This window comes from Chelonia mydas, chromosome 3 (genome assembly GCF_015237465.2).
Source record: "Chelonia mydas isolate rCheMyd1 chromosome 3, rCheMyd1.pri.v2, whole genome shotgun sequence".
NCBI lineage: Eukaryota > Metazoa > Chordata > Testudines > Cheloniidae > Chelonia > Chelonia mydas.
The window spans coordinates 43,922,959-44,043,129 of NC_057851.1; the positions used below are offsets into that span (position 1 = coordinate 43,922,959).

Sequence of the window (120,171 nt, forward strand, 5' to 3'; positions counted from 1 at the left end):
GTATTGCAGTGCCTAACTTTTAGGCACATAGAAAAATCACAGGAATGCCACTGAAATCCTTAAAACCTGAATTAGGTATGTAGTTCCTAATTCAGGTTTTGTGGATTTCAGTGGCATTCCTGTGATTTCCTTATACAATGAAGGGGGAGAGAGGCACCTAAGAATACAGGCCATAACAGCTAGCAGAGCAGGACAGAGGTTCTCGACCTTTTTCTTTCTGAGCCCCCCACCATGCTATAAAAGCCAACCTGTGCCACACTAACTGGTTTTCTGCATATAAAAGCCAGGGCGGGCATTAGGGGGTAGTAAGCAGGGCAATTGCCCAGGCCCCCATGCTTCAGGGGCTCCCATTAAGCTACATTGCTCAGGCTTTGGCTTCAGCCCCATGTGGCAGGGCTCAGAGTCCTGGTTTTCAGACCCTTGTGGTGGGGCTTGGGCTTTGGCTTTCTACCCTGCTTGGTACCCCCTGAAATCTGCTCATGGCCCCACAGGGGCCCTAGATGCCTGGTTAAGAACCCCTGGGCTAGGAGCTGTATAAATTGGCCAGTGAAGATGCTGAGGAGGGTATGTGCTAAGCCCTACCCCTCTCACAGAGATGCTCAAAGATGGGCTGCACGCAGGCACCTGTAATTGCTTGTGATCCACAACTGGGAACTCCTCGCCTGGAGTCAGGTAGTTTAGGCACCTAAGTCCTTTCTTGTAAGAATGAATTAGGCATCTGCCTCTCTCCACACCAAACAGCTGGAGGAGTAGGTGGTGCTTGCCTCCCTCCACACAAAATGGCCACCAGAGAAGATGGTGCCCACCTTAATCTTTCAGGCCAATGGTTCAAGCATTCACCTGGGATGTGAGGAACAGCTTCAACAGGAAAGACTGAGGAAGTTCTACACCAGACTATCCCATAGTTCCGTAGTTAGAGCCTGCTTCTTAGAGGTGAGGGGGCACCCTGTTCAAATCCTTTCTCCCCTGCTGCCTGAGGTGAGCGGAATTGACGCTTGGGTTTCTCACATCCCAGGTTATTGTGCTAACTACGGGACTAAAATGTATAAAGGAGACCCTACTGTGACATTATTGCCGTGAACTGTGACCGTATAGATCATTGTTGCAACCAAGGTCCTATAGTTGCATCAAATCTTGTAAAAAGGAGATCAAGTAAGGTGCCTATAGAAAGCATAATCATAACCAGCAAATTACAACCTGTTGAAGTGAGCTGTAGCTCACGAAAGCTCATGCTCAAATAAATTGGTTAGTCTCTAAGGTGCCACAAGTACTCCTTTTCTTTTTGCGAATACAGACTAACACAGCTGTTACTCTGAAACCTGTCTGTATGTGTGTATAGTTTTTGTATTTGAAGTTATGAATATTGGCTACGTACTTGTATCTCAATGTGTTTGATTCTAAGCAGCCTCAATGAAGCATTTGATCAGCTTCTTCAGAAAGGACTGTTTTCAGTCAAGAAACGCTTAACTGACAGTGGACTTTGGGAGACGCCAATCCACATCTGAGCTTTCCTGGGAACGTTCAAACTAACATGTAAACAATGGTGTCAGCCTGCAAAAAAGCTGAACCATTCATGGACATGTGACTAGCCCAGGTGGCTACAAACTCCATCTTGTTGTTGTGACTTTGCACAGAAGAACAAAGGGGTTTCCGCCCACAAGAGAGAATATAAAAGGCCCTGGAAGCCCCTCCATTTTGTCTTCAGCTGCCTTAAGAGATGGCCTGTCCACCCCAAAGAGATGCCTGAAAGAAACTGGAACAAAGGACAGTAACTACGGGAATGTGAGTGATTGCTGGACCCAGACTAGGAAGGAGTCCAGTCTGTAAAAGAAGCTTAGTGGAACATCTCTGGGGTTGAGATGTCATCTGTAATCAGTTTCTTAATGTATTAGGCTTAGACTTGTGTGTTTTGTTTTATTTTGCTTGGTAACTTACTTTGTTCTTTCTGTTATTACTTGGAACCACTTACATCCTACTTTTTATACTTAATAAAATCACTTTTTGCTTCTTAATTAACTTAGAGTAAGTAAGTAATACTTGGGGGAGCAAACAGAGAGATATGCATAGCTATCAGTGTTATAGAGAGCAGACAATTTATGAGTGTACCCTGTATAAGCTTTATACAGAGTAAAACAGGTTTATTTGGGGTTTGGATCCCATTGGGAGCTGGGTATTTGGGTGCTAGAGACAGGAGCACTTTCTAAGCCGTTTTCAGTTAAGTCTGCAGTTTTGGGGGCACGGGCCAGACCCTGGGTCTATGTTGCAGCAGATTAGCATATCTGGCTCAACAAGACTGGGTTCTGGAGGCCCAAATTGGCAGAGAAAACGGGCTCAGAGGTCGTTTCAGCACATCAGGTGACAGTCCCAAGGGGGTCTCTGACCGAACCCATCACACCTACCCCAACCAGATTTTGAATGGAATACAGACTAGTAGGTGGTCTCTGAGCACATAAGTTAGGTAGATGAACTACTATCTTCTTGCAGTTCATAGATCACCAGGGGGCTTAGGCATGAGGTACGTGTCCCTTGATTGGGGCAGCAGTGCTCATGTTCAGAGGCAGAAACTTAGGTGCCTAGGGAACTCTTGCTGAAAAATTTAGGCACTAAGTGAGTTTAGGTGTCTACATGGTTAGGTGGCAGATAAGCAGGAGTTTTGTGGATCACAGTGGAGCCTAAAACTTGGGGCTAGGCACTTGAATACCTTACTGTGGTGTTTAGATGTTGCTTGTAATTATTAGAATTGGGATCACTGGCTGTTGGGAGTCTGAAAGGAGGAGTTGAGAGGCTGGAAGAAAGCTACAGAGGGTGCAGCAGCCGCTTGGTAAAGAGGTTTCCACTTTGAAAATAAAGTCCTGTTGAAGCTTGTTAGTACCTTGCCTGGTTGATACAGCACTTACTGGATCTGAGCTCCTGTGCCTTGACTCCACTACAATTTTACAGTGAGACAGCTAACTACCTCACGATAAAAACACACACTTTTTACCAGTGAAGATATAGCCTCTGTAATCCACACTTCCCTCTTTTCCTCTGATGCTGCTCATTTTAGGACAAAGTAGAGAGCAAGCGCATGAATAGTTAATATTTTAAAACTCAGATATTTTCCTGAATAGTTGTGAAACCAAACAACTACCAATGTGTGCTACTACATGAGACAGCAAATAAAACAGATATCTACTTATTTTATCAGGGTTTCAGAGCAACACCCATCCTCGTAGTACCTCAGTGCAGTTTTGCCAGCTCACAATTTCTCATGATATTTGGTGTTTTTCTTAATGCTCCAAATCCTGGGAACATGTGAATATATCACAATCTGTTTTTTTTTTTAAAGTTTCTAGTTCTTATCATTGCAGAGTAAAATTTGAAAAAGTGCCCATAGTGTACCTGAAAGGCTCAGAAAGCACAAGGCAAATACCCACCAAACACCATAGGGGATTTTACTGTGTATCGGAGACTTTTCCTTTTATTTTAGATTAAATGTGCTGGAAATAAAGGAAATTATTTAAGGTAAAATATGCTTGTGTTTTAAAATAATATACAATTTCTATCTGATGCACAATTTAACTCTTCTGCATGGAATGGTGTTAGACGTGGGATGGCTTATTTACTTCAATGCCCACAGTTCCCTAGACGGAAGAGGCAACCCAAATACTGTCAAAACACTTCCATTTGTAGCCCACAGACACCCGACCAAAAACGGTTGCTTTTAACTACTATTATGCTAAGCATAAAGGTATTTTATGTCTCTATCACTTTTGCCAGTTATGAGGGGAAACTTCTTGGTTTTCCATTATAAATAATGTACCAGTTCTCAAGTTGACCTACTACCAGTAGTGTAAAGCATACATACTATACGTGCGGATGAGTGGTAAATGTATTCAGACACTACAAAGATGACTATGGTATAAAAGCTGAGAGAGACAGATTTTGAAAATGAAATCTTGAATCCCAGGAGAAAAAATAACATTAATGATCAGTTATTAATAGCACTTTGCATTTAAAAAAAAATCTTGTATGCTCAGGAACGCTGTTCTTAGTGATGTGTGTATGGTGGAAATACATATGTGCTTATAATCAATCAAACATAGCAACACAGTAAAAGGAGCAGAGATCATATAAAATATGCCACATTTCAGTTTTCTTCTGACTGTAAGAGTGTGCAAAATAAGGTCACTGGACTTTTTTTCTAAACTAAAGAAAAAGGTGGGTTTTTTCCTCCACTCTCATACTCAGAACTAACTGAACTGTTTTTCTTCAGACTTCCAATAAGAACAACAAAGAAATCACCTTCAGGTAGAGATCAAGCAGGGAAAATTTAAGCCTAAATGATAATTTTTTGAGAAAGTTATGAGCAACTGAAAATAGAGCATGATAACAGAAACCATTACATAACTTTAATTATAGTGATTACTGCTGGTTTTGCTATAATGTGTTTTATCTTGACAGTGTTCTTTTATCTGACAACTTAATTCACATCAGTAAAAAAATAAAAATTATAAACTTGTGCCAAACAGGCTGTTAAATAGCATGTTTAAATGTATTATTTAATTTGGATTATCTAGAGTCTATTCAAGGCTCTAGGTACCTCAGATCATGTGTAACCCTTCTGCCAGGTGGTGCCAACAGCAACCAGGGCCTGGTTCAATATCTAGGGGTTCCTTTCCATCAATACAACACAGAACCGACTCGAGCCCCCACCTAGTAACTTGGGAGAATTACACACTATCTCTGGGCACCTCTGAGAGTCAATACTTTCCCACTTGCAAACACAGAGTCTGAGTGTAGAAAAGAAACTTTTAATAAAAGGAGGGAAGTAACTTGGAGTTAATTTGGGAAAACACCGCAAACAGAGGTTATAAACATAAACCATGACTAAAAGACCCACTCCCAAGTAGATACGGCAACGCCCTTTCCCCCTCAGATTCTTAAGTCCAGCAATCCAAAAGTCCCTTTCACATGCCCAACCTTTCTCTGCACCCCACTCACAGTTGCTGTCCTTGGTCAGTGCAGACCCAGAGTTCAGAGGTGTATCTGCAGAGTTCACCTCCCACTCTGGGTGGAGGTTAAAGAGGTATCCTACTTGCTCCTCTGGCCGTTCACTGCGCCCCTCCACTAGCTGGCCTGATGGCTGCTCATCACGCCTCTCTGCCACTACCCTGCTGGCCACTCATCCTCTCTGCCACTATCCTGCTGGCCACTCATCGTGCCTCTTCAGTGCCACCCTGCTGGTGACTCATTCACCAGCTGACTGTCAGTCACCTTCTGCCTCTCTGCTGTGACCTCTGCACATCAGTCTCTCAATGATTTTCAGTTCTTTTGCAGGCTGGGCAGAAACACTGCCCCATCTCAAGTAATTTCAGTTCTCAGTGATTTTTAGCTCTTAGGCAGGGTAGAAACACAGTACTACCACAACTTATTTCAGCTCTGATAGAGCAATTAAAATAACAAAAGAGGCTCATAATAAAACTTATTTAGCACTATTTTTTGAACAGTGGGGAAGAATAGGTTAAGCCAATCTAGAGAGGACCCTTGCAGGGAGGGTTATGCAGCTTCCTAAGCAAGACTCCTATTTCTCCCCTGTTCTTATTTTCATAAGGCTCTGACATTTGAGCCCTTGCTTAGCGAAGTTCTTTCAGCTGAGGGTGCACCTCCTCATTTGGAACAGGTTAAGCACAGTCCCGCTTTCCTGTATTCCTACAATAATTACAACATTGGTAACCATATTTCACTACCCCTGCATTCAGTACAAAGGCCATTTGTACCCTACACCAGCCAAAAGTTGATCCTTTGACATAGCTGTAAATGATGACTATGTAAACAGAGCAGGAGCAAACTATTTACATAAACACACCCATAGTCTCTTCCCCTCCCAGCTAGCTGTCATTCAGACCCTGCTTACATATGTAAGAAACACTATTATACAATTTTGTCAGTATAGTTCAGTTAATCAAGTATCCAGCAGCACAATTTATCCAATAATAAGCTGCACCACAATTAAAATACTCTACTAAGCCCAACGACTCCAGCAATACTGTCCTAATGCACATAAGCCCTTTTCTTATAAACTCCCACTTTTCCTAAAGGTCTATGAAAAAATAGCAGGGTAAATACTGTGTAATCTTGTAAACAAGAAAATTTCCTTAGGAATGAGGCATAAAGTACTTTGCTTTACTCATTTTTTGTCATCTGCTTTGTAAACCTGTTCATATCTCTTCACTTTCTCCAGTAATGTCTCTACAGGATAGCCTTATTAGAAGAAAGAAATGTTTTTTCCACAAAGTTCAGCTCCCTGTTTCTGCTCTTTCACTTAGCAAAGATTTTTAATAGGGCTGTCAATTAATTGCATTTAACTCACGTGATTAACTCAAAAAATTAATCATGATTTAAAAAATTAATTGCAGTTTTAATCGCATTGTTAAACAATAGAATACTAATTGAAATGTATTAAATATTTTTGGATGTTTTTCTACATTTTCAAATATATTGATTTCAATTACAATACAGAATACAAAGCGTAAACTGCTCACTTTATACTATTTTTATTACAAATATTTGCACTGGAAAAATGATAAACAAAAGAAACAGTATTTTTCAATTCACCTTGTACAAGTACTGTAGCGGAATCTCTTTATCGTGAAAGTGCAACTTACAAATGTAGATTTTTTTTTGTTACATAACAAAACAAAACAATGCAAAACTTTAGAGCCTACAAGTCCACTCAGTGCTACTTCTCGTTCAGCCAATCACAAAGACAAACAAGTTTGTTTACATTTATGGGAGATAGTACTGCCCACTTCTTATTTACAATGTCACCTGAAAGTGAGAACAGGAGTTTGCATGGGACTTTTGTAGCCGGCATTGCAAGGTATTTACGTGTCAGATATGCTAAACATTTGTATGTCCTTTCATGCTTTGACCACCATTCTAGGGACCAAGCTTCCATGCTGATGACGCTTGTTTAAAAAAAATACGTTAATTAAATTTGTGACAGAACACCGTGGGGGAGAATTTTATATGTCTGGCTCTATTTTACCCCCATTCTGCCATATATTTCATTTTATAGTAGTCTCGAATGATGACTCAGCACATGTTCATTTTAAGAACACTTTCACTGCAGATTTGACAAAACGCAAAGAAGGCACCAATGTGAGATTTCTAAAGGTAGCTACAGCACTCAACCCAAGGTTTAAGAATCTGAAGTGTCTTCCAAAATCTGAGAGGATGAGGTGTGGAGCATGCTTTCAGAAGTATTAAAAGAGCAACACTTCAATGCAGAAACTATAGAACCAGAACCACCAAAAAAGAAAATCAACTTTCTGCTGGTGGCATCTGACTCAGATGTATTAGGTGAATTGAAAAATACTATTTCTTTTGTTTTCTACAGTGCAAATATTTGTAATAAAAATAAATATAAAGTGAGCACTGTACACTTTGTATTCTGTGTTATAATTGAAATCAATATATTTGAAAATGTAGAAAACATCCAAACATATTTAAATAAATGGTATTGTTTAACAGTGCAATTAATCACAATTAACTTTTTTAATTCCTTGACAGCCCTAATGTGTTTTATTCCAGTTTCTTAACTTCCTTGCTATTGGTTTGGTGTAGCTTTCAAAGGTGCATGCCAGGTTCTCAAGTACTTTCAACTTAGCTGAGTTCCTCTACACTTTTTCTCCAGTGAGATCAAATAGTTTTCAGCAGATCTGTCTTTCTGTTATTTATTTCAAATATTTCCTGTACAGATGCACTATCTACTGAGGAAGATGGTAGTGCTGTTGAGATGCCTCGAAAAAGTTAGTGTAACAGCACAAAGGCTCTTGATGCGACCAAGAATAAGGCTGAAAGAAATCTTTTATCTTTATTCCCCCCTCTTGTTATTGTAACATATTTTTCAAGCAGGTTTAAGGATTATGGTGTATCAATAGATTTGCTACTCCTCTTGGTTCAGTGATCATTCTGGTAAACTGGGACTTCCATTTTCCTCGTCAACTCTGCAGAAGTTTAAAGCCAGACAGAGAAGTACTAAGTGGCACCTGGAGCTCATTAAACTAAAGAGTGTCCATGTAAATTATAAAAAGCAGAAGAAGAAGGTGTCTTGAACGTATGAGGAGGGCTCTAACATGAGGTTTATTTATATCTCCTAAAGGGGAGGAGTTAGGACTTCTTTTTTTCAGTCTTGGGAGTGTGTGGTTCATGTACCTAGAACAGTGGTCACCAATATGTAGGTTGCCCCCCCCTTAAGAGGGCACAGAGGAATGTTTGGGGTGGGTGTGTAGAGGGGCCCAAGCCATCTCCCACTGGGGGCAGGGAGGGAGTGCCACCCAGCCCCGCTCTGCCCCCAGTCCAGCTCCGCCTCCAACCGCAGCTCCACTCCGCCCCCTGCTCTGCCTCCAGCCCAGCTCTGCTCCCAGCCACAGTTCCACTTTGCCCCCAACACAGCTCTGCCCTCATGCCCTCTCCACCCCCAGGCCAGCTCTGCCTCTAGCCCCAGCTCTTCTTCCATCCCCAGTTCAGCTCCCAGCTACACCTTCAGTCCAATCTCCTCTGCTGAGCCAACTGTGCAGTAATGGGAGGAGGCGGGGCATGGAGAGATTCCATTACTGGTAAGGGGGGAGGGGGAGGACAGGAAAAGTTTGGGCACCACTGCTCTAGAAACACTAAAAGTAATAGAAGAGAACCATGTAAACACAACACATACCTGAGGCTTCTGTCTAACCCAAAAATTACTTACATATCACTATCTTTATTTTTTCTGCTTCATACTAGAGAGCCAAGTAGTGTTATTAATCATGTATTGCATTTACTTGTTCCTATATTTGTTTAGACTTAGCTGTGATGGACATTGCAACCCCATGCAGTATCTTTGGGGACCATTATATTACATGGGGGAGGGTTACCACTGCTCCTACAGGCACTAAAAACCAGTAAAAAGAAATTAAGGTGCGTCCCTCAGCTTAAACAATTCCAGAGAAGTTCCAGCCCCTGGTTTGCACATATTGGTTCAGGCTGGATTTTCAGAGACTAGGGAACAAAGGAAAGGATTTTAGTGTAAAAAGTTGTGCTTGAACTGACTCATGACCTTCTTTCTGATCCAGCAAATGGACAGGACCTGTCCAAGGAGGTCTGCAGCCCCTGCAGAAGGGTTGAAAAGATTTGGCTCTATTAGGGTCCCATAAGACTGAGGGGTGACCTTTGGTAAGTGTTTAGCACATGTATAGGAAATTTTTTTCCTATATTTTGTCTGTAATTGTTTTACCTTATGAATAAATGTGCTTGCTTAAAAAGTGTGTGAAAACTTGTAACTGCTGGCAAGACACTGTTCTTAGCCCTTGGAGAGAAAACAGCACAGGCACTGGCCATTAGGCAAAACTGGCTGGCTTGCTGGGGATATCACTGTGTAAGATAGGGCCTGTTCAGCCTTAAAAAAACACAGTCAGAAGGGAGTGGTGCAAGGCATTCTTGTCCAGCGACAGGTGATATCTGTAGACCTGAGACCTGACTGGTCACTGATGGAGTGAACAATGGAGGCGGGGATACAGGTGCAGTTACCCTGAATTTACTTATTCTTCTATTGTTTAGACTTCGCTACAACATGTTCTTTGTTATGTAAAAGAAAAACTAATTTTGGTACTCCAAATGGGTTACTTAGGTAATTTTTAATACTAAATACAAGGATTAATTCAGATCTCTGGGAAACACATCCCACTCCTTAGCTAAATTTATGTTGCTAAATTGTGCCCACTTTGTCTATACTTAGAGTTTCTTCATGAGTGACCAATTTTAACACAGTATTAAATAGTTCTACAAAACGTTTTAAAATATAGCATAGCATAAAATAGTCAATTTTTAAAATGAAATCAAATTAAAGGCCTAATAGTCTGATACTTAAAAAGGAATTATTTATTGAAAAGTTGAGCAAATTAAAAGCTGAAACTTTCCAAAGAGAATGATGTTGATTCTAATGAAGAAGCATCACTTTTGAATGAAAAGGAACAAGGTCTGTTTTCATAAAGTTTTAATTTTCCCATTGCAGGCAAAACCCTTTTTCTAGTGCGATACAATTGTTTGTACAGAGTGAAAACAGAGCAAAACACACAGCAGAGTCTATTCCGGGATTAAAAATATTTTAGGAAACTTATAACCGAAGACAGTTACACGATCATAAGAGATTTCAGCCGAGCCTTGCCTTAAAAGCTATTAGAGAATTCAGAGAGAACAACCTGCTTTGATCTTTGTGTATGTACAAATCAATTAAAAGTCAGTATTTGGCATGCATATTACTTCTAAATTAAATTACTGTACATTTGCGGAATATGCACAACTTTCAAGATGAAAGGTTTGTGTTCCTGTTAGAATTCTGGGTGAGACTACTTAAAGATGTTTTCTTTTAGGAAGTACCATGCCTCTATACAGAACAGACCCACAATATTGATGCAAAAATAATATATAACTCTTTTTTTGTTAAACTTGCCCGTGCCTTTACTGAAGCTTAGGATATTTTCATCATTACTTTCATAATATGGTGCTTGGAGAAGAGTACATCATATGCATACATTTTTGTTTATTTAATTGTATGAAATGTCCAATCTTAGGAAACTTCTGAAAGTGCTGTGGTCTGCTAATGTGACACCATGTTTTGACCCTTGGAATGCAGCTTTGAAATTCTGCAGTGTGGGTTCCTCCTGTTCCACAATTTGAATGTATTAATGATGCTCATTCCTTGTTTTGGACGAGTCTTTGGATATAGATTGCAATTGTTACAACTTGGTCAAAAAGACAATCGTCATGTTTTAGAGGTAAACAAGAAAACAAACTTTGTAAAGAACAGGTTTTACAAAGGACCCGGTCATATAAAAGGCTGTTAGGATGTTCCTTATTCAGGATATTCCAAAGAGTATGGTGCATACTTAGCAATAAGGTGAACCCTCCCTCTCCTTGCAGAGAAAAACCTCTAGGAAAAAACATGGGTACTTGGAAATGTTTTAAACCTTTTGTTTATTCCTTAAATGTTGAAATTTAATGGGGTCTAATTGGATTTAAGATTCTCAGCATTCATTAATTGGCCTGTTTTAATTAACTCCATATTGGCTTCTTCTAGGCAACTAATTTTAATATTTGATTTGATTTCATAGGTTTAGTAAGATTACTTTCTTTGCCCATCTATAAATAGGGCAGGGGGTTATTAATAATAACTAGACAGGTTTTACCTGTCCTTAAACAAATTGTTTTGCTCATACTGAAACAGTTTAAGGCTCTAATAAGATATTCAAACTAGATTCACAATAATTTGAGGAAACAATATACTTTTCCCCACTTCCACAATTTCAGAATATATGAAGGGGACAAATTTGTCAAATCTTCTGCTTGAATTTGTCTGTCATCTGTCTACAACTCAACACAACCTGTGTCCAACATAGCTGATTATGGCCAGTGATGAAGACTGTTGATGCCTCCCCTTGAGAGGCATCCGTAAGGAGGCACCGCTGAGGTCTGTACTGAAAATACCACTTCTTGATGTTGAAAATCTTGCAAATTATTGACCTGTACCAAATCTTCTAGTTTGGAAGAAGGAAAATGAGAAGGTTGTGGTGAAGAACTTTATTTTTAAATTAGCAGGGACAATTTTTATCCTTGTATCTTAAGAATTCAGCTGACCTTAAAAAGGAACAGAAGGGATGACCTGGAATCACCTTTTCTGGTCACAGTTATTGCAACTGTGAATCATCACACCCTCGTGCGTAAGTTCTTCAGTCAGTACAAGCACTATTACATTCTGTCAATGGTCAGATGTGTGCGAGTCTCACTGAAATTCATAGGAGTTGCATGTGCTTATCAGAGAGCAGGATTTGTCCTTTAGTCTCTTAGGGCCTGAACTGAAGCCGTTGACTTCAGAAGTTTTTCGGAATAGGTCCTTGGAGAGAAGGTCTGGTTCTGATCTCATGCCAGTTCTATCCTGCTGTAACTCTAATAAATTCAGTAAAGTTATTTCTGATTCTCACCAGTGCAAGATCAGCATCTGGCTCAGTTTTTTTCAAAGGGTATGAAGAATTAGAAGAAAATACTGTCCATTTTTTTTGTTACTATTGTTGATTTGTGGTGGTTTTTTTGTTTGTTTTTTATTCTAGGTACAAATAAAAGTTGAGTCAGGCATTTCAGTTTATAAAATTCACATACATGTATGGGCAAGATGAGTGGTAAGAAGATTTTTTGATATAATTGTCTCAAAGTAACATGTCCATTCAGCAAAGAACTTGTATTTCTAGTTTCTTATGGGACCCACCTATTGCCTTGTAACTGAGTACAATACAGAATTTCATGAATACCTTGCAAGATCTGGTGTGCACAGACATGTCATCAGGCCCACTCAGTGTGGACAGCAGATACACTGGTCTGCGCCTGCTCTTTTTTAAACACAGCAGCCACTAATGCCACTAACCAGCTTACTTTATGTTTTTTACAGTATAATCTTCATTGGCATTTCCTACAAGAAGGGATTGGATTTAATTTGCTAAACTCTTACATCTCAGAATTTTTCTGTTGCTCTGCACTGTCAATAATGCCCATCTCAGTGCCCTATTCATCTCTTCCTATTTCTATCTGTGGCTTTTTACATGTCCCCATCTATGCATGGAATGCTCTTCCCATCCCAGTTTGCCAGATTCATTCTGGTCTCTCCTGAATATTCTCCTCTTCTGTGATAAAATGTGAACCACTAATAAAATAAACAAATGAATCCTCCAGGTTATTTCCTCTGAGAGTTTCCCAGTTTATCTTGTCTTCTCTGTGTCTGTCTTTTATACTGAAAACTCTTGGGGTAGGGACTATCTTAATGTTTTCTTATACAGGGCCAATGTGATCCTTGGTATATCAACAGGGGAATAAGAGAGTAGGATGACTAGGGAGGTGATTTTACTTCTGTATGCGATATTGGTGAGACTGATACTAGAATAATACAGTTTTGGTATAAACATTTTAAAAAACGTGTTGAAAATTTGGACAGGGTGCATAAAAGAGCTACAAAAATTATATGAAAGCTGGAGAAAATGCCTTACATTGTGCTCGTAAAGTGTCTCAATCTATTTAGCTTATCAAAAAGAAAACTGAAAGGTGATTTGAATACAATGTATAAGTACCTTCAAGGGAAGGTACCAAAGGGCTTTTTAGTGGAGAAAAGCATAATGAGAACCAATGGCTGGAAGCCAAAGTCAGGGAAATTCAAATTAGAGAAGACTTTTAACAGTGAGGATGATGAACCCATGGAACAAACTACCCAGGGAAGTGGTAAATCCTCTATTTCTTCATATTAAGATTGCATGCTTTTCTGGAAGATATGCTTTAGTCAAACAAGTTTTTTTGCTCAATGCACTGGGTTAACTGGGTCAAATTTAATGACCTGTAGTATATAGGAAGTCAGACTAGATGATCTAATGGTCCCTTCTGGCTATAAACTCTATGAATCTAAGAACAAAATATGTAAGCCACACTTCCCAGATGAGGAACTCTATCCTAGGAAGCACTGATTTTGAAAAAGACTTGGGTGGGCGTGGGAGAGTCATTGTGAATAATCAGCTGATCGTGACCTCTCAGTGTAATTCTGTGGCCAAAAGAGTTAATGCAATTGTTGGATATATAAGGAAGGGAATATAGAGTGGGGAAGAGAGGTTATATTACTGCTGTATTTGTCACTGATGCGGCTGCCCCGGAATACTGTGTGCAGTTCTGATGTTCGCACTTCAAGAAGCCTGTTGGAAAAACTCCAGAGAAGTTCAGAGAAGAGCTATCAGAAAGATTAAAGAATTGGAAAGTGGAAGATTCAAAGAGCTCAGTCTACTTAGCTTGTAACGAGGATGTAAGGGGTGAATTGAACACAGTCTATAAGTACCTATGTTGGAACAGAAATTTGATAACAGAAGGCTCTTCAAGCTAGCAGACAAAAGTACATGATGATCCACTGGCTGGAAGCTGAAGGTAGTCATATTCCGACTAGAAATAGGGCGCACATTTTTAACAACTGAGGGTAATTTTCCATTGGAATACTTTACCAAGGTTTATGGTGGATTTTCCATCACTGGAAATTTTTAAATCAAGATTGGATGTTTTTCCTAAAATATAGTTGTAGTTCATGCACACCTATTGGACTTGAAGCACGAATTAATTCAGGAAATTTCTGTGACCTGGGTTATGCAGATGGTCAGACTAAATTATCACAATTGTGCCTTCTGTCCTTAAAATCTATCAAACACCTTGTTACATAAGAATTGCCAGACAGGGTCAGAATAATAGTCCATCTAGTCCAGTGTACTTTCTTATACTGGCCAGTGCCAAATGTTTGAGAGGGAATAAACTGAAGAGGGCAATTTCACATGATCCATCTCCTGTCGTCCAATCCCAGATTCTGGCGATTGGAGGTTTAGGGATACATGGAGCATGGGGCTGCATCTCTGACCATCTGGGCTAATAGCCATTGATGGACCTGTGATGGGTTCCCCCTCAGGTGCCACCTGGAAGTGGGGTACCACTGAGCCCCCTGACCCACCAGCCAGGGCTCCTTCTCACACTGTACTGCTGTGACAAGCTACAGAGCCCTCCCGCATGCACTTTCACCAGCATACATACAGGTAGGGACACACCCAGCTGCAGTTTCAAGAAGGCTCTCTGACCAGTCCCTGCATGGGAAAGCTACTCCCAGCTCCACAGGCACGCACCCCCTCTGGAGTATAAACCTAAAATTATACCATCTTGCGCTGCACAGGCAACTGTACAGCATAAGCTCATAAAATTCTCCCCCTCCTCAATATGGAGAGGAATATGCAACAGCCTTTTGCCCCTGACTTATGATTCCCACACACTGTGAATTTAGTGAAAAGTTTGGTAAAGATGATTTGGTAAAGATAGTTTAGTTAGATAAAGCAAAAACAAGTTTATTAACTACAAAAGATAAATTTTAAGTGATTATAAGTGAAAGGAGGGGGGAGGGATAGCTCAGTGGTTTGAGCATTGGCCTGCCAAACCCAGGGTTGTGAGTTCAATCCTTGAGGGGACCATTTAGGGGTCTGGGGCAAAAATTGGGGATTGGTCCTGCTTTGAGCAGGGGGTTGGACTAGATGACCTCCTGAGGTCCCTTCCAACCCTAACCTTCTATGATTCTATGAAAGCAAACAGATCACACAGCTTACCTAGCAAATAAACAAAAATGCAAACTAAACTTAATATACTCAATAGATTAGATATGAATAGCAGATTCTCATCTTAAGAGATGATACAAGCAGGCTGCAGATTCTTAAGGGGCAAGCTGCACTTGCTTTACAGCTTGGAATCCCCAGGTGTTTCATTCAGAGACTAAAAATCCCTTTAGCCTGAGTCCAGCACTTCTCCCAGTTCAGTCTTTGTTCCTCAGGTATTTCCAAGAGTATTCTTGGGTGAGGAATGAAGAAAACCAGATGATGTCACACCCTGCCTTATATAGCTTTTGCATATGGCGGGAACCCTTTGTTCCACAGCTTGGTTCCCAGACCGGTCTGTGGAAAAACATTGACATCCCAGGATGGAGTGCAGTACCAGGTGACCTGGTCACATGTCCCTGTAGTGTCACAACAGCCATTACTGGGAGGCTGTCTGTAGCATTCTCAGGAAGGCTCCCCAGTTGGGAGATAAGCTTCTCCTAAGGCCTATTGTTTTTTCCTAATGGCTCATTGCCCTGAATAGGTCCTTCCCCATCCAGCTATCTAAACTGAAAGCATCTTATCTAGTGGGCGTTACCCAGGTGTAACTACATTTGAAATACAGATACATAGTCAATATTCATAACTTCAGATACAAAAACGATACGTGCATACAAATAGGATAATTATATTCAGCAAATCATAACCTTTCCAATGACATCTCACATGACTTATCTTGCATATGTCATAATCATATCATAATAATATCACTGTGAAGAATATGGGGTGCAGTGTCACAGGACCTATCCTCCATGAACTTATCTAATTCCTTTTTGAACCCAGTTAGACTTTTGGCCTTAACAATATCCCCTGGTAATGAATTCCCAGGATTGACAATGAGTTGTGAGGAAAAAGTACTTCCTTTTGGTTTTTTTAAACCTGTTGCCATTAATTTCATCAGATGATCCCTAGTTCTTGTGTTATGTGAGGGGGTAAGTAACACTTTACTATTCACTTTCTCTATACCATTCATGAATTTATAGACCTGTTTTATATCCCCACTTAGTTGTCTCTTTTCTAAATTGAACAGTCTCAGTCTTTTAAATCTCTTCTTGTATGGAAGCTGTTCCAAACCCTTAATCATTTTTGTTACCTTTCTCTGCACCTTTCCCCATTCAAATATATCTTTTTTGAGATGGGGCAACCAGAACTGCACTGGTACTCAAAGAGTGGAAGTACCATGGATTTATATAGTGGTATTATATTATTTTCTATTTTATTATCTATTCTTTTCCTAATGGTTCCTAACATTCTGTTAGCTTTTTTGACTGCTGATGCACATTAAGCAGATGTTTTCAGAGAACTATCCACAACGACTCCAAGATCTCTTTCTTGAATGGTAACAACTAATTCAGACCCAATCATTTTGTACCTATAGTTGGCATTACTTTTTCTTATGTGCATTACTTTGCACTTATTAACATTGAATTTCATCTGCCATTTTGTTGCCTGGTCACCCAAGTTTAGTGAGATCCCTTTGTAACTCTTTGCAGTTAGCTTGGAACTTAACTATCTTGAGTAAGTTTGTATTGTCTGCAAATTTTGCCACCTCACTGTTCACCCCCTTTTACAGATCATTTATGAATATGTTGAAAAGCAGAGGTGCCAGTACAGATCCTTGCGGGACCTTTCTTACCTTTCTCCATTGTGAAAACTGACCATTTATTTCTACTCTTTGTTTCCTATCTTTTAAGCAGTTACTAATCTGTGAGAGGACCTTCCCTCTTATTCTGTGACTGCTTAATTTGCCTAAGAGCCTTTGTTGAGGGAGCTAGTCAAAAGCTTTCTGAAGTCCAAGTAGTTTATATTGACTGGATCACCCTTGACCAGAAGCTTAACACCTTCAGAGAATCCTAATAGATTGGCAAGACATGATTTTCCTTTATAAAAGCCATGTTTGACTGTTCCCCAATACACCGTGTTTAGCTATGTGTCAGGTAATTCTGTTCTTTACTATAGTTTCAATTTGCCAATTTTCCTGGTGCTAAAGTTAGGTTTTCTGGTCTCTGATTGCCAGGATTACCTCTAAAGCCTTTTTTAAAAAAAATAGGCATTATATTAGCAACCCTCCAGTCATCTGGTACAGAGGCTGATTTAAGTGATAGGTTATATACCACAGTTAGTAGTTCTGCAATTTCACATTTGAATTCCTTCAGAACTCTTTGGTGAATACCATCTGGTTCTGGTGACTTATTACTGTTTAATTTATCAACTTGTTCCAAAACCTCCTCTACTGACACCTCAGTCTGGGACAGTTCCTGAGATTTATCACCTAAAACAGATGGCTCGAGTGTGTAGATCTCCCCCATATCCTCTGCAGTGAAGACGGATGCAAAGAATTCATTTAGCTTCTCCACAATGGACTTGTATTTCTTGACTGCTCCTTTAGCACCTCGATCATTCTGTGTCCCCACTGACTGTTTGGCAGGCTTCCTGCTTCTGATGCACTTAAAAAAAATTGCAGTTAGTTTTTGTGTCTTTTGCTAGTTGCTCTTCAAAGTCTTTTTTGGCCTGTCTAATTATACTTTTACAATTGACTTGCCAAAGCTTATGCCCCTTTCTATCTTACTCCTAGGATTTGATTTCAAATATTTCAAGGATGCCTTTTTGCCTCTAACCACCCTTCTGTTGTTGTGGTGGTATTTTTGGAACTCTATGTCGGGGGAGGGGGCAATAGATTTAGTTTGAGCCTCTATTATTGTTTTTAAATAGTTTTCATGCAGTTTGCAGGCATTTCAACATTGCAATTGTTCCTTTTTATTTCCATTTTATTTCCATTTAACTAGCTTCCTCATTTTTGTGTAGTTCCCATTCTTAAAATTAAAGCTACTGTGAGGGGTTTCTTTGGAATTTTTGTCCCTACAAGAATGTTAAATTTAATTACAATGTGATCACTATTTCTGAGCAGTTGTTATTTTCATCTCTTGGATCAGATCCTGTACTCCACGTAGGACTAAATCCAGAATTGCCTCTCCTCTTGTGGGTTCCAGGACTAGCTGCTCCAAAAAGCAGTAATTTATGGTGTCTAGAAATTTTACCTCTGCATCCCTTCCTGAGGCAACATATACCCAGTCAATTTGAGGACAGTTGAAATCACCCATTGTTATTGTGGTTTCTGCCTTTGTGGCCTCACTGCGTCCCTAGGCCTAGCCCTTTATTTTGCTGGCATTGTAACAAGATGACAGTGGTGGGGCATCAAGGCAATCTAGATGCAATGACTTAGGATGTAAATGTCATCTTTGGATTCAACACTGTAAGCCTTTTAGAGTAGCAGCCGTGTTAGTCTGCATCCGCAAAAAGAAAAGGAGTACTTGTGGCACCTTAAAGACTAACAAATTTATTCGAGCATAAGCTTTTGTGAGCTACAGCTCACTTCATCGGATGCATGCAGTGGAAAATACAGGAGGGAGATTTTATATACACAGAGAACATGAAACAATGGGTGTTACCATACACACTGTAACGCGAGTGATCAGGTAAGGTGAGCTATTACCAGCAGGAGAGAAAAACAAAACAAAACAACCTTTTGTAGTGATAATCAAGGTGGGCCATTTCCAGCAGTTGACAAGAACGTCTGAGGAACCCAACTCAGAATTCTGTCCTCTTCTGGTTTTTCTGCCTTAGATTTGTGCTTTTACTACTTGTTTCATAAGGTAATGAACACAGGAGTCATTGGTGTCAATGCCATGTGAAAAGAGTAGAATCAAACATGATTCATAATGAGGGTACATTGGTGAGAAATAAATGTTTATGACCAATCCTCATGCTCCTCTCTGATCCTGGGAGCAGGAGGGGTTACAGGCTGGGAGTGCTGAGGTGACATAATCTCCCCCGGGCCATCCCACAGAAAGTATTTTGCAGGGATGCTGTGCAGTTCCAGTTCTGCAAGTTGAGAGGGGCAGGTAGTCTGGCAGATTCTCTTCTCCAGGCCAATGGGGTAAGCCATCCCAAGTTAGAGTTAGAGTTGGCAGTAATCCCCATCAAGGGGGGTGTCTGTAGTCAGGGAAAGCCCTGGAAGTGTGGCTTCTGCAGGAACTGTGCTTTCCAGGATGCTGAGTGGCAGGGCAGAAGCCCCTTGACTCTGATAGATCCCTGAAGTCCATGCACACTCCGAATCCTCAGTGGAAGAACTACAAGGAAACTATTAAACTGGCTTAGTTTTGGCTGTATTGTTCTATCATTCATTTTAGTTATTTCAATATCTGGTGTCAGTAAATATTTTATTTTAGGTTTGATTTTTTTTATTTGAGCTGAGTTTGGGATAAATGTGTTAACTTTCAAAAGAGTCCCTATAACATGCAAAGGGAGGGGTTTGAGTATGACAGGAATTAAATTAAACTCTAACAGAAATTGGATTGTTATGCTGACATTTTGCTTCACACTTGTAAAGTTTCTGGTGCTCTGTTATAGAGAGAATTCATATTGGCACAAGGTTCACAACTTTTCAGGGATACTAAGAAGCAGCCCCACGGAAATATCGTGGGGTTTTGGCTTTATTGACTTGTGGCATGATTCTGCCATCCCTATTCATGCAAAACTCCAATTAATGTCAATGGGCCCTTTGTTTACTGGACTCTTCAGGCCCAATCATGCATGGATTCACCCACCTCTTTCAATGGAATGCATGCATTCAGCTGGCATCAACTTCATGATCTGGCCCTTTGTTTGTCCTTATTTGTGTGTTAATAAAAACTTGTAGTGAAGAAAATTCCTGCATGAGATGGCTTCTTTAGAATCTCAGACAGGACTCTTGAAAACCATCTAGGTGCTTCGTGACAATACTACTGCATCCTTGTACAGAATGCATATCTTTCTGTGTAGTAAATGTTACATATGTTCTATCATACACACACATAGACAGGTTAGTTGTATTGTGACATATATTGCACATTTATTTTGTGCAAGATTGCAGAAAGGAGTTTAAACAAAACAGAATGAAAAGAGTGCTGATGTTAAATGCAGAAGAAAGGGGCATAACTAATTGTGATAGATTTCCTGTGCTAATTAGTACTCTTGCTCTCAACACCAACTCTCAGTCTCAGTTTAGTAATTTTCCAGACTAGGAGAGAACACATGAGTCTTGGATATTGCACTGAAGAAACTGTATTTCTTTTCTCCTAATCTCCATTGCTACTAGGATGAGAAATACAGGGTGTGCTATCAAATTCCGGGTGCCTGGTTTAGGGGATTAATTGATCATTTAGCAATTGGGGCAACTACTAATTTCCCTGCCTTTGAGAATAATATCAGAAAGCGACAGCATGAGATAAGAAGAGGGATCAAGTTTTTTATAGTTTGGTGGTTGTTAGAGAGGTCTAATTTGGAACTCAGTTTTGAACCTCTCCTTGCCCCCAAAGTTCTGATGTGTTTGGATATGGGTCAGCTCCAAAGCGAGATGCTGTTGTAACTAAAATGGTAGGGAATTTCCTGTGCAGTCTGAAATAGAGATTTCCTGAGAGCTGGGATTTGTTCTGTTGTTTTCCTTTGTGTGTTTGTTTAATTTATTATGTAACAGCCTTTTGTGTTTTGCAGTTCTGCCTCCTTTAGCCATTTTACAGTCTTACTGTGGTTTAGATTTTAAAATAGTTTGCAGTGGGGACTGTTAATGCTTATAAGCTCCCTTGTGTTTAGACTGTCAATTGCATAACAACCAACCAAAGAAGAAAAAGGCTGAAATGACAGTGTGTATATGCTGGGAACACCCAGAGCTGTGAGCCACTGTGTTACCCCTCTGCCTCAGCAAGAGTGAGCTTTGCTGAAGATTAGACTGCCAGCAACTCCCTGCCTCGTAGGGTTGCCAACCCCCCAAGATTGTCCTGGAGCCTCCAGGAATTAAAGAGTAATCTTTAATTATTGATTGTCATGTGTTGAAATCTCCAGGAATATGGAGAACCAAAACTGGCAACCCTATGCCACACCAGTCTGTTTTCCTTACCAGAAAACTCCTAAAGCCTCTCCCAGCTCAAACCTTGCCTAGCAGGTAACAGTCAGTGAACTCCAGCTCCCAAGCTCCACAGAGTTGTGTCTCTGCAGTGCACAGCCCCCATCATGGTACGTTTACAGAATGTATTAAGTTTGCTGCTCTTTTAAAGAATCACTACATTACAGCTAATGAACTTAACTGGGGTAAGCACACCTCTTCCTTCAAACATGGCACTGCTGTGTTTATTAACAGCTGTTTATTAACAAAAGGACATAGGTTAAGTGATACCAAGCAGAAGGAAAAAAGGTAAAAATGGTTACAAAAAGAGATAGAGATATGCTTTCTAATGGCTAAGACCTACCTTAACAAGATACTGCCTTTGTTCAAGGTATTTTCCTCGCCTTTCCCAGCAACAGCTGGCTAATTGTTAGCCAGGATTCCCATACAGTCCAAAGCAGTGGTTTTCCTTGCCTCTGCAGGTAAAGGTCTTTGAGTGTGTCCTTATATCTCAAAAGTCTGCCTTTGATCCCATGGGGTTCAGCATCTTGTTTTCCAGCGGGTCGACTCCACCTTGATTAGATGTCTCCTGGTGGGTTCCAGTGTGATGCTTCCTACTGCAGTTTTACTATGTAAATGTTCTCTTCCTGTGGCCTCCGCTGGAAGTGAATAGCCCACTGAATCTGGCCACATCTGGTTTGAGGAGTTGGTGGAGAAAAACTGTATATCAACTGCCTGGAAACACCTTTTGCTCACAGACTTTAAAGTATAATATCAGTGAGTATCCATAATTCCACACATAGCCTTGTCATGTACATTTCACCATGTAATTATTGACCAGCGTGTTATTGGTTTTCAAATGATACCTCACAAGGCATATTTTGTACAAATATTGCAGCAGTGTGTAGGGTATGAATGTAGGGGTGGCTATGGTCACATTACAGATGCCACCACCTTTGGTTCCACAGTAAGCTAGCTCTCCTCAAGAAGAAATCAAGGACAGCAGGAGAAGACTTTAAAACATTCTCAGAAATTACAGCAATGAGCACCCAAGAAATGCCTGTAAGTAAATGCACATACACAAAAAGAAGCCTGCTTAGGGACAAAATGTTTCTGCTAAATATAGTGCTGTGACCGCTGTTTACTGAAAACAAATTAATTAATTAATACTAATAATAATAATGTCAGTATGACAAACAAACTACAAATTGTCTGTGCAGCAACAGATGCTGCAACAGCAGCTTGTCTATCAAGTGGTAGACCTCTTGAGACCTCCCACAACAACTAGGTCTTCTTTGTGGGTCCCCTAAATACAGCTTCAGCTGGACTGATCTTACTCACAAAGATGGGGTTCAAAGATGACTCAGAAGCCTTTCTTGAGATATTTGAATGGGGGTGGCAGTGCAGTGGCCACCAGAACAATGGGCAGTCCTGCTATCCCCATTTTTGATAAGGGTGGCCCTATTGTAGTCTGGATCCTGTTGCAGGAAGGGATTACTCACAAAGCAAGGCTGCCATTTTGTACCATTTGGAGACCCCCACCCCCACCCCAAAGAAACCTTCCCTCAACACTTCTGGGAATGGAAGAATTCCCTGGGAGCCCACCCCTAGACTATGGCACAGAAACGGCAGGACCCTGGCTGACAGTGGCTCAAACCAGAAGCCAAAATAGTAGTGTAAGTTGCCCAAAAGGGTCCCAGAATGGAGAGTGCCCAAGAGTCCCCAAGCAACCCCGAGGTCTTCAAGTGGCAACCTTTCAAGACAGTCACACAGTTATCCCAAGTGGAAAGATCAGCCCAAGGGTTAGGAACAGGTCTCAGGTCTCAAGGGGCAATACCTTTGCTTTTTGTGCAGGCACCCAGGGCATGGGTATAGGGATTGTCACCTCATGGACTGCACTTATCCTCAGGTGTGGACTGCAGAAGACAGGGCATGCTGACCAGGACCAGCCAAGTTGACTGTCCCTGTTAGGGTAAATGAAACCAAGGTGGTGAGGCTATAGACTCAGGATGTGGACAAACCCTGGTGAGGGACTATTTGTTAACATCCCCAGGGCCTCTTAGGAAAATCATTTATTTGCAGTGTGTGCATGGGAATGTGAAGCTGTACCCCAACACACAGATACAGCTCACCATAGGAGAACACACCCAGTCTCTAGTGGTTGACCTGGCCACATCACTTGCCTACCCAGGCATGGTGGGCCAAGACTGGGAACATTTTGGGGACTTCCTGAAGAGAGTTTTGAGACCCCAGATGATGCTGGGGACTTGACCTCTGTTTCCCCAACACTAGGGGATCATGGCCCAATAGGCCTTGTCAGGATAGGAGAGACAGACAGGCCAAGTGAAGGGACTTCCAGCCAACCAGACCCTTTCCTATACCCCTTCCCCTACCCAGAGCCAGTGGTTGACCTAATATCAGAAACTAGTGTCCTTACAAGGTTCTCCAACTTCACAGAGGAGCAACCGATGGATGAAACACAGGCACCAATCATGACTGGGGAGGTAGTAGACCCCCAGAAAGCCAAGGCCTTTCCACAGTTTAAAATCCAGGATGAACGATTGTGTCATCTGGAGCAGAGGTCGGCAACCTTTCAGAAGTGGTGTGCCGGGTCTTCATTTACTCACTCTAATTTAAGGTTTCACGTGCCAGTAATACATTTTAACGTTTTTAGAAGGTCTCTATAAGTCTATAATATATAACTAATTGTTGTATGTAAAGTAAATAAGGTTTTTAAAATGTTTAAAAAGCTTCACTTAAAATTAAATTAAAATGCAGAGCCCCCCGGACCAGTGGCCAGGACCCGGGCAGTGTGAGTGCCACTGAAAATCAGCCCGCGTGCCGCCTTTGGCACACATGCCATAGGTTGCCTACCACTGGTCTGGAGAGAGACCATCTTACAGAGGAAGTGTGGTCGCAGCTCCTGCTGTCCCAGCCATACTGCTAGGAAATCATGCCCTTGGCCTGTGCCATGTCCTTTGCCAGATATCTGGGCAAAGAATAACCCTTGGCTCAAACCATGGCTTGTTTTGTGTTGGTCTAACATAGGTAAGACTTCTGAGCCTCTTGCTCAGAATGTCAGCTGGTTGCACGCGGGGGAGTGCTAAAGTCCTCATTTGTTTCTCCCCTCATAGTCAGCATCCTGTTTGATAGAGTCAGAATGGACATAGACCACTTGAAGAGAGTACAGCTGGCTACCTGACCATTCTAGTAATCGTGGCTTCTGCCACACAAAATACCCCAAGGTAGTGGCTTTGCATTCTATGAATGCTAAAACCATTGCATCTGAACCAATGAAAGTCTTTGCCAGGTTAGGACTGCCCCAGGAGATTTTGACCAACCAAGGAACCAGCTTTATGTCTCAGATTATGAGAGAATTATGTAAACTGCTAAAAATTAAGAGTCTCAGAATATTTGTCTACCATCCCTAGCCAGATGAGTTAGTGGAATGTTTTAATCAGATATTGAAGAACATGCTAAAGAAATTTGTCACCACAGTGTTCACCACTGGGACCAGTTGCTTTTCACCTTTGCTGTTTGCACTACAAGAGATGCCCTAGTCATCTATGAGCTTCTCCCTTTTTGAATTCTTATATGGGAGGCAACCTTGGGGTGATATTGAACTCAGGGAGGGAGATATGGGAGAAACAGGGTCCTTGAACTGAAAGTGTTGTCCAGTATGTGCTTAACCTTTGCAAGAAGACATAGGTACCTCTACAAGGGAGAACTTTTTGGAATGTCCAGCACACCCAAGAGAGTACGCACAAAAAAAGAGCCTGGAAGGCGCTAGAGGAATTGTCCATAGCCCCTTATCTACCAGAGCTGGAATTGAGTCCACAGATACCCAACACTTTGACCACTGGGATAGTATGTCTTGGGGAGAATCATATGCCAGATAAGAAATCCAAGTGCAACAATTGGTAGCTACATTCTCCAGTCTTTTCAGCCCTGCCAGGCTTGGCTTCCCATCCCGCCATGTACAGATGGGACAATGGATCAGAGGAACATTTTGATCTCTTTCAAGGAAGATAAGGGAGATTGTAAAGCAAGAGCTCCATACTATGCTAGAGCTTAGAGTAACTGAAGAGTCACATAAAGTCACTGGAAAAGCTTAATTGTTTTAGTGTCCAAACAGGATGACACACCCCTGGTTCTGTATAGACTTCAGGAAAATCAACACTATCTCAAAATATCCTGAGACCCTGAGCAGACCAATTACTGTATTGGTAGGAGGGGCAGTATATTACTACCTTTGACCTTACAAAGGGATAATGGCAAATCCCTCTCACTCCAGAATCTCAGGGGAATAATAGCCTTTGCATCCCCTCATGGGCTACATCAGTTCCATTTGGCCTTCATAGGGCCCTGGCAACTTTTCAACAGCTGATGGACAGGGTTCTTCAATCCCAAGGTGGTTATGCTTCAGCCTACCTTGATGATGTCATTATATTTATATTGGGAGGACCACCTAAAGCAAGTAGTGGCTGTCCTCCAGTCCCTAGAGAAGGCTGGATTAATGGCAAATCTTGCACAATGCCACATAGGCAAGGATGAAACAACATGTTTGGAGTATATGTTAGTGAAGGGCCCATTGCAACCACCTGAGGCCTGTCTTACTCCATACTCAAGGAAACCAGTACAACAATTCCCGGGGCTGGCAGGAAATTACCATTGATTTGTACCTAAGTTCTCATTCATTGCAACCTCCTTCCAGATCTTCTTAAAGACAGCATCAATAGAAAGATCTGCTGGATGGAGTCCTGTGAAAAGACCTTCCAGACCCTTAAGGCTCACCTCTGTAGAGAACCTGTTTTATACAGTCCAGACTTTATCAAGGAGCTTCTCTATCAATAGACTTCTCTTAGAGGAGAGTCTATTGATAGAGATTCTCTAGGTTTTAGTCAGGAGGAGAGGATGGAAGAGGATAAAGTATGGGCCAGATCAGATGAGAAACATTCACATAAAGAATCTGACACATCAGAAAAAGGCACACAAATGAACAGTGACAAGTTTTTAAAGTGCTTGTACACAAATGCTAGAAGTCTAAATAATAACGTGGGTGAACTAGAGTGCCTCATGTTAAAGGAGGATATTGATATAATAAGCATCACAGAAACCTGGTGGAGTGAGGACAATCAATGGGACACAATCATTCTGGGGTACAAAATATATCGGAAGGACAGAACAGGTTGTGGGTGGGGGGGGGGAAGCGGCGGGAGTGCCACTATATGTGAAACAAAATGTTCCATAGAATCTCTATGGATAGTAATTCCATGCTTTAATAAGAATATAACAGTAAGGATCTATTATCAACCACAGTGATACTGACGATGAAATGCTAAGGGAGATTAGAGAGGCTATCAAAATAAAGAACTCAACAATAGTGGGGGATTTCAATTATCCCCATATTGACTGGGTACATGTCACCTCAGGACGGGATGCAGAGACAAAATTTCTCGATACTTTAAATGGCTGCTTCTTGGAGCAGCTGGTACAGGAACCCACAAGGGGAGGGGCAACTCTCGATCTAGTCCTGAGTGGAGCGCAGGATCTGGTCCAAGAGGTAACTATAACAGGACCGCTTGGAAATAGTGACCATAATATAATAACATTTAACATTCCTATGGTGGGAAGAACACCTCAACAGCCCAACACTGTGGCATTTAATTTCAGAAAGGGGAACTATGCAAAAATAAGGAGGTTAGTTAAACAGAAATTAAAAGGTACAGTGACTAGAGCGAAATCCCTGCAAGCTGCATGGACACTTTTCAAAGACACCATAATAGAGGCTCAACTTAAATGTATACCCCAAATTAAAAAACACAGTAAAAGAACTAAAAAAGAGCCACCGTGGCTTAACAACCATGTAAAAGAAGCAGTGAGAGATAAAAAGGCATCTTTTAAAAAGTGGAAGTCACATCCTGGTGAGGTAAATAGAAAGGAGCATAAACACTGCCAGATTAAATGTAAAAATGTAATAAGAAAAGCCAAAAAGGAATTTGAAGAACAGCTAGCCAAAAACTCAAACGGTAATAACAAAATGTTTTTTAAGTACATCAGAAGCAGGAAACCTGCTAAACAACCAGTGCAGCCCCTGGACGATCAAGATACAAAAGGAGCACTTAAGTCATTTCAGAGAAAATAAATGAATTCTTTGCTTCAGTTTTCACGGCTGAGGATCTTAGGGAGATTCCCAAACCTGAGCCGTCTTTTGTAGGTGACAAATCTGAGGAATTGCCACAGATTGAAGTGTCACTAGAGGAGGTTTTGGAATTGATTGAGAAACTTAACAGTAACAAGTCACTGGGACCAGATGGCATTTACCCAAGAGTTCTGAAAGAACTCAAATATGAAATTGCAGAACTATTAACTATGGTTTGTAACCTGTCATTTAAATTAGCTATTGTACCCAATGACTGGAAGATAGCTAATATAACGCCAATATTTAAGAAGAGCTCTAGAGGTGATCCTGGCAATTACAGACCTGTAAGTCTAACGTCAGTACCGGGCAAATTTGTTGAAACAATAGTAAAGAATAAAATTGTCAGACACATCGAAGAACATAAATTGTTGGGCAAAAGTCAACATCGTTTCTGTAAAGGGAGATCATGTCTTACTAATCTGTAAGCAGTGTCAGGATGAGGTCCACCTTGACATCTGGTGGTGAGGTGTGGCAAGTTGTGGAAAAGAACTTCAGGGGCCGATCTCATTTGCATAGGCACACCCACCCCGCCTAGAATGAGGCCATAGCTGCCCAAATGGTCACTTTGGCTGCTGTGGGATTCCCAGTGTCTCTGTTATTGGGGCAGGAAGAATAAATTGTTATTATCCTGATTATGGGAACTGTGCTTGGAACTGTACTTGGCCTTTTGTTATGATGGAGGGACTCACCATCAACTAAGTAGCACTCGCTAGGCAAGGGTCATGGGTTCCAAAACTCTGTGAATGGAGAGAGGCTGGGGACAAATATTAATACTTGGTGGCATGGGCCCCTTGGTGAGGGTCTTATATGCTAATTGCACTTCCTCCTCTCTCCATTGTGGAATATCAGAGCTAATTTTGATTCTATTAGGAGTCTGGTTACAGGCTGCTGAGCTCACTTTGGGCTAACGGTGCACCAGCACTGAGGCTCCCCTACTACAAGCTGAATTCACCAAAGAGCTGAACTGTCTAAGAGCTGAAATCACTGAGCATTGTGTTAAGTAGTGGGGGAGCCTGAAGATATATTGTGGAGCAGTTTGCGGGACGGCTGGAGTGCCTTGTGGACAGGCTGGTGGAGCAGTTCGTAGGACGGCGGGAGCTGCTTGTGGGACATGGAGCGGAGCCGAGCAAAGCAGTTTGTGGGGCGGCTGGTGGAGCGGAGCAAAGGCCTATGGAGCTGTGGGGCGGTCAGCTTCAGATCATGTAAGGTGCCCCTTACCTCTCTCTCTCCCCCCCTCCCCATCTCCACCCAGGTTGGGAGGTAAAGCTCTGCAGATAAACTTTCGAACTCTGGGGCTGCCCTGACCAGGGACAGAGACTTTTGGGTCATTGGACTTTTGGGACTTTGGGTGATTTGGGGTTGCTGGACTCAAGAACCCAAGGGAATGGGCATGCCCCAATTTGCTTGGGGTGGGTTTTTGCTCATGGGTTGTGTTATGAATCCTGTTGGTGGTGTTTCCCCAACATAATGCCACATTGTTTCTCTCTGTTATTAAAAGGCTTTTTGCTACACTCAGACTATGTGCTCGCGAGAGGGGAAGTATTGCCTCTTGGAGGTGCCCAGCGGGGGTGGTATATATTTGTCCCAGGTCACTGGGTGGGGGCTTGAGCCGGTTTGCATTGTGTTATTGGAACGGATCCCCTAGATATTGAACCCGGCCCTTGTTGCTGCCAACTCTGACGGGCAGAAGGGTTACAAATCTATTAGAGTTCTTTGAGGGGATCAACAAACGTGGACAAAGGGGATCCAGTGAACATAGTATATTTAGATTTGCAGAAAGTCTTTGACAAGGTCCCTCACCAAAGGCTTTTATGTAAATTAAGTTGTCATGGGATAAGAGAGAAGATCCTTTCATGGATTGAGAACTGGTTAAAAGACAGGGAACAAAGGGTAGGAATAAACGGTAAATTTTCAGAATGGAGAGGGGTAACTAGTGGTGTTCCCTAAGGGTCAATCCTAGGACCAATCCTATTCAACTTATTCATACATGATCTGGAGAAAGGGGTAAACAGTGAGGTGGCAAAGTTTGCAGATGATACTAAACTGCTCGAGATAGTTAAGACCAAAGCAGACTGTGAAGAACTTCACAAAGATCTCACAAAACTAAGTGATTGGGCAACAAAATGGCAAATGAAATTTCATGTGGATAAATGTAAAGTAATACACATTGGAAAAAAATAACCCCAACTATAAAAACAATATGATGGGGGCGAATTTAGCTACAACTAATCAGGAGAAAGATCTTGAAGTCATCGTTGATAGTTCTCTGAAGACGTTCACGCAGTGTGCAGCGGCAGTCAAAAAAGCAAACGGGATGTTAGGAATCATTAAAAAAGGGATAGAGAATAAGATGGAGAATATCTTATTGCCCTTATATAAATCCATGGTACACCCACATCTTGAATACTGCGTACAAACATGGTCCCCTCATCTCAAATAAGATATACTGGCATTGGAAAAGGTTCAGAAAAGGGCAACTAAAATGATTAGGGGTTTGGAACTGGTTCCATATGAGGAGAGATTAAAGAGGCTAGGTCTTTTCAGCTTGGAAAAGAGGAGACTAAGGGGGGATATGATAGAGGTATAGAAAATCATGAGTGGTGTGGAGAAAGTGAATAAGGAAAAGTTATTTACTTGTTCCCATAATATAAGAACTAGGGGCCACCAAATGAAATTAATGGGTAGCAGGTTTAAAACAAATAAAAGGAAGTTCTTCTTCACTCAGCGCACAGTCAACCTGTGGAACTCCTTGCCTGAAGAGGTTGTGAAGGCTAGGACTATAACAGGGTTTAAAAGAGAACTGGATAAATTCATGGAGGTTAAGTCCATTAATGGCTATTAGCCAGGATGGGTAAGGAATGGTATCCCTAGCCTCTGTTTGTCAGAGGGTGGAGATGGATGGCAGGAGAGAGATCACTAGATCATTACCTGTTAGGTTCACTCCCTCTGGGGCACCTGGCATTGGCCACTGTCGGTAGATAGGATACTGGGCTGGATGGACCTTTGATCTGACCGAGTATGGCTGTTCTTATGTTCTTAGCTATCCTCCAAATGGATGCCTTGGAAGTTGGGTTGTGGGCAGTTTTGACCCAGGAGGCTGATGGGACTGAGCAGGAAACTTCCCTGAGAGGGGGCTTACTTGGTTCCTGAGAAGGAACATTTGGCAGTAAAATGAACTATGGAGACATTCTGGTACTATCATCTTGGGACAGCATTTACTCTGGTTACTGACCATGACCCTCCAGGGTGGCTTAATGCCATGAAGGGCACCAACCACTGACTCATGCAAAGGAACCTGCAACCCCTCTCATTCCAAGTTCAGCATAGGGCAAGGACTGCTCATCACAACAGCAATTCCCCCAACTATAAGATGGAGGGGAGCTGGTGGGTAGGCCAGTGCCCCAAGCCTGGTCCTGAGCAGGAGAGTGTGTGATAGGGCATATAGGCCATTAATATAGGACATTAATACCCCAGAAGGGGGGATCAAAATTGTGACTGGGCCAGAGGGCAGAGTCACAGGAAGAGGTGGACCACAGAAGGATGAGATGAGCGAGATGCGGGGAGAGCTGCTACAGCACGCCCAGCCATGAGGAGACACTCCGGGGCGAGTCCACTTTTTCACAGTTAGCTTCAGGGTAATGTGCTTATTGTGCATGTTACAAGGGTTCACATTCACTAGTTAAGCTCTGACTCTCATAAATTTTAAATATGCCCTTCAAGTAGAAGCCATGGCGAACGAATGCTTTTTTTCCCTTCAGTGTAATGAAACAGGCTTAGTTTAGCATGTCGGGTAAAGGTTTGAAACCAAACCCTGCACTGCATTACTAAATCCCTAATGGCGTAATTGTTCTAGTGTTTAGGGTTTTAAAAAAAAGTCTCGTTTCTCCTCATTGCCGCCAAATGACGATACGCTTCAGCGTCTAACTCCTACTAATACTTCTGTTTTGCCCTGAGAATAACAATGTTCAATCCACATGGTCATCGCACTTATTCACATTTGCATCCCATTTAATCTTTGTCCAAATTCCCACTATTGCCGGTGTATTCCCACTGTATGCCAGGCATGAAGATAAGATCAAAGGAAATCTAACCCTGGCCCCTAACAACCTGTTATGAACTGCCAGCAGCTTCTGTCACATTGAACTGTACTTTGCACTGTTGTGTAAAAGAGAAACAACTTCCCCTGCCAAATCCCACTGCTTTCATGTGTAGAGGTCCTGACACTAGTGTTTACTGGCTTGGCAGTTATTAACTAGCTGTGCCATCACCTTAAAAAACCTGGTTCAGTGCAGATTTTCATAGAATCGTAAGGTCTAATTGTGCCCTTGCTCCAGTGGGGGCACGTGGGGAGGTGCAAAGCTGCAGGGTTGCCCTGAGGCATTCTTTATGCCTCACAGGGGAAGGGCAAGGACAGGGAAGGAGATGAATGGAGCATACAGAGCAGGAGCTGTTACACAGTTACTGAGAGGTGTAGCTTAATATAACATGCTCCCCACTGTGTCTGCCTCTGCAATATCCTTTTTATGGAGGGGTCACCTGTACTCTAGCGTAGGCCACCCCATTGATTGATATAATGACATTATAATATTCACCATCCCATTCTTTATTCATCCTAGCATCTTGCTAGCCTTTTTATTAGTCAGAGCAGCATACTGAGCAGACGTCTTCACTGAGCTGTCCACAGTGATTCACAGGACCCTTTTCTCAGTTGATTTAGAACCCTGTAAGGTGTATTAAGTAATTACATTTTTCCCTCCCGTGAGCATTACTTGTGCATTTGTCAACAGTGAACATTTGCCATCACGTTCCCATTTACCTAGCTATGTTCGGTACCTCTGAAGTTCCTCACAGCACTCTCTGGCAACCAGAACAGAGGCCATTTTATTGGGACCCTCATTGAGGGGAGTGCCTCTGCCATTTGTAACAAAGGCTGGATGTGTATTTTACGCTGGATGATTATGAAGCAGCCATGGCTATGGCTATTGTTGCTGTTATCCATACCTTTGCCGCTTGATTAGTGTACTGTGCACTACATGGGGTTAATTCTTCTTGAGCTCATTTTAAAACTGAAGCTAGTGCAAAATGCAGCTATCTATTTAGCAAGCAGTGCCATATGCAGAGAGCATATTACACTGATGCTCTACAGTTTGCACTAGCAACCAACAAGTTATCAGGTGTTCGTTTTAACAAATAAAGACCTAAATGCTTTGGTTTCCTTAGTGACAACCTCGCTCACTTGCAGTTGCAATCGGTGGAGGCACTCAAGCTATCATGGCCCTGATCTAAAAGGGAAGATGTTGCCAGCACAATGTCTTTTGTGAGAAATCCTTGGCTTTAGTCTTAGTCATCCTGAGTTTTCTTCTTTCTCCTCCTCATGTGGCTCAGGCATTCTGCAGGTGTGGAGGGAGAGGCCCTGAAGGCCACATTGGCAGTAGCTGAAGATAAAACACACAGAAGTACCATTATCAGGTATTCACTGCAGAAAGTGAGACTTAAGATACTGAACTCACTCCCCTTGCTTCCCAAAAGTTTTAAGCACTAAATTCTCACTTCTGCTTAGGATTGCTTGTGCACGGCACCAGTCATGGTGAATATCACCTGCAGGGGGTTGGGGAAATGAGGCAGGAATGGCACTGAATACTACACCGTTTTCCACAGGCAGTGGTGATTTTAGCTGCTATCTCACTCCTGAGGGTAACAAAGGCAGAGAAAGCACAGCCACTGCTGGCATCCTGAAGCTGCCTGGGCCCATACGCGGCTAGCCTGCGCGCTGCAATGGTGCCTGCTGAAGTTATTGCTGAGTGGCGTGGGAAACTGTCCTACCGCGGAGGAAGAAATAAGGCAGCCCTCTCTAAAAACCTTCAGCAGAGGAGTAGTTCCATGAAAGTTTCATCGTCGTCACTAAGGAGGATTCAAGGGATTTCCCCTGTGTACATAAACAAACTGCTCCTCATGCGCCCCTGCCCCCACCCCAGCACTGCCTAACTCTAGAGGGGATTGAAAACAGGTAGCAACTCTACCTCTCGTGGTTGTATCACTCTCTAGTAGCGTGAGTAAATGAATGAAGAGTCAAAAGATGTGTCCTGATATTTTGGGGGTGCCATCCCTGAAACTGAACATTTATCTGCACACTTACCCGAGGTTCCTTCTCCTGGACTGGACTCACTCGGGCTCGACTGGAGGGACTGGGTGGACTGCAGTGGAGTCAAAAACAGGTCCTGGCTCACTGTGCAGCTGGATTCCCCCATCACCTGTCTCCCCTACTCCCCCTCCTCCTCCTCCAGTACCTCCTCATTCTTACTGTTCATGGCAGGTGCCTGTGACTTTGCCTCCTTGTAGGTATCCCTGGTTCTGTGGGGAGGGGAGAGGGCCAGGCAGGAATATCTCCACAGCACACGGCATGCAATTCTTTGTAAAAGCAGCAGGTCTGCAGCTCTCCACTGGGTTTATTGTTGGCCTTCCTGGCCTTCTGTAGCTCCTCGACTTTCATGCAGCATGCTGCTTGTCGCTGTCATACGCCTTATCCTGCATCCCTTGAGCAATTTGCTCAGAGATGGTGACATTTCTATGGGAGTTTTGGAGTTGTGCCTGCACAACCTCTTCTCCCCACAGGCCCAAGAGATCCAATACCTCCTGTCTACTCCAGGCAGGAGAATGTCTGGAGCATGTAGTTGGCCTGGTCAGCTGGCCAGTTGCACTCAACAATGATTATGTGATGCATGGCTAGAAAGGTTTAAACATCCTGCAAAATAAATAACCCACAGAAGACATGTGGGGAGACAGTGTTTGTGTTTTTGTGTATTTACATATGTATGAGTAGGGTGGACAATGTAATCAACAGTCCCTGTCTATGCTGTATTCTGATAATTCAGAGGTCAAAAGAACAACCTACCATGTAAATGAATTGTAAACACGGGATATCTCAGTATTCATCTCTCTTTGAAATGTACTGTGAATGATGGAGGAACAAGCAAATGGCCTCATGTTAATTTGTATAGCTAAGTACAGGTGATGGACCTCCTTCAAAGTCATCCTAATTACCTTTTGTTCTCTGAGGAATTCCAGTTTGTCAAAAGACATGAAACTGTATAAAGGATCCTTGGGTCCTGATTCTGTATTCTCAGGTCTGATTAGACGTCATCAGGGGAAGTTTGAGTTGCAAGACTGAGGTCCCAGTTATGCTGGTATGCCCTGAATATGAGATTTGGACATTGGACTATGAACTGAATTCTAAAGGAACTCTTTGCAACTCCAAAGCTCACCATCTGTACTGTGAAACCAAACCTCAATGAATTGAATTCATGTTTGTATGTATATTGATCTTTTAACCATACTCTCTCTCTCTTTTGTTTTTTAATAAATTTTAGTTTAGTTAATAAGAATTGGCTATAACGTGTACTTGGGTTAGATCTGGAATATTCAATAACCTGGGAGGTAATATGTCCGATCCTTTGAGATTGGTAGAACCTTTTCTTTATTATAATGAAATAAGATTTTCAGAAATTTCCATAATATTTGATGTGGGTACCTGGATGGAGGCCTGAGACTGGATCACTTTAAGCGAACTGTGTTGTTTGGACTTCTGAGTGACTAGTAAGGTAATAAAGAAGCTGTTTTATGTTGATTTGGTGAATCTAAGTATTGGAATATCCACCAGCTTTATGGGGATTGTCTGCCCCATTCTTCACAGTTCACCCTAATTGAGTGACCACAACTGGCTCCCCACTAGGACCCCGGTCACAGAAGAGCTGCTAGGTATACTACCAAACTGGGCAATAAGGAAAAGTAATTTCAAAAATTCACAGGACTTTAAGGGGGAGGCTTCCAGTCTCCGGGATCCCTGGGCAGGGGAATTCACAATGGTGACTGGAGCGGTCAGTGTCGAGCATTGTGAGACAGCTACTGGAGGACAGTTAGGGTCAACATAAGTAATGCAGAATCTACATACGCACTGCATCAACCTAAGTCTGACTGTGGTTCTACACTGCTCAGGGAGGTAGTGTTACTGTGTTGGCATAATGGTGCAGTACAGCCGTGGGAGACCAGTTTAAGTGTTTAAGTCACATGCACAACTAACTCAAGGTAAACTGCCTTGCATTGACCTAACTTTGTAGTGTGGACCAGGCCTTTAGGAGTAGGCTGCAGCATTCTACTCTACCTTCAGCTTCTGCGTGGGTGTAGTTCCATGTACAGTATGTTACAGATGTCTACGGTCAAGCTGCCAAAGGCAGAGATAATTATAGCAAGGTCCACATTTTTAAAAAGTGCACACTCTCTTCCCACTACATGCAGATAGAAGAACACAAGTGGCCACAGCTGTTACTTTAGCATCCAGGTGCAGCCAAGGCTCCAATAAGACCCCCGATTATGGAAAATGTGAGTAGCATGAATGTTTCTCACAGCAAGAGAGGCTCTACTCTCTAACTGAGTGCAGACAGCTTGGATTAACCAGCACATACACCACCAGGAGACTTCACACAAGCTATGAAGGAGGAATAGGAACCTGCTTTGACTCCTGCACAGCCATGGCATAAGACCAAAAATTTGTTGTCAGAATCAATCTAACTCCATCTTACCTTCCTCCCACTGAGGCCAGCGTAGAATTCTTTTAAATCCAAAACCTTTGTGCCATAGTTTCTTAAGAAAAAAGTTTCTTTTTTCTCCTCTCTTACAGCCTCAAAAGCTTTGGAGAAGCTATCCTAATAATTTCTGGGATAATGGCCCCATTAAACAGCAAATAAACATATGGTGCTGCAGTCTTCTTTCTCTGAAAGAAGCAAGCCAAAATCATGCCTCAGCATGAGAAAGATAAGAAGCTGAAGGTTATCAGCAGATAGTAAATCACTCCTTTGTTTAAAGAAAAGGAGTACTTGTGGCACCTTAGAGACTAACCAATTTATTTGAGCATAAGCTTTCATGAGCTACAGCTCACTTCATCGGATGCATACTGTGGAAAATACAGAAGATGTTTTTATACACACAAACCATGAAAAAATGGGTGTTTATCACTACAAAGGATTTTCTCTCCCTCCACCCCACTCTCCTGCTGGTAATAGCTTATCTAAAGTGATCACTCTCCTTACAATGTGTGTGATAATCAAGGTGGGCCATTTCCAGCACAAATCCAGGGTTTAACAAGAACGTCTGAGGAATAGCTCACAAAAGCTTATGCTCAAATAAACTGGCTAGTCTCTAAGGTGCCACAAGTACTCCTTTTCTTTTTGTGAATACAGACTAACACGGCTGTTACTCTGAAACCTGTCATTATGCAAGGCACTGCATTTAGCCATATGGAGTGGAAATCTATCAACTGCATGATATTTATTTATTCATTACTTATGATCTGGTAAGCTTTTTTGGAAAGCTAAACTTCCTTCTATTTAAAACAATGATAGAATAGCCTTTTAGTCAACACCTGTGTCTAACACAGCAATCTTATGGTAAACAACTCAATGACTCACTTCTGCCTTTATTATCAACCCTTTAGAATCCTGTCCTTAAAGTATCTCAATTACTTGGCCTAAGCTAACTTTAAAATAGATCATGTTGCTACCATCACGTTTGTTTCTGTGTAGGCCATTTTCCCTGGATGAATGAACAGAAAGACAAGTGCTCCAGCTGAGAAGGTGCTGTTGACGGGTATGTGGGAAGCCCCAGTTATGACCATGAATTTGCCAGATGCACCACAACATTCTCTTCTGCCGAGGGGAGGCTGGGCAAATGTGGGGGCAGAATTGATGGGGAGGTTGAAGGGCAGAATTAGTTGCTAGGCAGGGGGACAGGCAGATGTAGACATGAGAGCTCCTGTAGTGGGGGCCAAAATTACCTTAATTTGGGAACATTGGCAACACTAATTGTCACACACACCAACCAGGAGCAGTTTGCAAAAATCAAAACCGACAAAAAACATGATATAATCTCTCTCTAAAAACACTTATGATTTTTGGCTCTGTGATGGGATGTACCCCCCACTCAAGGCAGAGTAGTTTAAATCAGGTCATTTGACCTTATAGTCACTTAGAGGAGAGGCAGGGATCAATAAACCCTAATGGAAGATGAAGTTCAGCTGGGAAGGAGCAGATTGGGCCTGTATAAAGGGAGGAAGCTGAAACCAGAAGGGGGCTGAAGGGGAAATAGTCTACAGTTACTCATTGGGAGTTTAGGTAGTAAATCTACCATGGAAGGCCAGAAGACAGAGACAGAGTAAAAAGTCCAGGGAAATAGCAACTGGGTCTGGGAGCAAACAGACTGTAGTTGCTGGATATGGGGTCCCTGGGCTGGAACCCGGAGTAGTTGGCAGGCCTGGGTTCCCCTACCAGCTGTTAGCAAAGTGGCACAAGACCTGGTCTTGGACCAGAAGACTGTCTGGAATGTTGTGAGGACAGCTGATCCCAGAGGGCTTTGATACCCTGGAAGGTGAGGACTATACAGCAATTTGGCGGAAGGCTGAGTCACAGACAGGGAGCACCGTGAGTACTGGAAAGTGAGGGGATGTGTGGTGTGAGCAGTGAATGAAAGGAGCTAATCTCCAGATGTGGCCACAAGGAGGCAGCCCAATGGTGACTTTTGGGGTCCAACTCATGACTTTGGAACCTTTGCAGTTGGCAATATTGTAATTCAGGGATATCCTAAGGCCTGTGTTGTTCAGGAGGTCAGATTAGCTTGCCCCAATCGATTATCTCCATTCCCCAGGCTCAGCACAATATCCCTCTACATTTGAATTAGGCTACATCCTCCTTCATGTTACCTAAGCACCAGCAGCAGGAGCATTGAGAGACTAGAAGAAACAGTCTTTCTGCACTCAGTCCTGATGCTTGGCACCACAGCAGTTAGGAAAAACAATCCCAGGTAAAGCCCTGGCAGCCTGGGCTAAGGCACGCCCAGTCTCTCTGGGGATGGTGCATGCACAGTTGGGTCAGCACTAAGAGTTGTGAAGGGCTGGAGCATGCTCAGTAGAGATAGAATCTTGTAGAATGTAGGTACTAAACTCTAACAAGTTTCTACTGAGCATGTGTGAACTGAGATTTCTTTTCAAAGGTCTATAAATGGGTCAAACTTGTACAGCTTTTTATGGGCACAGCAAAAAGCATAGCCTGGACACAAAAGCCATCCCGTGCCAAACTTAAAACCTTGCTCCAAAGCATGGAGATGCTAGCATTTCTCAACAAACAGCCGTATGACTGTTTAGAACAGAGGTCAGCAACCTTTCAGAAGTGGTGTGCCGAGTCTTCGCTTATTCACTCTAATTTAAGGTTTCGCATGCCAGTAATACATTTTAATCTTTTTAGGTCTCTTTCTGTAAGTCTATAATATATAACTAAGATATTGTTGTATGTAAAGTAAATATTGTTTTTAAAATGTTTAAGAAGCTTCATTTAAAATTAAATTGCAGATCTTATCAGTTTAGTGTCATCTTTGCCCTTGCTTTTCCTTGCTGAGTTTTCCAATGTCTGGCACGTATTTGGATACTTTAAGCTGCGCACAGGCTTCTGAGTGATCAGTTGTTAACCGGCTCCGAGAGGGACAGAGGACAGATTTTATGTGTGAAAATACCTGAAATATGTGAATCCAAATGCTGGAAGCATTGCAAATGCAATTTTCTTCAAACAGTTAAATTTCACTGGCAGGGACGTCCAGCAGGTCAGAATAGGGACCCCATGATCTCTCTCGGTAGCTTCAAGTGCATTCCGCAGATCTCCAAACTTTGCCCGCAATTCTGAGCTTTTTAATTGAATGAGCTGCATTTTGAAATATTCAACACCCATCCACTGAAATACAGACAAATGCAAGTCACTTTTGTTGAACTTTTCAGGTTTAATTAGAAAAGAAAGCATTGGGCCAAATCGCTTGAAATCTGTCAGAAAATTCTGATTCCAGTTCTTGCATGTACATTCTAATCTCAACATCAACCGCAGTGCGCTGTTCCACGTGATGTGAAAGTGATGTAAGCAGCAAATCAGGACTTAAAAATATTGCAGTACAGTGGCGCTGAAACAATTTTTAAGGTGGGGGTGCTGAGCTGTGCCCCCTCTTAGCCCTGTCTGCACCCCTCACTGCTCCTGGCTGTGGGGGAGCTGGGTGAGAACTTTAGTTCAGCCTCCATAACCATTCAGAGCTTGGCACCACACCTGCAAACATCAACATGCAGGAGTTGTGGAAGTGTTCTATAGCAGTGCTGCTTCGTGTTAATGGATGAGCCCACTAACTCATTCCACAGCTATTAGAATAAAGACTCTTGGTCACTACCAGCTTGTAACAGATTAAAATTAATGGCGTGGCATAAAGTAAAAGGCTCTATCCATGGGTGGCCGGTGACCCTGCCGTTGCGGGAGGCGAGCCCAGAGCACCCTCAGTGCTGGGTGGCCAGGGGGCAAGGCCCCAGCCCTGGCGCTCTAGGCAGCGCTCCTGGCCTTGGCGGTCCAGATGGCGAGGCGGCGAGGCCCGCCCCGGTGAGCTGGGCAGCAGCACTCCCAGCCCCGGTGCTCTAGGCTGTGCAGTCAGCCCCGGTGCTCCAGGTGGCACGGCCAGCCCTGGTGCGGCAGTGGTCCTGGCCCCAGTACTCCAGGCAGTGCAGCCCCAGCACCAGCCGCCCTGACTGACTCCCTGCAGGAGGCAGGCCAGCCAGCTTGGGCCAGCCAAGGCAGAGTGTTGGGAACCGCAGGAGGCTGCGTGGCCTGGGAGCAAACTGTGGGCGGGCCCATGTTAGGCTGTTTGGGAGGGTACAGCCTACCCCCACCTATGATAACCACCACCCATGGCTCTAGCCCATTACCAATGTACAGGGCATGCAGCCACCATATTTTCCTTTCCTGACTCACTGTATTCTCTGTTTAACATTTAAATTCTATTTAGGTTCCTTGAAATCAGAAGTCGAACTTATTCTTCTGTGTCTTGTTATGACACAGCATTTGTTAAGAGAATCCTAGGACTAGCTGCAATATTCTTGTTTGACCACCCTGAGACCATGTACAAACAGGAATGTGAGAATTGTACAATACTTAATAGTGAAAACATGATTTTTATGCTGTGACACTGTGCCCCAAAGCAACACCCTGGCACCCCATATTCACCTTTGTCATATAGTTCTATGTTTTGTACAAAGTATGACTTTTGACAGATCATTCTAAAAGTCTTGATCTGCTAAATGTTAATATCTCATTGGATTATGTATGCTGTCATTGTATGCGAAATTTTGTGCTGTGTGTGTTGTTGGGGGTGTTTCCAACTTCACAACATATTTCAACTAGCCTTTCAGGTACAACAACGAAGAAGCTAGAAGGTGCTAATGGCCCATCAGTAAAGACAATAGAAAAGGTTTGCCTCACCCGGGAATGCTTCAGCCAGCCTATGAATGAAGGCTGGTATGACTCAGCAAGGCATGCAAGGGCATGTGCCAGACCACATGACACTGAATGCCATTTTGGTACTTGTATTTTTCCACAAACTGGGCTGGGAACTTGGCTTGGAACAATGGGTTCCTGCCATATGGAGAAACTATATAAGGTGGGCAGTGATATCATGATTTATCTTCACTCCCCCACAACTCAACACCTGAAAGAACCTCTGGAGGACAAAGGACTTGGAACTGGGGACGGGAACCTAGGCTGCACAGCAATTGCAGCTTATGCCTCAAGAATCTGCAAGCCTGCTTGTATCATCAGTCAGGGTGAGACAGAAAGAGAGGGTTTGTATTAGCCGTCTAGTATATTAGGCTTAGTTTGCATTTTTGTTTATTTGCTAGGTAATCTGCTTTGATCTGTTTGCTATCACTTAATCTATCTTTCTGTAGTGAATAAACTTGTTTTATCTTAACCAGTGTGTTCTTGAGTGAAGTGTTTTGGAAAATCTCAGCTCAGTTAACAAGGACTGGTGTGCATCGTCCTCTCCACATTGAGGGAGGGGCGGACTGGGTAATAAATTCACACTGGTCGGGGTTTTGACCAGGGTGGGACATTACAGCTCTGGGGCCCTAGGATGGGAAGCTGGGGGTATCTTGGCTGTAGCCTCTCTATTGTGGGTTCATGCAGTGACTGACCAGAGCCTGCATGTAACTGCAGCTGGGTGTGTCCCTGCCTGTGTGAATGCTGGTGGGAGTGTAGGACCAGGAGTGGTCTGCAGCTTGTAACAGCAGCACAGTGTGAGAGGGAGCCCAGACTGGTGGGTCAGAGGGCTCAGCAGTACTCCAGTTCCACGTGGCATCCTGGGGGTAAGTGGGGGGAGGAGGGAGGACTCATCACATATGCCCCTCCCAATTTCAGTCCTGGATTAAGGAGAGAAAAAAGGCTGGGCTCTATGTGAAGTGCTAGCAGCTGTTCCTTCATGCCATGTGTGCTTCTGTAATGTAGAAGGTCCTTGCAGTTTATGCTCAATCAAACTTGACTGGCCATGTCTCACGATAGCAAACTTGTTATACATACAATGATGGGTCTAAATTAGCAACGATGAGTCTAGTGCCACGTTAAAGTCTAATAGAAGGTGCCAATATATATTTATGCTTGTATCTGTAATTTTCACTCCGTGCATCTGAAGAAGTGGGTTTTTTACCCACAAAAGCTTATGCTCAAATAAGTGTTCAGTCTTTAAGTTGACACCAGACTCCTCCATTGTTTTTGTGGATACAGATTAACAGGGCTATCCCTTTGATACTTGGTCTAAATTAGCAGATACCACTGCGATGGTCCCTTCTGGTGTTAGTTGGACTGGTGATCTGCTAGGCCTCTTCAATCCTTGACTCTGGGAGCCAGCCTTCCCTTGCTCTGCTGTGAGAACCCTCCACTCCTGTGTTGTTCACACACAGCCTCGGCATGTAAGCTGCTCCCAGTTACCTGCAAGCAAATGACACTGGCCAATATCTCCGGTCCCAGACACAACCCTAGGAACTTCCATCTTGCATTGTTCAGTAATGCCCACTGGATGCTGCAAGCTTATATAAATTTGTCAATTTAACAAATAGATATGTACCAGGTTTGTTATCCCAAGGGGAGCCTCTGACCCACTTCAAACCAAATGCACTGCTTTAGGTAGAATAAACAAACAAAATCTAAGTGATTATAAATCAAAGCATAACAAGTCAGATTTGGTCAAATGAAATAAAAGAAAAACACGTTCTAAGATGCTCTTAACACTTTCAATGTCCTTAAAACCTAGATACTTCTCACCACAGGCTGGCTGGTTACTTTTCCATCAGGTTCTCCCCTTTGATCAGCGCTTCAGTAGGGTGGTGGTGGTGGTGTCTGTAGATGTAGGTGGAAGAGGGAGAGACACTTTGCCATGCTCTCTCTCTTTTATCATGTCCTTTTTTTCCTCTTGGCTTTGCGGCCCCCCCCCCCCCCACCTTTCAGAGTCAGGTGAACATTACCTCATCGCAGTCCCAAACTGCCCAAAGGAAGGGGGTGACTCCCTGGAGGGTCTAACAGATTCTTTTGTTGCTGCCTAAGCCAGTGTCCATTATTCCTGTGAGGCTGGGCTGGGTTTGTCCCCTCCATGCCCTGACAAGTTGTGAATTGCCTCTGTTCTTGGAGAGTTTTTACATAGGCTTGCTTTAAGCCGTGAGGATACATTTTCAGCCTCAAACTAATACATGAAATTTATAACCTTACTATAACATTACTGTAGCTAAGTGCATCATGAGCCTTCTGAAGACACCCAACATGACAAACTTTGCATTGGATACCACACATTCATTTTATAAAGATGAACATGGGGTGTAGGGTGTTCCCCGTGGTACAAAGCATCACAACCATTCATAAAGATCATGGATAGTTCTCTGAAAACATCTGTTCAATGTGCAGCCTCAGTCCAAAAAAAGCTAACAATATTAGAAGCCATTAGGAAAAGGATAGATAATCAGGCCGACAATATCATAATACCACTATATAAATCTATGGTACACTCACATCTTGAACACTGCATGCAGTTTTGGTTGTCCCATCTCAAAAAAGATATATTAGAATTGGAAAAAGTACAGAGAAGGGCAACAAAATTATTATGAATATAGAACAGCTTCCATAGGAGGAGAGCTTAAAAAGACCGGGATTGTTCATCTTAGAAAAGAGATGACCGAGGTCTATAAAATTGTGAATGTTGTGGAGAAAGTGAGTAAGGAAGTGTTATTTACCCCTTCATATAACACAAGAACCAGAGGTCACCCAAATAAATTAATAGGCAGCAGGTTTAAAGCAAACATAAAGAAGTACTTCACACAATGCACAGTCAACCTGTGGACTTTGCCAGGGGCTGTTGTGCAGGTCAGAAGTCTAACTGGTTGAAAAAAAAAAAGGGCCATCAATAGCTATTAACCAAGATGGTCAGGGACACAAACCCATGCTCTGGTGATGACCCAGCGTCTTCCCCACCCGCAGTAACCAGGCTTTGGGTGTCCAGTCCATAGATCTGACCAGACCTTTTCAGGTCCCCTTTTTGACCAGACTTTCTGGTCAAAAACTGGGCACCTGGCTACCCTCCCCAAGAGTGCTGGTGAGTAAACTTGCTGGTATGATTCACTACAGTCATGAATGAAAATCCTAACCCAGCAGGGACTGGAGCTAATCCAGGATGCTGCAGGAGCTGTTGCTGCCCCAGGAGGAAGAATCCGATTCTGAAGGCTGTTCCACTCCTGTGCCTCTGACTGGCCTGTAGAGAAGCTGCAAGGTGTACAAAAGGGGAAAACAGGACCAGAAAAGAAAGAGAGAGCCACTAGTCCCCCACTTGAACTGCAGGAAGCTCCCACTACTGCTGGGGAGCCAGGAAGGTGGCTGATGTCTCCTTGGAAGTTGCTTAACTGCCCAATTGACTTCCTGCTATCCTTCACCCCCAGCTCCTGTGACAGCCTCTGAAGCAGGAGCATCAAAGAAATTCAGCCTCAGGAAGAAAACCACTAACTCCCCAGGGGCGTAGTAGTTGGTGGTAGCATGTCTTTTGCCAACTACCTGCATACATGAGAAGAAACATCAGGGTGAAGGGGTGGGAAGGATGAAAAGAGGGGAGAGGCACCAGGAACTGGGGAAGTGAGGCGTGTAAAGAGAGGTTTAGAACAGGGGTGGCCAATCTGTGGCTCCAAGCCACATGCGGCTCTTCAGAAGTTAATATGCAGTTCCTTGTATAGGCCACCAACTCTGGGGCTGGAGCTACAGGTGCCAACTTTCCAGTGTGCCAGGGGGTGCTCACTGCTCAATCCCTGGCTCTGCCACAGGCCCTGACCCCACTCCACCCCTTCCAGCTCCCTCCTCTGAGCCTGCAGTGCCCTCGCTGCTCCCCCCTCCCTCCCAGAGCCTCCTGCATGCCACGAAACAGCTGATCAGGAAGTGCGGGGAGGGAGGGGGAGGTGCTGATCGGTGGGTGGGAGGCACTGGGAGCGGGGTGGGGGGAAGCTGATGTGGGGGGCTGCTGATGTATTACTGTGGCTCTTTGGCAATGTACATTGGTACATTCTGGCTCCTTCTGAGGCTCAGGTTGGCCACCCCTGTTTAAAACCTGCAGGGACTTGGGAGTAGTGTGAAGAGAGAGAGTAGTGTGAAGCTGTACTGCTCCTACAGGAGGTGAGGAAGGACATTTTGTTTTATGAAATACACAAATGTGGTGGCCAGTCTCTGAGTAATCTGATCATTGCTCTTCCCTGTGCTTTAGCTGTGGGGGAATCTGGAGTGCTCTGCAACTCCAGGGCCTCTAACAGACATTCAGTTAACAAAGTAATCATTGTTGTACTCAGATCACATGAGCGGATGAGCACTTGCAAGCCATATGGTTGCACAGGACACTCCTGGGAGCAATCAGGGGCCTTCCACCATCTTAGGACAAGAAGCAGGAGAGCACTCCTACGGGAAAATCTAGCCTACTAGTTTAGGGTAAGTGCCTAACTTGGCTCCCTCTCTGCATCTCCTTTCATTATCAATGAACTGTAAGGACATATAGGGTCATTACTAGTATCGCTGGCAGATGATACAAATATCATAGAATCATAGAATATCAGGGTTGGAAGGGACCTCAGGAGGTCATCTAGTCCAACCCCCTGCTCAAAGCAGGACCAATCCCCAATTTTTGCCCCAGATCCCTAAATGGCACCTTCAAGGATTGAACTCACAACCCTGGGTTTAGCAGGCCAATGCTCAAACCACTGAGCTATCCCTCCCCCCCAAATCAATGAATTGTTAAGTAGCGACGAGGACAGGTCACTTTCCAGAGTGATTTGGACCACTTGGTAAACTGGGTGCAACTAACCAACATCAAACAGCCAAATGTAAGGTCATACTTCTAGTAAGAAATACATGTCAGACTTGGGGACGGTATCCTGGAAAAGACCTTAGGGTCACAGTAGATAATCAACTGAACATGAGCTTTTTGTGTGGTGCTGTGTCTAAGAGGGCCAACGTGATCCTCCCACATGAGGAGTATTGAGTAAAGTAGGAAGGTGAGATCGCCTCTATGTAAGGTACTGGTGACGCTACTCCTGAAATGCGGTGTCCTGCTCTAGTGGCCACACATTTAAAAGGATGTGGAGACATTGGAGTGTTCAGAAAGAGCCACGACAATGATTTGATGTCTGGAAAACCTGCTCTAGTGAGAAACTTTAGTTCAAGCGATATACGGTAAAGATGGCCGAAGTCTTGACTTTTGATTATTTCACTGAAAATCATCACAAGAAGTCTTTTAAATCAAGATTTGACATCTCTCTAGTTCATCAATAAGTTATTGGATTTGATGCAGGAATTTCACCCAGTTCACCTGTGTCAAACAGGAGGTCAGACTAGACGATCACTGTGGTCCCTGATGGACTTGAAACAGACAAATCCATTGAACAGCGCAGATAGCAACTAGAGAAGTGAATTCACAACAAATAGGTTATGAAAAGAATTTAGCTTCTATGGAAATATCTGCAAGCACATTGTGATTTCCTTACTTTTTTTTTCAATGTATAATGCTTTTTTTAGTCTATTGTTTGATAGCTATTTGAAATTCAAGCTGTACTGTCATTGTTGAGACAAGAACCACAGTACTGGTTCTAGTCCCTTACTGAATGGGTGCACAAGTGCTACTGGTCTGACTCGTGTGGATTTAAAATGAGATGTCTGGGAATTTTTGTGCAAGTGACTTTGAAATGTGCTTTCCACCAAGCTTTGTCAGTAAAGCTCAGTCACTTGAATGTTTTGCAGAGAGAGAACATCAGGCATGTCTGAAAAAGGTGCAAAGACCCTTGAAGATTTTAGCACATCAGAGGATGGGGCCTGCAGAAATCAACCTTTGGAGCCTTAAACCCTGAACTCTCACTGACGCAGCAGATTCTTCATACCATAGGTCACCCAGCTTTTTGTGCTTTGTTACAATGACTAAGTATTTGATCAGGTGAGTCATGCAGCGTCTGTATTCATTAGCTTACTTAAAACACAACTGCTCCTACAAGTGTTAACATCTTAAGATTCCTCACTAATCAACTGGTTTTGTGATTTATTTTCTGAAGATAATTCCATTCAAACTCACCCTTTCATTCTCAGTAAAGTGTAACTTATTACCCAATTTCTAAAGTAGATTGTAGAAGGACAAAGGGATCAAATTACTTGCTCATGGCAGAAGAGGAAGTCAGTAACTCAGCAGAGATTAGAACTAGTAAAGAATGCACCAATTTGTTCAAATGTCTGCTTAAGTTTTGATTTCTTTACATAAAAGCCAAAAAACCCAAACAGTTCTTAGAGCGCCACACAGAATTTATTAGTAGGGCCAATGGACTTGAATCGTTACTCAAAGGTCATTGTTCAGAATCTGACCCAAAATCTTATGCTGAAAGACAGTAAGGCAGAGTGCAGCTTTATATGGGCAAAAGCATGATTCATATCCATTGTGCTGAAAAGTGAAGAGAAATGTCTAAATGCAGAAGTTGGGCAACAAGCCCTCTGGCATTTGAACTAGACAAAGAGTAAGTAATACAGGATAAGGAAGCGCAACTCCCACATAATAAGTCTTATATAATTTAGTGAATCGAAATGTAATCCAGTGGCACCTGAGCTGCTTTGTGCTGGTGTGTAATGCCCAGTGGCTGAGGTGAGCTAGGAGGTAGTCCAGAGCCGTAGTCAAGCGTGCACGGGTTGTTGGGTAGCTAAGAGGACAACTGGTATCAGAGGCAGTCCAGGGCAATGGTCCGAGTTCTCAAAGGGGTCAGTAGCTGGAAGATCCAATCCAAGGGGTAGGGTCAATGGGTTAGAGAAGCAAGGTTGGGCAGGTCTAGGGAGTAATCGGAGGGCAATGGTCTATTGCTCAGACAGTTTCCTCTTGCCATTGAGGTGTTTATATAGTCCAGGTACCCAATGAAAGTTGCTGGACAGACAGCAATCATAGAATCATAGAATATCAGGGTTGGAAGGGACCCCAGAAGGTCATCTAGTCCAACCCCCTGCTCGAAGCAGGACCAAGTCCCAGTTAAATCATCCCAGCCAGGGCTTTGTCAAGCCTGACCTTAAAAACCTCTAAGGAAGGAGATTCTACCACCTCCCTAGGTAACGCATTCCAGTGTTTCACCACCCTCTTAGTGAAAAAGTTTTTCCTAATATCCAATCTAAACCTCCCCCATTGCAACTTGAGACCATTACTCCTCGTTCTGTCATCTGCTACCATTGAGAACAGTCTAGAGCCATCCTCTTTGGAACCCCCTTTCAGGTAGTTGAAAGCAGCTATCAAATCCCCCCTCATTCTTCTCTTCTGCAGACTAAACAATCCCAGCTCCCTCAGCCTCTCCTCATAAGTCATGTGCTCTAGACCCCTAATCATTTTTGTTGCCCTTCGCTGGACTCTTTCCAATTTATCCATATCCTTCTTGTAGTGTGGGGCCCAAAACTGGACACAGTACTCCAGATGAGGCCTCACCAGTGTCGAATAGAGGGGAACGATCACGTCCCTCGATCTGCTCGCTATGCCCCTACTTATACATCCCAAAATGCCATTGGCCTTCTTGGCAACAAGGGCACACTGCTGACTCATATCCAGCTTCTCGTCCACTGTCACCCCTAGGTCCTTTTCCGCAGAACTGCTGCCTAGCCATTCGGTCCCTAGTCTGTAGCGGTGCATTGGATTCTTCCATCCTAAGTGCAGGACCCTGCACTTATCCTTATTGAACCTCATCAGATTTCTTTTGGCCCAATCCTCCAATTTGTCTAGGTCCTTCTGTATCCTATCCCTCCCCTCCAGCGTATCTACCACTCCTCCCAGTTTAGTATCATCCGCAAATTTGCTGAGAGTGCAATCCACACCATCCTCCAGATCATTTATGAAGATATTGAACAAAACGGGCCCCAGGACCGACCCCTGGGGCACTCCACTTGACACCGGCTGCCAACTAGACATGGAGCCATTGATCACTACCCGTTGAGCCCGACAATCTAGCCAGCTTTCTACCCACCTTATAGTGAATTCATCCAGCCCATACTTCCTTAACTTGCTGACAAGAATGCTGTGGGAGACCGTGTCAAAAGCTTTGCTAAAGTCAAGAAACAATACATCCACTGCTTTCCCTTCATCCACAGAATCAGTAATCTCATCATAAAAGGCAATTAGATTAGTCAGGCATGACCTTCCCTTGGTGAATCCATGCTGACTGTTCCTGATCCCTTTCCTCTCCTCTAAGTGCTTCAGGATTGATTCTTTGAGGACCTGCTCCATGATTTTTCCAGGGACTGAGGTGAGGCTGACTGGCCTGTAGTTCCCAGGATCCTCCTTCTTCCCTTTTTTAAAGATGGGCACTACATTAGCCTTTTTCCAGTCATCCGGGACTTCCCCCGTTCGCCACGAGTTTTCAAAGATAATGGCCAAGGGCTCTGCAATCACAGCCGCCAATTCCTTCAGCACTCTCGGATGCAATTCGTCCGGCCCCATGGACTTGTGCACGTCCAGCTTTTCTAAATAGTCCCTAACCACCTCTATCTCTACAGAGGGCTGGCCATCTCTTCCCCATTTTGTGATGCCCAGCACAGCAGTCTGGGAGCTGACCTTGTTAGTGAAAACAGAGGCAAAAAAAGCATTGAGTACATTAGCTTTTTCCACATCCTCTGTCACTAGGTTGCCTCCCTCATTCAGTAAGGGGCCCACACTTTCCTTGGCTTTCTTCTTGTTGCCAACATACCTGAAGAAACCCTTCTTGTTACTCTTGACATCTCTTGCTAGCTGCAGCTCCAGGTGCGATTTGGCCCTCCTGATATCTTTCCTACATGCCCGAGCAATATTTTTATACTCTTCCCTGGTCATATGTCCAACCTTCCACTCCTTGTAAGCTTCTTTTTTATGTTTAAGATCCGCTAGGATTTCACCATTAAGCCAAGCTGGTCGCCTGCCATATTTACTATTCTTTCGACTCATTGGGATGGTTTGTCCCTGTAACCTCAACAGGGATTCCTTGAAATACAGCCAGCTCTCCTGGACTCCCTTCCCCTTCATGTTAGTCCCCCAGGGGATCCTGGCCATCTGTTCCCTGAGGGAGTCAAAGTCTGCTTTCCTGAAGTCCAGGGTCCGTATCCTGCTGCTTACCTTTCTTCCCTGCGTCAGGATCCTGAACTCAACCAACTCATGGTCACTGCCTCCCAGATTCCCATCCACTTTTGCTTCCCCCACTAATTCTACCTGGTTTGTGAGCAGCAGGTCAAGAAAAGCGCCCCCCCTAGTTGGCTCCCCTAGCACTTGCACCAGGAAATTGTCCCCTACACTTTCCAAAAACTTCCTGGATTGTCTATGCACCGCTGTATTGCTCTCCCAGCAGATATCAGGAAAATTAAAGTCACCCATGAGAATCAGGGCATGCGATCTAGTAGCTTCCGTGAGTTGCCGGAAGAAAGCCTCATCCACCTCATCCCCCTGGTCCGGTGGTCTATAGCAGACTCCCACCACTACATCACTCTTGTTGCACACACTTCTAAACTTAATCCAGAGACACTCAGGTTTTTCCACAGTTTCGTACCGGAGCTCTGAGCAGTCATACTGCTCCCTTACATACAGTGCTACTCCCCAACCTTTTCTGCCCTGCCTGTCCTTCCTGAACAGTTTATAACCATCCATGACTGTACTCCAGTCATGTGAGTTATCCCACCAAGTCTCTGTTATTCCAATCACGTCATAGTTCCTTGACATCACCAGGACCTCCAGTTCTCCCTGCTTGTTTCCAAGGCTTTGTGCATTTGTATATAAGCACTTGAGATAACCTGTTGATCGCCCCTCATTCCCAGTATGAGGCAGGAGTCCTCCCCTCACAGACATTCCTGCCTGTGCTTCCTCCCGGTATCCCGCTTTCCCACTTACCTCAGGGCTTTGGTCTCCTTCCCCCGGTGAACCTAGTTTAAAGCCCTCCTTTATCAGGTAGGTAGCTGGGGTGGCTGCTGTGGCTGTGGAAGCCTTTAGCACTAAGGCTGTTGGTCAGGGACAATCGTTCATTGTGCCACCATGGCACAGAGGTTCAGGATTTCATCTCAGGGCCCAGGTTCAATAGCAGCTGCGCTTTGTTATGACAATCTGGTAACTGGGTGATATAGAAGGAATGGAATAATGGGGAGGTGAACAATACAATGAGAGAAGAGAAGGAAGAGAGTCAGAATTATAGTAATCCTTTTCTTCTTTTCTAGCACATGTAGAGACTTTGTCATTGTATTAGTTGGATAGTTCTGGCAGGGTTACCTTAACAGTGCAAACAATGTTTCCGTGTCTGATAAGAAAAACAAGAACAAGAGTTATAATAATTTTAGATCCTCAGTCCCACTTTGGCTGCTAATAGGGCCAGAGTGGCATAAAGGGCTTGTAACAGGGCTTGGCCTTGTCCAGGCACTTTCCTGTAGCTGACTGCAGCAAGACAGGCAAATCCTGCCTCAGTTTACAATACATTCCCCAGGACCAGCTGAGTTGCCCATCTCCTCCACCACAGGTCAGATATATGATCACTTCCCCTACCCCACCTGGGAAAGGAATGTTGTTCTTCTGGGGCCCAGTCAAGCCCTGCTTCCAGGCATAATTCATTAGTATAGGTGCAACCTTCATCAGATCTCTCAGAGTCAGAGCATTCTCAACCCCCGCAAAGTATGACCGGTTAAAATGCAGCAGTTCTTCATTCCCACTCCAGGGTCACCATCTCCAGGCCACTGACCGACACAGTCAACAATCCCTTCCAGGGCCCCATTCCCCAGGTGATCTACCTGAGAGTTAATGGTCCCTTTTCTTCAGTTCCTGGGTCCCTCTTATACAGCCTCCACACCTCTAGAGATTTCTCAATATTCCTTGCAGCTCGTCTCCCACAGCCCTCAACTCAGAGCTTCTGAGAGGACTCCCCACAGTGTTCCACTCCCAAAGTCCACTTCTCTTGAGAGTCCTGCTGATGATGATCTGCTTTTCCTCCTGTACCTAAGGCCCTGTGTATGAACCTCCTCCTTGGCAGGGTTCCCCGGATCTGGCCAATTCTCTCCAGGAGCTCTCATCAGTTCTCTCTGTGCCAGCTCTCTTCACCACCAGCTCTCGGGTGCTGATCTCTTGGGTCTCAGGTAACTCTGACCTGCTGCTCCCTCCTGCTCTCCTTCTCAAAGCTGCCTGGATCTTTATAGTTGCCAGGACCCTCTCTCAGGCCTGTTGGGAGGTAACTAGCCAATCACATATGAACAAGACGCGTTCCTTCTTAAAGGGACCAGTCAGCCTATGACAGGGCTGGAAACGCTTTGGATCTGTCCAGACGGGATTCCCCAGAGCAGACACAGGAGAAGGCAGCCATAAAGACTCCCTTGCAAGTCAGTGACAGGATGGCAGCATGTACCACTGCATCCCATAGGCAGCCAGGTAGAGGCTGCCGTAATGTACTGGTCCCAAAGGCTGTGTCAATGATGCCAGGAGTGCAGAACAGCCTGGGAAGGGATGGGGGTGGGAGTGGAAAGGTGGTCCTTTTGGAGACACAACAAAGACTCTCACCTAGACCTTTATTCTGTACTGGTCTTTCTAGGGTTAATGATTTAAACTAGTACTGAATACTGATATATATGTCAAGCTGCTTTACCATGGGAAAGAAACAAGACCAGTTGGATTTTACAGGCAAAAGGTGCTAGGTGGCATGAATGCCAGTGAACTTCCAACAAACACTGAGCACAGAGACAACTGTGTAACATGTAATGTTAAAAAAAAAAAAAAAAAAAGTGATGACAGCTGTAATCAAGGGAATTAGGTATTCCTGATCTTACCAAACAAGAGCTAATAGGTATAAAGGCATCCAGGCCCCCTGAAAAGGTAGCAGTTGTGATTACTCAAATTCAGTGTTCCAACTCGCATGAATAGTTTGGCCCTTTAAATTGTGTTGCCAAGACAAGATGATCAAATGTACTCTCTGGACAACCTTTTCTCCCATGAGAATCATATTATCCAACCTTGGGACATGCCACAAGAAGCTGGATAAATATCTTTCCGTCCTAATTTTGCTTTGTGAACTAATCTCCCCCTGTCCCCAGCACTGCCTTCTTTTCAGTACATGAGATATGCGAATCTTTTCTGCACTGGATAGTTTGATAAGGAACTGTACAAGGTGTAGCTAATGGCTAGAGGTGGTGTTATTTATTATTTACACAGTACCATGATAGTGCTCTACAATGGATATTACACATGGTTTATAATCTCCACCTTTATTTATTAGACATTTATTGAGATCCTTTGGGAGCCATTAGGCTTACCTACACATGAAAATTAATCTGGAATAAGGTAGGAATTTAAAAGTATGAACTATCTCTGATTAACGTCATGTGTGGATGCTATTATTCTAGAATAAGTGCATGCACACATGGAGTTAACCAGGAATATCTATTGTGGATTAACTCCTCTCATAGACACACCTTAAAGCGGTTGCTACCAATCTGGCTTTAAATGTCCTACTCCTTCAGTGATCTGTTAAGTTCAGACAACATGAGCAATGTCCTTTCGCTAGAACCTGCTTGACCCTAACGAAAAAGCAAAAGAGAGAAAACTGAAACGTCAGCTATTGCTGCATTGGCGGGTTCAGTGCATCAGCTCCTGTTATAGTAATACTGACCGAATGGAAAACTGAACATTCTTATTATAGCAAACTATAACTCGCTGACTGAACTCTCATATGCCCAGCATGCATGGACCAATGTAAATGCTTCAGGATAGCAGCTGGCCCAGATACTCTGTTAGCTGTGCCACCCTCAGCAACATGCTTCAGTACACGTCTTTAGCCTTTCATATCCAACACCGCATGGTTGTTTAGTGATTCTTGACACCATGTTAAAGAAAGATGGTGAATTCTAAAGCAACCTCTACATGAACAAAGTTTACTTTGTCCTGCCTTAGCGCAGGTGGCTGGACTTGATGACTTATCGAGCCCGACATTTCTATGATTCTCCCTTAAACTGGAAGACTACCTAGAGCTGTGTCGTGATAACAGTAAGAGATTTGCTGAATGGATATTATTGCTACATTCAAAAAGCTGTAACATTCTAAACATTCTTAGCCCAACGGATCTTTGGAAAAGCTGGACAGGTGTGGTTGAAGAGGCAGATTGATAAATTAATAATATGTTGTACTAGGTGCAAAGATACCATAGCATGATGATGGATGCATTGACAAAACCCACTTACTTGTTAACTGTAATTTTATTGGCTAGCACAGCCTCAGCCAGGCAGAATGCAGGTATGCTGTACGCTTACTGACATATGGCAGTTACATGATCTCCTGCATTCTGAGTTGTTCTGGGTGTCTGACTTACACGTGAAGAAAGAAAAATTCACTAAACTACTCAAAGGAAACCTAAATGACTGCAGAATGTTTTATCACATTGCTTTGGGGTATCCCTCTTCATTGTGCTGTCATCAAAGGTCTGTTGACTAGGGTGACCAGATGTCCCGATTTTATAGGGACAGTCCTGATATTTGGGGCTTTGTCTTATATAAGAGTCTATTACTCCCCACTCCCATACCAATTTTTCACACTTGCTGTCTGGTCATCCTAGTGGATACAAACCCAGTTCTTTCAATTCACCAGCCACACACTGCAATGTATGGGAACTTGTACTCTACTCTGTTTCAGCAGTACATGATCAAAAGATAGACTCTTGGTTCACATGCAGTATCATGAGACTTATTTCTTGACTCACATGTCCAATACAGTCAGATCACAGCTGCAATATGGCCCAAACCTGTCTTTGACACTGCCCTTTCCTTAGGGTACAGCTACACTGTGCCCGCAATCCCAAAAGTGTTTGTAACTTTATTTAGATAACATGAATGGGCTAACTTGGGATAAAATAGCAGTGAAGACACAGCAACTTGGCTTTTAATCAGGTTAGCAGTCAAATTTAAGCGTCTCGAGCAGCCCAGGGTTGAACTTGAGCTGCTAGCCCAAGTTAAAAGCTGAGTTGCCTTGTCTTCACTGATATTTTTTTAACCCATGTTAGCTAATCCAAGCTAGGAACACATCACGTTTTTTCCCCCCTCAGCAGATATGCCCTTGAGAGATCCTGCACCAAACTAGGCTATCAATTCCACTCTGCCCTCTCGTGTTTAATATTGGTAATGATTTAGTAGAATAAAGGGAAGAAAAGATCATATACACATAGCATAAGTAATATTCTACTGGAAATAATGAGGGTCAAACTCTGCACTACTACAAAACAAAAAGTATAATTTAACCACTGAACTGAGAACAATGCTAACATTAACATAAAACCACACTCGGACTGGGGGAAACATTGTTTTTACTAGAGAAAGCGGTGTATGCTCCCCTCAATAGCAGAGGATTTATGCTTCCAACTGCCATTAACCTAAACTGAGAAAAATCGGCTGTTCAATTCAGTATCAAGTTAATAAAAGCCGCATTCTGATTATAGCTGAGTAGAAGTACTATAGTTATGGCTCACAAGGTATTTTCATTATGTGCCCCTGTTCACAGGCATTTTGCTTCTTGAAAAAAGAATTTGTGACACTTTCATATGCAGCCAAAAGGTGGTAGCGGTTGGTTTGATTTTGATTTAGGAAGTTGGTAAAATTCTGTTATGTCATTTTTAAATTATCTGAGCATGAGTCTGTCCACTTTAAGAAAGATGCATTTTCTTGCCGTAGTTTTGACGTGATGAAATTTGGTTTAGAAATAACCAAGCTACAGGTATTTGAAATATGCCTCTTGCATATGGACAGTATGTGATTTTTATCCTAATTTGCTTAAGAAGGCCCACAGACCCATACAGCGGGAACGTCATGCCTCAGAAAGAGTGCTACCTCTCAGGATGATTTTGTTTGACATGTTCATCTGTTGCTTGCTGTCAACTTTCGCCACACACCAGCTAATCATCTTCCCATTTTAATCTGCTCTCCCCCCTCCCATGTATGTTTGAAGGTGTGATCACATTCAATTAAAATTTTGCATGCTCTATTGTGTAAGCTGAAGATTACACTGGATCTCTCAGCACATTTTAACACACAGATTTTTAGCATTCAATGTTTTATCCTGGTAACCGGAGGAATAATGTGGGGCCAAAATCTGGAGGTAAAAGCATGAGCTGTCCCAACATGCATTCATAGTTTCTCTCACTACTTTCCCCACAAGTCCTTTTGCCCTCCCCACAAAGAGCATCTCGACTTATTTGGAGTCTACATTTAGAACACAAGGAAAGAACGTGTGTCACATGCTGCAAAACTCACCTGTTTCCTCAGGCAGATATACCTGTAAGTGCCCGCACACAAGTTGTCATAAAAATGGAAACATTTACATTACTCTGATATGGCTATCATTGCAATACGGCAAACTTTCTCCCCATTTCTACCTTGTTATACTGCAATAGGCTTACCCCTATAAGAGGACTCATTTTTATGGTAACCACCCTTTACGAAAAATATGCAATCAAATCACTGGATATTTTATTTATCTAAAAATAGCAAAATATAAAATTAACTTGACCTCCTGTTTTTAATGTCTATTTTTTCTCTTTCTTCTCCCCACTCTTTCCTCCGTTATACTGTACTATTGTGCATATCTTCATTCATATTTTAAGCATCTTTTCTTTTTTTATGTCATTTTAAATACTTTGTGTCTATTTCTCCCTCTCCATTCAATTTCATCTCACCTTTTCTTTTCAAGGAATTTTCCTTTTTATAATCGGCTTCCCTTTCCCATCAAATCTACAAATTCTCTTTCACATTCCCCTCCTCATTTTCACGCGCCTCAATCTTCCGTTTCCCCCCCTCTACCCCTCCCCAAATGACAACTGCTATCAAATATGACAGCCATCCCACCTGAACTGGTGTAACACAGCCCTAAGGTGGACACAAGGGCAAACCTGACACCAGTTCAGAGAGTGGTATGGGAAAACTCAATTGGTGGTGGAACAATAAGTAAGCTAATCGGCATCATACCACTGACTGACAAGGTCTGGAAAATGGGTTGGGAGGGGACGTGATTGCTGTTCTTCACTCCTGAAAAGATCCCCTCAATGCTGACCCCATTCCGTCCTTTAAAGGTCAGTAACAGTGGAGCAAGTGCAGGAAATGCACTAAAACCTCACCCCTCCCTTGTGGGGAAGAGACAGAACAGAGACAGGAAGGCAAAATGGGGAGTAGAGCAATTAAAGATCAGCATTTTGTGGATGTGGGTGGAAACCTTGCAAAAAGTGAAATTATGCAGCTATTGGCACCAATATGATCACTTGTATTATATATGGATTTTCCTCAGTGATAGAGATAAGTAAATACTTCTTGTTTAATCTAAATACAATTCAATGCCAATTATGCAAAAAAATGAAAACCAATCTATTTTATGTAACTGTTTCAAATTATGTTGGGTGAAATTCAGACCCCTTTGTAGTCAATGGGAGTTTGATACTACCCAGTAGAAAATAAGTATACTGTATACAGTTAGGTTTCAGAGTAGCAGCCGTGTTAGTCTGTATTCGCAAAAAGAATGCATCCGATGAAGTGAGCTGTAGCTCACAAAAGCTTATGCTCAAATAAATTTGTTAGTCTCTAAGGTGCCACAAGTACGCCTGTTCTTTTGTATACAGTTAGATTCTATGTATTTAGTGAAAATGGATGGGACACTTTTGAAAGGCAGTACTATGTACACTATAATCCTTTTGTATTTACTTTTGCAGTCATAATCATGGTCAACCCTAAGAATGTAGTTTAGGGCAAACTTTATTTATGTATTTTGCATCACCACTCTCCCTGACTTTAGTAGGAATTCTGCCTCAGTAAAACCTCTGTTACTTTGAAAGAAAAGATTTTTATTTTATTTTTGCAGTTTTACTCTCCTTGCAGAAATATACAGATATCTATTTTCTGTGATCTGCCTGGCACACCACACACGTGTGTATTATTCAGTGTGTGCAGATGTGCATACATAATACACAAATATTCACTTGGTATATACACACCTATCACACATCTTAACAGGTTTTTAACTTTCCATCTAGTCATTTTTGTGTTTAAAGAAATCTAAAAATAGTTTTGGCCAGTGCATAGAGAAAAAGGATTGACTTTTTTTACATATCTTTCTAGGGAAACAGATAATTATTTATACTAATAATTACAAAAATACCTCTATTAAAAATATCACTAAACCTCAATTTTCCTCCTCTAACTCTTAAAGCCTCAGTTACAAATAAGCTCATAATATTCTCTTTCTCTTTTAATAAATTAGATTTAAATTAATTCCTAATATCAGTCCTGTTTTTATAGCATAAAAGATCCTCATCTATACCTTTTGTCAATTTTTGACAGTGAAAGATGGACCAGTTGCATCGCAGTCCAGTAGGTGGATGGTAACCTATCAATGATAGTATAGTAGAAATTACACTGACCAGACCAGACTAGAGTATGCAACAGTCAAATCATGAACCCAGTGATGGAAAAACTTCTGTTGACTTTCGTAGAAAAAGAATTTAGCCCTGGACCTGCATCCATTTAAAATTTTCATTTTAACAGTTTGACTTTCTTACAAATTGAGAATAAATAAGTTTGAACTTTATCACCCAGATCTCACAGACTAGTCTTTACAGCATAACATTTTACTCAGCCTTAAGGTTATGTACATGCTGAAGTACTTTGCTGAATTAGGGTCTCAATGCTTTTATCAACATTTGTCATTGCTTAAAAATCCAACTGTGATATCTCGATCCAGTAAGGAATAAATTTCCACTGGCAGTAAAATAGAAAATAGAAAACTTTGGTACACAGGCACCAAAGCCTCCAGAAGTATTTTAGTTGTAAAGCACTAAGCACACTTTTTTGACACTGTGCATAATAATAAATGGCAAAGTTTCCACTGACTCCAGGATTTGCCCTGCAGTTCTTCTGCAATTTAGATTTTTTATTTCTAATGCATTGCTAATATTTCTCATGTGAAATTTATAATCCAGATAGCTTTGCCATCCTCTGTCAGGCATGCTGGATATTATAAATCACTGAGTGCCATTTCCAAAACAAAACTGGCAAAAAATTCTGTTAGAAAAGAAATGAAAAAGGTAGGACATGATTGGCCCCTATTGTTTTACAATACAATTTAATCCAATGTTGAATTTACAGTTAAAATTGAATGAATGTTCCAATTATCTGGTATGAAATATAGAACTAACAAGGGGTTTAAAAAACAAAACCTTTGTATCATATCATAAATTAACCATATAGGAACATGTGAAGTCAGTTTCACATGAAACTCAAAATAAGAATAAATTATGTTTTCTCTGTGTTTTAGCTGTTTAATTTATAAGTAAACAATGAAAAAATTATTAATATGCTACTATAGACTTCCTACTAACATCCACCATGTTACACATTTCTATATTTTTAGTAATAAAATTATCACATTAAATTGTACAATCTTTTCCTACTGAAATGTGTTCCCTTGTAATTATCGCATTCCACCCTGAAAGTATTTGTATTTAATTATTGTATTTGTTTAAGAAGTAGGTATAACAATTATGAAATAGGCAACTGATAAGCACAAATAAGTAAAACTTCTTAAGTATTTACAACAATTAAATAGCCAAGGCAATGCATAGTTTAATTTGCATTATATTATGTATCCCCATTCTGATCAATTGAAAGATACTGCCATTTATTCCCCACAACTCAACATCTTTTGGTCACTGGTGAATGAATCACAGTTTTAATGTAACTCTAATTCTCAGTGACAATATCTTCATACTAGTCTTTTACATTGCAACCTTATCATATGAACTTGGATGAAAGCTTCAGATATCTGATACTGCATACATTTATTTTTATTCCCTTGAGATCTTCTGAAGACAGTACTGTGGACAATGCCACACTTTCAAGTGAGCACCACTGGTTTATCTACAGTCTTTTACCTTAATCCCTCTCCCAAAACTAATTTCAGAACTTGACAATGAATATGACAATTGGCCTCATCATGACAAGAATTAAAAGCAAAACTTACCTTTCTAACTTAGTTTTCCCACAGTACATTCTTCTGACACACAGACCCATAACACAGCCTCTCACCCACCCAAAGAGAAATAAGCAGGCAAACTATAAACCTATACAACTATTTCATTTACAGACTGTAGAAAAATTATTTCTATTTTTAAGTTCTTGGGAGGCACACAGATACTAGTCATGTGAACTCTTAAGTACATAGGCAGATAGAAGTTTCAAATTCATCTGGTTAGTTTAATTAACTTTTCTTTTTTTTTTTTACATCTATAGTATTAAAGCAAAGTCAAATTCTGATGTTGTGTTAATTTAACAATCTGTATTTTATTCAGATGGAAGATCGTTTGTATTCTTAATAATTTTATCCTATACTCCGTTTCCTAAACTACATTCTTTAAAGTCCCTTTTAGGAATATACAATGTTTCCAGTTTCAACCTAGCTGTTACTATTAAATATTTTGGGATCAAAAATACCATACAGGACAATGATAGAAAATTGTTCCACGTGTAATGTATAAACCATTTTTCACAGTTCTAATTAATATTATATAAAAAGTCACAATTTAAGCAATAATAGATACTTGGTGTAATCAAGATGAAATTAAGTTCAGCTTTACACTTTCACATGTTAAGAGTCAAATCCAGGTTCAGTGTGCTGTTGTAGCCTAAGCAGGTGTAGATATACACACTGCAAAAGCAGCAGTACGGTATACCCCGATGCTGGTAACAACTACCCCTGCACACTCACCCATGTACTGGTTATTCTGGCTGAAGCACATATAATTTGAGCAAATCTAAATGTAGGGACCATAGCTTGGTTGGCAACATGTGTAAAATGTCCTTTGCACCCACAACACTTCTTGTGGATTTGTGGGAGGCATGGGGATGGGGTAGAGGCAGACTAAGGACTGAGATAGTGTTCCATCTTCTGGGCATGGATTATTTTGTTAGGCGCCTACGTATGATATTCTGACAGAATTTGCCTCAGCTCGCCAAATCCTATTTACCTTATTCAAAATTGTGTGAGCAAGATGAACAGGATTTGGCCCCAAATGGTTAACCCTTCAAGTAGCATAAGAGTAGTTCCAGTATACTTAGCCCATAGTTCCTAAATAACTTCATTTGCAAAATGAAAGCAGATCAGTGTTTGTTTATAGGGGAGTATCTGCTCATGAGAGAGAACTCTGCAAAAACAGATTACATTTTATTGTACATCTAGTTTTGGAATTGATATTCCAAAAGGAAAAAAAGAGTGAAATTATGTTTTTCCATGGCACAATTTTCTCCCAAACACAATTTGACACCAAAATGATTATTTGTATTTTTAGTTATTTAGTACCTAGATACTACTACGATGGTGAGTTTTAGAAATAGCTAGCAGACCTCTAACATGAGTGCATAGATATCTATGTGTTATATGCATTGGCACGGATGCTGAACACCCACTTTTAACAAAAGGATAACTGTAGTCTTTACAGAGAATTATTGTAGCAGACAAAAAGATTTTACAAAGGGCCACTTAAATGGTTTCACATAAACTGTGTGTCCAGGATCTTATATGAGAAGAGCAAAATAATCAAATAATGTTACTGCTGATTGAAGGGGGCAAGAACATCATTGTTATATTAAAATGAAATTATACTCACTCAATTTTACATTGTTAGATTAAATCACTGTAGATCTGAGTTATTTATTTAAACTATACAATATAAAGTGTAAATGTAATTGTATTTAAATTAAATTAGCCAAACTAAATGATATACAATACTGACACAGTGATAACACTACTGTAATAAGACTTCTGACTGTAAGTCAGTACAATGCAGTATATCCTAATAATGCACAATACTCAAAAATAGAATGTGGAGATTAGGAATTACTTAAGATGTAGTCATGATCCTTAACTATATTACACCAAATGGAAAACCAGACTGTGCAAAACTCAGTTTAATCCCAGTTGACTGGGTGACTCACTTTTATGCAACTCAGATTTCTGACACAATATCATGTTAATTGCCAGTGCTTAATATATAACTGTACTTGCCAAAGAATGCTCAGGTTATGAGAGTGCTACAAATGTTTGACTGAAGAATGCCTGCATTTGCAGATAGTTTGAAAGGATTCCCTTTGTGACTGGGGTAAAGCACTTGCGTAACCAGTAAACATTGCTTTCTGCTTGACTTTGCCTTCTAATGGACACTGCCCCCTTGAGGTGTTCATTGTATTCAGAGAAAATTGTATGTGAAGGCTGTATGAATCTGTACAAGAGTGTGTTCTTCCTGTTTTGAGTGACTTCTTACCTAATCATTTTAGTTCATTTAATGGCTTAGTTCCACCCAGCTGAAGGGTGTATAAATCTTTATTAATAACAGGATCTTTAGATGTCAATTCTAGGCACATTGCAGAGGAAATTGGGTGTGCATGTCCCATTTTCAATGAAAATTAGCAGCAGTCGCATGCTTAATTGTCCATGCACAGTGCTGCAACGAAGGTAGCAATTCTTAGAGAGTAATTTGTAGAGAGTAAGGATGAAATCCAGGCCCCACTGAAGGCTATGGCAATACTTCCATTGACTTCCACAGGGCCAAGATTTCACCCTAAGTCTTTGGCAAAAATGCAATAAAAAGTCACATTATACAAAGAGCTGTGTTCAAGGCAGCACAAGGAGCTGTGTCAGGAATGATCTAGTTATTATTTAGTCCTGCCTTGAGTGCAGGGGACTGGACTAGATGACCTGTTGAGGTCCTTTCCAATCCTACACTTCTATGATATACAAAAGGTAAGGCCAGGAAAAGCTTAGTTTTGGGAATACTATGTTTGTGACTGGTAATGGAGGCATCAAAACATCCCATCATTAATAGTCTAGAAAACCTATTCCATTTAAGTCCAGAGTTTTACCTTACGACTGACTCTTCCCTACCCAGGTGGACCAAATTCTGCAGGCTTTACTCAGTTCTTATTCCTTAATCCAATGGGAATTTGTTGGACTGAACAGAAAAGATAATTTTTGTATCCACTCTGCTTTTGGCACCAGCAGTTCCGGCTAGCTCCAAGCAGGAGTTCTGCTTCCTGGGATTCTCAATATGGTGGTTGCCCCGGACACCTCTAGGGTGGGTTTCTTTTACAGCACAGAAGACTGTTTTGGGGTATATTAACTTGTAGTGTGTTCCTCTTCCTCTGCAGGTAGAAGCAAGACTATTGATGGGCCTGCCCCTTCCACCTCTGCTGACCTTGTACACTGCAAAGTCCCCATGGAGTGATTTCCAGTGAGTATGTAACAGAGATGAAATCTCCCCTTTGTGTGTGTGTGGAGGATGCCCTGAGCAAGGCCCTCAGGACTGGCCCATAATGGACAGATAAGCTTCTGTATTTGTGCAGTTTGGCTCTTGAAATCCCTGTCACAGATCTACCTATAAAAATTAAATGTCTACATCATAAATCATGGGAACCCCTTTTCTAATAGAGGGAGAGAATTTTGAGGACTTGTTTGTGGACATCACTACCCAGAGGGGAAAAATATATATTTCATACTTTATATGTGCAATAAATTGTCATTAAATATCTTTCACCATATATAAAATCTCTAAAGAGAACAAAACTGACCAACTTTATGATGCCATAGCATATTACTAATATGTGGAGATTTATTAATAATAATCCTTGGCTGTTCCCTAGTGCCTCTTATCCCAAAGTCTCAAAGCACTTTAAGAACATTAATTGATTATTATCCCCATTTTACAGATGAGGAAACTGAAGAGAGAAGTTAAGTGATTTGCCAAAAGTAACACAGCAAGTCAGTGGCAAAGTTAGGGATGGGACTGAGTCCCTGTTCTAACTGTGGCACAACATTATATCCCCACTAAGTAAACTCCCTGTATCTTAAAGATGTTGTTTGACACCATGTATTTTAAAGATCATGAAAATTGGCCAGTTCTGTAAAATTAAAATTTTTACAATGGCAATTTCCCGCCCCACATAAGCAGAGAAGGCTACTTAAAGGGTTAACTACACAGCTGTGTAAATAGAAGTTTTTTATTTATTCTTGCTGACACCTAATTATAATGTTTAAATACTAACTGGCACCGAAGATACTGAGCTAGCCCTGGATTCCCTTGTTTTGTTATTGGGCATGGCAATGGTACAACAAGATACTCCTACTGTGGCTTCAGGCAACTCGTCTTCCTCAGTCCATTCATTAAGATCTGGATTATAGCACTGAATGCACTTCTTATATTTCTTTTCTATTTCATTCCAGCCACCCACCAAGTAAATTTTCCCATTAAGAGTGGAAGCCCCTGCAGTGCTCACTCCAGTTGGCAGGGGAGCAGCATAGTTCCACTGGCCAGCATAAGGATTGTAGCACTCAACAGGGAGGACATCAATCCTTTCACCCCGACCTCCCAGTTGGGACCCACCCATGATATAGACCCTCTCCCCAAGGGAAACAGCACAGTGCCATCCTCTTGGAGTGCTAAGGGTGGACTTATCCTGCCAGCTATCATTGCTGGGGTCATACATGCACACAGAGCGGGAGTAAGCATTGTTTATGTAACCTCCTGTGACCAGGATTCTACCGTCTATGACTGCACTGGCATGGCAGCACCTTGCTACCTCCAGTGGAGCCTTCATTTGCCACTGGTTAACTGCAGGCACATAGCATTCAACTGAGGATAGACACCCTTCAGAGTTGCGACCACCCACTGCAAAAAGGAGGCCATTGAATACATTCAGGCTAAAATGGGTGCGCTTCTGATTCATGTTGGCCAGGTGAATCCATGTGTTGAAACGAGGATCATATCTGCAAGCATTAAGAAAAGAGAATAACTGATGCAATCAAAATACTCAAATATTTCTATGGGAAGGCCTACAACGTCACATCTGCCACTCTATAGTTAAAATTGTGGGGGCTTCTAAATCACTGTTTAATTTGTATTGTCTGGCTATTACAGTGGTTCTCAAACTTTTGTACTGGTGACCCCTTTCACATAGCAAGCCTCTGAGTGTGACCCCCACCTTATAAATTAAAAACAATTTTTTATATATTTAACACCATTATAAATGCTGGAAAAGCGGGGTTTGGGGTGGAGGCTGACAGCTCGTGACCCCCCATGTAATAACCTCATGACCCCATGAGGCCCCCAGTTTGAGAACCCCTGGACTATTACAATTCACTTGACCTGAAAGTTGGAGTTTTGCTAAATTTCAGTAAAAATAGGTTTCACTCTTTAACAGGTGAAAAATGTATCTTTGTAATTCAAAAATAGTTTTGTCAATTAAATCTGGCATGTATTTAGCATATAATTTGATCTAATTACCTTCAGTAATTTGATTTTTTTAAAAATTAACCTCCTAAGAACCTTGGAAAGTGACTACTGTGCCTGTAGAGTATTAAATTTCAAATACAATTTTCTATTTTTTATAATTTAACTTCAAATGTGTCTTGTAATATGCATCTCAAGATTTTACATGCCCAGTCTTTAAAAATGACATAGTGGCTCCTTTATAATAAATACAATGATGTATTTATTAAATTTGTTCTCATACAATCTGTACTGTAGCTGGTCATATGTTCTTTTAAAGCCACGTATTGCTGCCACTGAAGTTAATAGGAATCTTGCCAAACACTCCAATGTGTGACATATTGGGCCTTTAGGCAGTAATAATTGAGAATTTACATGGCACTTTGTAAGTATCTCTATCTTCAAAGCACTATACAAGCATTTTAAACTGTATATTTGTTGTGTCAGTAAAAAGATGCATTTTAAATATTTAGGGCCAACTTGGCAACTACTTACTAATGCAAAAAATCCTTAGAGAAAGTTTCATTAATTTCATTGGGACTGTTAGTATCAGTAAGAATTTGTAGGATCAGGTCATTATACAAAAGAGTTTTTACAGTGCATTATATCAAAGATGCAAACAAGTGTTTAAAAATGATCAAACATCTGATGAATACACTAAAACACACATAACACTGAAGGTCATAAACTACCTTTGATTTGTAATGCAAATCCTGTGGATATCAGTGGTCATGCCACACGCTCAGGCACAGAGAGATGAGGGGTACATATAACCCTAGGCTCATGATGCAGATGAGCCAAAGCAAGGTATTTCAAAGCTAAAGCTGATAATCTGTTTTATACTCATGATGTTGTACTTAATTTTCCAATACAGGAGAAAACAAGGAAGAGCTTCAGCTTCTGAGGGCTGCTTTCACATTATGAAAAAATCTCTGAATAACATTCCGTTTATTATTGATTCTGCATATTAATATCTATGATATTTTATGTATTTTCCTTTCATTGCTATTCGTTTTAAATAAGATATGCATGAAACTAGGATCTTTGTTTCTTAACACCTCAACTGGTTCCACAGGTCAGTTGCCTGCTGGAAGTGACATTCGCTGTTCAAAACATTAAGCATCTCCACAGCAATCAATTCTGACGTCACAAATAGAAGACTATGACTTCTTTGGAAGGATAAGAGGGGAAGCAGATAAACTGCTAGGCCCACATGTTCCTGTCTTCAGAGAGTACAGAGACCAGCAGATGGGTAGAGCTCACATAAAAAAGGAGCTGGGGACAACCTCTTGGAAGGGATATATAAAAAGAGTTAGCTCTTGTCTGACATTTTACATCCATATCTCTGAAAGCAATTATACAAATGCAGAGAAGTGAAGTGACTTGCTCAAGGTCAATGGCAGAGCTAGGAATAGAATTCATGCTGGGTCACACTGACTCCTGTGACTGTGGTATTATTCCAGCTCGCTGTTTAATTTCCACCATGCAGTCCATATAAAATAATCTGTGGGCTGAGTTCTGCAGCGTAAAGGTCAGGCAGGGCCTGAAATAAGCGTGTGGGGGGAGGTAGCTGGGGGACTATCTCCTCTATGCAATGTTTTTCTCTAGGAAATTGGCATAAATGACTAAACCGACCAACCAAACAACAGAGGAAGTTAGTGCTGCATTAGTTCTCCCTGTACGCTCTCTGACCACCCTTCTAGGAGGGGTTATTTGGGCATTCCTGCTGGGGGCTGTCCTCAACAGCAGCAGAGTAACAGCTGTGTGTGCTGGGAAGCTGCTCAAAGAGAGGCATACAATTTATGCTTATATATTATTATTATTAGATATATACTGAGATCCATGAGTTTTCCCACTTCTGGACCATTTCTGGGGCCATAATGTGCCATTAATTTTTAGGCAGAACACTTTTAAAAATCAGTAGAACGTTCCCCTTTAAAATAATTTGACCCGAGGCCTCTAGGTTGAGATCTCTTTGTGTTCTACATTACCGCCACTCATGTAGTTCTAGGGGGACAGTGCACTGGAACTGCAGTCTTTGGAAACTATGCAGCATTTTGTGTATTTGACCCAGATGGGAACAACATAGCATTTAAGAAACAAAGATATTGCTTCTAAACCTATGGCGTGAGAAATAAAGACCAAAATAAATGAAATATAGAAAAAATGTTGAAAATAAAAAAAGAATCACAATCATTTCTAAAAAATGTTCTTCAAAATTTTCCACAAGGCATCAACAGCTCTTGAACTTGAAGAATTCTTGCCTTGTTTGGTCTGTCACAACATTAATGCTACTTATAATTTTCCTGCGTTTTAATATTTAAATAGCCATTATTCATTTAATTTTGGCTTGAGGTAGATTTTCTGATTTGGAGGTGTTGTTCTTTATACATTTGTGATTATGGATGGATATTTTGCATGACTTTAGTCGTACATTTGTAATAGCTAAAATTTTAAATATCTAATGAGATTATTAGCAGGGAAGAAAAAAGATGTTATCTGGTTTTGCTAAGTTTTGCACTCAAACTTGGATTTGCTCCTGCACAATGTGGAATCTGCCTGTCCTTCCCTTATAAATAACAATTTACCTGCAGAAATTGCTGACAGCATGCTTGGCCTGGTTCCTGGCATCATTCTGGTCTTCACCACCAGCCACATAGAGAAATCCATCCATCACAGTCACACACTGATTAAAACTTTTAGCAGGCATTTCAGTTAGCTTCTTCCATCCATTATCAGGATCTCTGTATAAGATGTCTCTGCTAAGGGACTTTTCTGTTAATGCTGGGCGTCCCCCAACAGTAACTAGGACTCTGAAACCTCCACGAATCCTTGTTCTTCTAGACTGCAGTGTATTCTGATTATATGGAAGCAAGTGGTAGTTCATGGCATCCACTAGAAGTCGGTGGCAGTCTGTGTCTTGCATCATTCTTGGTACAGTTTGAACATAATTGACCAAGTCTTGAGCAGAGATGGTACCAAAACGAATGTTGCCCAAGAGATCTGCAGCATACTTTGCTCTTTTTTGGTCAAATTCCAGCCATTTTATTGCTATCTGGAATGCAGCAATTTCAGAAGGCAACTGCAAGTCGTCATCTGCAAGGAGTTCATTGATCTGATCAAAAGTAAGTTTTAAGAACTGATCTGTTTCTGAAAACTCAATGAAGTTGTCTCTAATAAATTTCTGGGCTGCTTCCTTGGTGTTTTTCAGTCCATATGTCTCTGCAATATTGGCAATATACATACAGTTCTCAACATTGATTTCTTGCATCAAAAAATCAGAGCACATCTTTACAAGGGTGTGAATCTGAAGATAGACTGCTGTGGAAATTATACTACCTATTGTGTAGAGTGAAAGAGTTAGCTTTCCATTGTAAGCATAGGTGATAACAGTGGCTAGGCCCAATGGGGATACGTCATTGAGATCTACTCTTTGAGTAGATGGATCTTTCTTTAAAATGTTATGAAAGTAGTCACTGCATGAAGCCATCACCACCTTGTGAACATTGAAGGATTTGGTTTTGGTACCAATAATCAAGTCACAAAGAAAATTTTCCTGCCTCATTCTGCTTAGCCCTTCCAAGAGATTTGGGCTATAAGAAGAATCAGAAACCTCAGCTGAGATGCAGCTGAAACCATTTCCTCCATCTAAGAACCCATTCAAACCATTTAGTTTACTTAGGGGGCCATCCTCCACAATTATAGTCATCTCATTGATATCGCCTTTGTTTTTTTTTACATTCTTCTTTTTAGGCGCCATGACTGCAATGGAATATCACAGCCAAGAGCTTGCTGAAAAATACAATGATAAAGTTTAGAGTTACATTTCAGTTATAAGTATTTAACATCTGACTGATGACCCAACAGAGTTTAAACTTTATCAATAAATGGAACCACTGAAAGAACAGAACACAAAGTAACATATCTTACTACTGCCTGAAGACTTAAAATTGTGTGTTTTATTGGCCTGCATTGGAGTGTGGTTGCTAATAATAAATACTGAATATGATTCTTCTGGAATTATAGTTATATAGAAAGAATGCATTTAAAATTAACTCTTGTTTGTAACAAGATCACAAAAATCAAGTTTTTCCAAGAATGAGTTTAGGATGCAAATTCAGTGGAATTGCAGGAGTTCCCTAAATCCAAATTTAGAATAGTTTCTATTTCTCAGAAGTAAAATGAGTTTGGCTAAGTATAAACTTTTAAAAATAGAATAATATTTTAAAGTCAGGACCCAGACCTATAATTTTTTTAGACAAAAAAAAAACAATAAAGGTATAGGATCTGATTCTGTTCTTGCTTTCAGAAGTGCTATTCCCAATTTACAGTGGTGTAAATGAGTTCAGAATCTGACACACGGAAATTAAAAATATGGAAAGTTTTCCACAAATAAAGAGTATGAAACATATTGGGGGAAAGTGTATTTTTGTCATGGTTTTCTGTATTTTTAGACTGAGGATCTGAGCCTGAGCGCTTTCAGGATTGCGACTTTAAATTTATTAGGCTTATGGAATACTATTTCCATGCCATTCACAAATGCCCTTCTACATATAATTTACTTCACAAGCTTTCCCATATTTATATCATACTGTCCATGAGTCGAAATTATGGTTTCGAAAGTTTCAGCATCAATTAATGAGGGTATTTCTAAAAAAAAAAGGCTAACTTTGTTTTGTAAAAAAATGTGTACAAATTGATACAGACTTAGCAACAGGTATTAGCTTTAAGAAGCCATTTCTGTGTGTGAAGAGAATCCTCACTTTTGTATAATAACGTTAGATTAATTGTTAAATTATGCATATAAACTATGGGCAAATTCTTGCTCCCACTGAAATCAGTGGCCAAACTTCTGTTGTATTCAGTGGGAAGGCCCTGTGTGTTCTTCAGAGGAGTTATTTCATTTACAAAATATAAGCAAATACACATTAAAGAAAGGTCCTGGTCTTGAATAATACATCAATGAAATGAGTCACTGATACTAATCAAATACAGCATTATACCTAAGATACACTATTTTCTTGCATTCTGACACAATTTCCTCATATTCTAATCCTAACCTCCTAGACAAGGATAGAACATGGAGGAATGCTATGTAACGATAAAATAAGCAGTGGCATCATTTACTAGATTTTTTTAATAATTAAGCCTCTCCAGCAATATTTCCTTGTAAAATCTCATCATATTCAACTTCCCCAAAGCATGCAGCTTATAATAAGTCAGCATTTTAATTATAGAAAGGAATGGTTAGTTCCGCTGTAAGAACCAGGCTTTTTTTTTTTTCCTGCTTGGTGATGATTATGTGCAGTGCGAGAGAGGCCCATGTGTGCCGAAAACGTCAGTGTCTCAGTGTCACTGCATGCCAGAATGAGCTGAGATTCCAAAATGTCTCCTTGCCAAAGAGGTGGGTCAGCTGCTCCCCTTCTCCCTGCCCACCCCGGCTGCATTCCAAGAGCTGCATCTGTTGAAACCTATCAGAGTCAGTTCTAGGAATAGTAACACTCACACAGCAGCTTGCCATTTTAAGACAGGTTCAATTTAAGGTGTATTTGCCACTTTGGACACACTTGATTGTTTCAAATGACAGTTTACAACCTATTTAAACAGAAAGTGCAGTGTATATTTCATTGTTACAGACTGAAAAAGAGACCAAACTTTGGATGTGTTTACATATTCTATTCACAAACTTTATTGATGGCTAGATAATATTACCTTGGCAAGCATAACTGTGGCTTTAAATATTTTCAGAGATACTTAAACTTTAAAAACTTTAACACATGCACCATTTGTTCATGAAAACAAGAATTATTTTTAGATCCAATAATTTTAAATGTTGTTTTCTATAAAAAATATTTCTCCAAAGTTTTCCTTACCATGTACTTTTCTATCAACAGAAATTTAATGATCTAGTTCATTTGATAAGCAGCCAATGAGTTAAATGCAAAAGCATTTGAAGGAAAAGCAAAAGGAAATGCAAAAGCAAAGAAACATATCAACCACCACACCACGAAAATATCCTAATTTTATTTTTAAGTTTTGCAAGCCTCGGGTGATTTGGTTTTCCACAGACTTTTTCCTTTCCATAGATAGAAGAGGCTATGTTGATTTCAGCTGAGGAATAATTCATGACAAAGGACATTCCAGGTCCAAAAATGTGCTAGATACAGGGGGGAAAAAAAACTATCCTGGAAACATGATGAATATGACCAACAACAGCAACAGCAGGAGCAACCTTACCTTCCTCAGCAATGCACTGTCTACAGCTGTCCAACTAGGTGTCAGTAGGAATGTCCGTTCCTAGGAAGAATGAGAAGAGAGAGAATGATAAAGAGAGAGAGAGAGATCAGAGGCCACCTGACAAGTCCCAGCAATTGCAGTTTCTAGCGTGACCCTTTGCTGTCACAGTGAATAAAAGAGGCTGGTGTCTGCGCTCTGGGGCCCTTTAAAGTGATCCCTCCTCCTCGTCTCTCTCTCTCTCTCTCTCTGCCACCCAGGGAGGTTAGGTTTCCGTTGCTTGCCTAACTTTTAAAAATGAAGGGAACAAACTTGTCTCTTAGATATAAACACAGATATGCAAGGGAAATATAGGGCAAGCTCCTGGAAAGGGCATTCTCCTCCCATCCAGCCTCATGCCAACCTCTCGGGGAGAAATTGTTTATGATAGCTGTATTATTTGTCCCAGATGGACAAAATACAACCTGATTCAGACCTCTTCTCTCCACCATCTACAGTGTAGGTTTCTTTCTGTCACTATGAGTTTAAGTAAATACAGGCCACATATCTTATTCAGATAGAGGATCATCATCACAATAGTGCTGTGGACTCCCACAATAACATAACTGCACTCCTGTTCCAAAGAAATGCAAATAACCTTCTCCCCACAAGACAAGGGGTACTGAGTGTCCCAGGGGGACTAGTAATGGGATACTGAACCCTTCATAGGTTAATGGTTCAAACACAGATCATGATTCTGCCACTGAGTTTTACTCAGAACAAGAGGATTTCTTTGCAAGCCTGATGGTGAAATATGTCCTTCAAGCCAGTAGTGACCAAGAACAATGACCATAAGTGACTTGTGTAAACTGAGTTCAGTTCCTACTGGACAGCTGTCCACATCTCAGAAACAAACAAATCTCCATCATGATTGGCACCAGCTGACATTTTTCAGATACTGAATGGACACAGAATCCTTTCACTTCTGCAAGAAGTATCTCCAGAGTAGGGTTGATACAGTTGACAAGGTAGCTTGCAATGCCTCTATTGGTCTTATTTCTATACTGTAGATAAAAAAGATAACTTCAGCCTCCTGAGGTCTATCAACTTTCATCAGCGATAGCCCTACTACAGTCACAACCCCTCCACAATGAGAGCCATCCAAGCAAAATACTAGTACATCAGGATGTGGTTTTGGCCATTCAGTACATGGTGCTCTTTCCCCTGAGTTCATACTGAACCAAATCCCCATCATAGTGCTAGGGTGTGCTGTGTTGCTAGAGCTGCCGTCTTTTGGATAAGATGTGCAGTATGCAAAACCAAGGCTCTGACAAGTCGTCATCAGAAAAATATTCCATGGTACATTTTCAAGAATAGGAGCATTAAGCTCAATAGGAAAGACAATTCAAATGTAATGGTAATTCCATTCTACCTACCTAAAAATCCCTTTGTTAAATAGAATTGATACATTAATTTTTAACCCCCTTATTAATATTTCTTTAAAACATGAAAGATGTTATATAAGTATAGCAATTTTCATTATAATTAAATTAACTTTTTAAAATCCACTGCATACAATGAACTCAAGCATTTTTTGCGAGTGAGTCATTCAGCTTCATAGATTTAGGGGAAAGCTTGGCCCCATTCAACTCAGAAGCAAAACTCCCATCAGGAGGAAAGCTGTCTAATGGTTAGGGTGCTAGCCTAGGACTCAGGAAGCCTGGGTTCAATTCATTGCTCTACCAAAGGCTTCCTATGTGACCATGGGCAAGTCATTGAATCTCTCTGTGCCTCAGTTCCCCATTTCCACCTCACAGGGGTGTTGTGAAGCTAAATACATTAAAGACTGGGAGATGTTCAGATACTACAGAGCTGGGGGGGATATAAGTACCACAGGCAGAATGGAGTCAGGATTTGACCTTCTGTCCTGTAGCTGTGTTATCAGGTAACAAAAATGCCAAACAACTTATAACAGCAGGTTGTTGTACCCTAGTATCAGTAAGTGCACTGGGCTTCCAACGCTAGCATTGGTTCCAGTCCATCATCTGTAGCACCTCTTATGAGAGAAACTCCTCATCTATTTATGTGACCTTGGCACTGATATATTGGTGGACTTCACGGTTTTACTCTTCCCACCCTAAGGACAGAGCCTTTCCAGGACATTTTGGCACAAGGTGCAGCTTTCCCCCTCCGACACAATTCAAAAGACAAACCCTAATTACATCTGCTTGTTAAACAATGCACTGCTTATTTAAGAAAAATAGGTAAAATAAAGTAAAGCATTTACTCTTCATCACACATAGATTCATATAGGGGCATGCGTTTCCACCAATATGTCAAGTCACTACTGTTTTCTGAAAATTCTCTTATTCCGTGATACCCACAATAAGTGAGTAAAATCTGTTGAGTGGACCAGATCCTCAGCTGTGGCTGAGTAGTACTTGAAGAAGTGGGATGGGTGGAAGGGTGCAAAGGTGCCTTTTGTGACCAACTGCTCCTTAATTGTCCATCCACCAGGCTGCAGCCTGGTAAACAGTGGCTGTGGCCTTCTGCAGATGGCGGGGGGGGGGGTCCTGTGATGGGTTGGACCCCCCCCATCCAGGGTGCCACCTGATGTGCTGGGGTCTCTCTGAGCCTGCCCTTTCCACTAGCCGGGGTTTCCTCACCCTATTCTTGCTGTGCTAGGCTCTCAAGCCTTCTCCAGCACACACAGGTAAGGCCATACCCAGATGCAGACACAGACTGGAATCAGCTCTGTGTGGGAGGACTTAGCTAGAAGAAGGACCAGCACTCATGTGCACGCACCCTTTGGGGTATAAACCAAAAAAAATATTGTCTTGCGCTGTATAGAAAGATCTGCACAGCGCAAGCTCATAAAAATTCACCCTCTCCCTCAATGTGGAGAGCTATGCACAGCTTTTTGCTCCCCGCAGATATGAATTGCAAAACCTGGGTTTTGAAATAAAGAAGAAATAAGTTTATTAACTACAAAAGGTAAATTTTAAGTGATTATAAGGGATAGCAAACAGAACAAAGCAGATTACTGAGAAAATAAAACAAAACACACAAACTAAGCTTAATACACTTAAGAAACAAGTTACAAAGTATAATTTCTCACCCTAAATGTTGTTTTAGGCAAGTTGCAGAGCTTCTGTAGCTTACAGTTCCAGTTATTTCTCTTTACAGACTGGACCCCATCTCACCCTGGACTCAGTCCTTGCCTTTCCCTTTCCCTTTAGGTGTTTTTAGCTATCTTCCTTCTTGGACTGGGAGGCAATGGAGAAGAGTCCTGATTGCCTTACTTCCCAGCCTTAAATAGAATTTACATTAAGTGGGAATCTTTTGTTTCCCAGTCTGACCCCTCACCCCCTCTTAACGGAAAAACACTGAAAGCCCCAGATGGGCGTCTAATACCAGGTGACCCGATCACCTGACCCTGTAGTGTCAAAGCAGAAAGTCAGTGAGCTTCTCAGGAAGGTGGGAGATTAGTATCTTCCAAGTCTTATTGTTTTTCCTAATGGCCCACTGAGGATGATTGCCTACTGTCTGGTGGGTGTTCCCCCAAATACACACACAGTTGTAATTGTTACATTGTCAATATTCCTAACCTCAGATACAGAAATGATATATACACACAAATTGGATAATCATATTCAGTAGATCATAACCTTTCCAATGATACCTCACATGATCCATCTTGCATAAAACATATCTTAGTTATGCCATATTCACATCATAACAATATTTCTATGAAGAATATGGGGTGCAGTGTCACAGGGGCATAAGGGACTTCCAGCCACATCGCTTCCTCGGGCCCCCATCATCCATGCCATGCCAGACAGTGGAACTCACTACAACAACTTTATGCCATGCCGCCTGAGGATTCTAATAGGCAGGGAGGATTCTCCAGTGGCCAGCTAAGCAATCTTAATGTTGGACTGGATCTGGCCCATTATATAAAAATTAAAAAAAGAAATAAGATAATAAAAAATGCTTAACAGAGCCACCAATAAGGACATATGCCTAAAATGAGTTGCTGTACTACTGTATTGCTGCAAGTCTCATCTTACTCCCCATCCCCTACCCTACTGTGTGTCACCTTCATTCTCCTTCACCTCTCATGTCATGTTTGAAGAGCGTAAGGTCTTCCAAGTAGGGATCATGCCCTTTCATATTATTTAGGAAGCACCTGTGTTTGCTACAGAATAATAATATTATTTTTGGACATATCTAGACTTGTCCTTTCTAGCACCCTCTACTGGAGGAGTTTTGCTGTTTAGTGAAAACCTGGAATGCTATCATAGGGAGACACGACAACAAACTTCATGATGATGAGAATATTATAAAAATAATTGACCACCAAATTCGCTCTCTCTAGGTACTTATATAGCCCTCATCACCATAGATCCTAATGGATTTTTGTCCTCACTACTCCTGTGAAGTAGGGAAACCTTATCTCCATTTCACTAAAGGGGAACTGATGTGCACGTTAAGCAAGGTCACACAGAAAGTATGTGGCTGAGTCCAAAACTGAACCCTGCTCTCTTGAGTCCAGTGCCCAATCCACTAGGTCACCCTTCCACCATGCTGAAGATGGTAGGACTACATAAATTAACTGCATCCAGAGCTTAATTTGTGCCAGGGCTTTCCAGGGCTGAGCCCTGTCACAGCAAGGTTTGGCAGTTCATAGCCCCAGCACCTCTGGGCTTGCTGCATCAGTGATGAACGTAAAAAAATTGTGTGAGCCCTAGCATTTAATTGCTTGAGCTCCAGCACCTCTTTCATTACAAATTAAGCACTGATGGCACCTACAAATCAATGTCTCTGAAATCATGGCATCTTCAAAGCTTCCTAGGGGTTTTAATGGCTGGTGGAAGAGGCAGGGTCTGCTTTGGTGGTGGTGGTAGCAAGAGCAGCCAGGGCATCCTCCACCACTGCCTGGGTATAAACCCTGCCAGGGAGAGGGGCCTGACGAGTGCTTAATTTTAATAAAAGGGGTGCTGGAGCTCAAGCAATTACATGATAGGGCTCAAGCAATTTTTTTACATTCTTAACTGATGCAGCAAGCTCAGAACTGAACTGCCAAGCAAGCCCAGAACTGAACTTGGCTATGAACTGCCAAGCCAAGCCTTGTGGTGCCAGGGTTCAGTTCTGGCACGCCCTCACACAAATTAAGCCCTGCCATAGTGACGATGGTGGTAGTGGTGGTGGATGAGAAGAAAAAGGCAAGCAAAGGCTTTGCCTTTTTCATGTCTGCTCCTCAAATAGAAACAGTACTAGAAGAACCCCTCATCCAGTCACTGGGGAGCATAAGAGAAGAGATGGGAGGAATATGGGCTGTTTAGAGAGTCGCAGACTTAACCCAGAGAGCGTAACGAGGGAGTCCAAAATTAACAAGGGGTCGGGGGTGTCCATGTGGGCTCTGCTCCTCCAAGCTGGAGAAAAGACAAACTGGAGCTGGGTGAAAATGTGAGGACAAAATAAAATCATCAACAACAGAGCCGAGTTTTCCTGAAAATGTTTCATTAGGTTGTGGGAGAGACATAGCTTTGATTGGCCCAAGTTGGGTGAGAGAGGCAGGCTGTGCAGCTGAGCTCTGTACAGGCTCCAAAGCTTTGCTCTCTCCAAAGGTGAAAGTAACTTAAAGGACTTACTGGCCCAGTGCAGGGCGACCAGGGTCCTGGGCAAGGTTGGAGGGGTGGCTCTGGGCCCCCTGAAGGGGCGGGGCCTTGGGTGAAAGGGGCGGAGCTGGGGCCAGAATTCCCCAGACAGCCCTTCAGCGCTGCCTGGCCTGTGCTGCCCAGGGCTCTGGCAGTGATTTCAAGGGCCTGGGGCTCTGGCCGCTGCTGGAGCCCCGGGCCCTTTTAAATCGCCTGGACCTGGGGCAGCTGCCCCCTTTGCCCCCGTGTCAGTGGCCCTGCTGGTGTGGCGCTTAAAGCGGTGCCGCGAGAGCGCTTTAACGTCGGCTGTGTGCCGGCCTGTACTGGCGGCCACTTTCTTACCGGTACCCCGGACTGGCCCACTTTCATCTCCGGCTTTCTCCTCCCACAGAAGTTGGTCCAATTGCAAAGCTATGCCCAGCCCTCCCCCACCTGCCCTTCTCTGATTCTGGGACCCACCGGGCTGCGACAGCACCGCCAACAACCAGAGGGGCTTGACAATACAGTTCATTGGGGCGCTGGGTGGAGGAAGCGGGTGGGGGAGAAGGGAGGAGAGGCGTGCCGAGAGAGGGGGACAGGCTGGACGGGGAGGAAGGGGCGCCCCCAGGGAGAGCGGGTGGAAAGCGGCGGCGCTGACGGGCGGGCTCAGCAAGCCGTGAGGGCCGGGGCCAGCAAGCGGGGCTCCGGGCGGCTCGGGCTGCCAGGGCTGAGCCCGGGGAGAGGCGCTGCTCAGAGCCCCGCCCCGCCAGCAGGCGCGGAGGGACAGGCCCGGCCGCTGCTATAAGAGGCGCCGCCGGGGGGCAGGTGCGGGCCGCCGAGAGCTGGGAGCTGCGCGGGCGCGGGGCTGCTGGGCGCGGCAGGGCTCTGCTATGGCAGAGGCTGCGAGCGTGGTGCCGAGGGTCTTGTATCTGAAAGAGCGGCTCGGCCAGACTCAGGATCCCCAAAAGGTACCGCCTCGCTCCCGCGCCCCGGGAAAGGAGGCTGGAGTCAGCGCCCTGCGGGGGGTGCTGGGCTGGGGGCTGTTTCTGGCTGACTGCACCCCCCCCCGTGACTCCCGCACACAAGCTGCGGGATCCCTCTGGCAGGTCCCCCTGCAAGGCGAGTTTGTGATTTCGCTGACTTCATTGCCTTCAGCTGATAACCCCTGGCTGCTTTTCACTTAAGCTTCTGCTTCATCCTGGGAGCACCTAGATGCATTTATCCCCCATGGCACTTGTTAGGCCTGAAACTTCCCCTGCTTTAGCGTTGCGCAGCCTAGTGCTGAATGGCCTGCGTGGTCCAAGCAGAGCTATTTTTTAAAGGTCCTGAACAAGAAATTAAAAAGCCATTTTGACAAAAAAAGGAGAGCCATCCTGCTGCAGTCCTGTGGCAATGAGTCGGGGTGGGCAAACTTTTTGGTCCGAGGGCCACATTAGGTTTGCAAAACTGTATGGAGGGCCGGGTAGGGAAGGCTGTGCCTCCCCAGACAGCCTGGCCCCTGCCCTGTATCTGCCTTCTCCTACTTCCTGCCCCCTGACTGCCCCCTCAGAATTCCTGGCCCACCCCTCCCTGGCTCCTTGTCCCCTGACTGCCCCCTCCTGGGACCCCCTGCCCCTAACTGCCCCCTGGAATCCCACCCCCATCCAACTTCCCCTCCCCCCTGCTCCCTGACCCCCTATCCACACCCCTGCCCCCTGACTGACAGGCCCCCCAAGACTCCATGCCTATCCAACCCCCCCTGCTCCCCCTCCACTGACTGCCCCCCCAGGACCTCCTCCAACTGCCCCTGACTGCCCCCCGGGACCTTGTGCCCCTTATCCAACCCCTCTGCCCCCTTACCATTGTGCTCAGAGCACTAGGAGCTCACAGCCCCACCACCCAGCCAGAGTCACCACACCGCCAGGCTGCCCAGAAGAAGCGGTGGACCACAGAGGTGAGGCAGGGGGGATAGCAGGGAGGGGCCGGGGACTAGCCTCCATGGCTGGGAGCTCAAGGGCCAGGCAGGATGGTCCCGTGGGCCAGATGTGGCCCACAGGCCGTGGTTTGCCCACCTCTGCAATGAGTGGATGCCTACTGGAGAGACTCCAATGTCTGTTTGTGCATAGCAAGTCTAATAGAAAGAAGCCTAGAGGGAGGTGCTACAAAAAAGCTTAAAAAGCAATAGGAATAAAATCTTAAGCATTTATTGTTTTATAATGTACTTTTGAAAGCAAAATATAAAGTCACTGTATATAGTGAAATTTACTTTTAACTGATTAAATTTATCTGATCTAACTTTTACCTTTCAGTTATGTATTAAAGCTCATGTTGATGCAAACTTCAGTGTTTATTCCCATGCCTCTTATATTTAATTTATGTGCTTAATATCTCTAAGGGAAGCCATGATGATGGTATAACAATGATATTGAAATGACTTTCCATCAGTGCTGCCTTACATGAGTAGCCCTGTTGAATTTAATGGGAGTACTCACATGTACAGTAGACCCTCAGAGTTACAAACACCTCTGGAACAGAGGTTGTTCATAACTCTGAAATGGTCATAAAACGTTATGGTTGTTCTTTCAAAAGTTTATAACTGAACACTGACTTCATACAACTTTGAAACTTTACTATGCAGGAGAAAAATGCTGCTTTTAACCATTTTAATTTAAATGAAACAAGCACAGAAACAGTTTCCTTACCTTGTCAAATACTTTTTAAAACTTTCCCTTTTATTTTTTTAGTGGCTTACATTTAACACAGTACTGTAGTGTATTTGTCTCCCCACCCCACCCCTGCTACTGCCTGATTGCATACTTCTGGTTTCAAATGAGGTGTGTAATTGATCAGTCAGTTCGTAACTCTGAGGTTCTATTGCATAATATTACTCTTGGTTAGAAGTATTTGAAGAATCATTTCTTTAGCTAAATCCTGTCTCATTTGTTTTGATATTCCAGTGGTGCTGAGTCTCATTAGCTTAAAAAACACTTTGTAGGAGCAAATTCTCTAACTTCAGAAATAAAAGGATTGACGTGTCAGTACAAGATACTTTCTGAAATTTGGGTGCCTTCTGATGACTGAGGGGGGGAGGTCTTCTGTAAGAACATATCTGTAATGAGTTACTTCATAAACTAATCATAGAATATCAGCGTTGGAAGGGACCTCAGGAGGTCATCTAGTCCAACCCCCTGCTCAAAGCAGGACCAATCCCCAATCAAATCATCCCAGCCAGGGCTTTGTCAAGCCTGACCTTAAAAACGTCCAAGGAAATTCCACCACCTCCCTAGGTAATGCATGCCAGTGCTTCACCACCCTCCTAGTGAAAGTTTTTCCTAATATCCTACCTAAACCTCCCCCGCTGCAACTTGAGACCATTACTCCTGTTCTGTCATCTGCTACCACTGAGAATAGTTTAGATCCATCCTCTTTGGAACCCGCTTTCAGGTAGTTGAAAGCAGCTATCAAATCCCCCCTCATTCTCTTCTGCAGACTAAACAATCCCAGTTCCCACAGCCCCTTCTCGTAAGTCATGTGTTCCAGTCCCCTAATCATTTTTGTTGCCCTCTGCTGGACACTTTCCCATTTTTCCACATCCTTCTTGTAGTGTGGGGCCCAAAACTGGACACAGTACTCCAGATGAGGCCTCACCAATGTCGAATAGAGGGGAACGATCACGTCCCTCGATCTGCTGGCAGTGCCCCTACTTATACAGCCCAAAATGTCATTGGCCTTTCTGGCAGCAAGGCACACTGACTCATATCTAGCTTCTCGTCCACTGTAACCCTTAGGTCCTTTTCTGCAGAACTGCTGCCTAGCCATTCAGTCCCTAGTCTGTAGCGGTTCACAGGATTCTTCCATCCTAAGTGCAGGACTGTGCACTTGTCCTTTTTGAACCTCATCAGATTTCTTTTGGCCCAGTCGTCCAATTTGTCTAGGTCCCTCTGTGTCCTGTTGCTACCCTCCAGCCAATCTACCACTCCTCCCAGTTTAGTGTCATCTGCAAACTTGCTGAGGGTGCAGTCCACACCATCCTCCAAATCATTAATGAATGAATTAACCTTGAAAAGCTGCCCAAGGTCAGTTGGCCTTTGTTGTAATTTCTCTTTGGTTATTTTGACCTGGAATGGGGCAAGTCATGGTAATTTTATCCAATTTATAGGGGGATGCTTTTTTTAGATCAGGAGACTCTAGAATAGCCGTGGTGGTTTATGATAATAAGGAACAGAAAGGTGAGAAGATCATTAAACTTGTGACCTCGATATAACCGAGCATCTAAAGCAAACTCATCGAAGGCCTGGTCTACACTGGGGGATGGGGAGCGGGGTCGATCTCCGTTACGCAACTTCAGCTACTTAGATCTACTACCGCGGTGTCTTTACTGCGATAAGTCGATGGCTGATGCTCCCCCATTGACTCCACCTGCGCCTCTCGCCTTGGTGGAGTACCGGAGTTGACGGGACAGTGATCGGCGGTAGATTTATTGTATCTAGATTAGATGTGATAAATCGATCGCTGCCCGTCAATCCAGCAAGTAATGTAGACAAGCCCAAGATAACAGACAGTGTTTATGTCAGAAGGCTTGTTGGCACTCAGACTAGAAAGCTAAAACACGTTGAGCTTCTGGGGTGCAAACTACTTTGTATTTGATAGTGGTTCTAAGTGTGACAGATGAGCCTTTATGACTTTGCTAATGCTATACAACAAAGAGGCTGGAACTGTCAGTATAAGAAAGTTATCACATATTCCAGTCATGCAGGAAGGACAAAGCTGCTCCTAAACTTAAAAAGGAATCCAGTAACCAATAGGATAGCAGGATTGCCCAGGAGTCATACGAAGTTAGAACTAGATGGGAAGTACCCAGAACCAAACCTCAAACGCAGATCTGTCTGAGATGAAGGATCAGCATTTGACCACTAAAGCAAACTAAGATGAAACCAGACCTGAGAGGGAAGATTAGCAGGATTCCACTGGCTGCTGTTTATCCCTTTACCAGTCACAATATCTTGACAACTAATCGGCATCCAATCTCATGTTTAAAGGAAACTGAGGGTATGTCTATGCTTAAAACGCTACAGCAGCAGAGCTTTGTGAAGACATTACCTACACCAACGGGAGAGGTTCTCCCATTGCTGAAGGTAATTCACCTCCCCAAGAGGCAGCAGATAGGTCAAGAATCAATAGAGGAATTTTCCTGTTCATCTAACACTGCCTATACCAAGGGTTAGGTCAGCCTACTTACCTGTCTCAGGGGCACTGTTGCCTCTAAGCTGTGTGCGTACACGCAGATCCTAAACTCGGTGCATATGGCGAAACACCACGCACACAAAAATTTGCACAGAAGAAATTTTTTGCAAACACAAACTCTCAAAAATTAGAGGGAACATTGCTCAGGGGTATGGATTTTGGATGCAAATTCCCAGTGTAGACCTGTCCGAAGTATAACATTTAATCGGGCACCATAGTTGAAAGTTACAAGCCTGGGCTGAATGTAGTAAGGGGTTAAAGTTCTCAATTTCTGTCATAGCTGTTGTATGCAGACAACAGCTATAATAATTTTTAAATAATAATCAGTCGTTACTGAACTTAAAAGTTGGAACTCATTTAGGGTTACATTTTTCTGTCTTCCCTCTCTCGTGTGTGTGATTTTTATATATAATATAAAAATTCATAATTTTATTTAGACACCTGTGTCTTAGCTTCACTTATATTTCAAGGCTATTTGCTATATGTGCTGGCTATGAGAGTCAAAGTAGCAGGTTGTTTTCCTGTGCTGAATGGTTTTTGTTTCTGCAGGCCATGTTCTCAGTGACACCTGTGCAACTGTTGCTTGCAAATTATGCTCCCACTTTCAGCTCTTCAAACTCACTAATCATTACTGGCATTACACAGGTGTGACTGCAAGCCTTAGTTGCCCTGTGGAATGTTTATTATTGGTGATGGAAGATCAGAAGGGGGATCATATTTGACTTTCAGAGCCCTGGCTGAGTTTGCATGGCTGGCAATTTTAAAACTTGTGTCTATATAACTGGGGGGAGAAGGGGGGAACTTCACAACTTTGGCCAGGATCCACAAAGGGACTTAAGTATTGCATCACTTAGCGTCACAAGGTCTAACTCTTGGGCATCTAGAAAAACATTGGAACAACAATGTGATCTGTAAAGCCCAGTTAAGCACCTGGGCCCCCATACAATACATGAGGAGAGACAGGTGCCTTAGAATGTGATCCACAAAAACCATCATGCTAGGCAGAGAGCTGCCTAAGCTAGTCCGTGGTGGGAGATGCTGACAAGAGGGGTGTTTCCTAAGCCCTGCCCCTCTCATGTAGTTAGACATCTAAATCCAGGCTGCCAAGTGGTGCCTGTCTGTTTGTAACCCACAACTGGGAAACCCCTCTCCTGAAAGATTGGCCATTATCTTTGAAAACTCGTGGCGAACGGGGGAAGTCCCAGATGACTGGAAAAAGGCTAATGTAGTGCCAATCTTTAAAAAAAGGGAAGAAGGAGGATCCTGGGAACTACAGGCCAGTCAGCCTCACCTCAGTCCCCGGAAAAATCATGGAGCAGGTCCTCAAGGAATCAATCCTGAAGCACTTACACGAGAGAAAAGTGATCAGGAACAGTCAGCATGGATTCACCAAGGGTAGGTCATGCCTGACTAATCTAATAGCCTTCTATGATGAGATTACTGATTCTGTGGATGAAGGGAAAGCAGTGGATGTATTGTTTCTTGACTTTAGCAAAGCTTTTGACACGGTCTCCCACAGTATTCTTGTCAGCAAGTTAAAGAAGTATGGGCTGGATGAATGCACTATAAGGTGGGTAGAAAGTTGGCTAGATTGTCGGGCTCAACGGGTAGTGATCAATGGCTCCATGTCTAGTTGGCAGCCGGTGTCAAGTGGAGTGCCCCAGGGGTCGGTCCTGGGGCCCGTTTTGTTCAATATCTTCATAAATGATCTGGAGGATGGTGTGGATTGCACTCTCAGCAAATTTGCGGATGATACTAAACTGGGAGGAGTGGTAGATACGCTGGAGGGCAGGGATAGGATACAGAGGGACCTAGACAAATTGGAGGATTGGGCCAAAAGAAACCTGATGAGGTTCAATAAGGATAAGTGCAGGGTCCTGCACTTAGGACGGAAGAACCCAATGCACAGCTACAGACTAGGGACCGAATGGCTAGGCAGCAGTTCTGCGGAAAAGGACCTAGGGGTTACAGTGGACGAGAAGCTGGATATGAGTCAGCAGTGTGCCCTTGTTGCCAAGAAGGCCAATGGCATTTTGGGATGTATAAGTAGGGGCATAGCGAGCAGATCGAGGGACGTGATCGTTCCCCTCTATTCGACATTGGTGAGGCCTCATCTGGAGTACTGTGTCCAGTTTTGGGCCCCACACTACAAGAAGGACGTGGATAAATTGGAGAGAGTCCAGCGAAGGGCAACAAAAATGATTAGGGGTCTGGAACACGTGACTTATGAGGAGAGGCTGAGGGAACTGGGATTGTTTAGTCTGCAGAAGAGAAGAATGAGGGGGATTTGATAGCTGCTTTCAACTACCTGAAAGGTGGTTCCAGAGAGGATGGTTCTAGACTATTCTCAGTGGTAGAAGAGGACAGGACAAGGAGTAATGGTCTCAAGTTGCAGTGGGGGAGGTTTAGGTTGGATATTAGGAAAAACTTTTTCACTAGGAGGGTGGTGAAACACTGGAATGCGTTACCTAGGGAGGTGGTAGAATCTCCTTCCTTGGAAGTTTTTAAGGTCAGGCTTGACAAAGCCCTGGCTGGGATGATTTGATTGGGGATTGGTCCTGCTTTGAGCAGGGGGTTGGACTAGATGACCTCCTGAGGTCCCTTCCAACCCTGATATTCTATGAAATCAGGCAGCTTAGGTGCCTAAGTAACTTCTTGTGAAAATGAGTAAGGCACCTGTCTCAAGGCACCCAAAATGGGGGTGGGGAGAGGAGGAAGTGCTGCCCACATTACAACTTTTAGCCCAGTGGCTAGAGCACTGCTCCTGGGATGTAGGAGACCACAGGTTCAATTCCCCCCTCAGCTTGAGCTGGAGGAAGAAGGTTTGAATGACAGTCTCCCTCACCTCTCAGGAGAGTGCTCAAACCCAGTGGTTTTCAAACTTTTTTCTGGAGACCCAGCTGAAGAAAATTGTTGATGTCCGTGACCCAATGGAGCTGGGGATGAGGGGTTTGGGGGGTGTGTGTGCGGGGGGGGGGTGCTCTGGGTTTGGGACAGAGGGTTGGGGTGTTGGAGGGGGTCAGAGCTCTGGGCTGGGGGTGGGGATGAGGGGTTTGGGGTGCCAAGGGGGCTATGGATTTGGGGGGGCTCTGGATTTGGGGAAGGGGGTTGGGGTGTGGGCTTACTTTGGGTGGCTCCTGGTCAGCAGCGCAGCGGGGGTGCTAAGGCAGGCTTCCTGCTTGTTCTGGCATGGTGGACGGCACTGTGCCCTGGAAGCAGCCAGCAGCAGGTCTGGCTCCTAGGCAGAAGCACACAAGCAGCTCTGTATGGCTTTTGCCTGCAGGCAGCACCCCCCGACCCCAGTTCCCATTGGCCAGGAACCAGCCAATGGGAGTGCGGAGCTAGTGCTCAGGGCGAGGGCTGTGAATGGAGCCCTGTGGCTCCCCCACCTAGGAGCTGGACCTGGTGCTGGCCGCTCCCAGGATGCAGCACGGTGTCAGAACAGGTAGGGTCTAGCCTGACTTAGCAAGGCAGCACCACTGACGGGACTTTTAATGGCCTGGTCGGCGCTGACTAGCGCCGCTGTGACCCAGTGCCTTACATTCCGTGACCCAGTACTGGGTCACGACCCGCAGTTTGAAAACCACTGGTCTAATCACGTGGTTAAAATTTATAAGGTGATTGTCTCCTCCCCCCCACCCCCCCCAGCTCATCCTCCTGTTCTGGACAGATTTTGAATGGGACCCAATCTGGTAGGGAGCTTCTAAGCACACCTACAGGATTGGGCCCTATGGGTGAGCTAGGAAGGCAAAGGCCCATCTTCTCCTAGTTCATAGATAGGCTTCCGGATGCTTAGAGTGAGGAATCAGTGTGCACATCCAGAGACGGAAACTAAAGCACCTAGAAAACTTCTACTGGAAAAACTTAAGCACCGAGTGAGTTTAGGCACCTACAGAATTAGGTGGCAACTGAACAAGGGTTTTGGGGATTGCAGTGGTGGCTGAAAACCAGACTTAGGTGTCTAATTCTAAGGGGTTAGTTGTCCAAGTACCTTTGTGGATCTGGGCCTTACTGTTTAAAGGATTTGCTGTCAAATTTAAAATTATTTTAAATTAGTAAATGTACAGTGTTCTGAGAGAGGTGTGTGCCTGCGCATGTGAGAGAGAGATAGTCCTGACCAGTAATCTTTACTTGGTGCTTTAAAAGGGCTAATTTCCTGATGTTGAAGTTGTTGTGTACATCTTTCCTCCCAATCAATGTGACTGATGTTTGGGAGTTTACTAATTGCCCCCAGAACAACAGTACAGCAATCACAACAGTCTTTGTTGGTTTTAAAAACAAACTTCCTGGTTAAGAAAGGAAAACAGCAATGCAAAATGAAAGTATATAACACATTGAAAAAGGGGAAGCTGACAGCAATGGCTATATGCTAGCGGTCATTAAATGCAGTCAGTTGCTGAGGGAAGCTAAAGATATCCATAAGAATATGGCCAGTAGGATTAAAGACAATAAGAAGGAATTTTTAAAATATGAGGCACAAGAAATTATCACAATGTTTTAGATCTCTTATTAGATAGGGATGGTAAAATTGTCAATGATGATGCAGAAGGAAAGCAGATGAGTTCAACAAATATTTCTATTCTGTATTTGGGAAGAAGCTGGAAGACTATCACAGCTCAAAGTGATAATTAAATGTTTTCTATTCTGACAGAAGTTGCTAAAAGTAAACACTTTCACATCTGCATAATATGCTTCCAGGAGTAATAAAAGAATTGGCCAAGGCGCTTTTAGCTATTGATTTAGCTGTTTAACCAGGCTTGGAGTATTGGGGAAGATCTCAGAGGATTGCAAAAAAAAGCTAATGTTGTGCCAGTTTTTAAAAAGGGTAAAATGATGATGACCCAAGAAAATATAGGCCAAACAGCTGGACACTTTTTCCTCATCAAAATAGTGGAATGGTTTATGTGGGATGTAATCAGTAAAGAATTAAAGGATGGAAGCATAATTTTAGCAATCAAAGTGTTTCTGTGGAAAATGGATCTTGTCAAACTCAATGTTTTTCATGAGGTTATAAATTTGGTGGCAAACACAACAGTGACATAGTATATTTAGACTTCTTTAAGGCATTTGACTTATTACCACACAGCACTCTGATAATTAAATTAGCACTGTACAAAATCAATGCAGCACATATTCAGTGGCTTAAAAACTGTCTGTTAAATCTTTAGAAGTAATTATAAATAGGGAATCCTCATTCAATGGGAGTGTTTTTACTGGGGGTGCCAAGGATCTGTTCTTGGCCTGATGCTATTCAGAATTTGTTGATCTGGAAGATAACATAAAAACATTGCTGGTAAAAATTGCAGATAATCCAATAATTGGAAGTGGTAAATGATGACAGGGCCTTTCTAGAGAGCGATCCATAACCCATGGTAAGCTGGGCTCACTTGAACACCACATGTTAATGCAGCTAAATGCAAGATTACATCTAGGAACCATGAGTGCAGGTCGCACTTAAAGAATGGGGTGGGGGGACTGTATTTTGGAAAGCAATTACTCAGAAAAAGACATAGGGCTTATGGTGCATAACCAGTTGATCGTGAGGTGAAAATACAATGTGGTGGTTTACAGAGCAAATGCTGTCCTTGGCTATGTAAGTAGTAGATATAGAGCTATGTTGTCACCACTGTATATGGCATTGGTGAGATAATTACTATAAAAGTGTCTAGTTCTGGGGGGGGGGGCTACAGTTACAAAATGATGCTCACAGATTGGAAAGGATTCACAAAAGAGCTGCAAGAATGATTTGAGGTCTGGAAACCTATTTTAATGTGAGACTAAAGAACCTCAAAGAAGATTAAGAGGTGACTTGATCAGTCTGGAGGTACCTACATGGGGAAAAGATTTCTGATAGTAGCGGTTCTTTGATCTTTTAGAAAATGGCCAGTGAAATCCAGTGGTTGAAAGCTGAAGCTAGACAAGTTCAAGCAAAAAGTGAGGCACAGTTATTTTTAGTAAATCACACAGTAAGGGACACTAAGCAGTTGGAGCAATTTACCTAGGAATGTGGTGGATTGTCCATCACCTGAAGTCTTTAAATCAATGTCTTTCCAAAAGCGATGCTCTAGTTCAGCCAGAAGTTATGGGCTTAATACAGGAATTCTAGGGCCTGTGTTATGCAGGAGATGAGATTAAATTATTATAATGGTCTCTTCTGTCTTTAAACTCTGTGGTAATTGTTGGTTAAAGTTAAACATAATGCAAGCAGACTTCTTGAAGGGAAGGGTATAATGGCTATAGCCTATAAAGACCCTAAAACACCTAGCGAAGAATCTTAAACTGCAGTTTTCAACTTCACCCTTACTGTAATGGCAACCAGCACCTTGTCCTTACAGAGCTGTTTTGTTAATATTTGGTGGTTGTCAGGTGTCTTAATCTGAGGTGCAGGACAATTGAAGTTAATCTCAAACCCAAATGAAGAATTAATGCTTAATGCACAACAGTCTGAGTTTATTTAAAAATTAGCATCATGTCCCTTCTGAAAAATCCTATAAACTATAAAGGATCCACCATTGCTCATACCACCCCCAGATCAGAGTGAGGCACAACCTATCCAGGGGTACCAGTCACCAAGGAGCTCCCTCCCCATGTGGGCTGAGGGAGGGTAAAATTAGTAGTTTCTGATGGTGGAGTCACCTCTAGGCACTAGAGACTTCTTTTCCTGTGCAGGGCCATGGGCACCATCAGCACTAGGGATAGATGAGAGGTAGAGTCAGGGCCTCCCTTGAACAGACAAGATTTGGGGGACCTTGAGGCACTAGTCCCCATCCAGCCTTACATGAGGGGAAACAGAAAAAGCACCACCAGCTGGGAAGTAGACCAGCCCAGAAGCTAGGCAGAATTCAGTAGCCATACTGTTCCAATAAGAGATGCCCACCTCACTCCTGGACCATTATAGCACTTTGGATGCTGGCGTTGTCATCACTGTGCCTTCAGTTTAGACTCTGAACATTATTTTCTATTTGCTGGCTGGCTGTTTGCTCCCACCTCTTCTTCCCTACTGCCTCTCTGCTGTCTTTGTCCTTCAAGCTCCTCACCAGCTTTTCTTGTCTCTCTTCTCTACGCATCCAATGTTCCTTTTCTCTTCCTTTCTTTTCCACTGTTGCTCTCGCTAACACCTCCTCCTCCCACTTTCCCCAGTTATTCTATCTCCGATTCAAAAATTCATTTAAAAAACATACCACAAAAGCCAGAAAGAAAATCATGGAACTAGCATGACTTTTGCCAACCGTCATTCTGGCCATATGTCTCAACCCTTTGTCTTTCCCTTTGTCTTCACTAGTTAAATTGTAAGATCTTAGTCCCTTCCCCTATCCCTTACTGTGTGATTGTTTTAGGCACTGTACAGTCATCTTGGTTTGGTGCCTCTTGTGCTGCCATAATACAGATAATTAGGAAATAACTTTATTTTTTTTATTGATCGGCTTTCTTTACCTTCTATAGGTTTGTTTTTTTTAAAAAAGAATTTCTGTAGATCGCTATCAAATTGTATGGGACTTTCCATAAGAATGTAGCTAATGTCACTTTGTAAAGATAAAACCTTTAAGCTATTTTATAACAAACAGTGGAGGGAATAACATTCTATAAAATAAAATATTTATGGGAAAAACTACATCAGTTTTTGAGTACAGTCCCATGAGTGAAGTATCGTTAGGCCATAATTTGCATTCTCATAGCTGTTAGAGCAAAGCAGAGAAACTAGGACCTTCAGATTTTATTTGAAGACCTGCTAATAACTCTGAGATATTGGGCAAATCACTTAATTTCTCTGCCTTAGTTTGCTTTACATAAAGAAATACCAAAGGAGTATTCTGGAACTAAATTCATGTTTGTGGAGAGCTCTGAGGCTGTCAAATGAAAAGTTTAAGTGTATTTTTATTATGCCTTGTTGTATGCTCTAATTTTGGCAAAGGCCATATGTTGATAGGCATTGAATCATGGTTACTTAAGTAAAAATCAGATTTTAAGAAAAAGCTGAAATAAAAGCTGTCTGGCAAACTAGATAGTTTCTGAGCAGTCATCTGAAGAAATTTGCTACAGGCTTGTTCAATAAGCTACATTTTCTTCTTCTTTGGTCATACCTGTATGAATGTTTGGCTCCTAAATGAGACAGGAACAGTTGCATCCGTGTGTGTTGCTGTCACTGTTCATGCTTCGCACTCTCCTGTATTGGATTGTGAGGTCAGCCATTTTTTTTATTGCTAGAGTCGCTGCTGGCATTTACGTTGCCCATTTATAGTACAAAGTAAATGGAGCTGTCTGTCCTCTGGTATTCCCATACATAGTGACTGATCTCACTGCAGACTCAGCCGTCCCATGCTTTCTAGCGAACAGGAGGTGCTTTCCATAAAAAGGATTGTCAGGGAATCTGATTTATTCTTTTAGTTTAGATTTTTCTAATGCAATTGGTTGGTTCTTGTGTTAACTTCCTAATTGTATCCTGTATTTCAAGGAAGCAAAATTGATATTGCAGCCCTGGTATAGTAACTCTACTGGGGATGAGAACTTTTAAATCTCCTATTAAAATATGTTGGTATGTTATCAGAATTGCTTGCCATCTACATGCACTTGTGGTACATTGGTCTGCTGATTTTGTAGTGGTGTGTCCAATAGATTTGATGTTGACGTTGCCGATAATACAATAAGTATTCCCTGAAATCTTACTGTAGATCCTTTGTGATAAGTTAATTCACAAAACCAAATTACTTTTCAGAAGTCTATAAAAAATTGAACTGTCTTTAAACTCTTCCTGTTCTGTTCTTAGTGATCAACACACTTAATTTTACCATGACTCTAGGTTTGACTCTGAAGACCTTTCCTTTACAAAGTTTGAGGAATAAGTTCTAGTTTGAGTGTCCAGTCATCTTATATGGCTAAATGTCTGAGCTATGTCCTTCTTTTGACTCTTAAAATAAATTTAAAAGAAATAGTGGTACTATGCAATTTACTTTTATATACTGATTAGAGAAACTATATATAATATATATATTTATATTTTTAAATATAGCTAACTTAATTTCTAATAATTTTGACTGAAGGCCTATGAACAAATGCCTTACTTTGTAACCACTGGTGCATCAGATTTTTCTGATGGGTTACTTAGGAAAGAGAACTAATCTAAGTTCAACTCTGTAACTGTTTGATCTACTAAGTGAATGGTAATCAGGCCAAGCACTGGGGATGGTGTATTGTAAGGAAAAATACTATTGTCACCTTTTGAGATGCAAACTACATACACACTTACAAAATTAGAGTCTTTTATATATGATGCTGCTTCTGTTGGCTCCTGGAAGCCCTATTGTTAATTATTTAATTAAAACTTCAGTTTGCTTTTGCAATTTTAGAATTACATACAGGAAATTTATAGTCCTTTAAAGGGACACTAATCTTGAAATCACTTTTTTTTTTAAATGTAAAGTAACAACTTCAGGTACTATGCCAGTCTGAGTCCCTCTACCAACTCATGTGGTTTTACAAGTGTACTTATTTTTCTTTTAAAATGTTTCCCCCTTTTTACTGTATAAAAGATCCATGCAGACAGGGAGACTGACAGTATACAGGAGACACAGTGAAATTGACTATGCACAAAGTAAAATCAAAGGAGGAAAAAACCAGACACAATATTTTTTTGCTAGTCTTTTGTGTATAGTAATTTTGCTGGTACAAGAGTAGCTAAAAAGCCCATAAAATGTGAGACAGGGTTTGAGTAGCCACATCTAATCTAAAACTATAAATGTCAGCTAATCTATAGTTCACATACAAGGGTCTGCTACTGCCAACAGGTTCTGAACCTTACCTCATGATCTATGCACCTGTGCATGTTCCTGGCAAAATCCTCTTGTAATCTGCTGCCTGTAGAGAGGGGCATGACTAAAAGGATAGCTCAAATACTCCCAAACTTTGGATGAGTTAAAAGCATAGATTTGAAGCTTGTGCTTGGAGTCCATCATTAATTCTTTCCTCACAGGTATAATATAGTACAAGAAAAAAGGCCTTTGGAAAGGGAAGGGCAGGGAGGTTGTTTTTTAAAGTGTTATGGCTAGCAAAGTGACTCTGAGAATGATACTTTTGTGAGTTGTATTATCAAATTGCTTAAAATAATAAATTTTTTGTTCTTTTTTTGCAAGTCTGAACAAAGTTTTGGGTTTTTTTTGGGCCAGAATTGACAAGAAGCTCAGTTTATTATCTGAAAATCAAGCTGTGAGGTTTTTTCTGCTTTGCTTGCCAAAGATGAAAAATATTTGGATTCAGAACAGGGTTGATATGTTATGTGCATGTGAAACAGAATAACAATGGCTCTCCCTCTTTCTAAAAAGAAACAATAACTTGGAATAAAAACTTGGAGCCTTATCCTACCTTTAACTCAGGCTGCATTTCCTTTGAATTAAAAGGGAGTTTTGTAATTTTGTGCCCCTGTCTGACTGAAGAAGGGTCAGTAATTTGCATATGGGGAGATCTAGTGGGAATTCTGGCATATGACACACTCTGTTATCAATGACTGGAGATCTCCAAGCCAAGTGTGGTGATGGAATATGCAAATAGTCTCTATTGTAGGATCTCGTTCGGCCTCATTTTTGCAGTGATGCCACTGATATTTACTGGACTTCTGTGTATACCTTCTAAATTGGAGGGTGCAGCTGAAATACTTCTATGGAGCTGTACAGCTAAACTTGCCAAACTTGTCCTTGGCTGGAAAGATTATTCAAGGGGCAACAGAATAGAGTTTGTAATCAATAGGCCAAAACTGCTAACTCTCAATCAAATAGAAGTTACTCAACCAAGATCAAATACACCAGTCGAAGAAGATTGGAATATCAGAAACACAAAATTAAGGAAGTAAGTGGAAGAGATATTTAATCTGAAATTCTCTTTCATGTTCTCATATATACTTGGGAGCACAGGGCTGCTTTTATTTTTTCTGAGTTAGTATGTGCACTTCTAACCTAATAAACACACTGGGATTGCCAAGTATCAATTTAGAGGTTAGGATAGGAATTCTTCAAGTGGCATCTCCGTTACAAGGAGAGGGTAAGAATAGTAGGGGAAAATTCATGAAGTGTTACTTGTAGACTGACATAATGTTTTCTTCCAGATTATAAAAGCACTTAAGGGACTTCAGGATTTGGATATTTCACTGGACATTCTAGTGGTAAGTGAAATATTGTGTGCTGAAAGCCTTCATCTATGAAGTTATCTGTGGCATATTCAGTGATTTGCAACCATAGAAGCCAGGAAAGTTACTGCACCTTGCAATCCTGAATCCTAATCCCAAATCATTTTTAATATAAAAAGTTATATGGGACCATGGAGTCTTTTCCCAAAAACCACCCAGAGGCACTTTGCCTCGTCTAGCAAATATGGCAGGATGGCATATAGTGACAATATTAGGCTCTTCTACTGAGTATCCAGAGAACAGAATCCTGGGCTGGTTGGATTTTCCTCCAAGTGCAATGGCCTCTGTGCCAATATGATGGAGTAGGTTTGTGTGCTCACACAATTATATTTTATATTTACATGTGCTGGTGCTTTGATTCTGTACCTAAGATGAAACAAACATGACCACTTCATATTTTAGATCCGTGATTATTCTTCCATTCCTCCAAGGAACACAAAATCCCTTTTTAATTGTGATTCTGCAGTTAGAACAAGCATCCTAGTAGTCGCAGGTTAATGATGCTCTTGGTTCTGCTAGTATTTTATTTTTCACACCATCTCACATCCTATCAGATTTTCTGTGATAAGGAGTGTCAGTACGTATATGGGAGACTTTCAAGGTATGCCTTTGCGTTATAGGGCATAGTTTAGGTATTTAGGTGGTGGCATTTTTCTTCCTTGCAGTCACTAGTAAACCAGTTCTCCATCTTGGTGTCGGAGTTCTGCATAGCAAGGTCCTAACCACCTGTGGACTGTGAAGATGCCCTGATATTTTTCACAAGAGGAAATGTATTCTCTTAGGTATCCTGTCCAATTTCCAAATCTCCTCATGGCATCTTGCATGCCTAAATTCAGTTCTATGTGGATATAGTATTCTTCACTTTGTGTCATACCTGTGTGCAGTGTTGCTGCACTTCAGTACTGGATAAAGTAATCCCCTTCACATAGTGATTAGATAATTTAAAATCAGAAAGCACTGTGGGATACTTATTTAACTGAAGTTCTCTGACATTGTTCATAATAATGTGACAGGCCATTTGGGATCCTTTAAGTGAAGTGGAAAAAGAGGGTGATAGTTACAATTAAGATTCTATGTAATTTTATTGTACTGTTATATCCTGAGATGTTTCAAACATTAATCCTAGGAAAAGCTAGAGCTTCTCTTGTATGAATTTCAAGCAAACTGGGAACTATCATACATGTAGGAAGCATTGCTGAAAAGTATTGGATGATGTCACTGAAGCCCCTTCTGTGTTGAGTGAAATAATTTTTTTGAACAGCCAAATAGACAGCTGGTTGTGCAGGAAAAGCACATATAACTCTTATTTGCAGATGTCACAGGAATATCTTGTCACTTAGCTGGAGAGAACTTTAAGAGGTAACTGTCCGCTTAGTGTAGGACTTACTATGGTTGCTGGAGGGGCCTCAGTGAGACTGATCAATCAGGGCAAACCCCAAAGAATGGGGCAGCCAATCCCCCAAATTGGTGATTTATTCTAATAATTAGATTCACCAAGCCAGCAACAAAACAGCTTCTGCAATACCTTATGGGTTACCCAGAAGCCAAAATACAGCTCCTCTAAAGCAATCCAGCCATGGGCTCCCACCCAGACAGCCAAGTTGAATATGGTAATTAGTTGCCTTGATGAGCATAAGGCAATTAATCATTCAAAGATCCACAGGTAGTTTACTACAAACTTCAGAGAAATAAAGATGATATTATTACACTACACATTTCATCTAATTGCTAATATTCCTTTTGGTCTCTGAATCAATAGAATATAGTAACATACAGGAATAGAAGTGTATCATCTACCAGCTAATGAAATCACATTGTGAAGCTTCTAACAGATATAGGTAAACACAGACAAATACAATAAGTAATTACTTCTAATTCTCTTACAAAAAAGACTTATGTTTCAAAGGATTTAGTCTACTTAATGGCTTTGATAACAATCTACAAGAAATGGCCCTGTTTGCCATGTCAGTACTTCCCTAATATGTGCATAAAGGTTGATCTTTAGGTCACTTAACCTGGTGGTTGTTTAACCCTTTCTGGCTCAGTGTCACAAGGACCATTTTAGCGTTTGTGTACATTTTAAAAAAGAGGGGGCTATGTAACCAAATATAAATAGATATGCTCTCATGATGAAAACTCACCTGCAATGTTGTGTGGCCACAACCACAGGCTCTTCAGGACAAGGACAGTTTGTGTGGTGCCTAACACAGTGGTGTCCTGATCTATGGCTGGGGCCCCAAAGCATGACTGCAATATGAATAATAATTGTACTGAGTCCCAGAAAATGAACCTGAACAGTCTAGTTTTCAAGGGCCAGTTTACCTGGGCAAAAAAGTGTAGGTTTTTTTCAATTGAAATAGTTCAAATAGTTTAATTCTAGTAAAACTTCACACATACCTTAATGCCTGTGTGGATAAAGTCTGGCTACAACACAACCAGTTCAAATGATCTTAAAGGTGTTAAATTCTGTCTACGTCAGTATTAATAGTGGGGTGTCAATCAAGGTAACCCAATCCTATTGAGAGAGATGCTTTTTGTGCCTGTGTAGACAGGGCTGAAAAAAATGTTCAAGCTGAGTGAACTGCTAGAATTAGACTGCTAAAGGATAAGAAGTAACTTAATTTCTCTGCTGAAGTTTCATAAAACTTAAATATAGAAAGATACATTACAAATACTCAGTATTTTGGGTTATAAACGTGTGGTTTTGCTTTGGCTCCCTTGGAATATTTGTTTCTGGTACAAAAATGATCTTTATGATCTGAGTGATCTGTCAACGGATTTTTCCAACTACCAACTTATTGTTGTGTGAATTTAATTAGTTAGTAGAAAAAGTACATTTGGGATGTTGGTCATGTGTTTGTCCTCCTTGCACTGTCTCCAATAGGAAACTGGAGTAGGAAAAACAGTTAACAGTTTTAGGAAACATGCCACTGCTGGAAATATAGCTAAATCTCTGGTAAACCACTGGAAAAAACTTATTCCACCAGAAAATGAAAGGTAGGTGTGAGTCTAATTTTAATTTTGAGATAAATTGTTGTCCAATGTAATATTTTTATCTGTTCAGACTGTTTTTTTATATAATGAAATTAGCATGATAAGATAAGACAGATAAGAGAAGTCCATATTTGGAAGTAGAGTAGATGGAATGGAAGATTATTTTATGAATGCTATTTGGTAAAATATTGCCAAAACTTTCAACAGTATTGTTTGCAAATAATTATTTGACCAACTGTAGACAAACAGCCAGTCCTCAGCCCGTCCTCAGCCCATGGATTTGATGAAGGCTGGACTAGTCCAGCAAATGGGTATCATTGTCTAATTCTTTAGGGAAGTGGCAAGTACAGATAAGGAAGGGAGCTAATGTGGTGGTACTTGGTTAAATGTTGTTCCTTCCTCATCACACCTCCAGTCATTTGATTTCCTTTCCCTGACCATGCTACTTCCAAGAGAGGAAGAGGAGGAACCTCACAACTTCAAGCTTATTAACGTACATGAAATATTCCTCAGGAAGAACAAAAAAGTGGAGCATGTGTGAAGCATCTCAAGTTAGCTCCAAGTTAATGTATTTGAGGGCCATTCCTGATACTTGCTGGTTCTGACTTCAGTGGCATTTACTATAAACTGTGTTCTGAGTACTGTGGCATTGTAATGGTACCATGGCTTAGTTATGAGGTTCCTATATAATTCTCCCTCTTTGTCTGACTTTTGATTCCCACTTGCATACAGAGCAAATGCATCAGAACAGCCATACTGGGTTAGACTAATGGTCCATCTCGCCCAGTATCCTGTCTTGCAACAATGGCCAGTGTCGATGATGCAAAGGAAATGAACAGAACAGGGCTATTATTGAGTGATCCATCCCCTGTGGTCCTGTCCCAGCATCTGGCAGGGACACCCAGTGTATGGGGTTGCATCCCTGACCATCTTGGCTAATAGACACTGATGGACCTATCCTCCTTGAACTTACCTAGTTCTTTGTTGTGAAGGCCAAAACTGGATTCAACATCTCCTGGCAACAAGTCCCACAAGTTGACTGTGTTGTGTTAATTAGTACTTTTTTTGTTTTAAACCTGCTGCCTATTAATTTCATTGGGTGCCCCCGGTTCTTGTGTTTACACCTTCACCTAACACTTCCTTTATTCACTTACTCCACACCAGTCATGATTTTATAGATCTCTATTTTATCCCCCCTTAGTGGTCTCTCAAGCTGAAAGTCTTTTTTTTTTAATTTCTCCTCATATGGAACAGCTTCCATAACTCCTTTTTCCAAAGGCTCCCCAGTTCCTAATAAACCCCAAACCCTGCTCTCTACACCACTGTCTCATTCACACATTGAGACCCTGTAGCTCTGATTGCACATGGAATTGGAAACATTTCAGAGAATGCTACTATGGAGGTCCTTGACTTTAATCTCTTACCTAGCAGCCTAAATTTGGCCTCCAGGACCTCTCCTACCTTTTCCTATGTCACTGTACCTACATGTACCACGACCACCGGCCACTCCCCAGCACTGCTCATATGTAGGGCCCTACCAAATTCACAGCCATGAAAAATATGTCAGACTGTGAAATCTGGTCTCCCTTGTGAAACCTGGCTATTGGGGGGAGGTCACAGTATTGCCCACATCACCCACCTGTAAGGCTGACCCTGCCCCTCCCTCAAAAAGTGACAAGTTCTGTCCCCATAGCACTCTCACTTCTGCGCTGCTGCTGCCTTCAGAGCTGGACAGCCAGAGAGTGGTGGCTGCTGGCCAGGCACCCAGCTCTGAAGGCAGCACCACTGCCAGTAGCAATGCAGAAGTGAGGGTGTCATGGTGTGGGAGGGTGGTCACTTTTTTGGGGGAAGGGAAGGGGCCAGCCTTACAGATGGGCTGCATGGGGTGCTGTGCCTCCCCCTTCCCCCCCCCCCCCCACAGCCAGTCCAAGGCCCCTTTAACTTCCAAGCACTCAGGAGGGGCAGGACTGAGGGTGCCCCAGGGCTGAGTCAGATCCACCTCTGGCGGTGGCGCAGAAGTAAGGGTGGCAATACCACACCATGCTACTCAGACATCTTGGGAGATCTGCAGCCTTTGCACCTGGCAGGCAGTTCACCATGTGCTTCTCCCAGTCATCACAAACACAGCTATCTGTATTCCTTACGCTCAAATCTCCCCATTACTATTCCCTGTCTCTTCCTAATATCTGGGATTCCCTCCTCTGGAGAAATAGCCTCAGTGAGAGGGGATGCCCTGACATCCAAGCATCCCAACTATGGGATCATTTCCCTCCATTCCAGTTTGATGTTTTCCTTTCCTGAGACTTTCATCTGCTTCAACAGCACAGAGGCTATCAGATTGGGAGTGGGACCACACTTTGTCCCCACTCTACAGTGTCGCCACAAGTCTCATCGATGTACTCTTGGTCTCCCTTAGCTCTTCCAGTTCAGCCACTCTGGTCTCAAGCCCTTACTCTCCAAAGAGCTTATGTCTCTCTGAGAGACACTGAATGCACACACGTGCTACCTGCTCATGCTGCGTTCAGTGCAATAAACTAGATAGCCCCCATTCTGCTGCTGAGTTTCTACCTGCACTCTTTTTACTCCTGCAGCTTTTTGGGGGGGTTGGGAGGAGGCTGGGTAGGATGTTGATTGGCCTAAATTTAGAGCAGTGGTCTCCAACCTTTTTACGTCCAAGATCACTTTTTTTTTTTAAATTTAAGGGCAACCAAGGATCTACCCTGCCCTTGCCTCTTCCCCAAAGCCCCACCGCCTCACTCCATTTCCCCTTCCTCTTTCTATCACTCACTCTCCTACACCCTCACTTTACCAGGCTGGGGCAGGGAGTTGGGGTTCAGGAGGAGGTGCAGGCTCTGGGCTGGAGCCGAGGGGTTTGCAGGGTGGGAGGGGGCTCTGGGCTGAGCCTGGGGCAGGGGGTTGGGGGGCAGGAGGAGGCACAGGGTGCTGGCTCTGGGAGGTGGGGTCAGGACTGGGGTTTGGGGTGCAGGAGGGGGTATGGGTGCTGGCTCTGGGAGGGGGCTCAGGGCTGGTTTGGGATGCAGGAGGGGGTTCAGGGTGTGGCCTCCAGCTGTAAGCACTTACCGCTGGCGGCTCCCAATTGGTGGTGCAGTGTGGCTGCTGCTGCTGAGGTAGGCTCCCTGCCTACCCCAGCTCCATGCTGCTCCCGGAAGGGGCCAACGTGCCCCTGCGGCTCCTGGGGGGTGGGAGCTCCATGTGCTGCCCCTCTCTGTAAGCACTGCCCCCACAGCTCCCATTGGACGCAGCTCCCCGTTCCCGGCCAATGGGAGCTGCGGGGTCGGTGCTTGCACACAGGAGCAGTGTGCTTCCAGGAGCAGCATGGGGCCAGCGCAGACAGTGAGCCTGTCTTAGCAGCAGCCCTGCTGTGCTAAGACAGATCACAATCGACTGGCAGATCCTCTAGGATCAACCAGTTGATCGCGATCGACTGGTTGGTGACCACTGATTTGGACAGTGTTTGGTGTATCTGGGTGTCACTCTCCCTCACAAAACTGTTTGCTGCTCTTGTTCACTAGCTCCTATGGTTTCTTAGGAGCTGCCTTTTTAAAGCCTTGTTTTCCCTGAGTAGCCCTGCCCCCTGGTTAATGGTTAGTGGAGCCTAAAGGGATAGGGGATCAAAGCCTCATTAAGAAGCTCTCAGCCTTTCCTAACAGGCCTCTAGGCTCAGCACATGGGCCTGCCCCCCTGTTCGCCCCCCCCCCCCCCCCAAACAACCATATATATATAAATACATGCTACAGTCAAGCCGCAAGCACACAACAGACAACTCACCCCAAGGGTCACGTCACTCCTCCTTCACCTGGAGAGCTCCCTTGCAAAATTCGCGTTTGCTGCTCCTGTTCACTAGCTCCACTGAATAGACATAGTCTCCGTCTCATTGATACAACCACTGCTGCCCTCATCAGGCCAAATGTGTTTTAGGCCCTTTACAGTTCCTTACCTGATATTTTTGGGACAGAGAAGCTGATAGCTTGAGAGCTGAAGGTCCCAGTGGATTTGGGGTTAGGTAGGTCAGGTAGGGTGGGAGAGGTATTCTGTAGTTTGTTGTTTGTGGTTTGTTTTTGCTGTGGAAAAATCCATGGTACATTATTAGTTGAACTGTAAGTTTTGCATCTTAAATTTCTATTGAATGTTTTTTTTTTAATATCACTAAACTGCCCAGAATCTGGGGTGAATTCAGTGTATATTGAAATAGGTAATAAATACTTGGCTGCTGTTCCTCTCTGGAAGGAAGCATGCTGGGGAAATGATTGTGTGGCTTGCTTATTCTCACTTTCTGGTGGCAGCAGTTGCTAGTTGGTTGGACCTATATTCTGCTTGACTGGGACCCTGTGTTAATGTGGAAGAGTTATAGCAGCACTAGGATTTCTGGTACGTTTAACAAAGCATGCTGTTAAGGGAGATCTGCTGCCGTGGGAACAAGCAGAGAAGTGCTGCATCTGGCCATCTGCTGATAGCTGCTGCTCCTGGCATGCCAATCTGTAGGGGCTGAGAGATTGTGAGGTGCTTTCAGATAGGATTTACTCTAGCTGCTGAAGTGGCAAATAAAAGGAAGAAAAGCCTGATGTATCAAAGGTACTTAATAGATTGAAGGAAATATTTCATATCAAACACCTGACCCTGTAGGCCCTGTCACTAAAATGTGTTTGTACTCCTTTTCCAACAACCATGCAGTTGCAAGCGCTAGTGTAGACACTGCTCAGACTGCTTTCATGCAGTCCTGTCTATATCGGTTGCCCCACTAATGGAAAACAGGTGTGCACAGTTTTCTAAAACTGCATTTACTAAACTCTAAAGACACACACACCATTTTTCACACTTGTATTTTCTCAAAGTTCCTTTTTTAGGAGCACTACCTGGATTTTGAAATTGAACTTGGCTGCTTTCAGTACTGGGACTAGTGTTTGCTTCAAGGGACGTCAAGCGTTTCAAGTCCAACACTTGGATTTGTGAAAATTTTACATGGTAGAAAACCAAGTTATTAATTCTGTTGCCCTTTTTTGACCGAGCGACTAGTTAAAATTTGGGGTCCTGGGGGATGTTCCTGCTAGAAGTAGAGATTGATGGAGTCTGGTATTTTCTTTGCAATCTTTTTTTATTTAAAAGGCACGTATGAAGTCCTGTGTCTCTGAATGCAGAAGGAACCAAAACAAAAAGAGCAGTTTCTTACTTTACAGCTCCCAAGTCTCTTTAGCCAACACCAGAGCCAAAAGTGCGCGTACTAGCCTTGTTCGGAGTTGTCAGTGTTTGCTTAAAGAAAAGGAGGACTTGTGGCACCTTAGAGACTAACACATTTATTTGAGCATAAGCTTTCGTGAGCTACAGCTCACTTCTTTGGATGCAGCTCACGAAAGCTTATGCTCAAATAAATGTTAGTCTCTAAGGTGCCACAAGTCCTCCTTTTCTTTTTGTGGATACAGACTAACATGGCTGCTACTCTGAAACCAGTGTTTGCTTAGAGGCTCCTGCTTGGCTTTCTTGGCTAACCTCTCTCTCCCCCTCCCTGACTGCCTCACTTGTCTTTTCTCCCTTTGTGTGATCTCCCATCTCACTCTCACACATACCCTACCCAAAACAATACTCAGCTGAAAGCTCTGGGCACGTTCACACCCCTTTTTGTTTTAGGTGGGGGGCTTATACTTACAGTTGACTTCACATCTGTCAATCTCAGCAGGAGGTTAACTCATAACAAAGTTTCATCCAGCTCATAACAATACAAATATCTTCATTACTTTTCTAGAAGACTTTTAAACAACTCAAACATTGAAGCATGTTGCATGTGACTTTAAAACTTTCCCTTTTACTAATAACATTGGTAAAAGGTCTGAAGGTCACCCTTGGTAACTGAGCATTAAATTGGAGTCTGTTTTGGTTCTGTCTTATATTTCAGTGACCACAAGGGGAAAAAACAGAACACCGACAAGAGGAACGAACAAGACAAGACAAAAACATCAATTTGTAAGGAGAATAAGCACTCTGGCAAGACAAAAACATCTGAACCAGCCTTAGAAGATTGTAAAAGATCTCCCACATCTGATAAATGGAAGAAGGAGTGTAGTTTTACAGAGAATAAGCAAAGAAATAAAGATACAGAGTCTTATAAAGGGCATGAAAGCAAAATACATAGCTCCAGTAGTTCTAAAAATACATCCCAAAGCATCAATCCTGAAAACACAAAAAGTGACTGCAAAGAAACAACCTCTGCTGCCAGCAAAAAACCTTCAGAAAAGCACCATTCTCCTAGAGCCAACAAAAAAGATCTATTTCCAACAAAAGGGTCTTGTAAGGATCTCTCCAAACAGAGAAACTCTGAGGACCCAGGAAAATTAAAACAAACACTTAGTGTGGAAAGCAAACCAAAGTTGCCCAGTGATGAGGACTTTGAGCCCCCTGTTATGTCTTTTGAATCCTATCTTAATTATGATCAATTTTCAAGTAAAAGAAAGAGGAAGACTTGCACTACAAATGAACAGTCAAAAAACGTCAAGGGCTGCGAACAGAAAAACTGCTCATTATCGCAGAAAAATTCCAAATCCCCTGTCATGAAAGAGAGAGAGGAAGAACCACCCAAATCAGAAGATGATCAGTCAGAAAGTCCCACTAAAAAGGTAAACTATTTAGTCAAGCTAACATAAAATAAAGTGCTAATTTAATAGTTAATATATTAACAGATTTATTTTGCAGTTTAATTCCATATGTTTTAACTCAAACCTTAGATTGCGTGGCTTTGACATATCAGCCACACACAGAAGTGGTTACTAATAATTGGGAATCATTTTTGACCCAGAGAAATAGGACTGTAGTTTGTTTCTTGGATCAAATAATGAGTAAAAGTTTAAATCTTTAAGACTGCAAAGTCAAGTGCCAAAAAAATAAAACTGCAGATTTGAGATTACCCTTGAAACCTTAATTGTGCCTCCTTGTGCATATGGATTATGATAGTCTTTAATGATGAGATTACACTGTTTTTCCACAGGACTCTGCCTTATTTAGGCCCTGACTCAGGAAAGTGTTCTTATTGATGAAATCCCTTAAACATGTGCTTAATTTTAAGAACATGAAGTCCCTTTGGATTCCATAGGATTGAAACACATGGTTGAAGTGCTTTTCTGAGTAGGGATGCGCTTAGTGTTTCCTTGAATCAGGGCCTTATGGACAGGATAGTTGGCTAAGTAATGAGGTAGCTGTCCAGTAATTTTTCCTCAATGTGTGGTAGCTCCATACCTTACTTAATGCACAACATCAAGAACCGACACCAAATAAGTGTACAATTCCTCATGGGCTTTCTTATGGCATTCATCCTAAATATCTGATTCTCATCATTAAAACAATTTATCTTCACAACACTTGAGTGGGAGTAGAAGACTTTTAGAGATGGGGGTATGAGTCTTAGGGAGACTAAGCCCAAAATTTGCAGAAAGTCTTGAGTGATAAGTTATATGCCCAATCACTGAAGATACCCAGGGCCTGACTTTTTTAAAAAGAGTATCACCATATAACATATGCAGCTCCCATTGTCTTCACGTGCAGTAGTATGTACTTGGCACTTTAGAAAACTCAGGAGCCTGGTGCCTCAAGTTGGGCAGGAACACACAATTAGTGGCCATCTGTGAAAACTTTTGACTAATTGTCTTGCCCAGTAAAATGCAGGAAGTCCATGATAGAGGCAGGTGTAAGGTCCCTTTCCCTGCCTCCCCAGGATAGTATTCAACTGTCATCTAACCATCTCTTCTTGCAGTCCCCTCATTCACTACCCACCTTGCAACTTCTCCAATGATTTGGACCAGCATCCTTTTGATGAAAGCCTCATTTACTACACCCTTGTGATTCATTTCTGAGCCCACCTTGTGCACAGATTGTAGCAAGGGACCTGTGACCTATTGGGTTTTTGTATATAATATAGTGTTGGTGATGAGTGAATGGATAAAGTGAAAAGTAATTCGTAGTTATGGTGAAGTAATGTTTAGTGTGAGAAAGCAACAAGTCCAGTTACCCTTTTGGTTTTGCTTTAATATTTGATGTATTTGAAGAATTCTTTATCTTCAGTAAGAATTAGGGATATTGTAACAGTGTTTCCTTGAATGCATGTAGACCAAGACAGCATCACTCCAAGATCTACTTAATACTCCACTGCCTAAATTTCTGCCAGAGATATCCTTATCTTCTCCCCCATATTCTACGGAGTTCAAAGGTAAGTAATATGCAAGACTGTTACAGATGAGACTAAAATGAGCTCAGTTAGCAAAGCAGTCCTGGTGAGTGTGGGCTGTATTGCACCCTCGCAAAGAACATGCCAGTGTTTTGTACTAGTGCAGTACTTCATCTTCTGCACTGGCTCCCACATAGGGATCCACTAGACTCTAAAGGGAGAATGTAGCATACAGGAGCCAATTCCCCAGTTCCACCCACTTCGACAAGGCCTTCAACGCTTGCGAAATCCAATACAGAGATGGGGGTGGGGGGGGGTGTCTTCCATGGGGTGGAAGAAGCTGTTGAGGGGAGGGAGCATGCCACATTGATCCAATGTACTGTCAGGCACACTGGCTTTTTTTCTCAATTTATTCGTTGTTCTCTTGTGCACCTCCTAGTAGGGGAGAATCTAGCACTCTGTATTATTAACCAGGCTTGTTTGGATAAAACAAATACTGAAACTTGCAGATGTGACAACCTTATAATAACTGACAGACATGCTACTCCTTGAATGTGGAGCATGACATGATCTGAGAACGTGCAGGTGGATGCTGTGTGGGCTTCCCTGCACAGTTCTACTGATAAACTGCATTCTGGCCTTGAAATATCTGTGCTGTTACAACTCTTGGCTTCTTTAGTTTAACTACTAATTTTACCAAACCCATCATACAATTGTTTGTAAATTAGACAAATGTTTACGAGAACTAAATCACCAGAGTGTTTTGACTTGTGGTATAAGTCAGCATTTGAACTCTGGCTTCTATGGGTAAAAGGCATTTAAATTCATTGCCTCAGCTGAAACTAAATTTACACTTTTGCTCCACATACAATGTCCATAAGTCCTGAATAGATGTAATAGAACTTTATATTGCAATAAAAATGAACTGCATGTTTTTTCTACCAGCCATGTTTCTCAATTAGTTAATTATATGCCTTTAGGAAACTAGGTTACTTTGAACATCCTTAAAGAACTGCAATATGAATCTGAGTATATAGGCAAAATGCTTTTTTGAGATTTGTTTTGTTTGTAATTTCTGTAGCACCAGTTGCAGAAGTACCTCAGCAAAGCAGTGATACAAATCAATTCACAGGACGGAGACTGAACTCTAAAATGCAGGTTTACTCTGGCTCTAAAACAGTCTATCTTTCAAAGATGCTAACCCTGTATGAACAGTGCATCCGCATACTTCAAAATAACATTGATTGTAAGTACTTTAATATGGGTTTCAGCAGGTTGAGTGGCATTATAGTGCTAGGCTTTCAATAGTGTAAGACCATATTTTTTGTGATTGAAGAATTAAGTTTCTTATGAAGTTCCAACTTTACATTATGATGTATGATGCCATGGCAATAGAAACCTCATGAAACAAAAGCCAAAAACGCCCTCTTGCTTTTTTCTGTCTAGATGCTATTAGTCTCATGTTTAATCTGAGGTAAACCTGTATTTGGTATAAATTGGGGATGAACTGTCAAGAAAATACTTGGTATGTACATTCACTCCTTGCATCTAACTGGCATGTGAGTATTCTGAGGTTTGGTGTGTGTCTGGGGGAGAAAATACATCCAGACGAGCAGGGGGTGAGAGAGAGAAAATGGGTAGAGATGGTGGAATGGTAGACAAGGATGCCTACTGTGTTTCCTCAGACTACCATTTTAATAGTCAGTACAGAACAGCTCATCTACGAGTTTAGGTTGTCCAGACTTCAGAACATATATTCTGCTGGTATATATTAAAATAATCCTTTATCTTTTGTTGGGTAAGTGGTGAATCTTATTGGGCACATATAGGTGGGATACTTAAAATATTGTTTTGCTTTGTAGCACTACATGAAGTAGGAGGAGTGCCCTTTGAAATTCTTGAGCCCGTGCTAACACGTTGTACACCAGAGCAGTTGTTTCGAATAGAGGAGTGCAATCCGGTAAAGTCTGTCTTGTTCAATGCCTTAACCTATTTCATGACTGCTTCTGCTCAAAATCGAAATAACTTTTAGTAAACCAAACTACAAAGTAGAAATTGTGAAGTATCACCCCCACCCCGCAACCCAGTGGCTAGTTCACAAACTGATCAGACCCTCTATATAGTAGGACTTTTTGTCTACAGTTGTTAGGAGTTAAACTCTGAAAAGAATATTTATTAGCATCTAGAAGTGTGGTACATGCTTTACATAACGTGTGCTTGGACAGGTCCCTGCATCAAAACATTTGTAGTCCAAATTGACAACACACAAAGGGCTGGAAGAAGGGATGAATATTTTTAAAAGGCAAAACATAACTTAATACAGTCACCCTCACTGTCTTCTAGCCTGTCTTCTGCCTTGACCTTTACTTACTTTTTAATTCTAATATGTATAGAGTTCTATTAACTTCAATTTTATCCCCCATCACTAATTATCTTTGTCCTTGCCTACAATATTCTACTTTTTTCCTAGTGAAGTTAGCCCCTTACTGATTAAACTCCTTCATCGCTCCATTGAGCAGACTATAGCCTCAAACTGTTTTACTCCCACCGGACAAATGTCCCCTCTACACCAAGGGAAAGTTAAAAAGGGCATTGGCAGTGTTAACATGAAAGGGCTCAAAACAAAACTTCAGATGAAACTTGGTACCTGTTGAGGTCCAGGGGACAAGAATGGGCTCTTAGCTTGAAGTTTAATTAAATGAACGACCACCGTTTGTTTCTGGAATAGTTTTAATATAGTTTTTATTATATTTTCATTTTCCCAGCTCCTGCTTTAACTCCTGGTTGAAGGCAGGGACTGGGGTCTGTTTATACTACTGTGACAAACCAAGCAGAAGGGGATCTGACAGATTAGGACACTGCACTAGATAGCTGCCTCTTCCCACATAGCTCCACGTCACTACAGAGACAGCTCTGGGAGCTGAGAGGAGGGGGAACTAGACTCCTACACTGACCTGTTTGGAGTGAGTTGGGGAGGTTATTAGCTGGAGAACCCATTGGTAGTAAAAGGGAATGAGGATGCAAGCAGCCTGCTTTTATTACTCTTAGCTTGGAACCATGCAGGGAATAAAGATTCTTTCCCTGGCTTCCTTATAGCTGTTAAGAGAATCTATACAGTCTACCTTAATCACCCATCACTGTGATTTTAGTCCTACTGTCATTATCGTGCCTCCTGGCTTCTTCACTGTATGTCAGGATCTGAAGTACCAGGGGAGTTACTAGTGGTGAATCAGGGAAGCCAGCATAGGGGACACATTTACTTCTGCCTCTGAAATAAAAAAAGGAAGGAGACAGAACCAATTTCAAATACTCTCATGTGTTCCAGCTATTTCAATCATCTATGTATTCCCAAGAGAAAAATGGTTAAGGCTGCAGAATGAAGCATGCAAATCAGGAAATGTCAAAGCTAAATTTGCTGCAATAACCTCAACTCTGCCCTCTTCTACATATGTGTATGGTGAAAGGGCTTCAATTACATGATACTATTTCTGAACTGGATTTGTGGATACTTAATACTCTTGGAAAATCAGGCCACACTTCTTTAGGTGCCTAGATTTAGGCACTCAAGTTTGAAAATTTTGACTAACCATCTTTGTCTACAGTATAATGAAACCTAATCTAATCTTTGACCAATGGATACATTAGATGTTGCTGAATGTGGCTTGTTAGGCTTCTGAATGTTATGGCACATGGTGAGAAGAGATGTTTACTAGAGTTTCTTTGGCTTGCTCCTCAGTCTTGAAACGGAGGATAATATTTTCAAAAGTGCCTAGGTGACTTAGGATCCTAAACGATCATTAAACATCTATAGGAGTTAGGTGCCTAAGTCCCATAGGTGCTCTTGAAATTTTTACCATAAGTCTTTAAGTGTTGTTAAATACCTTCTTGCTTCAAACCAAGACATTTATAGAAGAGTCTGATCATTTGTGGAAGAAACACTGCCAAAAGGATTTTAAAAACGAGCATCTCCTGGAATATGAGTCATGGCGTGAAATGTACGTGCGGCTCTTCAGTCAGAGAGAAGAAAAACTAAAGACCCTCACGAAAAACATTATTTCAGCTCAGTCTGAGAAACCTAAAGGTAAGTAAAGTCTACAGGTAACTTTTTTCCTTGAATACCACCCCCCCTTCCCAATTTTCTAATTTTCAGAAATGCAATGTGTGGGATTTAGTGACTTTTATTTTAATTGCACTGAATGTTAATAAAAGCTCATCTCAGGGAGTGGTGATTGCTATTCCTTTGCGTTCAAATGCTTTTAAAGATTGCACACAAGATTCATTCATGTAACTGATTCATGCTTTAGACCATGTCTGATCTCGATGGTTTAGAGCTCAGGAGCCAAGGCTGTCTGTTTCCTGTATTGTATGGGCCATCACTAGAGCCATCCCAGACACTCTCTGTGAAGAAAAGTGTGCACGTTCTGTAATATTACTTTGTCCTTGTTCAGTGGGTACCTTGATGTAAAGTTTTGTAAACCTGTCACTGTTTTCTTATATTTAACACTTTTCATTAAATGTTGGAAATCACATTGCCACACAATCATTGTCTTAATGTTTTTTCTTGTCTTGGAAAAAGTCAAGTTTGATATTTAACTTTAAAAACGCCCTTCCCCTTGTTTCTATGTTAGGGCGACAGGTTAAACTGGCTTACATACACAGTGTGGCAAAACCACCCAGAAATGTTCGGCGGCAGCAAGAGATCTATGGGACAGCTGGACCTATTGTTCAGCTGCACCCTGTTGAAAAGGGCAAGTAAGTACGCTGTTGCTGCACCGTGATTTGATATTGGATGGCTTCATGCTGGTCATGTCAGTAAATGAATGTTACCAGCAAAACCTTTGTATGGAAAGAATGCAACTAAACTGTAACTATTGCGTGGGGTGTGTATGGTTTTTTTAGTATTTCAACTACAGGAAATATAAACTTATATTTTAGGAATTGTGTCTGCAGTGTGCCCCAACTTCATCCCTTTCCCTCAAACTCTAGTGCTGAGGTCACCCTTCCTCTAGCTGGAGAGTGGGTCTGTTCTTTGCAGATCACATTGGTGTTACCTGATATTCTGTATAGAGTCCAAACTTCCTTTTATGTTATGACCCTACATAATAATCATAAGTGATCTCCTGTTATAAATCTAACTCAGCTGGCAGCTCTGATTATGCTGGACCTCAGCAGATGTTGATGCCCTTGACTACAGGTTGCTGTTTTGGTAGCTAAGGGAATGTCTGGAACTACCAATCAGTAGGGGTGGACTGTTTCCTTCACTGAAGGAGTGGAAACATAGGATCCTTCAAAGATGATTTTCTGCAACTCTACGTTTTGCTCCATGGGCCTTATATTTCGGTTTCTGACCTGGATGAATGACTAATACTGTTGTAAGATGGATGTCAATATGACAATAGCTCATTTTTCCCCAATTAAATGTTCTTTATGTATTATTGCATTATATTTATAAGAAACCAGGGTTTTTGTCAATAGAAACATAAGAACGGCCATACTGGATCAGACAATCATCCATCTTGCCCAGTATCCTGTCCTCCAACAGTGGCCAATGCCAGGTACTTCAGAGAGAATGAATAGAACGGGCAATCAAATGATCCTGTTCCTAGCTTCTAGCAATCAGGGACACTCAGAGCATGGGTTTGCATCTCTGATCATTTTAGCTAATAGACATAGATAGACAAATTCCTGGAGAATAGGTCCAGTTCTTTTCTGAACCTTGTTATAGTGTTCGTAAAAAGAAAAGGAGTACTTGTGGCACCTTAGACTAACCAGTTTATTTGAGCATGAGCTTTCGTGAGCTACAGCTCACTTCATCGGATGCATAGCTGTAGCTCACGAAAGCTCATGCTCAAATAAACTGGTTAGTCTCTAAGGTGCCACAAGTACTCCTTTTCTTTTTACGAATACAGACTAACACGGCTGTTACTCTGAAACTTGTTATAGTGTTGGCTTTCACAACATCCCTTAGCAACAAGTTCAACAGGTTGACTGTGCCTGATGTGAGGAAGTACTTACTTATGTCTGGTTTTTAAACTTGCTGCCTATTAATTTCATTGGGTGACCCATGGTGGTTGTGTTATGTGAAGGAGTAAATAACACTTACTTTCTCTACACCAGTCACGATTTAAAAGACCTCTAACATATCCCCTCTTAATCATCTCTTTTCCAAACAGAAAAATCCCAGTCCTTTTAATCTCTCCTCTGATAGAAGCTGTTCCATACCCCTGATGATTTTTGTTGCCCTTCTCTGTAATTTTTCCATTTTTAATATCTCTTTTTTTGATGGGGTGACCAAAGCTGCAGGCAGTATTCAAAGTGACGTACCATTGATTTATATAGAGGCAATATATTTTTCTGTCTATCATTTTTCTAATGGTTTCGAATATTGTTAACTTTTATTGACTGCTGCTGCACATTGAGCAGATATTTTCAGAGAACTATCTGCAATGACTCCAAAATCTTAAGTGTTAACAGCTAATTTAGACCCCATCATTTTATATGTATAGTTGGGATTATATTTTCCAATGTGCATTGCTTTGCATTTATCAACATGGCAGATGAAATTCAATTTTGTTGCCCAGTCACCCAGTTTTGTGAGATCCCTTTGTAGCTCTTCACACTCTGCTTTGGACTTAACTATCTTGAATAGTTTTTGTATCTGCAAATTTTGCCAACTTACTGTTTACCCCTTTCTCCAGATCACTTATCAACATGTTGAACAGTACTGGTCCCAATAGAGACTCCTGGGGGACATCACTATTTACCTCTCTCCATTCTGAAAACTGACCATTTATTCCTACCCTTTGTTTTCTCTTTTAACCAGTTACTGATTCATTAGAGGCCCTTCCCTCTTACCCCATGACTGCTTAGTTTGCTTAAAAGCTTTTGGGGAGGGACCTTGTCTGAAAGACCAAGTACACTAGATCCTCTGGGCCACCCTAATCCCCATGTTTGACTCCCCACTCAGAGAATTCTAATGGATTAGTGAGGCATGTTTTCCCTTTACAAAAGCCATAATTGACTCTTCCCCAACATATCCTATATTAATCTGTGTGATAATTCTGTTCTTTCCTATAATTTCAACCAATTTGCCGAGTACTGAAGTCAGGCTTACTGGCCTGCAATTGCAAGGACTACCTCTGGAACTGTTTTTAAAAATTGGCGTCATGTTAGCTGTCCTCCAGTCATCTGGTACAGAAGCTGATTAAAGTGATAGGTTAGATACCAGTTAGTAGTTCTGCAATTTCACATTTGAAATTCACCGTTCAGAACTCTTGGGTGAATACCCTCTGGTCCTAGTGACTTATTACAGTTACATGTATCTGTTTGTTCCAAAACCACCTCTACTGATACCTCAATCTGGGACAGTTCCTCAGATTTGTCACCTGAAAAGAATGGTCAGGTGTGGTAATCCCCCTCACATCCTCTGTAGTGAAGACTAATCCAAAGAATTCATTTAGCTTACCTGCAATTGCCTTATCTTCCTTGAGTGTTCCTTTAACATCTTGATTATCCAGTTGCCCCATTGATTGTTTGGCAAGCTTCCTGCTTCTGATGTACTTAAACAAATTTCAGTTAATTTTTGGGTCTTTGGCTAGTTGCTCTGCAAATGCTTTTTTTTGTCCTGTATAATTATACTTTGATTTTCCAGAGTTTATATTCCTTGCTCTTTTCCTCAGTAGGATTTAACTTCCAATTTTTAAAGGATGCCTTTTTGCCTATAACCACTTCTTTGACTTTAATGATGGAAGCACATTTTTGGTCCTCTGTTTTTATAATTTGGGATGTACATTTAATTTTGAGCCTCTATTATGGCTTTTTTAAAGTTTCTCTGCGGCTTGCAGGCATTTCACAATGGTGCCTGTGCCTTTTAATGTCCATTTAACTAGTTTCCTTATTTTTGTGTAGTTCCCCTTTCTGAAGTTGAATGCTATTGCAGTGAGCTTATTTGGTGTTCCCTCTTTCCCACCCCGCCCCGCCCCAATGTTAAATTTAATTATATTGTGGTTGCTATTACAAAGCGGTTTGGCTATATTCACTTTTTGGACTAGATCCTGTGCTGCACTTAGGACTAAATCAAGAATTGCCTCTCCCTTTGTGGGTTCCAGGACTAACTAATTGCTCCAAGAAGCAGTCATTTATGGTGTCAAACTTTTATTTGCTTGTGACGTGTACCCAGTGAATATGGGGATAGTTGAAATCCCTCATTATTATTGAGTTTTCTATTTTTATATCCTTTCTAGCAACATATTGATTTCAGCCTAAAAAATAAGCATCTGTTCTTTAGGTTGTCTAACATCTGAAACTGATTAAAGTTGGTGCTGGTAAGAAAGTGGCACTAAAGGGAAAGCTTTAATTTAGCATTGTGGACTGACCTTTCTAGTGCATAGGGTTACTTGTGTACAGTTGCTTTTAACTAGGTACCTGCAAAAAACCAAATTCAAAAAACTGTAAAAGATAAATTGAAGCACTAGTTCTAAAGGACTTAATGACAAGCCATAAGTGATTCTGTTGCTAAATATCTTTGCACAGTCTGACATAAACTGTGGTCATTGAAATGTGATTGGTTTTACCTGTCCTTACCATTAACTTTGAGTGGAAAATAAATGTGGGTGAAAGAATGAAGTACTGATGAAACACATTCCTGTTAATATGGTTCTTATAATCCTTTGAAGACAAGGTAGGTCAGATTATTGCAAACAATATGATCTGACTTTTTTTTTCTAAAAATTCTGTTTCATAGTGTGTGTGTGTTAATGACTTAAATCCTGTGAGGTTTTTAAGCTGAACTCTTCACCCACCCACTCCCCCCATTTTTGTTATTTTTAATAGAACAAAGAATCCAGAAAGCAGAGACCGAAATAATACCTCACCAAGCCGAAACGCAGCCACTAGCAATGTAACAAATGGAAGCTCCAGCACTTACTCAAGTGGAGTAAGTCAGGATATAAAAAAAACTGTCAAAAGTAAGTAGTTGCAGAATAATTCCTTTACTATTTCTATTTGGCTGATAATATCATTAATTGTATTACTTTTAAAGTCACTTTGAGTTTGAGTATTATACAACTATAATCCTAACTAAAATGTTTTTCTTTGAAGAAATTGCACCAATGATGAGAAAATCTTTGAAAGCATTCAAGAATAGAGTTGGACCACGATAAAACACAGGATCTTGCATATCTGATTTAAACTTATGTTAACATTTGCATATTCTACGCTATGTCTATGTAATATAAATTAGTGAATTGTGAATATAACCTGCATTCAGTTAAAATAGTCTCTTCAATGAAATAAAGTGGCAGAATGCACACAGTGGTTTGTGATTTAGAATAAAATCTAAATCCTTTATTCCCCTATCCCCAACCCCCTGCTCACTCCTTTGTATCCATGAACCAATTAGCAAAAGTGAATTGAAATAAGGCAACTTCACAGGAGTCTAATAGTATCAACAATCTGTAGCCAAGGAAGTTCGTGCAGATTTCATAAATGACCTTTGTAGATTATGAAGACTTGTATATGAACTTCATTATTTTTCATCAGTGACTGATGCAGAACTTAAAATATTTATCCCCTTTTTCTATTTGCTTAAAATAAAAACTTAAGTAGACCAAATTCCATTATAGTCTTGAATGCTGCACAGTAAAATCTTTTGGTAGCTTCTAAACATCTCTGGAAAATGTGCAAGGTTAGACTTGCATGAAATATAGAGATAGTAAATGGGTAACTCAGAGGAAATGATTAATGCTGCTCCTTGCCCCAAAAAGTACTATTAAAAATAACTTGCGTTTTGATGTTGCGTAGACAGATGAGTGTCCCAGCTATGGCTGGTAGAACACTTTCTATCAAAAGTATTCTTGGAAAAAAGGGATTTTCTAATTTTTTTTGTGTGTGAAATGTGTCTGCTTTTTCTGTGTAAAATTGCAACTTTCCAGTTTTGGGATAACCGCTTTAGTTTTCATCTGGACCTGTGTGTCATGAAAAATAATAGGAATTAGTTCCATTGTAATACTGTCCTTTAAACACTCAAAGGACCTACAGCAAGAGCAGAGAACCAGAAGACACTATATTCCCTGAGCTTGTACCATTTGTTAGGGATGGTGCTTGGGGAGCTTGCAGGAATTCTGGCAACCCCAACAGCCTCAGCATGGGGAGTGAAGTGTCTGGAGTTGGAGCTGTCATGAGACTTGCTATGTTAAACCCAAGAAAAACAACTAGTTGAAAGATGTGTTGGTTTCTGCTGGGGTCTATGGTTTGCAGTTGGAGGAGCGAAGCTAGTGCAAGTATCAATAGAAGTGCAGCAGTGGTGGCATGGGTGCCAGCAGCAGAGGCAGAGCTTATCCTTGCCAAGTACGTACCCACCAGTTTCAGGTGGGTTTATATTCAGCATGGCTAAGCCAGTGCTCTCCGTGAGAGCTAGGGTATGTCTATACTACTCAGTGGGCAGCGATCGATCCAGCGGGGGTCGATTTATCGAGTCTAGTCTAGACGCGATAAATCGACTCCTGAGCACTCTCCCGTTGACGGTGGAGCGGCAGCAGTCAACTCACCGCAGTGAAGACACCGCGGTGAGTAGGTCTAAGTATGTCGACTTCAGCTACATAATTCACTACACCCCTGTAGTGTAGACCAGGCCTTAGTGTGGGTATGTGCATGTGAGCAGAGAAAATCATACCCCTAGCTCATAGTGCAGACATAATCTATTTCTAAACCAGTTTCTAATCCATTACAGAACAATACATGTCAATTTTATAGCCACTCAATTTCCATATTTCCTCCCTGAAGGCTGATCACTCAAAAGCTTTCTGAAACTGAGAGTGAATTACATGAACCAATTCTCTTTTATTGACACTTTGACATGGTCAGACATAATTAATTAATGAGACGTGGTTTTTTGCTTTTTTTTTTTATTTTTTTTTTTAGCAGAAACTATGCTGGTAAAATTCTAAGATGTCCAGATAATCATGACAACAGAATTCCAATAGTAAATAACATTTAAATCAGGGTCGATCATGATTTAAATTGATTTTTTTTTTAATTTCTTAAGAGATTTTTTTCAATTAGATTTTTATTTATATGTTGCTAGTTCTTCACTTGTCCTATTTTGTACTCTGCTAAAGTGAATGTTTTGGACTTGTTTCTTTACTGTCCTAATCGTTGGTAAATTTAAGATTTTTTTTAACCTTAAGAAGCTTCACGCTTAATGCTCATGTATGATAAGTCCATGACCTCCTTAACATCCTTACTGTGAGACAACATAAATTCAAGCACAAAATTGATAAGCAAATAGGCCTATAATATAGTTGCAACCAACACCACCTTCCAATATGTTGAACGACCAAGTAAAGAAAAGTTGAAATTCTTTGACCAGGTAAACTCTGAGATTTGACCAAACCTCCCTTACGGTTTTGCAGTTTGAAGTCCGTGAGACTTGTGCTCCTAACTCACGTAGGTGCTTCGGAAAATGTGACCTCTATGTGCCTTATCTCCCAGCCTGTGGCAGCAATAGACTTAAGCCTTGTCTACACTACAGAGTTTTGTCAACAAAAGGCTGCTTTTCCTGACAAAACATTGGAGGTGTACACACTACAATGCTGCTTTTAGTGGCAAAACTCTCCTGTTTTGGTGACAAAATAATTCTCTCTTCCCCCCTCCCCTGCCCTTGACAAGAGGCATAGAGCTTTTTTGCGGCAAAGTTATATCGATGAAGTGTCAGTGTAGACACCACATTGGTTTTGTCACTATAAATGGCTTCCAGGAGGTGTCCCACAATCCCCATGCTGACCACTCTGGTCAGCAGTTGAACTCTGCTGCCAGGTAAACAAGCATTCGCCTCTCCCCCGTTTAAAGGACCTGGAATTTTTGAAATTCCACTTTTTGTTTGCTCGGTATGGAGAGCTCGTATATCATCTTCCCAGGTGACTGTGGTGGCTCCATGCGGCAAATGCTTTTCCACTTCTGCGAAGCTGTTGGATCTGCTGAGTATATGGGGGGAGGAAGCTGTCCCGACCCAACTTCACTCCACCTGTAGGAACTTTGATACCTGTATGCAGACTTCTCGTGGCTCATGTGATAAGGGCTACGAATGGGACACTGTGCAGTGCCAAGCAAAGATAAAGGGGCTGAGGCAGGCATACCAGAAGGCAAGGGGGGCAAACTGTCACTCCAGTGCTGCTCCCAAGAGCTGCTGCTTCTATAAGGAGCTGGATGCCATCTTTGACAGCAACCCCATCTCCACTGCCAAGAGCCCCATGGATGCTTTGGTGGGGCTGGAGGCAACAGACAGTGACCCAACACCCAGGACAAAGTCGTGGATGAGGAGGTAGAGTTGGACTATGTGGAGCCCCTGGCAGGGTTATCTGGTGGTGTGACAAGTCAGGAACTTTCCCTCACTCCAGAGGTGTCTAGCCAGTCCCAGCAGTCCCTGTCTGGCGAGCAAGGAGAGGAGATTCTGGTAAGTGATCTTTTTGAGTTACTGCTGCTCTGTTAAATGACATTCAGTTTTAAGTTTGCTTTGTATACTGAACAAGCAGGTGAAGGGATAGAAATGTGCAATACTAGCTGTGTTTGAGTGTGCTCCAAATTCCCCATTGCAGCTAAGCAGTCCGGCAGAACATTGTGTTGCACACCAAGATTTAATGGGAATTCTCTTTGAGCTTTCTGGAAACTTTCCTGGAGGTACTTGCCAATCCTGAGCCGAAGGTTCCTTGACACAGCTGCTTTGTTCCTTCCCCCATTGTAGGAAACTTTCCCATGCTACTGGGCAATCACTTGTTCAGGGACCAAAGCAGTGCACAGACAAGTAGCACAGGACCAGGTCTGAAGCCACATGTGTGCAGTAGATGCACTCTTGCATTGTTACGAACTCTCAGGAATGAGATCTGCTTCAGGGACACCCCCACTCCCCCACCTGTGGAAACTGGTGGCAGAATTTACTATATTGTCCCTAGTAGCCTGCACCGATCGCCTTGAAACATCAGCAACACTCTTTTTGCCCCAGCTTGAACACCCTCCACCCACCTGGGCAAAACTCACCATGCTTAGGGTGTTCACTGAGATGTGTGGTTGGCAAGGGTCAGTTGGAAAGTGACTGGTGTGTTGTAAGAGAAGTATTTTACTGTAATGATTCAATGCGGTGCGTGAACTAACAATCATGCTTCTGTGTATTCTGCAGACGTGGCCTTCAGGGGAACCCCCTACACATGGGAAGAGTGCCTCTGCCCGATAAGGAAGTGACCAAAGTTTAGCAAGGAGGACATGTTCCAAGAGGTGCTGCAATCCTCTGAGGAAGAACAAAGAATGCAGGGAGTGGAGAGAAATGGAAGGCGGGACCGAGTCAGGAGCTCGTTCAAAAGGCCATGAGCAGATGATAAGTCATGGATGCTTAAGTCCTTAATCAAGCTACAGTCAGAACAGATGCATGCTCATCCCCACCCACACAGATACAGAACTGTTTTCCAATGTCCTCCCCAAACTCCTCCCACATATTCCTTTCAACTTTCTGGAACATCTTGCTATCCCCCTCACTCCACCCCTTCAGACTCCTTCCGAAATGATAGCTGGATTTATGCACAGCTATGAGAGCCTTCAGTGCTCTGCACTGCTGCCTCCCTTCCCACCAAGTCTTTAGTGTGTGTTCATTGGTGTTTAATAAAAGCAAACTCTCTGAAAGATAAACACTCTATTTGTGTCCTACACATAGTAAAACACATACACGTAGTTTAATCATTTGCTTACTGCAATTCCTGCTCAGGAATCATCACAACTGTTAATCAAACAAACAAAACTCCAATTAATGAAGCGTGGCGGATTTCTGTATACAAGCACATATTACCGGTGTGTGTGGCTTTTTTTTTTCTCTCTCTCAAAATGTTCCCCCAAAGCCTCCCTGGTTCGAATTGTGCCCCTCTAATGGGCCTGGCATCAGGTTGCTCAAAATCAGCAGCCAGGTAATCTGCCTCAGCACTCCACTTCCTGGGCTAACTTTTCACCCTTAGCCTCTCAAAGATTATGGAGCATGCAGCAGGTAGCTGACCATTGGAATGTTTCCCGCACTTAGATATAACCTACCATAAAGGCAGAACCAGCGTGCTTGTAAGCTGGCAAAGGCACATTCCATGGTCATTCTGCACCTACTCAGCTTATTATTGAAATGCTCCTTGCTCTTCTCCAGGTTTCCCATGTAAGGCTTTATGGGAAGTAAGAGGTACACTGAGTTTCTCAGGATCACTATGGGTATTTCAACATCTCCCACTGGAATCTTTTGGTCTGGAAAGAGAGTCCCTGCTTGCAGCTTTCCGTACAGACTAGTGTTCCTGAAGATGCAGGCGTCATGCACCTTCTCAGACCACCCTGCACTGATATCAGTGAAATGCCCTCCTTGATGAACAAGCACCTACAATACCATAGAGAAATACCCCTTTCTATTGATATATTCTGTTGCAAGATGGTCTGGGGCCAGAATTGGAATGTGTCTCATCTAGTGCCTCGCTACAGTTTGGGAATCCCATTGCAAAGCCATCCACTATTTTATGCACATTGCCAAGAGCCATGGTCCTTTGTAGCAATATGCAATTAATGGCCCTGCACACTTGTGTTAATGCTGACTCAATGGTAGACTTCCCCACTCCAACCTGATTCGTGACTGAGCAGTAGCAGTCTGGAGTTGCCAGCTTCCACACTGAAATCACCATATGCTTCTACACTGAGAGGGTTGCTTTCATTTGGGTGTCCTTGAGCCACAGGGCTGAGGCAGGCTCCACGTGCAGTTTCAGATATGGAAAGCCACCTTCCTGGAAGTTCTGTAGCCGCTGCTCATCATCCCAGACCTGCATAACGATGAGATCCCACCACTCAGTGTGTGTTTTTGCAAGCCCAAAAGCGACAGTCCACCTTATGCAGCTGCTCCGTGAATGCTAAAGGGGCTACAGCTGTGCCACTATAGCACTTCAATGTAAAGACCACGTATGCGAATAGGAGAGGCTCTCCCATTGCTGTAAGTAATCTACCGCCCTGAGAGGCCGAAGCTAGGTTGATGAAAGCATTCTTCTGTTGACCTAGCTCCGTGTACAATGGGGGTTAGATTGCCTTAATTACGTGTCGTAGGGAGGTTGATTTTTCTAACCCCTGAGAAACATCACTATGCTGATATAACTTTTCAGTGTAGACCAGCCCTAAGATGTGCATCCAAATCCCTTTCCTGGTTGGAAAGTCCCCGTTTAGAAACTAATGGAATTACCGGAATATATTTATTTAATAGGGAATCTGATGTTTCTTTTCAGGTTTCCAAAACAACTAATTTTGTCTTCTGTGCTATTTCTGTTGTGGAAAAGTGCACTTCAGAAGCAAATCGGCACAGCAGCTGCTTCTCCAATCTGACACTTCATGGGCCAGTCACATTTGGCTTTTCTTGTTCTTTTCCATGCCTGTAGCAGTACACAGGATCAGAGATTAATGTCTGAACTCCTATCTTTAATCAGGTACCATGCTGAGCTGTTGCCATGTCATTTGCTTGCACCCGTTAAATTAGAGGAAGATTTGCTAGAGGGAAGAATTTTTAAAAGGCTTTCAGGGATCATCATTTTATAGCTAAGGAATCTAAAATCACATCATGCTAATAGTCACATCAATTTTTTCTGTACAATCCAGTGATTTACAATGGGGCTGGACCATGGGCAAAGTACACCAGCCTTCATTTAGGATGTGTTAACCAGTCACTTGTGAGTTCTAACA

At 42.2% G+C, this 120,171-nt stretch overlaps 2 protein-coding genes and 1 long non-coding RNA gene across 5 annotated transcripts; 2 read left to right on the forward strand and 1 right to left on the reverse strand.

Moving 5' to 3' along the window:
• The first annotated feature begins 36,673 nt into the window (after positions 1-36,673).
• Positions 36,674-63,157, forward strand: LOC122464957. 2 transcript variants are annotated; one of them, XR_006289424.1, is made up of 4 exons: positions 36,674-37,812; positions 45,051-45,186; positions 46,492-46,681; positions 62,917-63,157. It is a non-coding gene; the product is annotated as an uncharacterized LOC122464957 (long non-coding RNA). The 2 variants fall into 2 exon arrangements; XR_006289423.1 differs by having other exon boundaries at positions 36,674-37,759; positions 62,917-63,151.
• A 59-nt stretch (positions 63,158-63,216) lies between these two features.
• KLHL31 (kelch like family member 31) lies at positions 63,217-77,048 on the reverse strand. 2 transcript variants are annotated; one of them, XM_043542373.1, is made up of 5 exons: positions 76,901-77,048; positions 72,135-72,310; positions 71,271-71,332; positions 67,622-68,825; positions 63,217-64,531 (listed from the first exon to the last, which is right to left on the reverse strand). In XM_043542373.1, the coding sequence occupies exons 4-5, from the start codon at positions 68,791-68,793 to the stop codon at positions 63,799-63,801; spliced, it is 1,905 nt and encodes a 634-aa protein (XP_043398308.1). In that variant the 5' UTR covers positions 68,794-68,825; positions 71,271-71,332; positions 72,135-72,310; positions 76,901-77,048; the 3' UTR covers positions 63,217-63,798. The 2 variants fall into 2 exon arrangements, with proteins under 2 accessions (XP_043398308.1, XP_007055125.2); XM_007055063.3 differs by lacking the exons at positions 72,135-72,310; positions 76,901-77,048 and having other exon boundaries at positions 71,271-71,434.
• A 653-nt stretch (positions 77,049-77,701) lies between these two features.
• LOC102937320 (elongin-A) lies at positions 77,702-113,752 on the forward strand. The gene is made up of 11 exons (XM_037893482.2): positions 77,702-77,853; positions 93,201-93,257; positions 96,166-96,278; positions 102,184-102,901; positions 104,385-104,484; positions 105,524-105,688; positions 106,305-106,402; positions 108,343-108,523; positions 109,071-109,194; positions 113,275-113,408; positions 113,542-113,752. The coding sequence occupies exons 1-11, from the start codon at positions 77,776-77,778 to the stop codon at positions 113,601-113,603; spliced, it is 1,830 nt and encodes a 609-aa protein (XP_037749410.1). The 5' UTR covers positions 77,702-77,775; the 3' UTR covers positions 113,604-113,752.
• Positions 113,753-120,171: the final 6,419 nt, after the last annotated feature.

Bases quoted from the DNA above. Each gene is read 5' to 3' on its own strand.
- KLHL31 (XM_043542373.1), bottom strand. From the start codon at position 68,793: ATGGCGCCTAAAAAGAAGAATGTAAAAAAAAACAAAGGCGATATCAAT. The intron at 64,532-67,621 runs GTAAATTGTTAT...TAATGCTTGCAG, and splicing joins GCTGTCAGCAATTTCTGCAG to ATATGATCCTCGTTTCAACA.
- LOC102937320 (XM_037893482.2), top strand. From the start codon at position 77,776: ATGGCAGAGGCTGCGAGCGTGGTGCCGAGGGTCTTGTATCTGAAAGAG. The intron at 77,854-93,200 runs GTACCGCCTCGC...GTTTTCTTCCAG, and splicing joins AGACTCAGGATCCCCAAAAG to ATTATAAAAGCACTTAAGGG. The intron at 106,403-108,342 runs GTAAAGTCTGTC...CTTCAAACCAAG, and splicing joins GAATAGAGGAGTGCAATCCG to ACATTTATAGAAGAGTCTGA.